Raw genomic sequence first — 143,242 nt, forward strand, 5'->3', positions numbered from 1 at the left:
TATGCTGGGCAGCAAAAATTGATACTATACTCTAACTTAAAAAAAAACTAGAGTCCTGTTTGTGGCACAGCAGAAACAAATCCGACTAGGAATCATGAGGATGCGGGTTCCATCCCTGACCTCCCTCAGAGGGTTATGGATCTGGCGTTGCCATGAGCTGTGATGTAGGTCACAGACTTGGTTCAGATCCTGCATTGCTGTGGCTGCGGCATAGGCTGGCAGCTACAGCTCCTATTTGACCCCTAGCCTGGGAACCTCCATATGCTGCGGGTGCGGCCCTAGAAAGCAAAAGCAAAAAAACCCCAAAAACAAACAAACAAAAAAAAGATACAGTTCATACACACATCACCAATTTAAAGTGTACATTTCAGTAGATTTTATCTTTTCATTGTGTTGTGCAACCATCACCGAGTATACAATTTCTGAATATTTTCATCAGTCCGAAAAGAAATCCTATACCCCTTAGCAGTCTCTCCCTAAACCCCCTCCCCCCAGCCCCTGGTAACCACTAATCTACTGTCTCCATGAATTTGCCAGTTCTGGCAATCATATGATAACTGGTCTTTGGTACTAGGCTTCTTTCACTTAACATTATATTTTCCAGGTTCTTCCATGAAGTGTTAGTACTTCATTCTTTTTTAGGGCTGAATAATATTCCATTGTGTAGACTTACCACATTTTGTTCATCCCTTCACCAGTTGATGGACATTTGAGTTTTGCCCCCCTTATTGGGGGGCAGGGGGCACTGCATCCATGGCACCTGGGAGTTTCCGGGCCAGGGATGGAACCAGCGCCACAGCATTGACCCAAGCCACCTACAGTGACAAGGCTGGATCCTTAACCCTCTGTGCCACAGAGCACTCCTGTTTTCACATTTTGGCTATTATGAATAATGCTGCTATGAAGATCTGTATGCAAGCTTTTGTACAGACATAAGTTCTCTTGGGTGTACATCTGGGTATGAAATTACTCCATCGTGTGGTGATTCTGTTTCACTTTTTGAGGAATTTCCAGGCTGTTTTTCACAGCAGCTGTGGCCTTTTACATTCTCACCAGCAATGTATAAGGGTTTCAATTTCTCCACGTCCTTGCTACCATTTGTTAATTTTCTGTGGGGTTTTTTTAAACAAAATTTTGTGTATTATACCCATCCAAGGAGGTGTCGACTGTCTCACTGCGGTTTTGATTTACTAGGAAGACTCTCAATTTTATCAACCCTCGCCCACGGTCCATGGAGTAGGAATAGTACAGGTTGGCATGGGTTAGAGCCCAAGCTTGGCCATCAGGCTGATCTGGATCAAAACTAGGCTCTGCCATGGATGGTCATGCAAACTTGGACAAGTTTCTTAACCTCTTTAAGTCTTTTTTTTTTCCCCCCCCCACCATGCCTCGTAGATACAGGACACTGTATCCTGTCCTCAGTGAGTGAGGATTAAATGAAATAATGGATGTGAAGGGCTTAGTTCAATACCTGGCACATACTTCTCAAGAAAATAGTGCCTGCTATTTTGAGACTTACTGTTTCAGGAATTTCCTTCCCTGGCTTCCCACACTGATCCTCAGTAAAGCCACCAGGACAAGCAGCCACAGAGGAGAAAAAGGCATGTGCTCCCTACAGAATTTATTCCCCCGTTCTGAGCATCATCTAAGAGTCATTCTCCCTGTGGCAACTGACTTCAGCAGAGTTGGCCGAATATAGGAGTATTATACCAAAAAAACCTCCTATCACTTTCAAAGTCACAGTCTAACCAGGGGGCATCCTCGTGTGGTCCTTGGGGTTTAACATGACAGCATGACATTTAGCTGGACTGTATTTTTATTTAACTAAATGCTACTTACTGACTTACATTTCAGATATTCTGTGGGCAGAGGTATGACCTCCCCTGAAAGTGATGTGTGTCGTTTCCTAGCACAGTAATTACCTCACTTTTGGAAGCTGGGCCAGTGACATAAGCCTTCATTGAGTGAAAAGATTCTCAGGATTAGGTTTACCCGCCTACAGTTAAACAACATCCACCACTTCAGAAGTATTCTACTGAGGGCTATGCATGACACTTTATAATGTTCACTGCACTCTTGTTTGATAAAAATCATCATTGGAATCTAGGGCAAATTCTATTGTTAACTAGACGCACGTAACATGGAAGCGAGCTCGAGGTGTAATACGCTTTCAGTACAATGTTCCTTTGCTTTAAAATACATATCACATCGCTTTATCCACTTTAGCCTTCTAAACTTTCAAAAAGGCAACTACAAAATTCATGTCTTCCCCTAAGCCTTCCTAAATGAAATCAGAGACAACCCCCCCCAAAAAACATCCCCGCTTTAACCATATCAGCAACAAAAACATTTGTTTCATCACTTTCTAAACATCTCCTTCTAAGTCAAGGAATCAATTTTGTTTTAATTTGACTGGTGGTGAGTCTAAGATTGACGGTCTCAAGTGAGTAGGGTTTGAGGCTAAACAGTGTGAAGCCTCAACTACTCTAAGTAAGATAAAGATGCTACTTAGAAAAAGGAGAACAGCCCCTCAGAATAATCCTATAAAATACACTCCCATCTGGCCAGCACACATTTTAGAGGTAATCTCTCCCCTGGCACTATCGATATGGGTTATTTCCTCAAAGATGGATTCTCTCAAGATTCAGTGTCCCCACCCCCACCCCAAGCATCTATCCATCCGGGAAGCAGTTGCTCTTACAATCCGTGCTTGTGATGCCTGTAGGAGTTCTGACACACGCGGAGGAGGAAACTAGAAAGGAATTAGAAAAAAGAAAATGAGTGAGAAATCAGAAAAGAGAAAGGAGGAGTTCCTGTTGAGACTCAGCGGTAACGAGCCCGATTAGCAACCAGGAGGATGAAGGTTCGATCCCTGGCCTCACTCAGTGGGTTAAGGATCCGGGGTTGCTGTGAGCTGTGATGTAGGTCACAGATGCGGCTCAGACCTGCCATGGCTGTGGTTGGGGTGTAGGCCTGCAGCAGCAGCTCCGATGTGACCCCTAGCCTGGGAATGTCCATATGCCGCAGGTGCAGCCCTAAAAACAAAACAAAAGAAAGACAATAGGAAGGAGGGGGAGTTGGGGAAACAGGAAGAATAGGGTGGAAAGAGGCGTGGAATATTCCAGCCACATTCCCTCCCTTTTCCTCCCTGTTCACACTCTCTCCGTGTGATACCCTGTCTGTGTTAGTGATTCATAGACGTATACCTCCAGCATCAGAACACCTGCAGCACCGCAGCACCCGGGGCAAGAGCGCAAATAGAGGCCCTTGTTGCCTCTGTCCAGATATTCCGAAGCTAGACGTCAAGCTAAACACACCAGGGAGTTCCCGTCATGGCACAGTGGTTAACGAATCCGACTAGGAACCATGAGGTTGAGGGTTCGATCCCTGGCCTTGCTCAGTGGGTTAAGGATCGGGCGTTGCTGTGAGCTGTGGTGTAGGCCAGCGACTATGGCTGCAATTCAACCCCTAGCCTGGGAACCTCCATATGCTGCAGGAGCAGCCCAAGAAATGACAAAAAGACAAAAAAAAAAAAAAAAAAAGAACTGTACTAATAGCTCTTTATTGGGATTAACTAGAAGGACATTAAACCCTAGAATGGCAAACAGTTTTAATTTTTATAAAAGTATTTAATTAAATGTCACAAAATTTAGGAGTTCCAGTCATGGCTCAGTGGTTAATAAACCTGACTAATATCCATGAGGAGGCAGGTTGGATCCCTGGCCTTGCTCAGTGGGCTGAAGATCTAACATCGCCATGAGCTGTAGTGTAGGTCACAGACAAGGCTTGAATCTGGTGTTGTTGTGGCTGTGGTGTAGGCCAGCAGCTACAGCTCCAATCTGACCCCTAGCCTGGGAACCTCCATGTGCTTCAGGTGTGACCCTAAAAAGACAGAAAAAAACAAATAAATGTCCCAACATTTAAAAATCATATTTATTTAAATAATTTAAAATGTTTGAATTTACTAAGTATAGTTTAATTTCAATAGATAATTTTGAAAGTTTTAAAAGAATACTAATTTTAAAACAAACATGAGGGCATTCCCATTGTGGCTCCGAGGGTTAAGAGCCTGACTAGTCTCTGTGAGGATGCCAGATTCATCCCTGGCTTCATTCAGTGGGTTAAGGCTCTGGCGTTGCTGAAAGCTGCAGTATAGGCTGGCATCTGCAGCTCCGACTGGCTGCTTAGACTGGAAACTTTGATATGCAGCAGGTGTGGCCATTAAAAAAACAAACAACAACGACAAAAAAAAAAGGAAAAAAATCTAATTAAAAAATTCTCCATACTGGTTCCTGCTGCTGGTGCAGAGGGGGAAGACCCAGCACTGTCTTTCAGACAGCACAATTTGATCCCCAGCCTGGCGAAGTGCGTTAAGGATCCAGGGTTGCTGCAGCTGTGGTGTAGGTTGCAGCTACGGCTTGGATTTGATCAGCCCGGAAACTTCCATATGCCACAGGTGTGGCATAAATAAAGAAATAAAGAAATATTCCCCATATTCATATTCTCTAATGTGAAATTATATTTCATATCATATAGATACAAATTCTATATACTTTGAATGCAATTATATAATACATATTTTTTTTAGGGCCGCACCCATGGCACGTGGAGGTTCCCAGGCTAGAGGTCCAACTGGAGCTCTAGCTGCCGGCCTACACCACAGCCACAGCAATGCAGGATCCAAGTCGCATCTGCAACCTACACCACAGCTCACGGCAACACCGGATCGTTAACCCACTGAGGGAGGCCAGGGACCGAACCCAAATCCTTATGGATAACAGTTGGATTTGTTTCTGCTGAGCCACAAGGGAAACTCCTATATAGTGTTTCTTAATCCTTCAAGTCAGTACTGCCAACGAGACACAAAATATGTGAAATTCTCAGGTATAACAAATGAAATGAAATGAAACAAATGAAAGGCAAGAAAAGAAAATTTTAGAACACAATACATACTAACATCAATTATGTGTCTTTTCCTCCTGTTCAAATATTTCCAGGTCATCAAAGAACATTCAGACACCTGTAAAGGTTAAACTTGGTCATCTTTTATTTATTTATTTATTTATTTATTTATTTATTTATTTTGTCTTTTTGTCTTTTTGTCTTTGTTGTTGTTGTTGTTGCTATTTCTTGGGCCGCTCCCGCGGCATATGGAGGTTCCCAGGCCAGGGGTTGAATCGGAGCTGTAGCCACCGGCGTACGCCAGAGCCACAGCAACGTGGGATCCGAGCCGCGTCTGCAACCTACACCACAGCTCACGGCAACGCCGGATCGTTAACCCACTGAGCAAGGGCAGGGACCGAACCCGAAACCTCATGGTTCCTAGTCGGATTCGTTAACCACTGCGCCACGACGGGAACTCCCTGGTCATCTTTTAAAGATGTGATACACACACACACACACACACACACACACACATTCAAACACACAGGTGTTAGTGAAAGTGTTGAGAGGCACACAGTAGGCAGTCAAGAAGCCTTTACTGAAGGAGGCAATGGGAATGAAGAATGAGTAACCCCAGACGCAGAGTCTGCCTGCTTCTTCACAACCTGGGGGTGTACGTCTCCCCTCCTCCTCGGGAAACCATGCTGACGTGTAAACCCCACCTTAAGCTGCACAGCTTTCCTCTCTCACGTGAACTGTTTTTCAGGCTCAGTGGGTTCTGGATCCGGCATTGTCACTGCAGGGGCTCGGGCTCCTGTGGCGGCACAGGCTGGATCCCTGGCCTGGGAAATTCCACATGCCATGGATGTGGCCAAACACAAACAAACAAAAAAAACCCCAAATAAACTAAAACGCTTTTCTGCAAATGGCTAACATTTTCAGGGGCCACAGAACAGGCAAGGCACTGTTCTATGTTTACAGGGTTTTCTCTCTTTTTTTTTTTTTTTTGTCTTTTTACTATTTCTTGGGCCGCTCCTGCGGCATATGGAGGCTCCTAGGCTAGGGGTCGAATCGGAGCTGTAGCCGCTGGCCTACACCAGAGCCACAGCAACGCAGGATCTGAGCCGCGTCTGTGACCTACACCACAGCTCACGGCAACGCCGGATCGTTAACCCACTGAGCAAGGGCAGGGACCAAACCCGCAACCTCATGGTTTCTAGTCGGATTTGTTAACCACTGCGCCACGACGGGAACTCCTACATGGTTTTCTCAATGGGATCTCACAGCAGCCTTTGCCCTAGGGCATGAGATGCTGATGCCCCGTGTCCTCTGGGTGGAAAGGAGCTGAGAAGGGGTTCAGACTCGGCTGTCTGGCTCCAGAGCCCATGCTCTTACCAAAGACTCTCTTTTTGGGGGGGAGGGGTCGCGTGGTGGTATGTGCAAAGTCCCGGGCCAGGGATCAAACCCACAGCACAGCAGTGACAACAGTGGATCCTTAACCAGCTGAGCCACCAGGGAGCTCCCTTTCCAAGGACTCTTAACCTTTCTGTGCTCAGGACCCTTTCAGCCTATAGACCCCACAGAAAAAATGTTCTTAAATTTGTAAATATAATTCAAAGGATGATAAAGGAAAACAATTGCCTTGAAATATACTTACCAAATATTTAAAAACCGACTTTTGATGTGGTGATATATGCACTTATTCATAAACACATACCTCTCCTAATTTCAAAGTAATTTTTTTTATGGCTGCACCAGAGGCATATGGAAGTTCCCAGGCCGGAGACTGAATCCAAGTAGCAGCTGTGACCTAAACCATAGCTGCTTCGACCTAAAGCACAGCTGCTGCAAAGCCGGGTCCTTTAACCCACTGTTCCAGGCTGGGTATCAAACCTGAGCTTCTGCAGCGACCCGACCCTGCTGCAGTCGGATTCTTAACCCACTGTGCCACAGCGGAAACTCCATCAAATTCTTTTTTTGGGGGGGGGCACACCTGCGGCATACGGAAGTTTCCAGGCTACAGGTTGAATGAGAGCTACAGCTGCCGGCCTACACCACAGCCACAGCAGTGCAGGATCCGATCCATGTCTGTGACCTACACCACAGCTCACGGCAATGCCAGATCCCTAACCCACTGAGCAAGGCCAGGGATCGAACCTGCTTCCTCATCGATACCAGTTGGATTCATTTCTGCTGAGCCACAACGTGCTCGCTCCATCAAATTACTCTTGAGTGTCAGTGGTCTTTGGGGATACCTGCAAGAACAGTAATATGATATGAAAAGAAGTGATTTCTATTTGTGCTATTCCACAGGTACTGTTCCTCGGGCAGTGCTTGGTGAATTTTTAAATTCAAAATTGAAGGAAAGGCTAGAGTTCCACCAGAGGTAAGTGAAAATGAAACATATAATTTTCTCCATCCAAAGTTGCAAACCCCTGGACTTTATCTGTGCTTCTTGGGCATCTGTGGGGCCCAGAATCACAACCCCTGTACCACGTCTCTTTGCTAAGATAATTGTCTTGTTTTGAGACAGGCACTCAATGCTTAAAAAGTTTTAGCTTTGCGAATTTGCTCTTACGCCAAGATGAGCTGTTTTCACTTTATATCTTTTTTTCCCCCAAAATCCCGTCACTGAATCTTAAGGCAAAAATTCTATCTGTACAATTTCTACCCCTCACCGTCATCCCCAAGATAATAAAGCCTTGTGGCATGTCACTTTCTCCGTTCCTCTCCTAGGGGGCCCTTCACACTGAACTTAAACAGATTGCAACTACTGATTTAAAAAAAAAGGTTTTCTGGGAGTTCCCGTCGTGGCGCAGTGGTTAACGAATCCGACTAGGAACCATGAGGTTGTGGGTTCGGTCCCTGCCCTTGCTCAGTGGGTTAAGGATCCGGCGTTGCTGTGAGCTGTGGTGTAGGTTGCAGACGCGGCTCGGATCCCACGTTGCTGTGGCTCTGGCGTACGCCGGTGGCTACAGCTCCGATTCGACCCCTGGCCTGGGAACCTCCATATGCCGCGGGTGCGGCCCAAGAAATAGCAACAACAACAACAAAAGACAAAAGACAAAAAAAAAATAAAAAAAAAAGGTTTTCTGTAACATATAAAAACACCTGGAGTTCCCATGGTGGCATAGTGGAAACGAATCTGACGAGGAAAAATGAGGTTGTGGGTTCGATCCCTGGCCTCACTCAGTGTGTTAAGGATCCACCGTTGCCCTGAGCCGTGGTGTAAGTCACAGACAAGGCTTGGATCTGGCCTTGCTGTGGCTATGGTGTAGGCCAGCAGCTATAGCTCTGATTGGACCCCTAGCCTGGGAACCTCCATGTGCCTTGGGTGTGGCCCTAAAAAGACAAAAAACAAACCAACAAACAAAACAGCTAATTGTCCTGGGTTGCTTCCTGGATTGGAGACGTTGTGCTTGACATACTGCTCTATTTAGCCTCTTACCAATTCTACGAGGTAAGAACCATTGTTACTCTTCAAATGCTAAAGAAACAGAGGTGAAGAGAACTCAGGTACCAGGCATGGTATTCACAGCAGCATGTGAGTATGTGGGCCAGTGTTCTAGCTTTGTCTCTATTAACTCTAATCCTCCCAAGAACCCTGGGAAGCCACCCAAGGCAGGAAGAAGTAATTTGCTCCGGATCCCTCAACCAGCACGAAGTAGAGCTGGGCTGGAACCCAGACAGGCCACACTCAGCGTGCAAGTACCGCTCCCCCCACCTCACTGCCACGTTTAAGGAAAGGAGAAGCCAAGGCTGGAAGCCACGTCTCATTTCAAGGCTACGTTAACATTTGGCCACCAGCGGTGACTAATTCAGGAGCTACTTGTAAGGAGGCTACTCATTCCTGTGAATGAATAAAAAGAGGTGTTGACACAGCAACCAAGAGTAAGACTGTCAACTCAGTGGTTTGAGAGCTGAGTCGAAAACCACACCCGATCTCATCTACGTGAGTGATTTGCCAAGAAACTGACACTCATTTAAACTCTGAGAAATGTTACGAAGAGCTGAATCAATAGCCCAGAGTAGCCACTTTTTGGAGGGAGCCAAACTAAAATAATAATAATAATAATATAATCATAATAAACTTTAAAATTTTAGAAAAGTTATGAACTTGCAACTAAAAACGATGAAGAGTTCCCGTTGTGGCTCAAGTGGGTTAAGAACCCAACTAGTATCAGTGAGGACGCAGGTTCAATCCCTGGCCTCGCTCAGCTCAGTGGGTTAAGGATCCAGCATTGCTGCAAGCTGCACCGTAGGTCACAGATGTGGCTCAGATCCTGTGGTGTAGGCTGCAGGAACAGCTCTGATTAGACTCCTAGCCTGGAAACTTCCATGTGCTGCAGGTGCAGCCCTTAAAAAAAAGAAAAAACTTAAAAAAAACAAGTGCTCTGTATTTTTTTTTTTTTAATTCTGCTGGAGAGACATAGTTGCCATGAGCCAGTAAGGGCTGGGCTGGAAGTGATGACCATTACCACAGCAATACACTCCAAGAAGCAAGGTTACCCTGAAGCTTATGACTTTGTGCTAAATGCCGATTTCTGCCTGCAGGGAACTGGCCTGCTGCCCCTAGCGAATTCATCCTAGCCCTCTGGAAGTTAGGGATTTCAAAATGTATCTGACAGTTTCATAAGTTCAACCTTTGTCAACTAACATTCAAGCAGTTTTTTTTCCTGCAAATAAAAAGCAAAACAACCACGGGAGATGGATTTTGGTTCCCTCTGAAATTTTTTTTTTTTTTAATGGCTGCGCTGGCACCACATGACAGTTCCCGGGCCAGGGATTGAATCCAAGCTGCAGCTGGGACCTATGCCACAGCTGCAGCAATGCTAGATCCTTTAACCCACTGTGCCAGGCCAGGGATGGAACCTGTGCCTCCATGTCTACCCAAGCCGCTGTAGTCAGATTCTTAACCCACTGTCCACTGTGTCGCAGAGGGAATGCCTCCTTCTGGACTTTTTAATAGGGATTAGCATTATCTACCAAATAATTCCACTCATTGGAGGGGTGCCAATCCACTTCTTCCTCCATCAGAATCTGCCTCTTTGTCTCTGGCTTTCCATTATAATAAAAGACCGCTGCATAAACCACTGGTTTTCGTTAAGTTTATTTTTTTCAGTTAAATGTCGCCACAGTAAAGAGTCCAATACCCATGTGTGCAAGTTGTAAAATACTCACACAGGCCTGATGGGTCTATCCCACTCAAGTAATCGCCAAGTGTCATTGTTACTGTCATTATTCTCCATCCCTCATGAACTCAATAAATTCAACAAGCATCTCTCAAATGTCTAATGCAAGTGTATACCTGGCCTGAACTTTGACCTCTGACCTCTGTGCCCTACCTCTCGCCACTGGCCTGACCCCCTTGCTGCTCTTTCACACACTGAATACGCCTCTGCTTCAGGACCTTGGCTTTGCTGCTCCCTCATCTACAATGTCTTCTCCCCACTTTCTGTTCTGTTGACTTGTTCCCTCATCTTACTAAGGTTTCCGCCTCACAAAAAAGCCTTCCTTGGAGTTCCCGTCGTGGCTCAGTGGTTAACGAATCTGACTAGGAACCATGAGGTTGCAAGTTCGATCCCTGGCCTTGCTCAGTGGGTTAAGGATCCGGCGTTGCTGTGAGCTGTGGTGTAGGTTGCAGACGTGGCTCGGATCCCGTGTTGCTGTGGCTCTGGCATAGGCCAGTGGCTATGGCTCCGATTCGACCCCTAGCATGCTGTGGGACCAGCCCAAGAAATGGCAAAAAGACAAAAAAAAAAGCCTTCCTTGATCACTCTCTAAGAGAGCATCTCTTCCTGTCATTCTCCATCTCCTTTGGAGGACATTGTGCTTTCACTGCTGTGTTTGTGGCACCCCCAAGCAGGCTGGGCACATGACAGCAACTCAACAGATGCTTCTTGCCAGTTTTACTGTTTTGTGAGGCATATATAAATAAAGCACTATCCCAACAACCTTCACAACCTATGGAGGCAGGAAGAAGTTTATACACATGACTAAGATAAAGCCACACCACCTTACAGATTGCATATTAGGAGGACAACGTCCTGTGGGAAGGCAGAGGAAACTTTCTGGAGGGATTGGCACTGTGACTGAGTTCAGGGGGATGGCTAATACATTGGAAGTATGGCGTGGAAGCAAAGGGGCATTCCAGTTAGAGGGGACTGTTATGGGGAAGCAGGAAGAAGGCAGGTACACGCTACAGAGCAAAAGCTGGCACAACAGCATAAATCAGCTACACTTGAATTAAAAAAAAAAAAAGGCGGCAAGTACAGGCTATGCTTAAGAACAGATAAAATCAGTGAGGGATATTAAGAGGTAAGAACGTGAAAGATTAGGCAGAAAAGATGTTTGAACCACAGAGTGGAAGGAGTTCAATGTCCTCTGCAAACCACCCATTGATCTGAATCCCCGGCACAGCAGTGCCCTGCCAAAGGCAGCAAGTCCACAGAACTATGTGGACATACACAAGGTCTCCGTGCTTCACGCTCACCCTGGGGCACCACAGTTTAACAACTGCAGCATAAGTGGGCCTTGAGAAGAGAAAGAGGCAATCAACCAGTAGGGGCAGGGGGTCAGGAGACTTCTGCTTGAGTGAGATGGGTGGGAGTTCCCTGGTGGCCTAGCGGTTGAGGATCCCACGTAGCCACTGCTGTGGCGTAGGTTCAGTCCCTGGTCTGGGGACTTTCACATGCCACGGGTGTACAGGAAGGAAGGAAAGGAGGGAGGCAAGAGGGAAGGAAGGAAAAAACTGTGTGTGGCTGGTGAATGTTGATTATTTTACGCATTGAGAAATGCTGGTGTGGCTTCTGGATTATCTGGTAACATCACTGAAGCAGAATTAGAATAAAGAACTACAACAGGAAATAAGAAGGGACTCAACATTTCAATTCCTTTGCTTAGTGTTTCAGGTAAGAGAGAGCTCGGTCCTTGCCAAGCTATAGGCAGGCATCACCATTCACATTTCACAACTGAAAATTTCTGAAAGCTTTGATAACCCTGTTGTTGAAACCTTAATCAGATCTCACTCTCTGCCAGAAATAACTAGCAGAGTAAGACAGCAAGTATGCTCTGTTTTTCAGGGAGAAATGAGAAACTAAAAAGGAGCTGGTGGCACAGCCTTCTTTCCACACAGGGCTCTCAGCAGGTCTTCCAACGAATATTCTGGATGCAGCAGAGCTTGGATTTAGATTCCTCAGAACACCCATGGCTCCTGGGACAAGGTCAAGGTCCTTGCCTCGTGCACCCTCAGCCTCGTCGACCCGAGTCCACCTGGGATGGAAGGTCATCTGGGCGATTTCCTGCCTCCCCCTCCCGGGCCGCAACCTCCCCCGGAAGTCCGCAGGGTCGCTAAAGAAGCAATGACCCCACGGGGGTGGCGACCTAACGTGACGGGCCGGGTCGCTCCGTGACTTCTCGCCGCCCACGAAGAAGCGGCCCTGCAGGTACACCTCGCGCAACCGCTCCCAGCTGCGGGAAAGGCGGCCGGAGGCCGAGCGCCCCCGGCTCCCGCGCGCCGACCTGGCGCCTGCCACCGCGCGCTGCCCCTCCCCCTCGCGCCCGGCCCCGCCCCGCCCCGGCCCGCCCCGCCCTCTGCGGCGCGGCTCGACCAATCCGGGCACCGCGCGCCCCGGCCGGCGGAAATGGGTCTTACGTCACTGCGGGTTGGCCGGCGGACCTCCGGCGCCCGGCCGCCGTGGGAGTGGTGCTGCGTGGCCCACGCTCGGGGGGCTTTTCACACAGGGTGGGAGCAGAGGCGAAGCCATTCCCCGGGCCCCTCGCAGACCTCGGTGTCAGAATTTCCCCCTTGCGCCAGCGCTGCCTCAAATGTCAGAGCTCGCCCACTCTTCTCCGGTCTCGCCAGCCTAACCTTTTGGGGGCTCGGAGGGGAAATTCGCCGTTTCTGCCGGACCTCTGTGGGGCGTGTCCCAAACCCAACCTTTACTGGGTGTTGAAAAATACGTTTATTAAATGCCCCGAATAACTTCCTTGGGGCCAGTGACTGCCATTAGCCACCATCCCGCCATTGAATGAATGGAAGTTACCCATTCACAGTCTGTTGACATGAATTAGACGTGGGAAATAGGATTGAAATAGGAATAGAAATTGGTTGGAATCACACCGTAGGCTGTAGTGTTCTGCAAATGTAAGGTATTAATCTATAGCCCTAGTCAAAGAAAGGAACATCTTATAGGATGAAGTTAGGGTAATACCAAGTTTTTATTGAACACCTGCCATGTGCCACAGGGGCTGCCATAAATGCTAGGTATTCAGCAGTGACCAAGACTAGAAGTCTTATCGTGGAGTTCACAGGATCAAGGGGAGACAGGCAATACGTAAACAAAAGACAAGAAGATGCCGGACTAAGCACTATCAATGAAATAAAAGGATGCATTCACAGAACATGAATGTTATTAAGACGAGATGCAGATGTCAGTGACCCAGGAGAAAACAGTAAATAACCTGGCAGCAGTTTCTTTACTATTTATTGCGATTAGCTAATTCTAGGGAGTTGCTTTCTAGAACCAGCATCAGAAGGGCTGTGGGTGAGTTGCGAATGTAGGACACCTTACTTCTGCAGGGCTCTGGCTGGATCTGAGAATTAAATTGATGTAAGACTTACCAGGAGAAAAAGCATACGAATTTATTTAACATAAGTTTTACCATGACCTAGGAGCCTTCCTAGGGAAATGAAGGCCCAATGAAGAGGAGGCAAAACTGAAGTGCATATACAGTGGGTTGAGCAAAAGTGGACATCGTGGAGAAGTGAAATAGAATGGGAAAATTAGAGGAAATGAGAGTTATTTTAACAGCATCTCTTTGTACAATGTAGCAGACCGCTCCCTCTTTGGCGATAAGAATGTTTCTTTTCTCTTGGTCCAGGGAGGGCAGTTACCACATAAGACTGCCATCTACTTTGGGGAAGAAAAAATGGCAATCAGAGTGCCTTCTTGCACCCATTGTTTTCCATATACCTTTAACTCAAAATAATCAATATGCTAAAGGGGCAAATTTGGAGGCAGCACGTCCCGAGGTCCTTCACTAACATGATCAACGCTATTTCTCCATCCTTGGGTTGTGAGCTTGGCAAGGCAAATCACTCTCTCAAGTAAATGTTGCAATAGCTGCAAGAAATTAACAATTGTAACCTCCTTGAGAACAGGGAGAGTCTTTTAGTTTGTACTTGCCACAATGGCTAAAGACGTGTCAATGTTGAAATAAAAATGTAGTAGAGGGAGTTCCCTGGTGGCTCAGTGGGTTAAGGAACTGGCTTGCTTGGGTCGCTGCTGTCGCTCTGGTTACTGCTATGGTGCCATTTTGGTCCCTGGCCTGGAAACTTTGCATGCAGTGGGCTCAGCCAAAACCAAACACAAACAGGGGAGTTCCCGTCGTGGCACAGGGGTTAACGAATCCGACTAGGAACCATGAGGTTGCGAGTTCGATCCCTGCCCTTGCTCAGTGGGCTAAGGATCCGGCGTTGCCGTGAGCTGTGGTGTAGGTCACAGACACAGTTCAGATCCCGCGTTGCTGTGGCTGTGGCGTAGGCTGGCAGCTACAGCTCTGATTCAACCCCTAGCCTGGGAACCTCCATATGCTGCGGGAGCGGCCCAAGAAATGGCAAAAAGACAAAAAACAAACAAACAAACACAAACAAATCCCAATGTGGCGGATAGGATGGTGGTGTTCTACCTGGAAACAAGGACTGAATGCCTTCATTTCCGGTACTACAGCAATGTTTTTGGTAAACGGTTTAATTTTTTGGCTTTGTTTTGTAAATGTGTGATGAGAAGTAGGTATGAACTGTAAGGTTGAAAGAGAGTCCAGAGCATTGCTGACTTACTAATAAGTAATAGTGATAGAGTCAGTTTACGGTGGGCAGAGTGTGAAATCTGGCATCAGAACACCTGAATCTAACCAAGGCTCTGTAGGACCCTGTACAGTCATTTCACCCCCCTGGACCTCAACCTCTGCATCAATGAAATGACAATTATGTTAATAACACCGCAGGAAGTCCATATATAATGTCTAAAACCAACACATGAGAAATAATTGTATTAGCATATTGTTTTAAAATAGAGAAAATTACCAGAAGGGTTGAAAATATTTGCCTCAGGGGAGTTCCTGTGGTGGCTCAGCAGGTTAAGGACCTGATGTTGTCTCTGTCAGGATGCAGGTTCAATCCCTGGCCTTGCTCAGTGGGTTAAGGGTCCAGTGCTGCCACAGACTGAGGCTTGGATCCAGTGTTGCCATGACTGTGATGCAGGCCACAGCTGCAGCTCTGATTGGCCCCCTGGCCTGGGAACTTCCATATGCTGCAAGTGTGGCCGTAAAAAGAAAGAAAAGAAAAGATTTGCCTCTGGAGAACAGGGCTAAGGGGTGTGAAGGTCTGATTCAAAAGGCTGCCGTTTTTTCATGATGAGCCTTTCAAGGTGCCAGTGGGCTATTGCTGTGTAATGAAATCTAGGTACTACATTCTGTTCCCTGGAGGAAGGCTCTTCTTATGGCAACGCAAAAGCACAAGAAAGCCAGCCTAATCATCAGGTCACTGCTTTTCAGGGCTTTGATCAGGTCATGTCACGTTAGCCAAAACAAGGACAAACCCAAAGTCAAGGGGCTGCAGGTGGAAGAGGAAAGAGTAAATATTTCTGAAAAAGAATCCAATCTAGGGAGCTCCCTGGTGGTCTAGTGGTTATGACTCAGCGCTTTCACTGTTGCGACCCAGATTCAATCCCTAGTCTGGGAACTGAGATCCTACAACAAGCTGCTGCATGATGCAGCCAAAAATAAAAAATAAGTAAATAAAAACCCAATCTACCCTAAATATTATTTTTGAGTTTTAAAAACTGTATGTATTATATTCATTTGATAAAAATTCACGCTGACTCAGGTCCCTTTGAGAGCCTGAAGGCAGTGCAGATGTGCCAGCAGTGTTAACTCAGACTCTTTCTCTCTCTCAGTGAACTATCATTGTCTTGCCATTTTTATTCTGTCGTGACTGTCTCATGCTGCAGCAGGCCACCAGCATGTTCATTTCTATATAAGAATTCAGTACAGGGAGTTCCCGTCGTGGCGCAGTGGTTAACGAATCCGACTAGGAACCATGAGGTTGCGGGTTCGGTCCCTGCCCTTGCTCAGTGGGTTAACGATCCGGCATTGCCGTGAGCTGTGGTGTAGGTTGCAGATGCGGCTTGGATCCCGCGTTGCTGTGGCTCTGGCGTAGGCCAGTGGCTACAGCTCCGATTGGACCCCTAGCCTGGGAACCTCCATATGCCACGGGATTGGCCCAAAGAAATAGCAAAAAGACAAAAACAAAAACAAAAACAAAAGAATTCAGTACAGGCACTAGAGCAAAACGGCCTGTCTTCTCTTGGTTTTCCTTCTATAGACCTGAATCTTTCATTGGTTCTTGAAGCATGTATGACCACTTGCCTTCTCTCCCTCTCTGTCTCTCTTGTTTCCCACACCCCTTCAAAATTAAAAGGAGGTGACTTTTGCCTTCATCCTTTGCAGACAGCCAAAGATGAAGTCATTCCAGAACACCCAAAACGTTTTCTTCTTAAAGTGCAAAATGATTGAAGACACTTAAATTTTTTTTGCTTGGGTGCAGAGTAGTGCATAAATTAATTGCATGTATAAATCTACGTACAATTTAAAAAATTAAATCAGGAGTTCCCGTCGTGGCGCAGTGGTTAACAAATCCGACTAGAAACCATGAGGTTGCGGGTTCGGTCCCTGCCCTTGCTCAGTGGGTTAACGATCCGGCGTTGCCGTGAGCTGTGGTGTAGGTTGCAGACGCGGCTCGGATCCTGCGTTGCTGTGGCTCTGGCGTAGGCCAGCAGCTACAGCTCTGATTAGACCCCTAGCCTGGGAACCTCCATATGCCGCAGGTGCGGCCCAAGAAATGGCAAAAAAAAAAAAAAATAATAATAAAAAAATAAATCAAAACCATTCTCACCCCGATTGTAAGGGTCACATGAAATATATGAAAGTGCTCTGCAAACCAACAAAGAAAAACAGCATGTTATTTCTTGAAAGTAAACATAGGTTTAATGTCTAAATTGAAACTTTAAAAACTGACATTTTTTTAAAAAACTTTTTTAGGAGTGTGGGCAGCGGGTTAAGAACCCAACTAGTATCCATGAGGATGCAGGTTCAATCCCTGGCTTCGCTCAGTGGGTTAAGGATCCAGCATTGCAGCAAGCTGCTGTGTAGATCACAGATGTGGCTCAGATGTGGCATTACTGTGACTGTGGCATAGGCTGGCAGCTCCAGCTTTGATTCAACCCCTAGCATGTGGGAACTTGCATCTGCTGCCAGTGTGGCCCTAAAAAGAATAATAAAAAATAAATAAAATGTAACTCAAAATGTCTCAACATGTAAGAAATATAAAATGTAAAAACCTGATTGGTTTCATATATTACTGGTGAGAATGCTAAGTGATTCATCTTGTATGGAGTTGCTCAAATGCATTTCCCACTTCTGGGAATTTACCCTCCAGTTATACCTGCGCAAGTAGGACATATGAATATGGTCATTCAGTGTATGCTGTTGGCAGAAAACAGTTGGAAATAACCTAAGTGTTAGCAGTAGGGCACCAGCAAATAAACTGTGTCCACAAAGGGATACTATCTCTCCAGGGAGAAAAATGAGGAATTTCTTTTTGATATGGAAAATCTCCAAGATATTCCCAAGAAGGTAGTGGCAGCAGGAAAGGAAGTGCAGAACGATATAAATGCTCTGCTACATTTCTGTGAGCAAGAAGGAAAATAATAGTACACACTTGTATCTGCTTGTGCATGCAAAAAGCAATAGTGGAAATGAGTAACATTGTTACCTAGGATGCGGAAATGGAACTGGATAGGGACCTGCTACCAGGGATGCGAGCCCTCTGCTCAATGTAACCGTTATCATTTTGGATTTGGAGACTAGCAAAAGTAGCAATATTCAAAGATTTCCAAAACTAAACTTTGAGATTGTGGATCTTAAAAAAATAAAATAACAAGGCCTTTAGCTAGCTAAAATGAGTTTACCGAATAGTAGAAGGATTACAATTCAGGACAAGCCAACTAAGGCGAACCATAGGCAACTGCAAGGAGATGAAAGGAAGGCCAGCTTGTATCAGATTTTAGAGGGAAATTTGGGAGGGCTACCGTGGGGTTTTTTGTTTATTTTGTTTTGTTTGGCTTTTTAGGGCCGCACCCGCTGCATATGGAAGTTCCCAGGCTAGGGGTGGAATGGGAGCTACAGATGCCTGCCACAGCCACAGCCACAGCCACAGCCACACCAGATCCAAGCTGCACCTGCGACCTACATCGCAGCTCACCGCCATGCCAGATCCTTAACCCCCTGAGCGAGGCCAGGGATAGAACCCGTATTTTCATGAAAATACGCTGAGCTACAAGGGGAACTCCAGGAATAAGGTATTTTTAAAATACGGTATGTACTTTTTAAAAACATGCTATTGCCCACTTAATAGACTAAAGTATAGTGTTAATGTAACTTTATGTGCACTAGAAAACCAAAAAAAGTCCTGTTTGCCTTTATTGCATAGTTGCTTTATAGCGGTTGTCTGGGACCCATGTGTTATCTCCCAGGTACGCCTGGAGATAGGTCTGAATTATGTGCTCAGTTGTCACACTAATCCTGTGGATGCAGAAGCAGCATTGGAATACTTTTAAAAAAAATTGTTTTTTGAGAAACTAATACACGTGAAATTATCCATCCTAACCCAATTAGTCACGGGAACAGGTGATGAAGCTTGGGAAGACTTTGAAGAATCCTAATAGTGCGGAGGCAACGTTTGAGAAGGAGCTCCAGGAAATAGGAACAATGCAAAGGGAGACCTAGGTCCACACAGGCGGCGTAAAGAAACAATTCTGTTTTGCTAAAATGTATGTTTAAAGAAAGCCGCCACGGCTCTCCAGACCGCACAACACGTCTAGGCTGAGGCACAAAGCGGGTTCATTTCAGGGCGCGCCAGGGCGCACTGTGTGGGTACAACAGGCAGGCGAACCCCAAAGTTCTCCAAGCTGGGTTCGGCCGGATGTGACGTAACGCGAGGCCCGCGCCCTACCTCTACGCAGTGCCGGGCTGAGGATGCGGGGCTGAGGTTGCAGGCCCGGCGGCGTGCGCCTGCGCGGTGCGGAGCTGAGGATGCCGGCCCGGCGGCGTGCGCCTGCGCGGTGCGGGGCTGAGGATGCCGGCCCGGTGGCGTGCGCGTGCGCGGTGCGGGGCGATGACAAGCCGGGAGGCGTGCGCCTGCGCGGTGCGGGGCTGAGGCCGTAGCCTGGGGGTACGCGTGCGTACTCGGGTAGATTCCCGTTTAGTCCGGTTCTGGCCCAATTGTCCTCGCAGGGACCATAACAGGCCGAAGCGCTGCGTCTGCGGGAAGAGGCGAGGTTCAGGTCGGGGCCTTGGGGAGCGCGGCGCGTGCGCAGGCCGTGGCTCTGGGGGCAGCGAGGGGGCGCTGAGCCCCCGCTGGAGGGGGGCGGGGCCGCGGAAGGGAGCGCCCACAGAGGGTCCCCAAGGCTCAGGGCCTTGGGGAGCACGGATGGAATCAGGCGGCCTCCCGGGGTGAGCGGATGACGCCTTCGGCCGCCGGCGTGGTACCAGCGCTACGGCTGCGAAAATTTGCGTGCATACCGTCCCACCCGCTTGGGGCTAGTTAATCTTGAGTTTGCTGACGTCATTTTATTATAATCCGTTTTGCACGGAAAACAAACTCTAGAAAAAGAGTAGGCTATAAGCTGTTCAGACCCTAGCTTAGCAATTCTCATGTGTAAGAGAGCTAAGTGCAAAGAGAGACAGTCTAGCAGGATTGGGTCTAACGAGGGGGATTCCCATCTTAATCTGTCGTTTAAGAAAAAAAAGTGTTCAAATATTTAACACTGTTAACCCCCACCCCGCCCCAGAATTTTCAGTGCAGTTATTGGAACTAAAAAAAAAAAAAATTCCCTCCAAAAATTTCAGGGGCTAATAGTTAAAAACTGTGTATTTCGTGTTTTACCCGTGAAAGTTCAGTCCCGTCCTTGTGAACTAGTGCTTGAAAAAAGGAGGCGTTTTATCTCCCCCGCATTGTGTGAAATGCAAGACCTAGGAACTTGGGTCTTGGAAAACCTCGTCTGTGATATGTTATTGGAAATTGGATTTAAAAAAAACAAAATCTAAGCAATAATGACACGTGGTGGCAACCTTACTGTGTTTTCACCTCAAAGAGCAGCAGCTGAAATTCTTTGGGAACCAGCGTTAACCTAAAGTGCTTCTTCCTATTCAGTTGTGCTCATCTATCAAAACCTTTCTGTAGGAGCACTTACTCTGCTTAAAAATGTTCCTAAATTGAAAGTTTTTGGCTCTTAGAGGGTGAAGGTTTTTCCGAAATCTTTTTTTTTTCTTCTTCTTCTTTCTTTCCAGTTAAGTCTTCAGAAAATACAACATAAGAATGGCTTCTAAAAGGGCTCTGGTCATCCTGGCTAAAGGAGCAGAGGAGATGGAGACGGTTATCCCTGTAGATGTCATGAGACGAGCTGGAGTAAGTCCTCCAAAGTTTTCTAGCCCTCCTCCCTTTTAAAACATTTTTTTCTTTTTTGATTTTTGTCATTTTGAATGGAGTAATGTTCGGTGTACTTTATGAAATATTTCAAAAGTACACGACCGTACAGAGACTACATAGAACCAATTACCTGTTTATACACTTTCCACATTTAGTACTTGTTAACATCCCATATTTCTTTCAGACCTGTTTTTTTGTTTTGTTTCTTTTTTTTTTTTTTTTTTTGTCTTTTTAGGGCCACACCTGCAGCATAGGGAGGTTTCTAGGCGAGGGGTTAAATCCGAGCTGTAGCCGCTGGCCTGTGCCACAGCAACGCCAGATCTGAGCCGCATCTTCGACCTATACCACAGCTCACAGCAATGCTGGATCCTTAATCCACCAAGTGAGGCCGGGGATCAAACCTGCGTCCTCGTGGATCCTAGTCAGATTCATTTCTGCTGAGCCACGACAGGAACCCCTGTTTCTTTTTTTTTTTGAATTTTATTTAATTGAAGTGCAGTTGATTTACAGTGTCGTGTTGGTTTCTGACGTACAGTAGAGTGATTCGTATGTATATACACACACACACACGTTCTGTCTTGTATTTTCTTTTTCATTATGGTTTATTATGGGGAAGTGAATATGGTTCACTGTGGTATACAGTAGGACTTTGTTGTTTATCCATTGTATGTGTAGTAGTTTGCATCTGCTGAGCACAGACTCCCAATATGCCCCTCCCCCTGCCCCTCCCTTCTGGGAAGGCAAGTCTCTTCTCCAGGTCACACCTGTTTCTTGAAGAACAAACAAGTTTTAAAGGAATAAAGCATCCTAAAGCCCTGTTTGTAAATTTCCCTAATCCTATTCCCCTTCTGGGCCTGGAGATCAAGACTCTTCTCACACTAAGGTGTATCCATCCTGTGCGTGTCTTTCAAGTAGCATTAGGCTCCAGCTCTCATTTTGTCTGTATTATAAACCTGTATCATAACATTGAATGCTTACATAGCTTGTACTACGTGCTGGGTGTCATTCTGAGCACTTGCATTCTCTTCTTAAAATGTTACAACAACTCTGAGTGGTAACTCTGCTGTTGCAAGTTACACCAAGGGCAATAATAAAAAGTTATTGCCATCCTCCTTTTACAGTTAAAGAAACGGAGGCACAGAGACATTATTCCATCCAGCCATCAGTCAGTGAAATATTTAAAGTGCTCACGTTGTACTAAAGGTACCGATCCAGTCTGCTTAATTTAAAATTGCTGCTCAGTATCGCACCACAGGAAGATGCCTGCACTGTCCTTTCTTCTGTTACATCGCTTCACAGGATCGTCATGCTCTGGGACAGGATTCCTTGTTCGGAGTGTGGAAGTTCTCTAGACTCTGAGCCTAAAAGGAATTGCTGGTCGGTTGGTCGATGTTATTGGATTCTGTCAAACCATCCAGAATACTAGCATGTGGGAGTTCCCTGGTGGTCTAGTGGTTAGGACTCGGCACTTTCACTGCTGCAGCCTAGGTTCGATCCCTGGTCTGGGAATTGAGATCCCACATCGAGCCGCCGCTCACCACCGCCAAAGACAAAACAACAAAACAGACTAAAGTGCTGATACCTGGGCCCACCAGCCTTGAGGAAAATTCCCATTTTTCTCAGTATTGCCTACTTTATGCATTTTTGCAAGGTAGGGTAGCATTTTGTTGTTTTAGCTCACGTCTCTACCTTACGAAAATCCCGTGAGGTTTAAATGGCAACACCAGCTTGGCAGGTGGATTGTGAATAGAATGATCGTATTGATTGATCACCCAAACCAGACCCCCTGGTGGGAGGAAGGACATGAGGCAGACAGAGTGCTGGGACAGCATCTGTGATTCTCAGTGTCCCAGGCAATGGGGACAGACCTAGAGGTGAGCGATAGTTAAGCAGCACATGAGCCTAAAGTCAGCATGGTTTTGTTGCAGTATTTCCTGCCAAGTTTTTTTAAGACACATGGCAGCTGTGAAAATGTTACTCTAAATTTATGTTTCAGTGTTCTGAAATATCACGATGACGTCTTTCTCTTAGATTAAGGTCACCGTTGCAGGCCTGGCTGGAAAAGATCCGGTGCAGTGTAGCCGAGATGTTGTCATTTGTCCCGACGCCAGCCTGGAAGATGCCAAAAAAGAGGTTTGTGCTCCATCCTGGGAATGACTCCTCCTGTGGCTCCTTTGCCAGTTTCTTGAGCTGTCTTTGACTACACCTAAGGCTGCCGTTAGCACAGGCTTATTGTAAGAAGGTGACTTTGCTTGGACGTCTTTGCCACTAAACTCGGCCCTGCGAAGTGGAGAGCTTCGCCTTCCATTCTGTGTCCGCGGAAGCTGGCAGGGCCCCGCCTCCGAGCGTAGGCGGTGTGGGTGCCTGCAGCCTCGCCTCCTGTTAGGGTCACATTCCTTAAAACAGCAGGGTCACCTGCGTGTTTCCCCGTCATTTCTTACTCTTTATTGGAATGCTTCTTTTTTTTTTCTTCTTCAAAAGCTACCTTTCTTTCCTTTGGCGGTGACACAGGTGTGGTTGTGTGATTCATTTTACACGGAACAGCTCATAGGAGGCTCGTGGTTGGATGCAGGGAGGAGTAAGAGTTCTCTGTAAATTGTGTCACTGTTTCAGTATCTTTAGAATTGCAGCCCTCACTTTGAGGGGACCAGCATTTATGGGAATCTGTGGAGAGGTGCAGTCCCTCAGACATGTGCCCACCCACACATGTCAGGCACTTTGGCAGCTGCTCTCACAGGGCTCAGGCCGAAGGGGCTGGGGTGGCAGGAGTGTGGGCTGTGCCCCCTTGGAGCAGAGATGTGGCAGAAAGGTGGCAGCGCCAGCTCACGATGGCCTTTTATGCTCTGCTGGGGAACCTGGGAGAATGAGTCCATGTGCTTCTGGGTCCTAGGTGCTGAAAACATGTATTCCTTTCTCATACACTCGAATATTCAGAGCGAGGCTGTGGCCTGTAAGAGTGTTGGTATTTACATATAAATTGTTGAAACTTTCTGCACAGCAGTTTAAACATGAGAGAGTAGAAGTAAAAATTCCTTCCCTGTTTTTCTTGTCCTCTGGTCAGGTCTGGGTGTCTTAGAGCAGTGGTTACTTTGTCTTGCTAAAAGGGTGAAAGAATTTCTGTACTTTACAGATTTTGTTTTTAGTTTTCCTCGGTTTTAAAAAAAACGCCGGACGTTTATAGTCTTTGAAAGTAATTCTAAGTAATACGTGTTGCACTAAAAGTGTACTAAATTCGTTTCATAATTGGCTTAATGACTAAATTTTAAGAACTTTTCAAGTATTTTAAAACACTGTTGTTAAACCAATTTCTATATTGTAATTTCAGCAAGTTTGAAACTGTTAGATTTCTAGGATGTGTTGGTATCCAGGATACTAAAATACTGCATTTTTATCCCCCATAAGGTTAAAGCAATTTTGTGCCTTTTACTGTTTGTTTCTCTTTTAATTATTTGTTACTGTGTACATTCTTACTGGAAAACAACTCCTGTTGGACAGACCAACGCAAAGTCAAATGTCAAATGTCCGTTTCTCATTCCCGCCTCCCCCCGCCTCAGTTGGCCACCGCCTTTGTCTGTGAGGCTCTGTACGCCATACACACGTAAGTGGGGGGGTGTGTAAGTGTGTACGCATATGCATCTACACACATGTATGTTCTTTTTACAAGAATGAAATAATTTTCTGCATTTTTGCTAGTTACAATATTCCATTATAGAGAAACACTTTATTTAATTGTTCTGATGTGAACAGAGCAATTTTTTTTTTTTTTGGCCATGACCCATATTTAAAATCTGAAAGTGTTTTGTTTAATACACATTTTAAATGAAACATTTTCACTTTATTTTTTAAATCTCTGCAGGGACCTTATGACGTGGTGGTTCTGCCGGGAGGCAATCTGGGCGCACAGAATTTATCGGAGGTAAGAATTGCATAAGGTAGCTTTGCAGTGTCTGCTGAATTTGTTACTAAAATATTTCAGGAAGGAGGCTGTGAATTGAATAGGAAATGGTGAAATTAACAAAATGGTGTTCTAGCTTTTTTTTTTTTTTTTTTTAGGGCCACACCCTAGGCATGTGGAAGTTTCCAGCCTAGGGGGTCTCATCAGAGCTGTAGCTGCCGGCCTACACCACAGCCACCGCAACTCAAGATCTGAGCCTTGTCTGCGACCTACGCCACAGCTCACGGCAACACCGGATCCTTAACCCACTGGGTGAGGCCAGGGATCAAACACGCAACCTCATGGTTCCTAGTCGGGTTCATTTCCAGGTGCCACAACGGGAACTCCCATGTTCCTGCTTCATTTTTAAAAATCATTTCTCACAACATTTACTATAAAAGTAAGCAGAGTTGGTGGAAGAGTTATGAACAGAGTCTGTGAATACAGGCCAGTGTAAGACTCCTTTTTTTTTTCCCCGCAGCAGAATGATTCATTTTGTGCTTGAGACGGGTTAAGCACAGGATGGTGGGAGACTGGCTGGCTCCTCAGCCACTGGGGTTAGGGAAGCTGCCAGGAGCTAGAGCTGCCAGCTTGGATGAAAAGTGGCCTAAAAGAGGCCACTGCCTCTTCATTTTGTCTTATGTGAGGAGTCAGCCTGCAGGAAGGAAGAGGAGGGCACAGGGCAGACAAGCCCAGGCAACAGATGGAGTCAGAATTTGGAACTGCTGGGCTCTGCTCCCCACGCTGCCGTCTGGAAACACCCCAAACACCACGTTCCCTCCCTCCTGTGTCTTTTTCCCTCCAGTACAGAATGGCAGGGGTTAATGTGCTCAAGGGAAGTTGCTTTTTCTCATCTTATCTTTAAACATCTTTAAGAAAAGAGTGTCTTTTTTCTTATAATAAATACCTTGCCTGGGTCTAAGAAGATAGAAAGATTTGGTAGTGTTTGTATCTACAATTTCGCAACACCGAAAGAGAGTCAGATGGAAGATCTTGTGGTTTTAATCTAAAATCAGAGCCTACCAGCGTTTAGCCAGAGATGGCTGTGGCTCAGTGATAACGTGATGTGTTTTTTGTTTCTCTGCATAGTCTGCTGCTGTGAAGGACATCCTGAAGGAGCAGGAGAAGAGGAAGGGCCTCATAGCAGCCATCTGTGCAGGTAACGTGCAGGGCCAAGCTGGGCTCAGTGGTCAGCGAACCCACCCGGTATCCCTGAGGACGTGGGTTCGATCCCTGGCCTCGCTCATTGGGTTAAGGATCTGGCATTGCCATGAGTTGTGGTATAGGTCACAGACATGGCTAAGATCTGGCGTTGCCATGGCTGTGGTGTAGGCTTGGCAGCTGTAGCTCTGATTCAACCCCTAGCCTGGGAACCTCCATATGCTGCGGGTGCGGCCCTGAAAAAAAAAAAAACAACAAATGGGAATACGTCTTCATTGTAAAATTTTGTTCCAAATACTTCTCCATGAAGCATGAGGGGCACCTGTGCTAGTGTATTTAGTTTGGGTGGCGTGAGATTGGTGTCATTTCGGAAATGGCTGCAGTTCCATTTTCTGCGTCTCTGAGCCTTTAGTCCACATTCTGTGAAACTTAGTGGTTTTCCATGTTCGGTGGACCGTGAGGGAAATAGGGCCCCTGGAATTCAGTAAACAGCCCGTTACAGCAAATCCCCGTGCCAGAAGGTGGAGCTGCCAGTGCATGGTCAGCAGGAATCGGGCAGATGTCCGCACAGCAGCTCTGCCCTGCGCTCCCCCTGTGGTGCTTTCCGCCTGACCCCCAGTGTCGCGCGCTCGCGGGGTCTTAGGTGCTGTGTGAGCGCCCACTTAGGTTAGAGTAAGGTGGTTCATGCTCCGTAGACGTCCCCACATCTCTGAAAACGGCGAACACTGGGTTTTCTGACGCTTTAAAACCCATTCTTTTTGCCCTAGTATCAGATGATATTCTGCCGTCTTGCTTTTTTTTCATAGTTTAATTTTGGCAGATGCTCTTCGTGTTCGTAGGTCTTTAGTAAATGTTTGCCAGAAGAGCGAATACGTAAACAACTGTCTGGATGGTTAGACAAAATGCCACGTTGATGTTTCGTTTCCTACAATAGACTCTTTAAAAGAAGCCGTAGACCAGGGGTCTGGGCAGTCTGCACTAGAGTGGTGGTTCTCAGTTTTTCAAAGGGTGTAGACGGCCCGAGCAGACGCTGCTAACACTTGCCCCGCTGCTCCTCCTTCTCCTCACAGGAGTGACGTCTGCGTGCAACGGTGTCGTCCTTCAGGCCTGGCTTGTGTGCCTGCCTAGTCAGTCTCGTTTGCGAGCCCTCCCCGGGTTTCATCTCTAACTGGCGTGGCCGTCCTTGGTCGGTGTCACTCATGCAGTAGCCGAAGGGTCTCAAGGCCTCAGTGTCGGAGAACCTCTGCTCTGGCACCAGGAAGGCCTGAGGGGCCCCCACCCGGCAGACCCCGGCCTTGGGTTCCAGTTGACACTGACCTCTGACCTGCCTTTGGGGCTCAGGGGTTTATCTGCTGAAGGATACTGCAGCCAAGCAGCCACATCCCTGTTTGAGGAGGAAGAGAGAGGTTCTGTTGGTCAGTGAAGGACCTGGCCTGGTCCATCCCCACGCCCCCCCTGCCCCGGGACACTGCCTCCCTCCCTGTGCTTCAGCCAGGGGAGGAGGGAAGGAAGGGTTTGGGGAGCGCCAGTCCACTTATCCGCCGAAAGCTAAAACCACCTGTCAGCGTGTCCTTTGGGGTCCCTGTGGTGGCACAGTCATCAGCCGCATCTGGTTCCCGCCTCTGCTCGGGCAGGCGTGAGGACCGGGCTCCGGAGGCTCACGCACACCTGCCTCCAGACGTCGGTGGTGCCTTGACCGTGCTGCACACACGAGGAAGAGGTGGGGCGGGGGGGGGGTGAGGTGAGGAGTGACCCGAGCGTGAGCGCGATGGGGAGGCTCGAAGGCCAGGACTTGGGTGTTTCACGTCGGCCAGGGAAAGCCAGGTGGTCCTTAAGTGCTGCAGGTGGGAGGTGGGGCTGTTGATTGAGCTCCAGGAATATTCGCTTCACCCTTAAGTGACTGAGGGAGACCCGCTGGAAAGGATTTTCTCGCAAGAAGAAAATAAAGTGAGATCCACTCTGGGCAGGGCAGGGGGAGGGAAGCCTGGACAGGAAGGGGCAGCTGGCACATGCTGGGCTCCAGGCATAAGCACAGGCCAGGTACCAGGGACCAGGGACCTGACAGCCGGAGGGGCAGGGGTGGCTGTGATGGTCCTTCTGCGAAATCACCACACGGTGGCGCTCTTGGCCTTCTCCGGTTCCGCCAAGGCTTCTCTTTTTTCTGTCTGCTGTGCCCCTACTCCCTGCTTCGAGCTGGACCCCGGCTGCAGACGTGGCCACCTTTCATCCTTCAGCGCTTCAAGTGGCAGAAGTAGTTAAATATCGCCTCTGGCTTTCCAGATAGGATTCTTAAGCCCCAGAAGGCGTCACTGCGAGTGCACATACATTCATTAACGTTATTATAGGCGGTGATTTTATCACCTGAGGGCACAGCCCGGCAGTTCTGGACTCACTGTGTGAGCCCGGTCTTCACTGTAGTATCGCTCATCTCTTGACATTTGCTTGAAAATACAGGATAATGGAAGTTACTTCGTATATCCTAAAATCTTACAAAATAAGAAAGTAATTCATGAATCCATTCAATTAAAAGTGGAGTGATAATGACTCAACTTTTACAGACTTCTGACGTCTGCTGCCATACGTAGCTCTCGTATGCTGAGTGCAAGCAAGGCGGAAGGGGACACCAGCGGTGCTGAAAGGTTTCTGATGTCCGGTATAAGTGAGGACTCGGTTTGGCACCTGGGGGTAGGCAGAAAGTTTATGTCATGATATGTTATTGGTTTGCTCCTCCTGCTAGTAGCAGCTAAGATCTGAGTGGCCTGTGGTCTGTTATATAACTACTTTTCCCTTGGAACCTTCTGGAAAAATGAAAGGTCAGCCAGAGCAAATGCTCGGGTTTGCAGAAGGTAAAGTGTACAGGTTCTGTTCCAGGGCTTTGGCCGTGCTGCCCCGGCCGGTGAAGGTCAGGCTGCTCTTCGAAAGTTTTTGTAGGTGATAGTGGTTATTTTTTGGTGGCTTAGCGAATGCTTGTGATTACCAGGGAAGTTGGCCATTTTCAGTTGACGACATCTGGATAAAAATCTCGTCAGCACCTGCTTTTTTATAAACTTTCTTTTAAGAGGAGAGGCCTAGGGGGTCACGACTGGCGTTTGTGCTCATATGTTCTCGGGGTCATGGCTTTTAGGAGGAAAGGCCGGTGCTTTTATGTCTCAGATGTGGGCGTCTCAGGGGCTCTCCTCGGGCTGGGACAGTAGTCCCTGTTCAAGTCAGTGATCTCCCTGCAGGACGTGTTGCGATAGGCAGATGGGCCAGTGTGGCCTTTTCCTTTTCAAGTAGGAGAATGAAACTGTCCCAGAGGTTCAGAGAGCGCGAGGCCCTTTAATGTGTACCTGGGTCTTTGATCTGCAAGGAGTGAGACCAGGCGTTTAGCCCTCGGGGGTCTCCGCTCCTGGCTGTCCCAGTAAGCCCAGCAGCCTGTCCCTCCAGGGGGCCGGGTCTGTGTCTCTCTTTGCTCCTTGGGTATGAAGGTAAATCTTTCCGATTAAATGGTCACGGACGTATTTTGAGTTTGTACGTTTTTGCCACGTGTGCTCGGCAGATGGTTTACTGTCCACGTACCTTTCCTCTCGTGCTGAGGTTTAACTTCAGAATGCCAAGCGTATCTTAAATAAGAGCCTCCTGGTGTTGAAGAATAATTTTGCTTGGTTGCTACAATTGTTAAAACATAAGTTTTTCTATATCGCCGCTTCAGTCTTTTTCTTCTTCTTCTTTTTAGGTCCCACGGCTCTGTTGGCTCATGAGATCGGTTTTGGAAGCAAAGTTACGACGCACCCACTTGCTAAAGACAAGATGATGAACGGAAGTAAGTAGATCCACGTGTGTGCGTGTGTTCTCGGGCCGCTGTACCATCTCGTCGTCTCCTGCTTGGTAGATGCGGTGACAAAACGAACTCCTGGGTCTTCTCCGTGGAGGTGGGGGGGACGGCTTCCTCGCTTCCCTTGCACGCGCTGGAGCTCGGAGCTCGAGAGATGAGCACACGCGGGTCTCTGCGTACACACGCCTGGGGGCATGAGTGCTGAGCCAGAGGCCAGCCAGATTCTGGTGCTCACGGATGGATGTGGTGGCCAATGCCAGTTTAAGAAGTATTTTTACTAGATACGGTGCCAGTGGTCTGAGGGTAAATTTTAAACCTTGACGGCTATTTCAGAAGGTGCCCTGTTGCCCCTGGTCCCCCAAGGTTAAATGGACGTTGCTCCCTTCCCCAGAGGCAGGCCGTTCGCCTTGCTGACAGGATACTTTTATAAATATCAGTTAGATGTTGAATGTTTATTAACTTATTTTTATGAAAACAATTTCCATCCGTGTGGGAAAAAGAGGCAGTGCAGAAAGAGACGAAGTAAAAATAAATGTTTCTAACTTCCCACCCCCTTTTCTGCTTTTTAGAGGCAATTTCTGTCAAAAGTCTCTTGTGTAACTCTCTAGTAGTTTAATGTTTTTCTCAAATTGGATTTAGTAAATACATTCTGCAGCTTGCTTTTTTAACCTAACTTTGTATCCCTTACTTTTTTTTTTTTTTTTTGGTAATTTACCAAGGTTTTTTTTTTTTTTCCCCCCATTCCCTTATGTTGCTTGTTACTTGAGGTTTATTTTAAAAAGCATGTCATTGCCTCTGCCCTCTGGAAGTTAGCAGCTAGCAGACACCTCTGCATCAAATATGAGAACATGAGGCATCTCCTCAGGAACCAGCACCTGGACGTCTGGCTGTGCCGCTGCTGGTGCTTCCTCAGGAGTAGCTCCCTCGTCTCAGTGTGACATCCAGAGCACCAGCCAGGCAGTGTCTCTTGTCCCTAGAGTGCATGTCGCAGGGAGGCAGAGACCCTGGGATGTGCAGAACCACCCAGAGGTTGTCCCAGAGGGTGCAGACCCTGGAGGCACCCCAGTGTGGACGTGTGCAAGGGAACCAGAGCTTTCCACTTGGAAGCCGCAAGTGACCCACCTGGCCTCAGCCAGTGGGGAGACTGGCCGACCGGCCCCATTTGAAACACCCCCCAGCCAAAGACCAGCAGCGAAATAAAAAGACTGAGAGCATCAAAAGCGGGTTTGAAAACAGCTGAGCAATGGATATATCTTCGCGCCTGTCTCAGTTCCGCTCTGGGCTTATCCTCAACTAAAAGCAGAGGGAGTATGTTACACATTATCTTTTCATAGCAAAGTCCAGGGATGCCTTTTTTCGTTTTACTGACTTTTAAAGAACCAGTAGATCTTATTCTTTAGAGGAGTGTTAGGCTCACAGCAAAATTAAGCAAAGAGTCCAGAGTCCCCATGCCCCCGCCCAGTCTTGCTCACCGCACCTCCTTTCCCTGTCGGGTGGGCCCTTCATCACGGTCGATGGGCCTGCAGGATGCGTCAGCATCACCCAGAGTCCATAGTTTACATTGGGCTTCACTTTGGACATTCTGCATCATCTTTAAAAAAAAAAAAAAAATTATTATTTCTCCAATACTGTTTTTTCCTACTGGGCAGCAGGGTGACCCAGTCACACGTACACGTACACATGCTTTTTTCTCCTGTTATTCTGCTCCGTCATAAGTGACCAGACAGAGTTCCCAGTGCTGCACGGCAGGATCTCATGGCCAGTCCATTCCAAAGGCAATAGTCTGCATCTGTTAACCCCAAGCTCCCCATCCAGCCCACTCCCTCCCCCTCGGCAAGCACAGGTCTGTTCTCCGAGTCCATGAGTTTCTTTTCTGTGGAGAGGGTCATTTGTGCCATGTATTAGAGTCCATGCATCATCTTAAATTCAACCCAAAGTAGCATTTTCTTGAAAATCTGTGATTTTATTGTAGTTACTAGAAAGATAGTAAGTTGTCAATAAAACCATCTGTGTGAAAATTGAGGGGGTTTTTTTTTTTTTGTTCCTTTTAGGTCCGAACCTTATGACATATGGAGGTGCCCAGGCTACAGCCGCTGGCCTACACCACAGCCACAGCCACGCCAGATCTGAGCCATGTCTGCGACCTACCCCACAGCTCATGGCAACGCCGGATCCTTAACCCCCTGAGCGAGGCCAGGGAATGAACCCTCATCCTCATGGATGCTCGTCAGATTTGTTTTTCACTGAGCCACGACAGGAACTCTGATTTTTTTTTTTTTTTAAGGCTCTGCCTTCTGAGCATTTTTTAAATGTAGAAATTTACTTTAGTTTGATCCACTGGAGGGGTTCTGGAGGGTGAGAGAGAACAGAATCTGGTTCCCTGAGTAGTTGGTGCACATGAGGGGCACGCGTGCATCTGTTACCTGAAGCTGTATCTCATAGCGCGTTCCTCGTAATGCCTCCAGAAGGTTGAGGTTGATCAGAGATGGCAAAAGATAAGATTGTTAACTCGTGGGCATCTGTGGGGCACGTTCACACGCGTTATCTTGAGCCTTGGTGTCCAGCAAGACGGGTCCTGGCTTAGCACATGAGGAAACAGTCTGGGGGAGGTGAAGGCCACCTGCCAGGGTCTGGCTGGAACCGGCCCCGCCTCTGTCCCGTGAGGCTCCCACGCACGTTCAAGTTAAGGCATTGAATTGAGTCAGCGAGCCCTCTTGGAAGCACAAAATGTTTGCACTTTCTGCTGCTCAGAACAACATTCTGAGAATTGGAGTTCTGATCACTTCCTGGGTGTCTCCTCCAGGAGGCCCTCCTGCCGCCCATCCTTTTCGCAGTCCTCAGGTTAAGATCCATGTGAACCCGCTCACTCCGTAAACAGTCCGCCCTGAAGGGCAGTCTTCCTTTCTCTCAGCTTTCAAATGAGTAGTGATGTAGCTTTGATGTTGTTTCAGTTCTCATCTGTCTGTTGTTCGGTTGTTCGGTGAGCTTCGGCTGCCCGGTCACGGCGCTGAGCAGAGGGAGTAGGGCCCTGCAGCCAGGCAGCCCCAGCGCTCATGGCAGGTCCCTACCCGCCCTGGGCCTCAGTTTCCTCATCTGTTACCTGAGGGTGACAGTAGCCCCCTCACAGGGGCGTTGGCAGGCTTCGTGGGTCAACAGGTGTTAACGCACCGAGAATGTCACCCATCGTGCAGCCTGTGCTGGAGAAGGGCCCACTGGTGAGTGCCTGGTGCTGGGCTGCCCAGCTGCTGGCACCGGCCAGGCTGTAGGAGGGACACCCCCGCTTGGTACTGGTGTTTGGTTGGCTTCCCACCACAGTCCTCTTAGGTTGGCATCATCCCCGTTTTACAGAAGAGAAGAGGGAGGCTCGGGGGGATGGCCAGGCGGCTTCTAAGTGGCAGGCCTGGGATTTGAACCCAGAGCTGCCTGTGTTCAGGGTGCCGTGGCTTTTCCTTGAGAAAGGCAGGTAGTTGGTATTCTGGGCTCTGGGCCTTTACGCCGCTGTGGCTCACAAACCACATAGGTGAGGGGCCGACAGGCAGGTGGAAGCAGCCCCCCGCCACGCACTGCAGCTCTGGGCTTTGAGCTGCTTTGCTTTGAGCTGCTTTGCTTTGTGGTGTTGGCTTCAAGTTGAAAAGATGACTGGCAGGTGTCCTTGCTGGTGCACTGCAGGTGTTGTTCTTCCCTGCGGCCACTAGGGGGAGGCGGGCGGCAAATAGACCCCGCTCTTGCCAGTTGAACCCCCCAGGCACCGGGGAAGTGTTCACAGTCTTTAGCCAGTTGAAGCCGTGTTTCTAAGATCTTACCCACGGAGAGATGGTAAGTGGACGTTCAGAGTCGGGCCTCCCGCCGCCCGGTCTGGGCTGCCCGCTCAGCTCGGGGAGGCCCAGCCCAGCTGGTTTTCTAGTTCAGCATTTCAGATGATCTTGGCCTGGTTTAACCATCAGTAAACACGGTTAGATTGTGAAAACCTTCTGCCCTCTGACCAGGGTCCTCTTGCTTTCTATGAGAGCGTAGCTGGGAGATGTTCCTGTGCTGTAGTCAGTTACCACGGTGGGGGATGTGCTTCCCTGGAGGCCGGAGTCCTAAGTTGCACACTGCGAATCCACCTGGAAGGACCGAGTATCAGCACGCGGTTCCTGAAGGTCACTAGTGCCGCAGACGCGTCCTGCTTGGGAGATGCTTTTCTGTGAGCTCTTCCTTAGACTGTGGGAGCAGGAAGAGCAACAAGATAAAGCCGTGTCCTCAGATGAGGGGTGCGCTGCACTGGGTGGGGCGGGGGAGGTGGTCAGGGGTGGCGTGTGCGCTGCGTGCCTGCCCCTGCCTGCAGGGCCGGGATGTGGCAGGATGTCGCAGGGGACCCTCGCGGGCTTTTGACCCCCGCCCTGCCTCTGTCCTTCGTGTGCCACATCACTGAGTGACCCTGGGACAGAGGGCTGGCAGCCACCCTCGATGCCTGCCTGTGTTGAGACCTTGCTGTTGGTGGCCACCAGCCCTGTCCAGATCACCCTTCGACCCTTGGGACGCAGGTTCTTTTCCATTTCCCTCTGGCCCAAGGGCTGCGTGTGGTGCCTAGGGGTGAGGGTCCCCTCCAGGTGCTGCAGGAGGTTGGTGAAGGCGTCTCATGGGGACAGAACTGGGTCTGCCCTGCTGTGCAGTTGGGAAGGGGTGCCTTTTTTGGTGCTGCTGAGCTGGGGGAAGGGGGGCGGAGAGCAGCCAGAAGGGGGCGCTGGACACTGAGGGGATATGGAGGGGCGTTCCTTCCTGGTGCCTGGGGGGCCTCCTTGGTGCCACTGACACTCTAGGCCAGACAGGGGAGGTGAAGGCTCCGTGTCTTAGAGACTAGACAATGAGCAGGAGGGACTCGTTTACAGAGGGAGGGCCCCGATGACCCAGGGCTCACACACACCTTGTCTGGGGCTCGGTGCTAATGCTGAAACCCAGAGAGCCAGCTGGGCGGAGGGAGCAGCGCTGGTGCTCTTCCTGGGCGGGAGGGAGCCTATGTGCTGGTAACGGGGCTCCAGTGGGAGAGGGAGCCCTGGGGACCGGGGGGGGGGGGTGACCTGTCTTCAGGCAGAGAAGGGGGTTCAGAGGTTGCTGTAGTTCAGGTGCCTCACGCTCAAATTTATGAGCACATCCAGGTGGCGCGTTTGGGGGTGGCACCTTCTCTGCCCTTCACCCGGATCTGACGCCTGCACTTGTCACAGAAGGAAAACGTGTGTGATGGGCATTCCCAGACCTCCCCTCACTCAAGGGCCGGCGTAGCGGCATCGGGCTCAGGGGTGTGTGTGTGTGTGTGTGTGCGCGCGCGCGCGCACGCATCATTTCAGTGGTTGTCGGTGTCCCCCACTCTTAAGCGGGCACAGCTGCTCTGATGCTGTCCTGTGTGCCCTGATGAGCTTGGAGTGCCTGAGGCATCTGGGATCGGCTGGCTAGGGCCTTGCCATGGGGGCTCCGCTCGTCTGTCAGTTTCCGAGGGACAGCAGCACGCTGGGGCGGCGGGAACGGCTCCGTGGGGTGCGTGGCTGTGCTGGTAGCCCGTGAGGACGTGACCCTGTCTTGTCTTTGTTTCGAAGGTCATTACAGCTACTCAGAGAATCGCGTGGAAAAGGACGGTCTGATCCTCACCAGCCGGGGGCCTGGAACCAGCTTCGAGTTTGCTCTGGCCATTGTCGAGGCCCTGGCCGGCAAGGAGGTGGCCGACCAAGTGAAGGCCCCGCTTGTTCTGAGAGACTAGAGCTGAGCGGGCTGCCGGGAACCCCTCCACCCGAGGGTGCTTTAAACCCAGAGGGTGGCTCCGTGCCTGCCCCCGAGGCGAGCTTGTGACCCGACAGCTGCAGATGCTCTCCCCACAGTCGTGTCCCCACATTTCAGACCCTGCTTCCCGAATAAATAGGGCATTTAGCAAACTACTGGCTGCTCCTGCTTTTACCTCCAGTTTCCATGTTCTTGTGTGAAACCAAATCATCAGCTTCGTGTGCAGCTCTTACCTGTTGATACAGCCCCAGAAATAAGTGACCCGTAAGCACGGAGGAAAAGCATAAAGCAAACATTTAAGAGGCTTGAGGCCTCCCCCCATCCATTACCTGTCTCTCTAATGTGGTATTAAAACCCCAGCAAAGCTGGCGGTGACGGTGAATTCCGGCGCACTGATGCTGCTTTCCCACTGTGGCAGAAGTCCCCGGAGGCAATGAAAACCCTGCAGGGTTGGGTCTGGCCTGCTCCCCCGCTCACGCCACCGCACCCGCTCGCTTACCCTGCGAGCCCACAGGCTGCCCAGGCCCAGCCCCAGAGCCCCACATAACTGACTCAGTGGCCCAGGTGAGACACCCAGCAAGGGTCTCTGCTGGACCTGCTGGGCTCCTCTGGTCTGAGTGCTCAGGAGGAGCAGTGGGAAAGCTGGGGCTGCCAGCAGCCACCTTGTCACTGGGGAAAGGCCCGGCCTGAGAGAGGCTCAAACACGAGGGGTGGAAGCTAAGGATGCTGCTTGACCCAAGATCCATCTGCACCTGAAGCAGAATAGCTGGACTTGCTGACGGGGGAGAAATTCCCTCGGCCTTTTTGTTTCGTCATTTATAAGTGACCGATAAGACACAAAGGAACTCCGGAGTGGGCAGGCTTCTGAAGGTGGAGGGCTGGGCTCCTGAGTAAAACTTCCCAACCCTGGAGTTCCCTGGTGGCACAGCAGGTAAAGGATCTGGCATCGCTGCAGTGACTTGGGTTGCTGCTGTGGCACAAGTTTGATCCCTGGCTGGGGAACTTCCATGTGCGGAGGGTGCGGCCAAAAAAAAAAAACCCCACAACAAACAAAACCCTCCCAGCCCTGAGAGCGAGCCTATACCCAGCTGTTCCTCCCACCCTCCTAGGGGGCTATGCAGGGGCCCGTGAACTTGCTGACAAGGCTGGCCAAGTGCTGAGTGTTTCAGACAGGTGGACTGTAAAGTCTGTCACAAGTACTTGCCTCTATCCTGGAAGCACAAAGGCAGCCACAATCGCTCCATCGGGCGATCAGGATGGCTGTGTGTGTGTGTGTGTGTGTGTGTGCGCGTGTGCGTGTGCGCGCGGGTGCACGCACAACAGATCCTCTACCACCATACCTGGCAGCTGTGGGGTTTACCGACCCCTGAACTGGAAGGCAAGGCAGATGTTTGTTGCTGAATATGCAAACGTGGAGTTCCTGGATGGGGCAGCAGATTAAGGGTTCAGTGCATCACTGCTGTAGTGCAGGTTCGATCCCTGGCCTGGGAACTTCCGCGTGCCGCAGGTGCGGCCAAAGGGGAAAAAAAAGCAATCATAATTCCACATTTTGATAAGCACTTCTGATGACAGGGCGAGAAAGAACAGGGAGGACTCCTCATGAGGTGGGGGCAGGCCTTGGTCCAGGAGGCTCCAGCTGAGACCTGGGGTAGAGCGGATGGAACTCGGCAGCCACGGCTATGCTGTAGCCTGTGTGCACAGCCCTGTTCCTGGTGCTGGGAGTGAGCCATGGGGGCACAGGCTGGCCTCTCAGAGCTTCTATCGTGGGATCCTTGCAGAGAGAAAAACAGAACCATCCATGTTCTGGGAAGACAAGCAGAGTGAGGAGGCAGCGAAGTTTCCCAAAGGGTGTGTGGAGGAGGCCTCTGAGAGGGGATGACCTCAGGGAGAGCGGGAGAGATCTGGCAGCAAGGCAGGTACCTGCTAGGAGCTTCCAGCAGAAGAAACAGGACGTGCAAAGGCCCTGTGGCAGAGCCCTGGGGGCTGGAGGGGCCATTGTGGGTGGGGATGGAGAATTTGGATCCACTCGGGGATGGGATGGGGAGCCTCTGGGGGAGGAACTGGATCCTCCTGGGTTTGGAGTCTTGCTCTGGCCAGAAGGGGCCCCACCGGGAGCAAGAGTGAAGACCGGGGAGGTGGGTGCCCACGTGGGTGGGACAAAGACACTTCCCACATTTCCGACTGGAACACATGGTGAGTCGGAGCTGTCGTGTCTGGAGCTGGAGAGGGAGCCCTTGGAGGAGGAGGAGGGAGTTAGAGTTTAGACTGACCAACTCCCTAAAATATACTTTCAATAAAGAAAAACTCGAAACCTTTCATTCTGGAAGTCACAAATCACCGAAAGTAACTCATTATTAACAGTGAACAGTAAAACTCTCCCAAGTCACCGCTGTGTTTCAACAGCAGCTCCCACCGCTGATGAAGCTGCCTGGAATTTGCAAGATCTACAGGAAGGGAGCTATTTAGGAGATTAGCCCTTTGAATTTTTGTGCCCTTGGGGTGGCAGGAAAAGGTGATTCCAGAGGGACGAAAGGGAAAGAGCTTTTTTCCAGCTGGATCTTTCGGAGCCTGGGCCAGTTTTTTTTCCCTGACAATGTCAGGGGGTGGGGGTCCCAGGACCTGCTTTATCTAAACCTTGGGCTTTTTCTGGCCAGGACCAGAATTACTGGCTTTAGGCATATTGATAACACTTAAAAGCCTCCACCCTCTCTATCTGCCGGCTTCTTTCCCAAGCTAAACACACCTGCTCTCTTCCTTCTAGGAAGTAAGGGGGGCGGGGGCAGGGATGCAAACAAAGGAAACGGGGGGGGGGGGGGGGGCTGAAGTGGGGGGGGGCCCAACTGCATTTCACAGTGACCTGGGCTTGGAATTTGGGTGTATGGTCCATCCAGCTGGACCGGGTCTCCCCTGCTGCTGGGGGTCACCCCACTTTGAGCATCGTTTTCTTCACTGTCACCTAAGCCACAGGGACTGTGGCTTCTGGAGCCCCGGGGTCTGCCCGAGGCTGCGTTCCGAGTTAGGGAGGAGATGGCTTCTTACCGGGAGCCTAGCCCACTTGACCAAAAGCAGCAAATCCCTCTGGCGGGAGGTGGTCAGAGCCCCCTGGCCGAGCAGCTCTTGGCCGTGGTTTTCTTGGCACGGGGCAGAGGTACCAGGTTCCCTGAGGCCTGGGTCAGTGATGCTCCGGGGAAGAGATGGCCAAGCTGCTCTTCCGAAGGGAGCTCGTGATTGTGACTTTGATACCTGTGAAAAGCCCCATGGATAAATGAAGCAGGGGCCGCAGCGGCTGTTTCCCAGGTGCGAAGCAGCAGAGCAGGGAGGGCCCAGGGCTTAGCAGTCACCCAGCTGGGTGGCTAATTTCTTTCGGGCTTTCTACATAGGTCACTGTCCTGCTTCTTGCTTTTTCACTGATTACATCTTAGAGAATCTTTTCTCTACCAACATGTAGAGATTCACGTGCTGGCTGCATCATGCAATTCAGTTCTCCCAACATCCTAACAAAGTGGCCATAGTCATCCGTTGTAAAAAAAGAGAAAAGGGAGAAAAGTCTCTTTTTGCTGTGCTCTAGGATCGTTAGAGGACCCTAGGCAGTGATAAAGAGGAGAGGAGTTCCCGTTGCGGCTCGGCACGTGAAGAACTCGACATAGTGCCTCTGAGGATGCTGTTTGATCCCTGGCCTCTCTCGGTGGGTTGCCGTGAGCTGCAGTGTAGTTCATGGCAGGTGTGGCTTGGATCTGGTGTTGCTGTGGCCGTGGCGTAGGCCGGCAGCTGCAGCTCGGGTTCCACCCATAGCCTGGGAACTTCCACTGCTGCAGGTGTGGAAGTAAAAAGGAAGGACATTTCTTTTTTTGTCGTTTTTTCTTTGTCTTTTGCCATTTCTTGGGCCACTCCAGCGGCATATGGAAGTTCCCAGGCTAGGGGTTGAATCGGAGATGCGGCCGCTGGCCTACACCAGAGCCACAGCAACGCCAGATCCAAGCCGCGTCTGCAACCTACACCACAGCTCACAGCCATGCCGGATCCTTAGCCCACTGAGCAAGGGCAGGGATCGAACCCTCAACCTCATGGTTTCTAGTCGGATTCGTTAACCACTGAGCCATGACGGGAACTCCGAGAAGGACATTTCTTAAAACTGTGGCCCGCCACATGTAAAGTATGATTTCAGCATAGCTGACTCTCTCGTCTTAGACTCTGGTTATATGTTCTTGAGGAGAACTTTCAGTTTGCCGAAGAAATAATATGTCATCATTTTTGGGGTGAAAATTCCCTGCCTTTGCCCTTGGTAAGGGGACCCAGGCGTGCATGGAGGAGCGGGTCAGGGCCATGCACACACCTGCCACAGCCTCTTCCCTTCCATGCATGGGATCAGAGCCTGTGAGGTCCATGGGAAGGGGCTCAAGAAATCCTGTTTGCACCTGAGCCGGACAGACCCTGCTTGCTCCTTAGCGTGGGGTCCTGGAACTCGCCCTTCCCCCCAGATCCCAGCTCCAGCCTCCAGGCGCCTGGGGCCAGAGGGCAGGGCCCTCACGAGGCCAGGCACTGGGGCAGATCCACCAACGGCGTCATCCCCATTCCCGTCGCTATCGGCATCGCCATCTTCATCGTTGCTTCCTGCAGCCCTGAGGGGCTGTTTCAGGTTCCCCAGCAAGTCCTGGGCCGGCTGCAATCCGTCTCAGCCCAGATGCCCTCTTCCCTCCAGGCCTCACCACGCAGCTGCTTTATTTTGCTTTTTCAATTCCGCCTATGAGCACATCCTCCATTTTTCTCTTTTAAAGGCTATTTTTGTTTGTCTTTGAATTCAGCCTGCTCTTAGGGTTTTCTCCCCTTATCTTAAAAACAGCCTTAGAGTGGAAAGTTCATTGTCTTAAAAAAGAAAAGGAAAAAGTTGCAGGCACACAGACCTTGGGCTAGTGATGAAAAGTCTCTGAGGCACCGCCTTGCAAGGGAGCCACTGGGATCAGGGGCTGGGCTTCAGTGGATGTCACAGCTTTGCTTGAGAGGTTTTCTTAAAAACCAAGCAAAGGGGAGAATTCCTTAAAAAGTACGTTTGGCTCAGGTTGCTTCTGTTAAGGGGAGAAAGAGGTTTCATAAAGTTAAGGGCAAGTTTCGTGGGGTTTTTCGTTTTCTTTTCAGAAGGGCAAGTTTTTTTTGACATGGAACATGGCCGGTGTCCATCCTGAAATCCTGCATCCTGAAGTTTGTCCCTCCAGCCCCCACCCTGCTCCAGCCTGTAGGGTGGAGATCTCGGGTCCCACCCGCCTTGAGCCTCAGGCCCCCAACGTGATGTGTGATCAGTTTCACAGAAAGCAGACTGCTCTCCGTGAGCCTTGCTGAAGGCCTAGCCCTGGGGAGGAAGGCTGATAAGGTGGCCGTCCTGTTGGGGATAACTTGCCAGGTGAGAGGCAGGGAAAAATGATGATACATAAATGGATAGTCATGCCTCAGAGCCTCAGAGCTTCCCCTCTGTGTGCTGTGAGCCATGAATCAGTGCAGGGATAATGGACTCGTTTACAAGCGGGCATGGGCTCACCCTCATCCATCATCCTCGTTTGAGAATGACAGCCACTCAGCGTGCTTAGGACAGAGTCAGTTATCTCCGGATTGCCGGTCATACCATGTCATTAGGCCATGAAACATCAAGCGTAGTACCACCTGAGTCTTAAAACACTTTTTTAAAAGTTTAATTATACTGCATGCACATTCCACAATTTAGGCATTGTGTGGTTGATGAGCGTTCGGGCTTTTTCCAAGCTCCCAGGGTTTAGCACCTGTCTCCCGAGGCATTATGGGACAAGTTTCTCCAGGGTAGGTGCTTTGTTCTGGACACTCAGGTTTTATTTTCTTTTTCTTTTTTTTTCTTTTTTGGCCACGCCTTGGTGTATGAGGTTCCCGGGCCAGGGATCAGATCCGAGCCAAAGCTTCGGTCTATGAGCTGGATCTTAACCCACTGTGCCCAGCCAGGGATCAAACCAAACCTGTGTCCCAGGGCTCCAGAGACGTGCCGAGCCCGTTCCGCCACGGCAGGAACTCTTATTTGTGTTTGTTTGTTTGTGTATTTTATGGACCCCTTTAGTGCAGTAGTGAACTCTTGAATGATTTTTATTTATTTACTTTTTTTGATTTCTAGGGCCGCACCTGCGGCATATGGAGTTTCTCAGGCTAGGGGTCCAATCGGAGCTACAGTTGCTGGTCTACACCACAGCCACAGCAATGCAGGATCCAAGCCACATCTTGACCTACACCACAGCTCACGACAACACCAGATCCTTAACCCACTGAGCGAGGCCAGGGATCGAACCCGAGTCCTCATGGAGACTAGTCAGATTGGTTCCTGCTGAGCCATGACCGGAACTCCTCAACTCTTAAATTCTTGCCGGTCTGGTGGCTGGGAAATGGTATCTCCTTGAAGCTTTCATTTGCATTTTCCCCGTTACTCAGGAAGCGTTTTGCTTAGGGTTTCTTCTGTGTAATGACTATCTTTTGCTCATTTTCCTTTTTTTTTTTTTGGCTGCACCCATGGAATATGAAATTTCCTAGGCCAGGGCTCAAACCCAAGCCGCGGCAGTGACCCCAGCCACCGTGGTGACAACGCCAGATCCTTAGCCTGCTGAGCCACCGGGAAAAAACCCCTCTTATACTTTTTGATTTCTAAGAATTCTTTATATAGTCTGAATATGAATCATTATTATTTATAAGAGAAGAAACGGGGAGGAATGAGTGACCTGGTTTTGGTTTTAGTTTAAGGAAGAACAAATGGGCATTTGTTTGTTTTGCGACTATTTTCTGTATCGTGGCTTTTTGCCTTTTCACTTTTTTTTTTTGTCTTTTTTGCTATTTCTTGGGCCGCTCCCGCGGCATATGGAGGTTCCCAGGCTAGGGGTCGAATCGGCGCTGTAGCCACCTGCCTACTCCACAGCCACAGCAACTCGGGATCCGAGCCGCGTCTGCAACCTACGCCGCAGCTCACGGCAACGCCGGATCGTTAACGCACTGAGCAAGGGCAGGGACCGAACCCACAACCTCATGGTTCCTAGTCGGATTCGTTAACCACTGCACCACAACGGGAACTCCTCACTTTTTTTTTTTTAAAGATCTTGTTTACCCTGAAATACTAGTTGGTTTACACTGTTGTGTTCGTTTTAGGTGTTATAGCAAAGTAATTCAGATAATCTATCAAGTTCTGTTCCACTATAGGTTATCACAAGATATTGAATATAGTTCCCTGCACTATGCCATAGGTGCTTGTTGTTTATTTTGCATATAATAGTTTGTATCTGTTGACCCCAAACTCCTCATGCATCCCCCCCGCCCCCCTCCCACCTCGTCCCTTTGGTAGCCATAGGTTTGTTTTCTGTCTGTGAGTCATAGAGATAAGTAAGTTCACGTGTATTATTTTTCAGATTCCAGCTATAGGTGATATCATGCAATATGTGTCTTTCTCTCTCTGACTTACTTCACTTAGTATGATAATCTCTAGCTCCAACCCTGTTGCCACAAAATGGCCTTATTTCGTTCCTGTTTTTTTTTTCTTCTTCTTTTTAGGGCTGTACCTGCAGCGTATGAAAGTTCCCAGGCTAGGGGTAGAAGTGGAGCTGCCACTGTGAATAGCATCGAGAAGAATTATGATGAGGGGGGGGGGGTGTTGGCTGAGCCCAAGGCATGTGGAAGTTCTCAGGCCAGGGACTGAACCCAGGCTACAGCAGCAACCTGAACCACTGCAGCGGCAATGCAGGATCCCTAACCCTCTGTGCCATAGAGGATTCTAGAAGCATTATTTTTAAAAATCTGGCCCAACAATCTTTTCTTTTCTTTTTTAATGACCACACCTGCTGCATAGAGAAGTTCCCAGGCTACGTTCCTAGGTTGAATCAGAGCTGCAGCTGCTGGCCTACACCACAGCCAAAGCAACACCAGATCCAAGCTGCATCTGTGACCTATGCTGCAGCTCACAGCAATGCTGGATCCTTAACCCACTGAGAGAGGCCAGGGATCGAACCCACATCCTCATGGATCCTAGTCAGGTTCGTTACCACTGAACCACAATGGGAACTCGCCTTTGTTTTATTTTTCATTCTGGAGGGTTCTTTGAGGTTCAGGCTGCATTGCGTTCTTCCCAGAGCGGGTTTACATTTGCTTCTGAAAGTCACTTGAGGGCCCTCTGGGTTTCTGAGACCTGAGTGTGTGTGAGTGTTGTGTGTCCGTTTCAGTTTCTGAGTTCAGTGCACTAAAAAGAAACCACTCAGCGTATTTTAAGCAAAAAGGGGTTTAAAACAGGGAATTTAGGTGCTTATAAAAATCTCCGGAAAAGCTGGAGGCGGGGCATCAGGGAGCCTCCCCTGGACTGTTGAGTTGAAGACCACACCACCACAGTTTTGGTTCAGGCGTAAGGAACCCGGGGGTAGGTAACAGCTGCTGCAGCTGTTACCGGAAAGACCATACCTACCCACAAGCCTGCCGATAAAACCCTAAAATGCTGCGTCTGGCCACCGCCAGTCTTTTGCACTCATTTCCTTGGGCTTGGTTGCCAGCAGAAAGACAGCCTCTGCCGAAACACCATCTACCAAAGCTCATGCGGGTCCATGCAGTCGGCAGAATCTAACTCACCGGAGAGCCTCTGAAAGTAAGCTTTTTTTTTTTTTTTTTGCTTTTGTCCTTTTTTAGGGCTGCACCTGCAGCATATGGAGGTTTCCAGGCTAGGGGTCCAATTGGAGCTCTAGCCGCTGACCCTACACCACAGCCACAGCAACATGGGATCCTTAACCCACTGAGCGAGGCCAAGGATCCAGCCTGGCAACCTCATGGTTCCTGGTCGGATTCATTCCTGCAGTGCCATGATGGGGACTCCAGTATCTCCTCTTTCTTACCATTTGTTGGATCAATCATTTTCTTAAAGTCTCATTTTCTTTTTTTTCAAGTGGCTTAGAAGATGTATACCAGGAAGCCCCTGCTTAACAACCTGCCTGCAGTGGCTCAGGCAGAGGTTCAGTTCCTGGCCTCGTAACTTCCATATGTCCTGGTTGAGGCCATTTTTTAAAAAATCTGTATTCAATTCCTGCCATCCCTCCTGAGACAAGGTTCCAATCTTTTTTCTCTTTGTGCTGTAATTTAGACCTATGCAGCTGTTTTTTTGTACACGTTATGATCCTTTCTTTTGTAATATCCAATCTGCCATCGATCTTTTTAAATTTTTTTTCTTTCGTTTTTCAGAGAGGGCACTTTTCAGGTCTAGGATTTCCATTTGGTTCTTTTTAGAATTTCTGTATCACTACTAAGAAGTTATCCTTCTGTCTTCACTTGTTCTATCCATCTTTTCCTGTCCATTTTTTTCCCCCTTTGGTCTTTTTAGGGATGCCCCCACTGTATATGGAAGTTCCCAGGTTAGGAGGCAAATTGGAGCTGCAGCTGCTGGCCTACACCACAGCCACAGAACAAAGTTGGGATCCGAGCTCTGTCTGCAACCTACACCACAGTGCACAGCAACACTGGATCCTTCACCCACTGAGCGAAGCCAGGGATTGAACCCATGTCCTCGTGGATGCTAGTTGGGTTCGTTACTGCTGAGCCACGATGGGAACTCCTTTTTCTGTCAAATTTTTGACATATTTATAGTCATTGTATTTGAGACTTTGCTAATCCTGGCATCCGGCTTTTCTGAGGGCCTGCTTCTATGACTGCTTTTTTCTCTTGACTATGGGATGCCTCTCCTGCTTCTTTGCACATCTTGTAAATTTTGATCCTATGCTGAACATTATGTTTGATAGACTCTAGCACAATGGACTCTGTCATCTTCCCCTGAAAAGTGATGAACTTGGTTCTAGAAGGCAGTTAAATTACTGGCAGGTAACTTTGATTCTGTGGTGGCTCAGTTCTAGGCTTTTTAGAGGAGGTTTATTTCAGTTTTTGCCCTCAGCCTGGGATGTGGGCCTTGCTTCTGAAATGTAGCCCTTCTGGGGTTTTAGTAGAAAGCCCCAGGGGTTTACCAAGCACCTTGAACTTGACTGGACTTGAATTCCAAACTCTGTCCACAGCTGGGCAGCTGCTCAAATCTTTGCTCAGTCCTTTGCTCTTCCACTTGTCACTTTCAGGAGTGACAGCTCCTGGGAGATGACACCTGGACACACCCAGTTTAGGAGTCAGCTGAGGATTGAAGGGGTGTTTGTACACAGATTTAGGGGGCTTCCTCCTTTCAGGATCTGCCCTCCCTCACCTCCCAGCCACTCTGACAGCCCTGAAATCCAACTTCTGACTTTTCAGCCCCACAAGACAGCTGCTTTCTGTTCGAACCCTATTTCTTGTGTGCCGAGAGGGTTAAGGAGCATCCATTCTCAGGGGAAAGCTGGTGATTCGTGGGTCGCCCCTATTTTCCTTCCTTCCAGAAAAGGTTGCTCTCCAGCACCTTCACATAGAAGTTTTTTTTATATTTTTCCTGAGTTTTTTTTTTTTTTTCCTTCTCTTTTGAGGGCCACACCCACTGCATGTGGAAGTTCCCAGCCTGGGAGTCAAATAGGAGCCGCAGCTGCCAACCTACAGCACAGCCACAGCAACGCCAGATCCAAGCTGCTTCTGTGACCTACATGACACGCTCAGCACGCTACATGACCTACAGCACGCTCAGCAACGCCAGATCCTTAACCCACTGCGTGAGGCCATGGATCAAACCCAAGTCCTCACGGATACTAGTCAGGTTCTTAACCCACTGAGCCACCATGGAAACTCCTTTCCTGAGTTTCTAATTGCCACAGGCAGTATGATTAATCTGGCACAATCTTCTGTGCTGTTACCCGAAGCAGAATTTATCTTCTAGATTTTGAATGTACACTTAATAGGACGCAATCACCTCCAGAATGAATCACCTCTATCCTCTCCTCCGAAAGGACAGAGACTTAGTCAACATCCACTTCCTTCCTTCCTCATTCTCTTTCTCTTTGAATTAATCCGGGATCTTCGTTCTCTGTTATTATTACTGTTCCAGTGACGCATAAAAATGCATACATATTATTTAAACTTGACTCTGAGTGGTAATGGCTGCTGTTCGTACCCCTTTGGAAACCAGAACTTCCTCCTGCTTGGATCCTTGTGTCTTGCTGTGTCGCAATCCTTGAGAAATCCCTTCAGAGGGCACATCCGACAGTGACAGGCTTCCTCAAATATTTCATTCTGACCTTTCACTTCAAGGCTAATTTGGCTAAGCACAGGCCTCTGAGTTCAAAGTCATTTTTTTCTTAGAACTGTAATGATATTGCTCCACTTCCTTCCAGCCTCCTGTGTGGTTGGGGCCCACTTAAGTCTTACGTCTTTGTAGGTACCTTTCTGCGTGTTTTCCTTTGGGAAGGATTCTTTTCATCGTCTTTTTTTATGGCTGCACCTGGGGCACACAGATGTTCTGGACGAGGGACTGAATCCAAGCTGCTGCTGCCACCTACGTGGCCATTTCTGCCATGCTGGATACGCCACCCACCAGCCCCGGCTGGGTATCGAACCTGCACCTCCATGGGTATTCTGAAGTTTGGGGAAATGTGTCTGGTGTGTCTTTTTAAAAAAGTCATTTATTTATTTATTTTTTGTCTTTTTTTTTGCCATTTTCTTGGGCCATTCCTGCGGCACGTGGAGGTTCCCAGGCTAGGGGTGGAATCGGAACTGCAGCCACCCACTTACGCCAGAGCCACAGCAACGCGGGATCCCAGCCACATCTGTGACCCACACCACAGCTCACGGCAACACCGGATCCTCAACCCACTGAGCAAGGCCAGGGACCGAACCCACAACCTCACGGCTCCCAGTTGGACTCGCCAACCACTGAGCCACGACGGGAGCTCCAAAAATAGTTATTTTCCTTTTACATTGGAGTTAGTTGATTTGCAACGTCGTATTGGTTTCAGATGCACAGCAGGGTGATTCCACTGTGCATATTCACACGCCTGTTCTTTGTCAGAGGCTTTCCCCACAGGCGTCATTACGGAATATTGAGTAGAGGTGACTGTGCTGTAGAGAGTGGGTTCTTGTCGATTATCTAGTTTACATGTAGTAGTACGTGTGTATATGTTAACCCGAATATGTTGATTGTGTCCATGCTGGTGCGGGGGGATACCTCGCTGTAGTTTGGATTTGCATGTCTCTAGTAATTAGCCATGTATCCTTTCATGGGTTTTTTAGCCATCTGTAGGTATGTCTTATTTCCAAGTGAACCACTTGACATCTCAGGCCCCTGTCCTCATGGAGATCTCTGTCTGTCTGCAGGTCTGGGCCATTTTCTTCCATCACATTTTATGGGGGTTTCTTTGGCCCCATCCTCGGTATGCGGAAGTTCCTGGGCCAGGCATCAAATCCACGCCACAGCCGTGACCCAAGCTGCTGCAGCGACAGCACTGGCTCCTTAGCCTGCTGTGCCTCAAGGGAACTCCTCTCTGTTTTAACCATTTCTTTTAAGCCCCTGTATTCCTCTCTCCTCAGATTCTAAATCTGTTCCTTGGAGTTTTTCCATAATACCTTGTTTTTGTGTTATGTAACATATATATATATATATATATATTTTTTTTTTTTTTTTTGGCACTGCCCAAGGCATGTAGAAGTTCCTGGGCCAGGGATCGAACCTGTGCCACAGCAGCGATTTAAGCCACTGCAGTGATACCAGATCCTTTACCTGCTGAGCCACATGGGAGCTCCTGTGTCATGTACTATTATGTCTAATATTGTGTCGAATCTCTGAGGATTATTTTCATACCTGTTCACTTGGTGAAATATTTGCGTGGGTGCCGGTCCCTCTTTATCGATTCTGTGCTCGTCTTGATATTCATTGCTTCCTCCAGTGTTCAGTGATTTTTAATTTTAGGCTCCTATTTGTGTTCTGGGTGTTTTTTAAGTGTTACTGGAACATAGTTGATGTACAGTGTTGTGTTAGCTTCAGGTGGACGGCAGAGTGGTTCAGGTATACAGATCTCCATTCCTGTTTGTGTCTGCGGCCTGCATTCTGAGGTCTGTGGATCCGTGTGCTTGGAAGAGGAACGTGGGTGCTTCTGGACAGGGATGTGCCGTGGGGATCAGTACAGTTCCCTGGGGAGGGCTTCCCATCCCTCCTGGGCCCTTCTTGCTCCCTGGACGTTGCTTGTCTCTTTGATGCGAAAGTTCTAGCCTGGGGTGCACGCACTCCCTGGCACGGTTTAGCACAGGGGAGGGCGCTGGGAGCGCTGGCCAGTGGCTCCTCTGCAAGTGGTTCCCCAGCGAATCACCCTGACTGCTTCCCCAGGGCTGCTTCCTGTTCCACAAACACTGACCTTTCTCAGGACTCCTGGAACCTGCTTTCACGGAAGTCATTGCCTGTGAATACTGTAGCCTTCTTTTTCCTTGGATCCTGTTTCTCCATCAAACCATGCCTTTCTGCTCCGTATCTTTCACGAATTACTATTTATTTATTTATTTATTTATTTATTTATTTATTTTAGGGCTGCACCCACAGCCTATGGGAGTTCCCAGGCTGGGAGCTGAATTGGAGCTGCAGCTCCTGGCCTACACAACAGCCACAGCAATGCCAGATCCTTAACCCACTGAGTGAGGCCAGGGATGGGATCCCCGTCCTCATGGACACCAGTCAGGTTCATTGCTGCTGAGCCGCAATGGGAACGCCTCAATTTATTCTTAATTTCAGATTTCAGATGTTTAGCAGGGAGGCAGGAGGCCCACCTTATAGCCCTGGCTATGAGCTACAAAATAGCTCTGGAGTACCCATTGTGGCTCAGTGGGTTAAGAACCTGACATAGTGTCAGTCAGGAGGCAGGTTTGATTCCTGTCCTCGCTTAGTCGGTTAAGGATCTGGCGTTGCTGTGAGCTATGGTGTAGGTCACAGAGATGGCTCAGATCCCGCGTTGCTGTGGCTGTGGTGTAGGCCGGTAGTTACAGCTCCGATTCAACCCCTAGCCTGGGAACTTCCGTATGCTGCAGGTGCGGTCATAAAAAGAAAGAAACAAAAACCAAAACCCAAAACAAAATAGGAGGTCTGCTCCACTCTGAATCATATACTGTAGCTTGTCTTGACTGTGGTTCAAGCTTCAGGACCCTCATCAGGATTTGTAACTAGAAGAGGGGTTGAAAACATATTCTCAAGATTAAGCGACCAAATTTTAGAGGAAGATCTTTCAGCAACATTCCCACCTAGAACCAATTATGGAGAAGTAAGGTGACAAATAATTCCAGAAAAAGAGAAATGGGCTTCCAAGTCAGCCCCTACTTGTGTCAGCACACACTGGTGTCAATAACACGGCGGGGATGTATGTGCAACTCAGGGCGTGGCATTTATGTCTGATTCAGAAAGAATAATACGAGTTTGTATAGCTGGAAATGGGCATGTGGGTGGGGAAGAAGCCAGGACAGAATTAAAATGCAGGCCAGGTGGGATGCTCGCACTTCTTTTTGCCTATAAGGCTGTTCACCAAAAACTCTGCATCCAGAAAGCTGTCTTTCTAGGATTACTGAAAACATGGAATCGCTAAGAACACAATTGAAGAGAAAAAACCAAAAACCCCCGACATGAATAGAAGATGTTTATAGCCTGATCCTCCAAGTTTTAGAGGAAAACATTTAAAATGAGGATTTCAGGAGGTCCTGTTGTGGCTCAGTGGTAACCAACCCGACTAGTATCCATGAGGATGTGGATTTGATCCTTGGCCTCGCTCAGTGCGTTACGGAGCTGGCTGGTGTTGCTGTGGCTGTGGTGTAGGCCAGCAGCTGCAGCTCTGATTCAGCTGCTAGCCTGGGAACGTCCATGTGCCACAGGTGCAGACCTCATAATCAAGTAAGTAAGAAATAAATAAGGATTTCAGTTGGTAAAGCAATTTTTTTCATGAGATCCTCGCCAATGACCAGCTGAGTGGCAGTCAGTTTATTACAATTCAAGTGTGTGGATTCTTGCAAAACGAACAGTTGAGCTGATTCAGCATCCACTAAGCTTGGAGGGAAAAAACCCAACCTGTAGCTTCGAAAACAAAAACAACAACAGATTTTTGGCTGTTGTCCTGAAAATCCTCCCACACAGCTGATTAACCACAGGAAAGACACCTGCTGGCTTACCCACTCCCACAGCAGCTTTCCTCAATAAGCCGCCAGCCAGCATGTGCCAGGCCAGATTTTGGTCTCAGTGACAGGGACCTTCTCTCCTAACCCTGGACAAGTGTCTTTTCTTTTGAACGGGTGGCTCAGTTCTAGGGCCGATTTGGACGGCTTCACACGAGATCGCATCGTGTCCAGTGTAGCACCTGGCACATGGGAAATCTCTGATAGCTGTTAGCATGGTCAAAGAATTCCATGAAATGGGTCAGTCAACCAAAGTGCCATTGCAGGAGCCACCTTGCAGGCCAAAGCTACGTGTGGGGGGAAATACGGCTGCCTGGGGACCTGATCTTGTGCCTTTTTGCATTGACTCTGCGGCGATGCCCAGCAGTGTTTTGCTGTCCCAAGTCAGGAGGCAGGTCGAGCTGGGAACCTTGATGGGAGGATAAAACTGAGGCGATGCTTGGAGCAGAGCCACCTGCTTAAAGGGACTCTTGTTGTCTTTGGAATGTGGTTCTTAGAATTTGTATTGAAATGACGCACGGGACGCAGAGGAGCCTCCCCACCCGGCCGGGCTGCGAGGGCAGTGAGAACCGTGCCCGTGCTATCTTCACAGCTCTGGCATCATGTGAGCTGGGCCACCTGGGCTCCTGCAAGTCCCAGACATGTAATTAGAGGCTGCCGGGCCGGGGTGATGCACAGACAAGTCTTATCATGCGTCTAGGCTGCTCTGGGTGCACGAGTTCCCTCTGCAGCCTGCAGCTGCTGAGCCAGGCTCCCAGGCAGCCCTGAACCTTGAGATCTGGCCCTGGAATCTGCTTAGCCAAGAACTGTGACCAATTACTAAACAGAAAGCTGTGAACGGGACACTCGTGCCTGCAAGAACTCCAGCACGGCCAGGGAACTGGTCCAGGCAAAATACAGCTTCCTGCCTTCTGCGCCCGAGGCCACACAGGGCTCAGGCCAGACAGACTCACCCTGCCTTACCCAAGAGGGGAGTGTACGCAAGTCCCGCAGTCCCCGCGGGAGGCGCTGGGCGAATCCCTCATGACAAGTGAAGAAATACGCAAGAGGCGTGTCATTAAGATGTTTACTTGATGTGGATCCAGAGTTACTTCCGAGGAAGGAAGGGTCTGCCTCTCTCTACTGGGGCACAGAGTCGAGTGGACGAATGCATGTCCATTCAAGGACTGGGCCCTTGGTTATAAGCAATGGTCCCCACTTCCCGCTTGGACTGGGTGAGAGGGGACGAGGCCATTTACATGTCATCATCGATGCTGTTGAAGTGAATTTGCTGCAGGTGGGCTTGCTTGGGATGCCCAGCAGTTTTATGGAATCCCAGGGTGAGGGATGATGAAAGGGGGAGCCAGTGGCCTGCGAGCTGCTCTCTGTCCAGGCAGGGAAAAACCTTCTCCGCCATCCCCAGGCCCCTCGCCATCCCAAATCTACCTGTGGCCCTGCTGGGTGGCCGTGGACTTGAGGAACGAAGGGCCTTCGAGGGCCGCGCTTGAAATGAAGCATTTCCACAGGTGCAGGAAAGCATACACGCCACGTACGTTGGCCACGGAATTCTGGGCAGATGGCGTGAAAGCTGAGCTGAGCTTGTTTGAACACGTCGTAGGAACAGAGCTCCGGCGGCTTAGGCAGAAGTATCCAAGTTTGATACAGTCAAGTGAAAAGCAAGCATGAAAATGCAGACCCGCAGACTGCATTCGACGTGCTTGAGTTAGAGGATTTCACTTAGTTGCCAGAATGAAGAGGCGAGGCTAGCCAGCGTCAGATACACTTGAACCTTCTAACTTAGTCCCGCCTTTCCCCCAGTAAAACCCCCGCAGTTCTCTTAAAAGATATGTGATGGGGGAGTTCCCACTGTGGTGCATCAGGTTAAGGATCTGGTGGTGTCTCTGCAGCAGCTCGGGTTGCTGCTGAAACACGGGTTCGATCCCCAGCCTGGGAACTTCCACATGCCGTGGGTGTGCCCCTCCCCCCAAAAAAGGTATATGGGCGTTCCCCCTGTGGCACAGTGAATCTGATTATCATTCATGAGGATGCAGGTCCGATCCTTGGTCTCACTCGGTGGGTTAAGGATCCAGCGTTGCCATGAGCTGTGGTGTAGGTCGCAGACACGGCTCGGATCTGGCATTGCTGTGGCTGTGGCTGTGGTGTAGGCCGGTGGATACAGCTCTGATTTGACCCTAGCCTGGGAACCTCCATATGCCTTGGGTGCAACTCTAAAAATACCAAAAAAAAAAAAAAAAAAAAGGCATATGATTCAACTGTGGAGATGAAAAGGGCCAGAACATTTGCCAAATGGTCTAGTCTGCAAAGCGAACAAGTCCCTGAAGTGTATTTTATTGACCCAAGAACAAGAAAACATACCTTTAAGCTTTAGGGGTTAGAAATTCAGTTTGCCTCCTGTTTTGTTACTCAGTTCAGATTCAAAGATGTGGCATGTCAAGCCTCCGTGTATCTGAAGGCCTTTAAAGGAGGAACCATTCATGAATCCTCAAAGTCTGAAGTCGTATCTTTACTAGAGATAAGGCAAATTAATCTTGTGGAAAATCTTGGCAAATCAAAGTTAACACGCGTCTGTTTTATCTTCTCAACTGTAGAAATTTTTACATGACAACATTTTTTTTCTTTTTGGCTGCACCTGCAGCAGGAGGATGTTCCCAGGCCAGAGATCAAACCCATACCACAGCAGCAACCGAGCCACTGCAGTGACAATACCAGATGCTTAACCCACTGAGCCACCAGGCAACTCCACAACATATTTTTAAATTCTTATTAGCTTTTCGTAAAATGCCTAACAGAATGCCAAAAGGAATTTCTAAGTTACTTTTTAAAAGTAGAACCTAAGTCGGAGTTCCCGTCGTGGCGCAGTGGTTAACGAATCTGACTAGGAACCATGAGGTTGCGGGTTCGGTCCCTAGCCTTGCTCAGTGGGTTAAGGATCCAGGGTTGCCATGAGCTGTGGTGTAAGTTGCAGACGCGGCTCGGATCCCGTGTTGCTGTGGCTCTGGCATAGGCTGGTGGCTACGGTTCTGATTAGACCCCTAGCCTGGGAACCTCCATATGCCTCGGGAGCGGCCCAAGAAATGGCAAAAAGCCAAAAAAAAAAAAAAAAAAAGCAGAACCTAAGTCTATTTTGATAGTAACTATTGCTAAATAAAATAGTATGAGTATCATGACAATGTCAATTTCCTGGCTTTGATAATAGACTAGGATTATTTGTCATCTTTGGGAAAATCAAGGTAATATGGACCTCTCTCTACTATTTTTGAAACTTATGAATCTATAATTAATCTCAAAATTAGAAGTAAAAAAAAAGCCATGTATGAAATAACCATGCTAGAAGCTTTTTTTTTTTTTTTTCCGTCTTTTTAGGGCCACACCCACTTTCCCAGGCTAGGGGTCAAATCAGAGCTGCAGCAGCCAGCCTACACCACAGCCACAGCAATGCCAGATCCAAGCCTTATCTGCAACCTACACTAACAGCTCAAGGCAATGCTTAAATCCATTGAGCAAGACCAGGGATCAAACCTGAGTCCTCATGCATGGATACTAGTCAGGTTTGTTACCTCTGAGCCACAATGGGAACTGCTAGCAGTGTTTTTTTTTGTTTTGGTTTTTTTGGTTTTTGTTTTTGTCTTTTTAGGGCCATGCCTGTGCAATATAGAGGTTCCCAGGCTAGGGGTTGAATCCGAGAGATAGCTGCTGGCCTATACCACAGCCACAGCAACGCCAGATCTGAGCCGTGTCTTCGACCTACACCACAGCTCACAGCAACACCTGATCCTTAACCCACTGAGTGAAGCCAGGGGTGGAACCTGAGTGCTCATGGATGCGAGTCACATTGTTTCTTCTGAGCCACGACGGGAACTCCTAGGAGCTTCATATCCCCTAAAACGATAAATTATGTGATGAAATTAAGAACTGAAATAGAGAATAGCCTAATATGTATTTTGGTTCTTTAACCTGTAAATAGCTGTAATTTTTTGGGAAATTCCTGGGGCAGGGATCAAACGTGTGCCACAGCAGCCACCGGAGCCATAGCAGTGACAATACTGGATCGTGAACCTGCTGAGCCACCAGGGAACTCCAAAGAGGCATCCTCTTAAAGGTAATTCTTTTCCTAACATAGTTAAAATATCCTTTGAGCCCCAAAGAGAAATAAGCAGAGTTCCTGTTGTGGCACAGTGGAAACGAATCCAACTAGGAACCATGAGGTTTTGGGTTCGATTCCCGGCCTCACTCAGTGGGTTGAGGAGCTGGTGTTGCTGTGAGCTGTGGTGTAGGTCGCAGACACAGCTTGGATCCGGCATTGCTGTGGCTGTGGTGTAGGCTGGCAGCTGCAGCTCTGATTCGATCCCTAGCCTAGGAACCTCCACATGCCGTAGGTGTGGCCCTAAAAAGACAAAAACAAAACCAAAAAACAAAACAAAACAAAACAAAAAAACCAAAAAAAAACCCCAAAAAAAGAGAGAGAGAAAGAGAAAGAGAGAAAAATAAGCAACATATAAATGAGATGAAACTTCCATCAGCACGAGGAACTCATGGGACTGGGCCCTGCTCTGCTGTGGTCTCCCACTGATGGGGAACAGGGCCTCGGCGAAGCGAAGGGAATCCTTCCTGGGGGGTGTGGGAGGCTGAGACGAGCCTGTACTGCCTGACCTTAGGCGAGATCTTTCTGGATTTTCAGGACCCAACAGTGCAGCCAGCGGCAGCTAAGAGCCAGCTGCCTCCTCGATGGTAACAGTCTTATCAACACCGAGAGAGCACGGCCGGGGCTGCCCTAGGCCAGGAGAGCCTAGAATTCCATCTGCTCTGTGGCAAACGGGCTAAGGAGGGTTCTGGTTGCATGGCATGGGCTGGGCAGAAATAGGAAAAGACGGTGTGCCTGGAAAATCAAGGAAAAACAGAACGGTGAGGGGGAGGAAGATAGGGAGCAAATTAAAGAGGGCCTTGGAGCTCCCGTCTCGGCTCAGCAGGAACGAACCCGACTAGATCCACGAGGGTGGGGGTTCTGGTCACACGCAGCTTGGGTCCCGCGTTGCCGTGGCTGTGGTGAAGGCTGGCAGCTGCAGCTCTGATTTGACCCCTAGCTTGAGAACCTCCAGATGCTGCAGTTAAGTCCCTAAAAAAAAAAAAAAAAAAAAAAAAAAAAGATGGCCTTGACCACAGTACAAAGAAAAAGCAAAGAAAAAAAAGAGCCAATGGATGAGCTGCAGGTGATCAGCGTAAGGGTTCTGTGATCAGGACCCCCGGCCCCCTCCTAGCCGGGGGCACACGCGAAGTCCTGGGCCGCTCACCGGGGTCTGCCCCCACCGGGGCTCTCCAGCTGCAGTTTCTACCCCAGGTATCTTCAAAGCCAGCTCTCCATCTCCGCCACCCAGCACTCGGTCTCCGTCTCCGTTTCCAGCCTGTTCTCCTCACAGAACAGATCCGAGCCCCTGCTTAGAGCAGCATCCTCTAGGCCTTTCCGCTGCCCATGTCATGGCCTAACTTCCAGCCTCTGGAAAATGCCCAGCTTTCCTCCAGCCGCAGCGTCTCCTCTGCGGTTCAGCCCTTTCCATTCAGCCTCCTTTGGCTCAGAGTCCAACCCTTCAGATCTCATCACCTGGGGGAGGGGGCAGTGGGGTCCCTGTCACCACCTCTGCAGGGTTGATCACAAATGGTCGCTAGGCACTGCTTCACATTCCAGGAGGGCATGTGTGTTTTCCCAGGATCAAACGTGTGGGCGTTACCCAGCAAATGTCTTCTGAATGAGCTCCCCGAGCCTGTTTCTCCATCTGTCGAATGCCAGAAATGATGCCCCACTTCCAGGGGGATGGTGAGGAGCGCATCATCAGGTCATCAGTCATGGATGGGGCCCCCGCTGATGGACAACTGGCTTATATGCCGTTGTCACTGATACTCCCCCATCCTCAGTGTCACCCCGATGCTACCAAGGGAAAAATGGAGGCGCAGAGATTTCAGAGAAACTGCCCGATACCCCATTAGAAGGAGCTGGAGTTTCACTGTGAGCCCAGACCTTCCCAGGCCTCGCTCTTGACCGTAGGGTGAACCCAACACAGGCAGGAGTGCCACTGAGGTCTTGGAGAGCTTTGATGTCAGCTGGGAGGCTGGGGAGTGTTGAGGGTGCAGGTGGCTTTGAGCAGCAGGGCAGAGGAAAGGGACGGGAACTAGGGAAGGGGCTACAGGACCTTGGATAAGCCCCCTCCCGAAGCATCAAGGCTTCTGCCCACCTCCCAAACTGTGAGAGGCTGGCTTCCCGCGGGTGTCTCCTTACAGCGAGCAAGAGGTAGATCCTGCCAAAGGGCCCCGGGCCACCCGGACCTGGTCCTAGAACTAAAAAGGGGTTGCCTCAGGTCCACGGCAGAGCTGGTTCCTTCCTGTCCCAGCCCTGGAATGGGGATGCCCCTCCCCAGCTGGAATCCGTTTCCACAGCAACAGACCAGCATCCATTCAAGTGCAGCTTCTCAATTGTTGGAAGTAAATACAAACAGCTTGTTTGCACACGTGTGTGTGTGTGTCATGCGTGGATATAAACTGCTCAGATCATCTGTCATTTTAGGGAATGAAATGATTTGCCATTTTAGGAACGATGGTAAATTTCCAGGCAATATCGAACAGTGCAAAGTCTTGTGTTTAAAAATGGTCACGTAGTTATATTACTTGAGACACAAAATCTTATAAGAGTTTAGGCAAGAAACATTATTAACGGTGTCATAAATAAGTATTATAACTTTATTAAAATGAAAAGACAATATTCAAAATAATGCAACAAAAAAATGAATAAACTCCTTTGTCCAATACTGTACATAGAATGCAGGAATCAGTGCATTTTTCTAAAGCATGTTTTAACCTTCATTTAGTTCATACTAAAATATAAGCTTTAAATAGCTCAAATAACATCACTCAGCAGTGTCAACTGTAAACAGCTTGTTTAACTGTGAAGAACATTGTAGAATGTACCTCTGTTAGTGGAGCACCTTCTCTTTTGTGCTTCTCTACACGAGATAAATACCGCGAAGCATGTGAAAACAGGAACTTGAGCTCTGCGTCTCACGGAGCCGAAGGAAGCAGCCAGCTGGGAGGGTGTTCAAACCAGATGCTGATGTGACCTCTGGTCTTAAGACATACGGGGCCATTATTGGTCAGAAGTGTTTTACTTAAAAAGCAAACAATCCCCAGGAAATACTGAAGAGGAACCAGCAACACAAGGCCAGCTTGTGTTGTATCTGTTTATTAATACAGCCTAAAAAAAGGGGGGGGGGGACCGAAAATCAAACAAACAAACAAAACCACAACACACATCCCCACACAAATACTCTCCATCCCATACGCCTTGTTTTGTTATTGCTTCCACTGACATTCCCAACACTGGCGGAGAGTTTGCTTTCCGCTGTGCTCTAGCCGCCTGGCATTCGTTGCCAGGGGTGAGTGGCTGGGGGCGGGGGGTGCGGAGCAAGGCAGGCACCGTAAGGGAAAGCGATGTCCTAACTCTGCTAACCTTTCCACCTGCCAAGAGGTGAGTGAGATACCGACGGGTGAACACATGGTGCCATCCCTGCCCTCAACCAAACAGAGGGCAGGACCTACAGCACCTTAGGTCTTGGGACGTTTTTTTAAAGGAGGCCGGTGAAGTCATGGAAAGAACGCATGGCCTGCCCTCCGTGGAAACCTGCTTGCAAAAACAAAGGAAACAAAACATCACAGGCCTCAGAGCCAGACATCTTCAAACTTTCTAGGCAAAAGTATCTGTCTTATGATCCTGATGGAAACAATACTGTAGTCTCTTCCGTTTGCTCAATTTTCAGTCTGTTAGGAACCATCCTCCAGCTTGAGTTCTTATCATCCTGAATATATATTACTCTACGACAGTAACTAATGGGTTAACTTGCAACTAGGGCCTAGGATCATACCACGAGTGGATATATAGGTATATAACGTGCGCACACAGAGAAGTTCCCTCTTCCTCCCGCTCTGCGTCGCATCTTCCAGCCACAGACGTGAGGGGACCTTCCTCGGACGCCAGCAGTCAGGGTCCTCAGCACGCCAGCACCTCCTGACGCTCGACAGGCCCTTCTCTCTGTTAAGACGGAGAGTCCAGCTCCCTCCCGCTGCACATCCCAACCATCTTCCGGCCAACCTCAACCAGACAGCACAACTGCTGGAGAAGCGCTTGCTCCCGTGGAACCTCGGCTGAACCAGGACCCCAGAGCTAAGGAGAGACCACGTAGGAAAAATGTTTGCGCTTGCCGTGGCCTCCCAGATCCATCCTCGGCTTCGAGTCCAGCTTCTCCGGGGCGGAAATGACACTGCAGTCGACAGGCAATGGCTGGATGGGGGTGCTTGCGTGCGCTTCTTCTGCCTCCCTGAAAAACTTCTCGAACCTGTCCAGGTAGGGCGGCCTCTCGGGTAGCAGGTAGTAGTGCGTCGAGCTCACCTTCCTCCCGTTCTCGATGATGGGCAGGATGCAAGGAACCTTGCTGGTGGCTCCCTCGCTGTGCTGTCTCTGCAGGGCTTTGCTGCTGACGTACTTGGGGTCCGGGGCAAAGCTCTGCGTGGGGGGCATGACCCCGTTGAGGTAAGACGGGAGGCTTTTCGGGCTCGGGGTGCGCGAGTTGCTCCGGGACAAAGGCTCTCGCGGAGGGACCTTGGGGGGCCTGTCCTCGTCGCTGTAGGTGCTGGACGTGACTTCCGCCGACCACCTCCTGTAGTCCGGCTTCGCGGGCCGGGGCGGGATGGGGACCCGGGGGGGCACCTCTGGTTTGTCGTCGTCGGAGTTGGGGGAGGCTCTGGGCCCGTAGCTGGAGACCCGGATGGCCGGCTTGTTAAAGGATCCGGCGGGGCCCGAGTGGGACCGCCTCAGTCTCCGGTGGGCTTGGGGCGGAGAGGGGCTGGAGCTGCGCGCGCCCGCGGCCGGCCCGGGGGCCTGGCCGCTGAGCTCGGCACCCGGGGCCGGGGGGTCGACATAGGCGTAGTTGATCTGCCCGCAGCCCCGGAAGCTGCGCCGCCCGGGGCCGCTGTACCTGAAGTCGGAGGGCGGGCAGGCCTCGAGGAGGAAGTCCGTGTCTGAGCTGGTCAGGAACTCGACCTCGCAGTCCGTCTCGTCCAGACACAGGTCTTCGCTGATGGGCAGCGGCGGCAGCGGCCGCGAGCCGCGCTCGCACGGGACCGCGCACGGGAAGGGCGCCGGCGAGGTCCTGCTGGGCGTGAGCGGGGGCGTGGCGGCGCCCAGCCCGTGCCCGTGCCCGTTCACGCTCAGCCTCTTCAGGCCGCACGCCAGCGGCTCCTCGTCCTGCTGCCCCGGGCTTTCGCTCGCGGGGATGACCAGCGGGGGCAGGCCGGACCTCGGCGCGGCGCCACGCTCGGCCAAGGGGCCGCCGGGTGACGGAGCGGACCTGGAAGCGCGCCCTGGAAGGAACACGAGAGGTTACCCGGGACGCGGCAGGGTCTTCCCGCCGGGGGCCCGGGCCCCTGGCTGCCCGCGCTCCGGGCCCTTTGGGCTGGGTCCCCCGGCGGGAAAACGCCCAGGACACCCCGGCAACCACCCTGGGTGTAATGAGAGCCCAGAGGTGGGGGACGCACATGATCTGGTTCAAACAGCAAACTCTCTCTTCCACCTGCCCTGGCCGTGTGGGCAGCGCACACCCACATGCCCCAGACAGGTTCCGGGACGTGCACAGGATCTGCGTCAGGTGGGCAGCAGGTCATCTGCGGGTGGCCAGGCTACCGGAGCCCGGTGCCCCGAGGGGTGGACCACAGGCTCCCAGCCCATCTCCACACTGCGAGCCGGTGGACTCGCTGCAGGGGACCTGTGGGCCTGGACAGAGACCCAGGGGCCCGCACCGGCCCCTTCAGAGTAGGGAAGGCCACTTCTCTAAGTGTCTGTCAATATTTATACTGCTTTGTCACTTTCAAACAGGAATTCACTGCTCCTTAAAGAAGAGGGCGTTCCCGTCGTGGCTCAGCGGGAAAGAACCTGACTGGCAGCCATGAGGACGCAGGTTCAATCCCTGGCCTCGCTCAGTGGGTTAAGGATCCGGTGTTGCCGTGAGCTGTGGTGTAGGTCACAGAAACGGCTGGCATCTGGCATTGCTGGGGCTGTGGTGTAGGCGGGCTGCTACAACTCTGACTCCACCCCTGGCCTGGGAACCTCCATATGTCATGGGTGCAGCCCTAAAGAGACAAAAAGACCCAAAGAGAGAGAGAGAGAGAGAGAGATCCTGGAGTTCCCGTTATGGCTCAGTGGGTTAAGAACCCAACGAGTATCCATGAGGACTCGGGTTTGATCACTGGCTTCACTTGGTGGGTTAAGGATCTAGCATTGCCATGATCTGCGGTGTAGGTCGCAGACATGGCTCAGATCCCGAGTGGCTGTGGCTACAGCTCTGATTTGACCTCTAGCCTGGGAACTTCCATATGCCACAGGTGTGGCCCCTCAAAAAAGAAAGAAAGAGAGAAATCCTGCCTAAGGTTTCTCAAACTTAAGTATGTATCAGAGCTGGAAGGAGAACCCAAATCGTGCTTTTTTTTTTTTTTTTGGCGGGAGTAGGAGAGCGTGCTGCAGCCTGCAGCAGCTTTATGTGGGATCTCAGTTCCCAGACCAGGGACTGAACCCGGGCCCCAGTGCCGAGAGCACCAAATCCTCACCACCCAGACCACCAGGAACCTGCTGAGAATCTTGCTTTTAGCAGCTCACACCTCGCCCACCGATCAAGTGGGGAGCCAGTGACCCGGGAACTCGGGAGGGCGGGTAGCTCCAGAAGCTGCTGCCACTAGGGGTCAGACTCCTGTTGGAAATGGTTTGGGTCATCTCATTTGGAAAATGACGCTGGAGGACAAGCTCAGAGGCTGACTGCCAGCTTCCTCTCCCAACGCCAAGTTTGCCCGCATTTTCAGAACACGTACCAAAGGCTGTGAGGTGCTCCTGGGCGGTGGAGTTCAGGCTGTAGGCCATGGTTAGTGGGTCGATGTTTAAAAAGCCGCTGAAGGGAAAGGAGAGCGCCTTGGTCACAAACAAGTGGCAGACGCGCCCTCGCCCTCACTCCAACCTCCCACGTTCTTGGTATGGCCCGTGCTGGCCTTTCTTTGAGATTTCTCTCTCGGGCCGTGCCCGTAGCATGCGAACATTCCCGGGCCAGGGAGCCGACCTGAGCCGCTGCAGGGAACCACAGAGCGGCTCCCCACCCTGCTGCACCCCAAGGCAACAAACACCCTGCGCTTACCTCTCAAACTCGCTGCGGCCACCCCAGCAGCCCTTCAGATTCCCCAGGGCTTGGCCATCGTGTAGAAATCCAGTTTTTAACGGGACTCTGATCTCCTGGGCAGCCACTCCTGCCGTTGACATGGTGCCTTATTCTGCGATGTCGTCACACTTGTGAAGCCTGGGGATTTGCAGTCAACCAGTGGCTTTCATTACCTGGAGGGGATGAAGGAGAGATGAGAGGAAAGGCAGTAACCCAGAGCCACGCCTAACTGGCTAAGATGAGGGCATCCGGGGGCTGTGGAACACAAGAAATCGATCACAGATTTCCACCCAAGTCTCACATCCTTAGCTCCACTCCTTCTTACTTTTCCGGAGGGCATGGAAATGCAGACTTTAAGAATCACTTTGGTGGGGGGAGGAGGCAAGCACGCACCCAAGATCTGTGATGCTTTCAGCCAAAGGGAAACAGGCCATTGTCAGCAAAGGCAGACTTGACAGTTACACAACAAAGCGGGCTCGTGTGCCAAAGCACACGGACGTTCCTCCAGCCTCCCACTAAACCGGCCTTCCCGTGTGTGGCTGCGCTGGGCGTGGGGCTCATTTTCCACTTTGAGCTAAAAAAAAGTCATTTGGCCTATGACGATACCTGACAGCTACAGCACTGAAACTCACTAAGACCCAGGGCTCTGATCCTCGACAGCACCTAGCGTTGGCACCAGAGGACCCCACGGCCTAGCATTTATCTGGATCCTGGATTTCAGGGTGGGCCACGGAAGACCCAAGTCTCCAGATACGACCTGTTCGAGGGTAAAAAAAAATTTGACATACGAAGACACTCATTTCCATTCTGCACGAATCCAGTTCTGCAAGATGGGCGGCCTGGCTTCGGCGGAGGCCTGGACAGCGTCCTCCTGGCTTTTAAAGGCAAACGTAAGACTGCCTTCTCCCCATTCCCCCTGGGCAGCGCCTCGGGATTCCTGTCCTGCCTGCTGGGCTGCGAGGCCTGGGCCACACGGGGCAGTCAGCGCGGCTTCTCCTAATCCAATGCTCCCTCAGCTTCAGACCCTCCAGCCCCTGGGCAGACATTCTGTTTCTGGAGCCCCTGGACGCTGCGGCCCCTTCTCAATTTTCCCCGTTCGTTATTAGCAGCCATCTCCGCCGGCCTTCGGGAGCCATGGCTGCTGAGGATAAGCTTAGGACATCACTTGTCACCTCTTCGGGCCACACAGACCCCTTCTGCAGGGTCTACGTGCACTCGCGTCACGCTTTCCCATCCTCTCGACAAATATTTTTGCACAAACCGAGAGCTGGGTGCTGTGCTGACGCAAAGGTGAGACGTGTGCTGTGGCAGGGGAGGGGCACGCAGGTGACAGTTCTGTCTGAGGGACAAATCTGTCCCCCCACAAGCTCAGGAAAGAGGCTGTGTCCCACCCATTGATGACTGCTATCTGGAGCATCAGCAGGTGCTCAGTAAGAGCACGTTTGCTGACTGGATGTCTGCGGAAGGCCACCGAATGATTCGCAGTCGTACTGTCAAGATCGACTGAACAGTTACTACAGGTAAGGCAGAGGTGTTTTTTTATTTTAAATGAAGGATCTTAAAAACATATGCTGCAAGTGTTTAATGAAAAGCAAGTTTTTTTTTTCTTCTTCTTCTTTTTAGGGCTGCACCCACGGCACCTGGGCATTCCCAGGCTAGGGGTCGAATTGGAACTGTTGCCACGGGCCTACACCACAGCCACAGCAACGCGGGATCCGAGCCACATCTGCAACCTACACCACAGCTCACAGCCACACCGGATCCTTAACCCCCTGAGCGAGGCCAGGGATGGAACCCGCAACCTCATGGTTCCTAGTCGGATTCATTCCTGCTGCGCCACAATGGGAACACCGAATAAGTTTTTTTTTCACATAAAAAGGAATGGAAAGATAGTCATGTTTCGGTGACAAAGGAGGATGGGGCCCGATTACCACTTCTGGCTTTTTAGACGTAGTCACATATGAAGACACTCACTCCCATTCTCCCAAAGTCGGCTGTTTTAATATATCAGGCAGATTTAAACAGGTTGAACATATTTCAAATAGTCAAGCATTCATTTTTCTTTAATTAGTCGCTACAGGTACATGATGAAGAAGATGGGGGGGGAAAGCCCCATCATGTCAGAAATCTAAAAGTAAGTTCCTGGGGGATCTTTTTGCTGTTTCTGAAGGCTGGTTTTTAGATTAGAAAGAAATGTTTTTATCTCCCTTGAATCAGGTGTAAGGTGTTAGAAACATTTAAAAACACAACTTCTGAAAAAAAAAAAAATTGCGAGACACTCCCCTCTGTCCCTGGCCCCTGGTTTAGGGTGCTTTTCCCAAGCCGCCTACAAGCACTGGCAGGACTAGGGTATCGGTGGTGATGTGGAAATGAAAGCCCAGATAGGAAGAAGAATATGGTATTTAAGTGGTTTGAAAGCACACGTTTGAAGATCCCCCGTCCAGATTACAGGAGAATGCTGCCCAGAGTCTCGGGGCCCAACCCCCACCTGTCTGCAGGCCAACAGGCACTACCAGTAATTACTGTGTGTCAGCCGCCCAGCGCCGTCTAAATCTGAGCTTTCAACAGAATGATTGTGTAACGATCGCCTGCGCTGAAATTGCCACCGAGGTCTAAACGTACATTTCAATGGTCCCTGAGCAGTATTTATACGTTCTAGAAAAAGTTATGTTTTTATGCATTGTTTCCAGCACCTACTTGTTAGCTTTCTTAAGAAAAAAATTGTTTTAGCATAAAAAGAATTGTGTTCACTGAGGCAGCTCCCTTGTGACCACAATAGCGTCTTTGTGCATTCATAGGAGGTGACCTGCCTCTCCATTTCAATGGGGAATTGTGAATGGGCCGTGTTATGAAACTGTCCGAACTTCCTAGTGACTCGCCTGGGAGCTCCGAGGGCAGCAGCGCTGTGTGCTCGCGTCTTCTGGAAAATAACTCCCCACTGCGGACTCTAAACAAGGGCCAAACCTGCGGGGAGGTGGGAGGCAGGCTTTTGAAGCGTGTCCCTCGGGTTGTAAACTGAGGGTGGGGAAGCTCCTGGGATTCTTTACTCCCACCACCCCCCCAGCCCCCACCTCTCAATCTCTCAATCTCTCTCTCTCTCTCTCTCTCTCTCTCTCTCTCTCTCCTCCTCGGGGAAGTCAATTTGGTTAACCTCAAGTTCAAAAGAAACATGGTGCGCAAGTGAAATTTAACTTTACGTGACGGTCACACTAGCTCTGCTTTATACTTCCGTAGGAGAACAACCGCAGAGAGACACCTGTGTGGGAAAAACAAGTCCCCGGCGGCATTCTGCGGGAAAATGCAAAAATAGGAAAGCGAAGGTTAATCCAGGCAGCCTGGCACAGACCTTGGTATAGATCCGATTAACCTTGGGCAGAGTGATCTTTCCAAAATACGGGAGTGAAGCGATAGCCTTTTAGGGTGTCAAAAATGCGGTTACATACCAGTCCTGGTGCGAATGTTTTCCTGGTCACATCACTCGATTTTTTTTTTTTATTAATTCAAGGGAAAAACCTAACGACCCTATAAAACCGTTGGTTTTTTGAGGCTGTCCCTTTATTTTCTCTCCTCATGCCCCCTGCCCCACCAGATCCTGTCTAGGGCTTCAGCTCTGCATCCAAGCCCTGGCTCAGGCTTCCACTTTGTACTTCCTATTGTCTGGTGATTATCTTTCCACTTGGATGTACCTCTGGCATCTGCAGCTCCACAGACCAAACGTGGCCTGTCGCTTGCTCCACACCCCTTCCCCCTCCCCAAACCAGTTCCTGGGCTGAGCCGGAAGGCACCTTTTCTCACCCGACTTTACCCCCGAGTCCCAGGGCCCCACTCTACACTGTCTCGAAAGCCCGTCTTCCTTCCAGTCACTGGGTCCCACCTGCCTCGGGGCCCGAACATCCCCAGTCCCCTGCCCACCCGACAGCTGGTGCTGACCCACAGCTCAAGGGGCCCATGTCCACTGCCCAGGGGTCTGCAAAGGCTTCCCCATCGCAGCTGCCCCGCCCAGCGCCGAAGGCCTCCTGGCAAGGCCCCCACCTACCTCCCCCACGTCGCTGTTAGAAACCAAACTGACCTATAGGGGCTGCCTCTCCCGCCACCTTCTCCGAGACCCACTCCCTTCCTCGTCTCTTCAGTCTTGGGTTAGTCCATGCTGTGCCCTCTCCCCTTCCATCCTCCCAATTCTCTAGGACGGGACTTCTCCCCAGTCCCCCCCACCCCACCGCCCCCGAGATCCTGGCCTCATTCCTTTCTTTCTTTTTTGTTTGGCTGCACAGGCAGAATGTGGACGTTCCCGGGCCAGGGATCAAACCTGCACCACAGGGGCGACAGCACTGAAGCCTTGGCCACTAGGCCACCAGGGAACTCATTCATTTCTCACATGTACTTACTAAGTGGGTTTTGAGAAAATATTCATCTCACTTTTAGAAAAGTAAGTACACAGAAGATTCATGTAGAACACAAATCAGGGAAGAAGGAAAGGGTAACATGAGCTGACATCACCGGATGGTCACGGGGCAAGTCTAAGACATGGAGCAGGCAAGGAATTCTCAGGAAATTCATTTCCAGACTCCGAAGTGGATGGACAGTTTTGAGATGGGGTAAAAATGAGACGCTTAAATGGTTAACACTGTAACTTTCCAGATTGGCTTCTGTTACTGAATGTTTCCTTAAAGCAATGGAGGAGCATGCTTTCTAGAAACAGTGAATTTCACCTTCTCCTCTGGATGATAATGCACCTGTGGTTTTGCTACTGAATTTAAAGGTCCTTTTCCTTAAAAAAAAAAAAAAAGAAAAAGAAAAAAAAAGTAGTTATACCAAAAAGCACACTGTACATTCCCTATGAAGGTGGAACCACGTGCCCTTTGCTTGATGTTAGCCTCTCTGAAACTGTTCTTTAAAAAACCAGGCTACTTTAAGATGGTAACCTAGATAGGCTTACCTGGCCACCAGATGTCATTAATAAATCTCTGCAGCAATCCACAGGAGAAGGAGGGGCACATTTTTGTCACACAACTCATCCAGTTCCGACCGGCGCTTCCTTATTTAAAAGTGTGATGTAATTTCCTTCTTTCAATCTGGTTTAAGAACCTGATTCCTGTTTATTCAGGGTGATAGATGGCCTTTTCAGCTGCAATTAACAATTACCTACCTACCCAGTCCCACATCCAGGAGCTCTACCGTAACTCTATTTGGAGGCCTGAGTTATGAAAAGAAGCTGATGTGGGAACATGACAACCACCAGGATTTTAGATCCTCCCCCAACAAACCACCTCGGCGTCATCTGGAAAAGGCCCAAAATAACCACCTTTGGGAAAATGAGAAAAGGAAATGAAACCTCACCATTTTTCGGGGGATGAGTATGTGTCGCGCTGGAAGCCAGGCTTTAGAACATTCAGTTCAGCTGCCTTATAGGAGCTTCATTTTTATGAACAACGAGCAAACTTACTGATCTGATGTTCCCCTAACACAGTCAGTGCTTCGGACAGTGACAGCGGTGTGTGACCTGAGTTGCTTCACTAAAAGCCAAAGGTTCTCCAAAAAAGAAAAATCACAGGCCCTCCTTCAGGGTCTGTCTGACGTCATCGGTAAGACTGATTTGGGGGAAGGGGAGGAGGGGCGGCGAGTGCCAGGCTTTGTGTCCTGCTGCCGCGGAAGCCTCAACAGCCTTGGTGATAAAAGCACTGATGACCCAAAAATGTGTTACGTGAAGTTCAAAACCCTCACTACACTCAGTGGCCTCGGTGAGGATGGGCATGTGGTCCATGGGGTGGGGGGGGGGGCTCCTGTCCTCTTGTGGCTCCACCCCCCCATCAGTGCCTGGCGTATAATGGCCCATTTGTAGGTGGGAGAAACCGAGGCGACAGGGAGAAGACCCTGTCTTCGCACGGTCACAATCAGAGCTAAGTGAGAGGATTTCTTGAAGAACTCAGAAGATGGCCCAGATTTTAAAATTTTAAGAAATTTTAAGAAATTAAAAAAAAAAAAAAAAAAAGGCAATTCCATCAATGACCACGGTCATACAGAGATCTGGGCTCCCTCAGTCTCCTATAGGGCTTCAGTGACCCAGCAGAAATGTCCCTTTCCTACAGAGCGCTGCCATGAGCCAGCCAGCCACCCCCCACACCCCCACCCCCACACGATCGTATTCTTCCTTTTACACATACAATAGATTTCTAATTGTAAAAGGTACATGATTTCTATTCAGATCTTAACCACAAGGTGCACAAGTGTCTAATGACGGGGAGCGAATCTTTAAAACGTCCAATCTACTTAACGAGCATTTAAACCACCCAGTGGGGAACTCGAGGTTGTTACAGTGAACACAAACCCAGGGAGAGTAACAACCAGCTCACTGGGCACATCCCTGACAGACATTGTTCTAAGTCCTTTATGTGTATGGACTCATTTAATCCTCTCAACAACCCTGGGAGGTGGGTGACTGTCACTGCCCTGGCTTACTGACCAGGAGCTGGAGGCACCAAATTAGGTAACTTGCTCCAGGCGGTGGGGCCCAGACTTAAGCCGGGCTCTGCTCCCCAAGCCCCAGGCCTTCCTTGCAGGGGACAGAGCTGACCCACTGCAATGCTCAAGCTTCAAGGCTGGCTCAGGCAGACGGTGCTGGGGATTGGCTGCCTGCTAATCGTTTTTCGTGGGGAACCCTTAGCTATGAAAGTGCCTCTTTGACGTCAATGCCCTCAAACCTGTTATTATTTACAGGTTGGTCCTCCATGTCCTTTAAAAAGGGCGGGTTGAGGTATCAGCCTTATATTCTGTGACCACTTCAAACAGGTCTTTGAAACCGTCAGCTTTTAGTGACATGCTCATCCCCCCAGCCCATCAGGAATCCCATGACAGCGTGACACTTGGCACAACAAAGGGCTGTCTTCACCTACAAAAAGGGGTTCCTCTATCTCCCCAGGGGGCCTCCTTTTACTGCACTGGCAGCGCGGGCCCCAAGGCTGGCATTGTAACCAGGCTCTCTGGTAAAATCCGAAACTTTGTAGAATGTCTTGTATTTTTGCAAAGCACTCCACACATTACAAAGCGTTTTCTTTTTCTTGTCTTTTTGTCTTTTTAGGGCCACACCCACAGCATATGAAAATTCCCAGGCTAGGGGTGGAATTGGAGCTGTAGCTGCCAACCTACACCACAGCCACAGCCATGCTGGATCCTTAACCCACTGAGCGAGGCCTGGGATCGAACCCGAGACCTCATGGTTCCTAGTAGGATTCGTTCCCGCTGCGCCATGACGGGAACTCCCCACAAAGCGCTTTCTAACACGTTATCTCGCTGGATCCCCACAAGGTCCCTGTAAGGGGAGGCGGGGCTCCCAGTCCCCATCTTTGGATAGCTTCCTGTCAGCAAAGGGCCATTGCAGCTCTTCTGCCTGGCGACCCAGAGTTGTCCCCACGCCACTTTCCCACCTCTCCCTCCTAGAGTCTCCTGCATTTTGGGCAACAGCTAGCCCTCTCCTCTGAACATTCTCATTTACAGACGCGGAAACTGTCAGAGGGCTGGCCCCGAGTGCCAGTCAACTGGAGAGGAAAACCCAACGTGCCCAGGTGCCTAGGTGCCAGGTTCTTAGAGGGCAAAGGCCTGACTGTTTGCACAATCAGATGCTTCTTCTGGACCAGACAGGATGCTAGGGGAGAGGCTGGCTCTGAGGAGGGGGTACCAAGCAGACAACTTCAGACTGGGGTAACTTCCAAGGAAACGCAGGGAACAGTCGTGAGGACAGGAGGCGAGAGCAGCTGTTTGCACAGGTGCTTAGGGAAGGCTTCGCTCAGGTGACTCTCAAAAGTCAAGTCTGAGGGAGGAAGAGAAGGCAGCCTGAGGAGTTAGGGGAAGGCCGTTCTGCACAGAGCGGGGGTGGCATTTTTAAACCTAATCTGTAACTTGGTCGCGTTGCATTGTCTGAGGGTTTTCAACAGTGTCTTCTGAGCCTCACCTTCGTCCCGTTCCCTGGGTTCAACTGCGATGCTGCGTTGCATCACGGCACTCCGGGCAGAAAAGGGTTCATTCACGTGGCCAGATCCCCAGTTTCAACAATCTGATCCGTGCCCTTTTAGTCATATACTGCCTGATTTGATGGTCTAAGGGGTTGGATTAAAGTATCAACAAGGACTCCAAGTTGCAGCATCTGGTTTTTCCTTCTGAAATCTGAATCCCACACTCACTTTCCCCTATCTCAAAACAAATTTCGGTACTCAGCTAGTAACGTGTGTTCTGAACCTTGAAACTCACCAGTTTTATCTGTCTTCACCAAGCATGAGTTTCCACTGTGCGAATAATGCCACAAAGGGATTTCCTGCATCTAGGGAGCTAGTCATCAGCTTTTAGAAAGCATGGCCAAACACCAACACTAAAGGATGCTAGAGGAATCCCGACAATGAGGGACCAATTCAAATTTATTTAGATTAAGATCAGAGTTGTTCCTCTGGTAGAGGGAGCCTATGACATTCAGATTCCAGGAATTACCCTCGGCACCACCTTTTCCCTCCTCTGCTTACTCTTCTAGAGCAACCTGATGGTATGCAGACATTCAGGTCAGCTTCAAGCATGTTAGATTGTACCTGTAATTTAGGTGACTTGCTGTCTAAAAGCTACCATCAGTATTAGCAGAAAGGAAGTATTATCTGGTTCGACTTCTGAGCAGCAGCAGCTAAGGGTTATTTCCACGCAAAAACTCAAGTCTACAGTGTAATTAAGTCTCACAGAGAGGGACTAGTATCCACTGTGAACTCAAAGGAGGAAGGCCAATGCATCAAAACGGAGATTCTATCTGTCAAAAATATAAATCATCCAGACGTTTCATAACAGCCATAAAAGAAAAGAAAAAAAACCGAAAAAAAAAAACCCCAAACCAAACAAGATTTGCTTTCAGACCCTTATCAGTGACTGGTCCAATCCCGCTGAGCTTTAAAATGTAAAATATGCTTCCCTGCAATTATTTATCAATCATCAACTATGTACAAAGCTGCATAAGATAGAAGCTGTACAAGGCAGAGTTCCTGCCCTTAAGGAGTTTACAATCTAATATCTGTTGGGTTATAAATGGTTAGTCCTAGACCTCCTCCCACCTATCAGTGTCCACGGGAACACACAGCCGCTGAAAAGAAACCTCTCTGGGAAGAGGGTAATGACGGCCAGTGTTTGAACTCCATGCTACAGCCTGTATGTATTTCTCTTTAAATCTGCTCAAAGAGCTTAGCTGATAACATACTGATAACCAATCATAGTCAGCATGTTAACAAGAAACCCCAACTTCTTTTATTTTGGTCTTAGCGATATTTAGTCATTTATTGACACAGGTACCAAAATGCCTTTGTTTAAGGAAAACGTACACCTATATAATTCCAGTAGGGTTAAAAAAGAAAGACAGAAAGACAGAAGGCAAGACTAGGTATGGTGGACTTTAGATGCTTCATTCTCTCACATGCATCCCCACTGCATTCGGAAGAGATTTACGAGAGCTTAAAACTTCTGCAGAACACTTGTTCTCCAGAAGGAAAAAAAAAAATCATTTTAACCTCACCTTTCTTCACCCCTGACAGTTGCCTAGAAACCAGTCCTGCCCTACCTGTGTTGCAGGTGTACCTAAAGTCACCAACACATCTCTTTTAAAGCTACAGTCTCTATTCTGACGGCACTTAAGTTTATGACTAACAATCTATTCATATTTTTTTATCAGGTAAGAGACTGGTTTCTTTCAAGCGATGACGAAACCTTAATAAAGACTTCGCAAGCACCGATACAGTACCAATCACGGTAAAAGAGTCATCTAATTTGTACAAAGCTATGATATACACATAAAAACACACACACACGAGAAATACCCAAGAAGCGTTCACCTTTCAAACACAGAACTCTGCAGCTCCTTTCCTTGTGAAGCAGAATTTAGGACGTTCAGAGCACAGAACCCCGTACTGGGGGTAGGAAGAGGAGGAAGGCACGGAGCTGCCCAGATGAATTAAGAACACCGACCGTGGATGAGCGTCGTCGCCGAGACTAGGCAGTGGGAGCGCGGGTCAAAACCCGTGCGGATCCCGGGCCCCCGCCGCTCCCAGGACCCGGTTTGCCGGCGCAGCCCCCGCGCGGAGGAGGAAAGAGCCCGAGGCCGCCGCCAGCCCGCGGGCGCAGGACCCCAGGTCGCCGCACCGGGAACCGCGTCCCCGGCGCCGACCCCTCCCTCTGTCCCGGGAGATTCCGCGCCGGGCGACCCTCTCGGCGCCCGGGGGGCCCGCCCCGCGTCGGGAGCCGCCCGGAGCCCCGAGGGGCGCGGCGCCAGCCTCCCCGCCCCCGGCCCGCAGGCCCCTTACCCCAGCGGAGCCGCGGCTGCCCCACGGCGCCCTCCCGCGCATGTCCGTCCCGGCTGTCTCAGCGCCGCGGGCTCAGGGGCCCGGACACCGCGCAGGCGCCTCGCCACTCGCTAGCCGTTCACTCGCGCTCGCGCTCCCCACTCGCACTCGGCCGCCGTCGCAGATGCCGCCGCCGCCTCGCTATATAGCGGGTGGGCGGGGAAGTGACGTCACCACCCACCGCCCCACCTCCTCGGCGCAGCCAATCCCGGCTGCGAGCCGCTTAAAGGGGCGATGTCACGGCCGAGGCGCTCGCGTGGGGTCCACCTGCATCGCGCTGCCCTAAGGGGCAGCAACCTTTTGTCTCCCGCTGGATGTGTTTCTCGGCCGCCGCGGCCTTCACACCTCCTCTCGGCTGAATCCTGGCGGCCGCTGCCCAGCTCCCGGAACCCCTCACCCTGAATTTTCCTCCGAAGTGGGCGAACCTCCTGGCCGCGGCCGCGATTCCTGCTCGAACCAAAGGTGGCGCCGCGCCTCGCGCGGGAGTTAGTTACATCGTTACCATCCACGAGGAGGGTTTTGTCTTCCTGTGTCCGCGGGCCGCCGCGCGTGGGTGGGCTGAGGGCACCGGAGAAGGCGAGAGGGGCCTCTGCAGGGCCGCCTCTGCAGCCTGCAGGCCCCGCGCTCACCACGAGGCCCGCAGGCCGCGGCGTGGGAGGGCAGTGTGGGGCAGGGAGGGACATCCAGGGGCAGTGCAAGACAGGGAGGGACAGCGTGGGACCACAGGGGGACAGCATGGGAGAGAAGGGGTGGTGTGGGACAGTGTGAGACAGTGAGGGGTAGCGAGGCCATACTGGTGAGGGCCTTTCATGGACCAGTGCCCAGCCGCCTCTCCTCTGACCACAGGTTTGTCGATGGAGGCCAGGCCCTGGTGGCAGTTGACCCGGAGAGGGCTGCCCACCCCCAACCTGGCATCTGCCTGAGTGCCCACTCTCCTGTTTACTTAACAGACCCACACCGACCTCAACATCTTTTGGCATCAGGGCAGCCACGGATGCCCAAGGACAGAACACCAACAAGCCTGCTGGAGGAGGTTTCTCGGGGTGCCGGTGATGCAACTTAGGCTTATAGTTTAACCGTAAAATAAATAATACAAATGATAACAAACCAAGAGTAACTAAAGTAAGAAAAAAAGCAAACAGACAGAAACCCTTCAGGTTTAGCTAGAACAAATCCGCTGAATGGTACTCTCCATTAAGTGGAGGCCAGAGACCTGCTGCTGACCTCTTTGGTCTCTGCAGAGGCCGGGTCTTGCCTTTCAGCAATAATGCAGGATAGTTAGACATTTAGTGCTACCTAATTGGGGTGGTTTAACATATGGAGTGAGATTCCGACCTCATTACCAGGTTAACTATTAACTTTGCACTCCCTGAAATGATTTGCCTTTTCTCTCTTATTATTTACTTACATTCTTCTAAATTTAATTCAAAGGCCTGATTTCGAATTCAAGGCCTTAAACACGTGCGTATACACACACACACACACACACACACACACACACACACAATCTGAAGTATCCCTTTGCCTTCTTTTATTGGTGAAATAAATATTTAGCAGAACTCTCCCCTCCATTCTGATGGGTTCCTTCTGGACCGCAGGGGCACTTGGGTCATTTTCACGCTGCTTAAGAACAATTCGGTTATGCCATCTTTTTGTTAACCTTTCGTATTGCTATTCATTTATTGTTATTTAGAACCATGAACATGATTCACAACTAATTGCTAGTTTTCTCGCCCAATTAACTAACTAGGTTTTTGGATTCACAGAAAGTCCATCTGGATGTTTTCCCCCCTATTTTTGTTTCATTTATGTTTATCACTTACCCATACGCTGTTATCCGTGTAAAAAAAGGATCAGCCTGAGAACTTTCCAGAGAACATCCTTTCAGACCTCACAGTTCAGCATTTACTGAATGGGAAACTAGACGAGCTCAAGTTTCAGCCAAAAGGAACCCTAGTTACGCTATTTCAAGTCACCACAACACAGTTGTAATTTGTGCTTTGGTCCGGTTGGCCTGCTTTTACATTCTCCTATTCATTAAACAGTGATAATGACTACAGTAACCATCAAACACACCCCTTCTTTCAAGGAAGATCAATAGGAGTCTCGCTATAGGGTTGACAGCTGTGGGATGTGCTCATGTTTTGGTAAATTCTCAAAAATCACAAAAATCACATGAGTCATGCTGGATTAATTGGATTTTCTTCTTCCGATCTATTTAAAACTCGCAAAAGAAACATCTTGGGCTCTCTCTTGGGGGGAGGGAGAACCAGCGATGGCTAAGCGCTTTGCTGAATTTTGCTTACAGTTATACTCCTACAGAATGGCTTTCTCAGCTGTGGATGAATCACATGAGAAGAATTACACCCCGCAAATCTTTTATCTGAGACTCTGTTAGTTATGTTTTGTAATGACACTGACATGTCAATAATACTGTACAGTACTGGGGGGAAAAGTTTAAACACAAAATGCTAGTGACATTAGCATATTAAGCGTATCAAATGATCACTTAGTGACTTTCAATAGAACACTAGAGGTTTGGAGAAAAAAATTCTCTGTACTGCATCTAACATATTTTAATTTATGTCCCGTAAATCAGACTTTTTTTTTTTTTTTTGTCTTTTTAGGGCCACATCCAAAGCATATGGAGGTTCCCAGGCTAGGGGTCGAATGGGAGCTGCAGCTGATGGCCTTCGCCACAGCCACAGCAACACCAGATCTGAGCCTCGTCTGTGACCTACACCATAGGTCACAGTAATGCCAGATCCTTAACCCACCAAGCAAGGCCAGGGATCGGACCCTCATCCTCATGGATACCAGTTGAGTTTGTTATCACTGAGCCAAGTGGGAACTCCCAGACAATGTTTTTACATCACTCCCAATCCATCTAATTTTGAGGCTACCTCCCAAGGAATTTCTATTAGCTGATTTTATTTAATATAAAAAACTCCCTCAACATGACTTTGAAAATGTTAGACTTGCATCGCATTGTCCCAGATTGTCCCTTTGCACTTGCCGTTCTTTTAGAGTGAGAAGAGGCTGTCCCTGGAGTGAGAACAGGGGGAGGTTCTGGCTCAGAAACTCACAACCACAGTCTCTGCTTTCCTAAGGACCATTGTTCCTTTTCCTCCTCGGCCAGCATCCCCACAAGTCAGGTGTGAGCAGACATACCTGTGATAAGGATCTCACAACCCTTCCAGATTTATATCTTGATATTATGTAACTCCTATAGAAGAGGATACAGAGTTTGGTGTTTATCCACACTGTTTACAGATGTTTTTGTGTTTCGGCTCTGTTCATAAAGACATATATTAAAGTGAGTCATTTTCTGTATTATCCTCTTTGTCCTAGAGCTTTACTTTTCTATTCATGGTCTATGCAGTTATGCACTTTTTTTTTTTTTACCAATCTATAGATGTGTGCATGTATGAAAAAATACATGACAATGAAAGAATTGAATTTCATATAGGTTATCAGTTTAGTTGCCACTTTACGTTTTGGAAACATCCGGGCACATGTATTACACAGTATTTCCAATCAACATGGTAGCGTACTTTAAAATCTACAGGCTGCTGAGAGCCCAGATTCACCCGCGGGGAGTGCCTCACCTAATCAAAGTCTCCATTCAGCTTTCAAAGTCGGCAGCTACTTGCAAAGTTGCACAGAAAAAGCTCTTGGAGTTCCCATCATGGCTCAGCAGGTTAAGAACCCAGCATCGTGTCCGTAAGGATACAGCTTTGATCCCTGGCCTTGTTCAGTGGGTTAAGGACCCGATGTTGCTATGGCTGTGGTGTAGGCCAGCAGCTGCTCCTCTGATTTAACCCTAGCCCGGGAACCTCCATATACTGCAGGTGCAGCTGAAAAAGAAAAAGGAAAGAAAAAAAAAAAGAGTTCTTTACAGCTTCCATTTTCCCCGGGGACAAAAATTAGGGAATCACTCCCCATTTTTTGGTTTTCCCTTAAAAAAATGTGCTGTTATGCTCAGCCTGGGAAAAGACTGAACTGCTAGTTTTAACTTATTTATCTACTGTTTTAAGTGTGACGGCCAGGGCTCACCTACTTTTGCTTAGTCTGAATTTTAGGGGGCTATTTGTCTGGTTTGTTTTTAATTTTATTTTTATTTATTTATTTATTTATTTGTCTTTTGTCTTTTAGGGCCGCACCCGCGGCATATGGAGGCCCCCAGGCTAGGGGTCGTATCGGAGCTACAGCTGCTGGCCTACACCACAGCCACAGCACTGCCAGATCTGAGCCGTGTCTGTGTCCGACACCACAGCTCATGGCAACGCCGGATACTTAACCCACTGAGGGAGGCCAGGGATCGAACCCGAAACCTCATGGTTCCTAGTCGGGTTTGTTAACCTTTGAGCCATCACGGGAGCTCCTGTGTGGTTCGTTTTTAATTGAGCCCCTTTTTCATTTCCTTAGTGCTCCCTTAGCAAACATCTGATGCTATTGGCAGTTAGTGTATTTTTAGTTTTATCCCATTTCTGGAGCTTATAACCATTAGAAGTGTTTTAGTGTCCTAGAGATACATTAATTTAATATATAGGTATTTCCGGGAGTTCCCGTCATGGCTCAGTGGTTAACAAATCTGACTAGGAACCATGAAGTTGCGGGTTCGATCCCTGGCCTTGCTCAGTGGGTTGAGGATCCGGCATTGCCGTGAGCTGTGGTGTAGGTTGCAGATGTGGCTCGGATCCCGAGTTGCTGTGGCTCTGGCGTAGGACAGCAGCTGCAGCTCCGATTCGACCCCTAGCCTGGGAATCTCCATATGCTGCGAGTGAGGCCCTAGAAAACGCAGAAAGACAAAATAATAATAATGATAATGATAACAATAATAATAATATATAGGTGTTTCCAAGACAGTTTATTCCAAATTTTTATAAAACATTAATCTGATTTTTATCTTCCAGGTTTTAACATTACACTTTCTTCCATACAGTAAATGCTGTATTTCCCATTAGCTGGCCAGTAGGGTGTGCTCTAGCCCCTTGCCAAATAAATTAATTAATTAAAAATATTAATGTAAACTCTTCATTAAGAGATTTCAGAAATGTATTTCACTCCTTTCTTGCCTTCCGACACAGATGGGGTGCGATTTTAGGGACACCAGTGGATAGATCAGCAAAGGAGGAACCTATATGGAAAGTTACATTGTTAAATTGAAACAAAACTTAAGAGATGTTTGTTTCTTTGGATTCAGCTCTACACTAGCTGGGCGTGATTTTCTCAAATTGATCCTTAGTAGCAGATATTTTCTTTCATTCTGGATAAAAGAAGAATAAGGGACAGGGTGTAGGAATGGAGAGCTTCGGGTCTGCACCCAGAGGGTTTGGGCGTGAATCCCAGCTCCATGACTCGGGCACGCTCTTGCCTCCCAGCACCTCGTGAGATGGAGGTGACAGCGCTTCCTACTCCACCGCGTTAGTTATCGGGCAGAGAAATGAGACAGTGGACAGAGAGGGATTGAGAGCATGGCTTGACCCCAGCCAGGGTGATGTTTTATTTATTTATTTTTTGCTTTTTAGGGCCACACCAGGCATATGGAAGTTCCCAGGCTAGGGGTCAAATCGGAGCTGTAGCTGTCAGCCGACACCACAGCCACAGCAACATGGAATCCGAGCCTTATCCTCGACCTACCCTGTGGCTCACGGCAGTGCCAGATCCTTGACCCACTGAGAGAGGCCAGAGATCGAACCCATGTCCTCATGGATACTAGTCAGGTTCATTACTGCCGAGCCTTATCCTCGACCTACCCTGTGGCTCACGGCAGTGCCAGATCCTTGACCCACTGAGAGAGGCCAGAGATCGAACCCATGTCCTCATGGATACTAGTCAGGTTCATTACTGCTGAGCTATAATGGTTTACCCCCAACCATCCTGTATTTTAACAGTGCCTCTGCTAAACCCAAACTCCCAATCCAACCCTCCCCCGACACCTCTAGGCCTCTCTAATTTTATTCATTCATGCATTGATTCACTCATCCATCAATCAATGTTTATTGAACTCCTGTATCCCAGGCCATGCCAGGTACCCAGCAGTAAGCAAGAGAACTTTGAGCTGTGGGGGTTGTAGCAGGAAATTGTAATGTGATAGATCTGGCAGGTGCTGTGGGAATAAAAGACGAGGCACCCACCCAGAATTGGGGAGTCAGGAGAGCCTGTTCAGAACACATGAGGTCTCTGCCGAGAACCGAAGGATGCCTCGGTGGTGGGACGATGAAGGGAGAAGAACAGAGCAATCACCAAGTGTTCAAAATGTTGACTTTTGAGGAGGTCAAGTTCATTCTCAATGACAAGATGGTAAGAGATAAGGACAGAGAGGTTTAATAGAGGCCAGATTTTGCTTGACTGTCTATGTCATGTGAAGAAGTCCAGGCTCAAGGCTAAGAGGAGGGAGCCGTGGAAAAGTTTTAAAGTGGATAGTGAAATGTTTAAATGTGCATGTTGGAGATGTTGCTCTTATTGCCATAGGCATCGTGTGATCAAAAGATATAACTGGGGCCTGGGGGTGCTAAGTTGTCTTAGTTCTGCAGTTCCCGTTGTGGCACAGCAGAAACGAATCCGACTAGGAACCAAGAGGTTGCAGGTTCAATCCCTGGCCTCGCTCAGTGGGTTAAGGATCCAGCATGGCCGTGAGCTGTGGTGTAGGTTGCAGACACGGCTCGGGTCTGGTGTTGCTGTGGCTCGGGTGTAGGCTGGCAGCTGTAGCTCCGATTAGAGCCCTAGCCTGGGAACCTCCATGTGCCGTAGGAGCGGCCCAAGAAATGGCAAAAAGACAAAAAAAAAAATTGTCTTAGTTCTGAGTTACCATTTCTGGCTAGGGCATCAGTTATTCCAGCCCTGGGACGTGGAGACCTGGTCCAATGCTCAGCAGTAATTATGAAGCCGATGGGAAACAAGAAGAGGGACGGAGAGAAACAAGTGCTCAGATTTTTGGTCAGTTCCTTGGTTTTTGGCCATTTAGAGCGGTAGGAATGTGGCTGGTGGCCTCGTTGGTGTTCATTGGTGTTTTCCAATAAATTCCTTGGTGTCTACTACATTGCAAAAGTTATAGATTTCTAGTGGAGACACCACCCGCATTCAGGGCTTGAGGTTCGATGGTCCTTTTATTGATTTAAAAGAATTTTGGGGGGACCACGCTGGTGGCATGCAAAAGTTCCTGGGCCAGGGATCAAATCTGTGCCACAGCAGTGACCCAATCCACAGCAGTGACCATGCTGGATCCTTAACCCACTAGGCCACCAGGGAACTCCCAATCGTCCTTTTATTTATTTATTTATTTATTATTTTTTAACTTTTTGATATAGGCCACACCTGTGGCATATGGAAGTTCCCCAGGTTAGGGGTTGAATCAGAGCTGTAGCTGAAGCCTACACCACAGCCAGGGCAAATGCTGGAATTTGAGCCACATCTGTGACCCTCCGCTGCAGCTGGTGACAATGCCGGTTCCTTAACCTACGGAGCCCACATCCTCACGGACACTATGTCAGGTTCTTACCCCATTGAGCCATAGCGGACACTCCCCAGTGGTCCTTTTATAAGAGAGGATGTGATCTTCAAATCTATGGTGAAGCTTAGGTGAATGTTGGTTGGCGCCAGTGAAGTTTTTGCCGCATCATTTCCTCTGAGTTGTTTCTGGTCTCCTCCTTCGTCAGTAAGACTGTGGAATAAACCATCTTCTTTCCAGATGATGCTTTTCTTAAAATAACGATTTTTGCGAACATGCCGTATTTTGAAGGTGGCAGGATTGTTTTGTTTTCTTTTTAATGGAAAGGCACATTTGACTGTGTAGTTACATTAATAATCCTAAGTTAATGATTATTCCTTTGCTTCGTTTCTTAGGTTGTGAAACACGTAATTATTATCATTGACTTTAGGGTGGTGGTGTTCGTAAAAGCTATTTGGGGAAAAAGGTGACCGAAATTTCGTTTTCACTGATTTAGAAATATCATAAAATCTACCGTGGCTCAGTGGGTTAAGGATTTAGTTTGGCCACGGCTGTGACTCTGGTGACTGCTTTGGAGCCGTTCAATCCCTGCCTCGGAATTTCCACATGCCACAGGCAAGGCTGGGGGAGAAAAAAAAGCAAAGGAAAACCGACTCCCTATTAATTCACACTCTCATGATGCATCCATCAGAAGGCACTGCAGGACACCCAGGGTGATCTTTACATTCGTTCAACAAGTATTGACTGGTGTTCCCGTCGTGGTGCAGGGGAAACAAATCTGACTAGGAACCATGGTTTTGAGTTCAATTCCTGACCTGGCTCAGTGGCCTTAGGATCTGGTGTTGCCGTGAGTGGTGGTGTAGGTCACAGATGCGGCTTGCATCTGGCGTGGCTGTGGTGGAGGCCAACAGCTGTAGCTCCAATTCATCCCCTAGCCTGGGAACCTCCATATGCCGCAGGTGCGGCCCTAAAAAGCAAAAACAAAACAAAACAAAAAACAAACGTTTACTGAGTAGCTACTATATATACTTCTGATGGTATCTACTTTTTCAAAGTAAAATTCAGAAAAATTTCCATTCACTTGAGGTTTCAGATTGTTTCCGTTTTATTTTATTTTATTTTATTTTATTTTTTACTTTAATCTTTTTTCTTTTTAGTGCTGCGCTTGCAGCATATGGAGGTTCCCAGCCTAGGGGTCGCTGAATCAGAACTGTAGCCGCCGGCCTACGCCGCAGTCACAGCAACACCAGATCTGAGCTGCATCTACAACATATACCACAGCTCACAGCAATGCCGGATCCCCGATGTGCTGAGCGAGGCCAGGGATCCAACCTGCACGCTCGTGGATACCAGTCAGATTCGTTTCTGCTAAGCCATGATGGGAAACTCTTCTGTTTTATTTTTGTATATTTATTTATTTATTAAGGCTGCGCCTGTGGCATATGGAAATTCCCAGACTAGGGGTCAGACGGGAGTTGCAGCTGCTGGCCTGCCACAGACACAGCAATGCCGAATCTGAGCTGCATCCTTGGCCTATGCAGAAGCTTGCAGCAACACCGGATCCTTAACCTGCTGAGGGAGGCTAGGGCTGGAACCCACATCCTCCTGGGTACTAGTTGGGTACTGAGCCACAGCAGGAACTGCTGTTCATCTTTATGAAGAATTTGTAATTAGAAATAATAATAACGAATCCCAGCTAACGCTTTTATTCTATTTACCAGGAATTAGACACTGTCTTAGGGGGGTTTTTTTTGTCTTTTTTTTTTTTGTTGTTGTTGTTGTTTCTTTGGGCCACTCCCGCGGCATATGGAGGTTCCCAGGCTAGGGGTTGAATCAGAGCTGTAGCCACCGGCCTACGCCAGAGCCACAGCAACGCGTCTGCAACCTACACCACAGCTCACGGCAACGCTGGATCTTAAACCGAGCCGAGTCTGCAACCTACACCACAGCTCACGGCAACGCCGGATCTTAAACCCACTGAGCAAGGGCAGGGACTGAACCCGAAACCTCATGGTTCCTAGTCGGATTCGTTAACCACTGCACCACAACGGGAACTCCTGTCTTAGGGTTTTATGTTGTGTTTGTTTTTTGTTTTTTGTCTTTTCTAGGGTCGCACCCGAGGCATATGGAGGTTCCCAGGCTAGGGGTCTAATCGGGGCTGTAGCCGCCGGCCTACAACTCGGGATCCGAGTCACTTCTGTGACCTACACCACAGCTCACGGCAACGCCAGATCCTTAACCCACTGAGCGAGGCCAGGGATCGAACCCACAACTTCATGGTTCCTAGTTGAATTCATTAACCACTGCGCCACGACAGGAACTCCAGGGCTTTATGTTAATTTAACTTTCGCAACAACCCTGTAAGGTACTATATCCACTTTATGATGGGCACTGAGCAGTATGCCCAAGGTTGCATGGCCAGTAACTGTGAATTCAAATGTGGGCAGTTAATGAATTGACTTTTAACCACCCAGAGTTCTTCCGTTATCATGTTCAGTGAAAAAAGTGGAATACAAAATTGGAGATGGCATAGCTATCCTCAGGTTATTCCTTGGAATTTTTTCATTTTCCTAGTGAAAGAAAATCCAACTCAAATGGGATTAAAAAGGGGAAGAAAAGGAACCAGTGGCTCAGTATCGGGAAAGTCTAGGGCTGTGTCCAGGTGTTCCAGCGAGATCACCCGGATTAGGACTTTACCTGCCTTGGGACTTTGTCCTCTTTTGTGCTGACTTCATCTTGAGATTCTTCGTTGGCATGATGGCTGCCGGCAAGCCCTAGGGTCTGCAGGGTTTTTTTTTTTTTTTAAGAGATCGTGTAGTGGTTTGAACAAAAATGCTGGGCCTTACTCTCACTAGCTCAAACTGAAGGCCAGAGAAGGCAGCAATCCATGTGTCCAGGCCTGAACACGAGCCCACTTTTTTTTTTTTTTTGGCTTTTTGCCTTTTCTTGAGCCACTCCCATGGCCTATGGAGGTTCCCAGGCTAGGGGTCGAATCGGAGCTGCAGCCACCGGCCTACACCAGAGCCACAGGCAACGCAGGATCCGAGCCATGTTTTCGACCTACACCACAGCTCACAGCATTGCCGGATCCTCAACCCACTGAACAAGGGCAGGGATCGAACCCGCAGCCTCATGGTTCCTAGTGGGATTCGTTAACCACTGCGCCAGGAAGGGAACTCCCATTGTCACTCCTTTTTGATGCCTCGCTCGCCTCCATCCTCCTGTCTTCCTTGGATGCTTAGCTATCAGGCATCCTCAGAAGCTGTGTTTATTGGTTTGTAGGAATCTCATCAATTCCTGAACTCTTATTATCACCTTTGCACATATTGCACCAAAATCTCATAGGAGCCCTATCTTCCTTTCTGAATTTTTTTTTTTTTTTGGCCACATCCACAGCATGCAGAATTTCCTGGGCTAGGCATTGAACCCACACCACAGTGACTCAAGCCACAGTAGTGACAACACCGGATCCTGAACCTGCTGCACCACCAGGGAACTCCCTTCCTCGCCTTTAACTCCATGTTTTCAGTTTCTTACCTCTGCTTCTCCCTTCGACGATTCTTGCAGATCACCTTCCTTGAGAAGGCAACTTGGAGAGGGAGGATGTTTATTCGAGGGGGCTCTTAGGATCTGTTGAAGGGAGGAGGAGGAAGCCGACTTGGGCAAAAGATGTTGAGCTGTAATACAGGCCCAATATAGGCTTCGGTTGATCCTGTGGAAAGCGTTATAGGCAGGTTGTCCCAACTCAGGCGAGGGAGCTGGGCCTGAATTCCTTCCACCCTCACTGGCCAGTCATTGGATGCCAGTCACCCTTGGAAGTAGGAGTGACCTTGGGCAAGATAGTTTTCTTCAGCTGTGGCAATCCACACAGAGAGTTAACAGCTAAGGGCCGCTTTCTGGCAGCAATCCTAGAAGTATGAGGACTAATCCTGGAAAGAGGGGAACTCATCCTAGACATAAGCCTTTCAGTCCTCAAGGGACACCTGGATAGCTCACCCTAATAGTATTCTTTATTTCCCTTGCTCTTAGCCTCTCCTCCTCTCTCTGTTTGCCTACTACTTTTGTTGATGTTTTTACTTAGCTATTTGGAGACTGTGTTATTGGGTGCATACAAGTTTAGGATTATTAAAACTGTCTTGTAAATCAAACATTCTGTTACTATGCAATGAACCTCACCCTCTAGTAAATAAGTTTTGCTTGTAAGTTTGTTTTGTTTAATATTATCTCAGTGGCTTTCTTCTTAGGGTGTTGGTGAATATTTTTCCAAACTTTTCTTTTTAAACTTTGCATTCCCTTAAGTTTTAGGTATGTCTTATAACAAGCACAGAACTAGATTAAAAAAAAAAACAAAACCTTTGTCTTCTAAGTGGAGCGTTATTGTGATTCCTGATATATTTACTGATAATTAGACTTCGTTTTTACCATGAACCTTCTATTTGTCTTGCTTTAGGGAGTTTATTTTTTCTTCTTTCTTGTTTTTTTTTTTTTTTTGTACTCACTGTATCTTTGGAATTATTTATTTTCTTTTTAGGGCTGCCCCTGTGGCCTATGGAAGTTCCTGGGCTAGGGGTGGAGTTGAAATGGCAGCAGCAGACCTCCATCACAGCTGCAGCCACATGGGATCTGAGCCGCATCTGTGACTTATGCCACAACTTGTGGCAACACTGGACCCTTAACCCCCTGGGTTCAACTTGAGGCCAGGGATCAAACCTGCATCCTCATGATCCTCATGGATACTAGTCGGGTTCTCTTATTTCTCTCTTTTTAGTGGTTATATGCACATGTGGTAAAATGCACATTAGATATAGCAGAGTCTAAAGTGAGTATCTTTTCCCTTGAGGCCATGGAGTTCCCTGGCCAGGGATCAGATCTGAGCTGCAGTTGTGACCTACCCTGCAGCTGCAGCTACAGCAACACCTGATCCTTAACTCACTGTGACAGGCTGGGGGTTGAACCTGTGTTCCCGTGTTCTAGAGATGCTGCTGATCCTGTTGTGCCACAGTGGGAACTCCTAAAGCTGGTATCTTTATCTTCTTGAAAAATACTTTGGGAATATGTTAACATCTATTGCCTCCCACTTTTAGTTTTCTTGTCTAGAATTTTGTTCCTCCTCTTTTTAGCACCATTAATTATTATTATTATTTATACAATCAATATTTATTTAGATTTAACTATGCATCTTTTTTTTATCATTCCTTTTTGTCTTTCAGATGTTATTTTAGGGTTAGTTTTCTATCTTCCCATAACATATTTCCATTGAAGGTTTCTTTGGGGGTGATTACATTGGTTGGAGACTCTATGTTTTTGTTTGATTGAAGATGTCTTTTTTCCACCCGCCTTCTCAAAAGGTAGTTTCATGCATATACAACTCTAAGCTGATATTTTTTTCCCCAGAACTTTGAGAGTATTATTTCACTGTCTTTTGATATTATCATTATTGATAAATAAGTTAGTTTGTCTTTTCTTGTAGATATCTTTTCTCTCCGTATTTAAAGACTTTCTCTTTGTTCATCATCGCAGTTCATTTACAATTGGTTTGTGGAAGTTCTTGCATTTATATTTGAGAAATGTATTTCATCAGTTGTGGAAAAATGTTAGGCACTTTTTCTATTGCCTCTTCCCCATTCTTTTCTCCCCTTTTGTAACTTGGATGAGTCATAGGTCTTCTTACTCTGTCCTTTGTGTTTCTTAACTATTATGTATTTTTTATTTCTGTCTTTCTGTACTGGATTTTGTGTAATTTCTCCAACCTATTTTCCAGTCTGCTGTTATTCTCTTTCCCTGTATCTGCTACTTCATATTAATTGGCTTTATGATATCAATGCTTATATTTGTCATTTTAAAATGTTATATTTAGTTGTATTTCAAATATGCTTGGTCATTTTAAACAATCTTTTTCCTTCTCTGATATTTCCTTTTATTTCTTTAACTATAGTAATGTTTTATATTTGGTATCTGATAATTCCAGTATCTGCAGTCTTTGTGGTTCTACTGTTGCTGTTTGCTTTTTCTGCTGAGTTTTGCATTTAGTAACTTGTTTCATCATGCTTTTGTGCTTTTCAATTTAAAGCTTTTATTCTTTGGAACTTTATCTATGGAAATGCAAGGACTGGCATTTTGTTTATGCTAGACACCTCCAGGCACTGCTGAGCCAGGATTGCTTGAATAAACTGAAGTGTTGGCTAAGAGTTTTTTGGAGCCACCACATAGATAGGGTTAGGGTTAGGGTTAGGGTTAGGGTTATGCTTTTAGAAAGCATAGGGGTAGGGTTAAGGTTATGCTTTTATAAAGCATCCCACCCATGCAGGTTCCCAGCTTTGTGGGTTCTGACCTGTGTCAAGATGAGCTTATGGCAGGGATTCTTAGAGGAAGCATTTTCCCTTCCACCACAACTAAGATTTGAATAAGTAAGGACCCCTTCCATCTCCCTCTTCAGGAAATTTTCCTTTTTTTTTTTTTTTTTTTTTTTTTTTTAGGGCCACACCTGTGGCATATGGATCGAAGTTCCCAGGCCAAGGGTTGAATTGGAACTACAGCTGCCTACCTATGCCATAGCCATGTGTGTGACCTACACCACAGCTCAGGACAATGCCGGATCCTTAACCCACTCAGTGAGGCCAGGGATCAAACCTGCATCCTCAAGGATACTAGTTCAGCACATTTTCCTAATTTATCTACTGAAAGTGTCACCTTTCAGGGTACCAACTTTATGCAGTCTTTTATAAAGCATCCCACCCCATGCAGGTTCCTGGCTTTGTCCCCCAAATCCCATTAACTCAACCCATTAAAACTTAAGGCCAGGAGTCAGCAAACCTCTTCTGTAAAGAGCCAGACAGCAAACATGTAGGCTTTGCAGACCATATGGTCTCTGTGGCATCTACTCATCCCTACTATTATAGCATGAAAACAGCCATGGGCAATGCTTTAAATGGATGGGGCTGTGTTCCAATAAAACTTTATTTACAAAAAGAGGTGATAAGCTAGATGCAGCCCATGGGTCATAGTTTTCTGACCTCGCCTCCCTTAGGGCAGATGCCAACTTCATCATTTTCTTACCTATGTGGAGTCATGTTTTTTTCCTCCTTTGTCAGGTATCGGAAGATTTCACTTACTATTTTGGTGGTCCAGGAATTATATTTATAAAAATGTTTTTAAATGTTTTGTTGGCAGTGGAATCGTTCTGTACCAGGAGGATTTCTCTGGATGGAAGTCAGCAAGGGGAGTCCAAGTCGTCTTTTCTGTGTATGTTTTCTCAGATCTTCAAAACTGCTGGGAGACCTTATATAACCATGTTTGCTTACCATATTTTGTCCAAGCCTCACACGTAAGGCTTTTTATTCTCCACTTTTAGGCTATCTTTCCAATTCTTAGCTCCCTCTGCTCTCTTCCTTTCTTTCTTTCTCTCTCTCTCTCTTTCCTTCTTTTTTTGCTTTTTAGGGCCACACCTGCGGCACATGGAAGTGCCCAGGCCAGGGGTCTAATGGGAGCTGCAGCTTCCGGTCTGCATCACAGCCACAGCAACACAGGATCTGAGCCTCCTCTGCAACCTACACCATGACTCATGGCAATGCCGGATTCCCCACCCACTGAGCGAGGGCAGGGACCGAGCCCACATCCTCATGGATACTAGCAGTATTCGTTTCCATTGCACCACAATGGGAACTCCCCTCTTCTTCCTTTCTTGAATAAGCCTCCTCCCCTCCTTTCTCCCATTTCATGCTGTTCCCTGCGCCATCCTTACATGTCTCATTCCTGGTGTTTCTGTGACAACAGCAGCCAGTTAAAAGATGACTCTCTTGGGAGTTCTCCTGTGGCTCAGTGGGTTGAGGATCCAGTGTTTTCCTTGCAGCAGTGCCCTGAGCTTCTGTGGCTCAGATTGGGTCCCTGACTTGGGAACTTCCACGTCCATCAGATCACATCTCAGATACCTTCTCCTTTATTTTCATCTCAAATGAATATTCTTACTCTCTCCCTTGTCCCGTGTTCTGCCTCGTAGTATAGTTACTGTTTTGATCATCCCTGCCCAATTACAAGGTCATTTAGGACAGAGAGCATCCCGTATCCAGCTCTGGACACTTCTCTCCTTCCCTCACAGAGCTCCCAGCACATGATTTTGACTATAGCAGGTACTTCAATACTTTCAAATGGAAGAATATATAGAATTTTTTTTTTCTTGGCAGCACCTGCAGCATGCAAAAGCTCCCAGACCAGGGATTGAACCTGAGCCACAGCCATAACAATGCTGGATCCTTTCATCACTAGGCCACCAGAGAGATCCTAGAATTTTTTTTAAGTTCGGAAAACTCTGTATTTTCTTGTAAAGCCCAAGCCGTTTCTCAAAGATCAATCTGCAGCTCTTCCTTGGGCCTGTGAGCCTACCTTACAGCCATTGCATTCGGTCAAGAAGAGAATCACAGCTGTGCTTAGTCCTACAACCCATTAGAATCTCTTTTCATGGTGTCTGAAGGTTACTGCCTGCAAAATACGGACACCACCCGAAGATAAGTGCAGTAAAACAGTCTCTACATTGTTAACAGTATAATGTTATTCCCACCTTCAATCAGCACCCTTTCACTGTATGATTTTTTTCATAGCTCCTCAGTAATCCATCATACGGATATGGCTTGACTCACACCTGACCAGTCCTGATTAGACTTTTAACGTCAAATAATTATAAATAATGTTATAATGAACTGCCTTGGGTGTCATTTCCCATCTCCCTGGTTATTTCCTCAGAATAAATTCCACCAAGTCAAGGAAATGCTGGATCAAAGAGACTGATCATCTTTAGAGACTTTTTCAGTTGCCAAAGAGTCACCAGATTGTTGGCCTTTAAGGAGCGGTCCTGGGCTCAGTTAATGACACTCTCCACCTTTGGAGTTCTGGCTCAGTTTCACAGTTTTCTTCTTAATGTGTTTGTTTTTGAAGCTCAATTTATTAGGCAAAATTTTATCATAGTTTTAAGAAACTATGCACTTCTCTTATTGGTACTGAAGTTGAATACCTGTGTCTGTATGCATATGTACACACACATGCATATACACACATGCTGGTTGGCTGTATACACACACATGTAGGCTGTATGCATATGTGCACACACATACACACACATGTTGGCTGTCTGTATACATATGTACACATACACACATACATACACATGTAGGCTTATGCATATGTACACACACATGTTGGTTGGCTGTCTATATGCATAAGCACACACACATACATATACACACATGTTGGCTGTCTGTATACACATGTACATATACACACATGTTGGCTGTTTGTATACATATGTGCATATACATACATACAACACATGTGGGCTGTCTGTATACATATGTACATATAAATACACACACACGCGGTTGGCTGTCTGTATGCATATGTACACATACACACATGTACACACATGTTGGCTGGCTGTATACATGTGTCACATACATACATGTACACACATGTTGGCTGTCTGTATACATATATACATACACACGTGTTGGTTGGCCTTGATACTTTGGTGACTTGTTCATGTATCATTTTGTGGTGGTATTTGTTTTTTCCTTTATGCTTTATATGCTGAGGAACCAAATCATTGTCAATCACATATGCTACAAATATATGTGTATACATTTGAGTGTCTGTCTCTTCTTCTAATTTTAATTTATTAATTAAATTTAAATGTAATTTACATTCATGGCCAGTTGTCATTGATGGCCTCTGTTTAAAATGGTGACACAATTTTCAGTCTTACAGAAAAGTTGCAGGATGAGCACAGGCCCTTCGCCCTGAGGCCTCAGGTGTTAACCATTTATTACCTTTGTCTTATTCTTTCCCTTCTCTGTTTTCTCTGTCTTTATAATTTTCACTGGACTGTAAGTTGTAGACATGAAGCTGTGGCATTTAAAAAAGTCGCCAGAAAGATGTTCAAAGTAGGCTTTGTTTTTGAGGACAGTTGCAGATTTACAGAAATATTGAGAAGAGGCAGGTTCCCACTTACCTGGCACGCAGTTTCCTTTATGTTTAACATGTACTTACAGTTTTTTTTGTTCCCACCCACTGCACGTGGAAGTTCCCTGCCCAAGGAGTGAATCCGAGCCGCACCTGTGACCTATGCCACAGTTCGGGCAACACCAGCCTCTTAACCCACTGCGCCACGGTGAGAACTCCCATTCTTAAAAAAAAATATGTATTCTTTTCCATCATGGTTTATCACAGGATATTGGCTGTGTGCCATGTAGTAGAACCTCGTTGTTATCCATTCAAGCTATCTTGTTCTCATCATGAAAAATGCAATAGCTAGAAAACTGTACTTACTGTTCATTGCAGTTTGTGGGCCTGAATACTACACTGAGGGGGCTGCTTTAACCATAACGTTAGTCATACAGTGTGCTTTTGGTGATGCTGCAAGCTAAGAATTCGTGTTAGAACAGAAAGTCTTCAGATCAGCTCTTCAAAGCATTTAGCGTATTATTCGAACTGCAAAAGCACTTGCGCTCAGCCATCTGAAGGTAAGAACATCTGTACGTGTCTGTATCCCAGATGGAGGCTTTGGTTTTCTAGTAATGGTTTGCAAAGGGGCACATCTTATCTAGAAATGATTTAGCTGTCTTGATTCCACTCTTCTTGTTTCCACTCACTGAATAAATCTTTTGAAGGTTTGAGCCGTTCAATTCCCACGTCCCGCATTTGATCATTTCCAGGAGCCAATAAGACAGCCTGGTAAAGGGAATTGGAATGATTTATTTGTACAGAAAGAATGAATTTCCTCTTACTCGTACATCCGACACCCACACGATACCTCATCCCTGATGCCGGGAAGGAACATTTTCAGGAGACATTTGATGCCCAATTAGTGTGTTTTAATTTAGTCAGTGGAATTTCCATCAGGTTCCACGGTATATCCTGGAGGGTAGACCAGCACAGCCTAAACAGTTGATGAGTTTGTGAGATGGGTCCATGGGTACAAAGAGCGCTTCACCCAAGCAGGATTTCAGAGATTCTGAGTTTCCCCCCTCCTTTTGTTAGTTACAGGATGAGTGTGGACAGAAAAAGCACATGCTGCTTATTTTTGCAAGTACACATCTTAATATGTAGTTAAGTCTGTATATAAATACAAACCAACTGCCACAGGAAAATCTAAGATAAAACAAGCTTATTATAAAAAAGCGAAGTTGGAGTTCCCGTCGTGGCGCAGTGGTTAACAAATCTGACTAGGAACTATGAGGTGGCGGGTTCGGTCCCTGCCCTTGCTCAGTGGGTTAACGATCCGGCGTTGCCGTGAGCTGTGGTGTAGGTTGCAGACGCGGCTCGGATCCTGCGTTGCTGTGGCTCTGGCGTAGGCTGGGAGCTAGAGCTCCGATTAGACCCCTAGCCTGGAAACCTCCATATGCCGCAGGAAGCGGCCCAAAGAAGTAGCAAAAAAAAAAAAAAAAGCAAAGTTTTGGGAGTTCCTGGTGTTGTCATTGCTGTGGCTTGGGTCACTGCTGTAGTGAAGGTTCAATCCCTGTCCTAGGTAGTTCTGCATGTTGTAGGCGGGGCCAAAAAAAAAGTTTTCGTTGAAATTTGGTTCCTATTATGTCCCCAAATAGAGGAGATTCCAGAAACACGTGATCCTGGTCCAAAAATTCTGGGTTCCATTTTGTGGAAGATATTTTTTCAGTCCTTTTCAAGCCAGCACGAACTGGGTTTCCTGACCTTCAGTTGTTCTGTTGACACACACTTGAATCTGAGTTTAGACAGCTAACGGTGGTCATTTCTTTACTTCCCTAAGAATTACACTCCCTGGAGTTCCCGTTGTGGCGCAGCAGAAATGAATCTGACTAGGAACCAAGAGGTTTCGGGTTCGATCCCTGGTCTTGCTCTGTGGGTTAAGGATCCAGCGTTGCTGTGAGCTGTGGTGTAGGTTACAGATGCGGCTGGATCCTGCGTTGCTGTGGCTGTGGTGGAGGCTGGCAGTTGTAGTTCCGATTCGACCCCTAGCCTGGGAATTTCACATGTGGTTGTTAGGTGTGGCCCTAAAACACACACACACACACACCACACACACACACAAAGACTCACACTCCCTTCCAGTCTTGTCACACTGTTAGGTCATGTCCAGATCTGGCTAACTCCTGACATGTCCCCCGGTCGGTATAACAAGTTAGCACTCATTATTCAGTTTTCTGTTTTCTGTATTATCTGGGTATAACAACACACTTTCGAATGGTCGTGGAATGTTACGTGTGACTAGGAAGATCTTAAAAAAACAACTTAAAAACATTTTTTTTTCTTTCTTTTTGGCCACACTCATGGCATGTGGAAGTTCCCAGGCCAGGAGTCGAACCTGTGTCATAGCCGCGACCGTGCCGGATCCTTAACCTGCTGGGGGGAACTCCTAACTGTGCTCCTTTGGACGGTTCTTCTTGATTTCAGATGAGTGGGAATTGACTATTTTTAGGAGGGAAAGGGGATCTCGTGCCCATGAAACTTTTCAACATTGACCTTCGCTAGCGCCGTTCTGACTGTGTTTAATCACAACCGCTGAGACAGCGCTGAACAAGCCCCAGGCAGAGGCATTCACGACAAAAACACCCAGCCCTTCCAGGAACAGGCCCAGAAACGTCTGCATGTGTCTGTCGACCCTGAACCCCAGGGTCTGGGAACATTCACTGTGTCCCACCATACCCTCAAATTTATTTCTCAGCCGTGGAAAATGCCCATGAGAAAGCATTGTGCAACTACCAACTGTTAGTCACTTTATATTTCCTGAATCTCTCTACTTAATTTCCCTGGTAGCTGGCAGTCACATTGAGGATTTAAGTCGCTGAAGGGAATTCGGGAAAACCCACATACATGTCTAAGAGGAGGTTTGGCAAGCAACGCGTCTTAGTGACACAACAATGTCATAACTAGAGATTTCATCAAACAGCAGGCAGGAAATCCCTCCCGCTGCCAGACACCCACTTACACTCGCTGGAGTCTGAGGACCATTGTTTGTGAAAATGGATTCTACGCAGTTTTTAATTTGATTATCAGGCTGCTGGGATAAAAATGTGGACCTGAAGTTTAGAGACAACATTGCTTTAAAAATGGGCTTGTTGGGAGGAAGTTCCCGTCGTGGTGCAGCGGAAACGAATCCAACTCATATCCATGAGGACGTGGGTTCGATCCCTAGACTCGTTCAGTGGGTTAGGGATCCAGCATTGCCGTGAGCTACAGTGCAGGTCGCAGATGCCACTCAGATCCTGTGTGGCTGTGGCTGTGGCTGTGGTGCAGGCCGGCAGCTACAGCTCCCATTAGACCCCTACCTAGCCTGGGAACTTCCATGTGCCGAAGATGTGGCCTTAGAAAGCCAAAAAAAAAAAAAAGGGCATCTTAATGGACTTTTTGGAAAAAGAAAAGTTAGTAAAATCTCCTTAAAGGGAGCAACAGCTTCTCTAAGAAAAGCCCAGCCTGCTCCCTCCAGATGGGCCCCAAGCTCTGGGGAAAGATGCAGGGGACTGACCATGCAGCCAAGCCGGCACAGCAGTCTGAGGGATGGGCGACACGGGAGTTCCCAGGCAGACTTTTCTCACCCCCCAGAGCTCAATGAACACACCTTTTCTTTTTCTCTCTTTTTTAAGGTTGTTGGGAAGTATAGTTGATTTTCAATGTTTTGATATTTTCTGCTGTATGACAAAGTGATTCAGCCATCCATGTACACACACCCATTCTCTTTCGGATTCTTTTCCCACCTAGATATTCACAGAATATTGGGTAGCGTCCTCTGTGCTGTACAGCAGGTCCCTGTTGGCCAATCATTCCATATGCCTCATTGTGCATATGCCAATCCCAAACCCCAGTCCATCCCCCGCCCCCAACTCCCACCTGTCCCCTTTGGTAACCATAGGTTTCAACCTTTTGGGAGGGGGGGGGCTGCACCCACAGCATATCGAAGTTCCTGGGCCAAGGATCAAACATGAGCCATAACGATGACCTATGCCACAGCTGCGGCAATGCCGGATCCTTAACCCACGGTGCCCCGGCGGGATCGCCATCAGCATGACTTCTAGCTGAAGATGGGATTTTATAAATTAAGGTGTTATATTTATCTTTTCTTTTTTTGCCTTTTTTTTTTGCTTCAGATACTTTAATGATAAAAAATCTTTCATATTCTTAAAAGAAAACGTGGAAACCAGAAGGCAACAGCCTCGTGCAAAAATATGCAGCTGGAAGACATTACCACCAAGTAGCTGTGACAACTAAACCATGTTTGGGATCCTGAAAATAAAAGCACATTAAGACCAACGTCTAAACCAGTGGTTCTTATGTAACCAGGGATGGAAACATGAGTCAGTGGGTCTGGAATCCGATGTGTGTATTTTGGAAATTTCTATGATGAACACCATTTCGGATAAAGCAGCACTGTGGGAACACGAACCATGCCCTACAACAAAGGGCAACCAGAACTTCCCGTCCAGACATGGGTGAATCCACCTAAAAAAGTGGAGATGCCGTCTGTTGGTCACACGGCCTTTTAAGAAACTGTAACGAGTATAGAAACAGTAGGCAAAAGGGATCTCAATCTTGCAAAATTAAAATTTCTCCAGGTCATTTATCTTTGTCTATACTTTGTGCTTAAGACATGGAGGTAAGTAACCCACAATGAACAGAGAATCAGGGTTAAATATTGCTGCAAGCATGAAAACCAACTATCATCCCTCGGCATGCTCCTTGAATTATCCCCGAATATTAATAAGTAAACATCAAAGTTTTTATGACGGCTTTCAGTATCATCTTCCACTGATGATGCAAGACCAGCTGACAAATGGGACTTGTAATTTCAGAAATTAGTGACTAGCTGCCATCTAAATGTAGAAGGCAAAGTTTTAACGATTCCTGTCTCCCATATTAGTAACAAGCCATCAGTTTGTGTTAGGGCTTCTCTTTAAAGCGATTATAAATTTGGATCCTAACGATAACTCCCTGAGCTTAACTTTATAAATCATATGAGCCACATTTTGCCGTAATCTACCTTTTTTACAGAAACCCTTCCAATTTAAGTCTTTTCAAGTTGTATACGGCCACAAATGCTCATGTCAATTTAAAAGAGCCGTGTAATTAATATCCCTTATTACTTCCATGAGTTCTTAGGTATCTTTTTTTTTTTTTGTCTTTTTTGCCATTTCTAGGGCTGCTCCTGTGGCATATGGAGGTTCCCAGGCTAGGGGTCCAATTAGAGCTGTAGCTGCCGGCCTAAGCCAGAGCCACAGCAACTCAGGATCCAAGCCGCGTCTGCAACCTACACCATAGCTCCCGACAACGCTGGATCCTTAACCCTCTGAGCAAGGCCAGGGATCGAACCCACAACCTCATGGTTCCTAGTCGGATTCATCAACCACTGAGCCACGATGGGAACTCTGAATTCTTAGCTATCTTGCCTTGTTCATAACAAAAGCTTTTAAGCTATGAAATGCCAAATGACAAAAGGCCCCAAACCTGAGCTCCTGTAAATCAACAGGCAGCCTTAACCATATCCCCTACAACAAGGCTCACACTCAGTTTGATGGCACCAATGCCTCTCCCCCTTGGTATTTGCATGAAATGTTAAGAAGGACCACTGGAAGTCATTTGTTTAGGATCTGTATCTTGTAAGATATCCTCATAGATGCATGACTTGTCTCTCATATTAAAGAAAGTCAGTGCAGCATCATCCAAAACTCTCTTTAAATAGCACATTTAAGGAAACTAAGCCACGAGACGGTTGTATTACGATTTAATCTAAAACTTAGAAACGACAACAACCCTCTAGATTTCTAGGAGGAAGGTTCTGCACGCCTCTGTATGCAACTCTGTAGTGTTGCATTTTAACCATATTGTGGATTTTACATCGTGACAGACCGATTTAGATTTCCCAGGCAACACCTCCAATTATATAAAATGAAAGCAATTTTGAAAGCTTTGTGGAAAGTTGTCATGCTCATGATAAAAGCCCTTTTTCATGGGCAACTTTGGATTATAATATATCAGGTGGCTGTACTTTAAAATGTTGGTCACTGAGTGCCATGGACTTTGACCTGGCTTCTACTCCTAAAAACATAAGTTTTATCCCTTAGGCAGACACAATTCCGTCCACTTCAAAAGCCTCAACTGTGTTTCTTACAAAGTTTAGATTTGTTTAACCAACTGCTTTCTGCGGGACAAGAACCATGGTAACAGTGAGTTCAACTATTACACAATTATGCTAATATTTTATTGTCAAAAGCCCTTTCTAAGAAAATATAAGTATGGCTTCCAATAGGAATGTTATACCTGGATTTGGTACCAAGCTCACAGATTTTAGTTTTGCGAAAGGAAAAACAGGCTTTCAGGTGCAACAACAATTTGTAACCCAAACTTTAATCCCAAGGATTCTCACAAAATATATTTCAAATGACAGCATGAAAAAAAATCTTGCACAGTAACTCAAAGTTCAGCTCTACAGGGTACCCTTAAACTGGTAGACATTAGCATCTCGAATAGTCTCAAATTTTCAAATAAAGAATGTTACGAAGAGCTATGTATTCATACATAGCAACCGCAGAAGGAACTTATGACCTAAAGCAAAAGCAAACTAATTTTCCTGAAACTTCTTAGGTTCTACACCAACTGGACAATCTCTTGTCTGGTAGGAAGACTAGTGGGATTTTTAAACCTCTAATCTAGTAGTTTAATGGTGCAGCTTTAGCTTTTACCTGCTGGTTTGTGTTCACAGCAGCTTTTAAAGACTGCTTGCTCATGTACAGCTGCACACCGTATCCCAGCTATGGAAAGTCTTTTGAATTTTTGCCAGTTTTGCTTCCATCATATTGAATATCACAGTTTAGCTAAGCAGGAGTTAGAGGTTTATTATCAGTCTATGCAAGACTGAAAAAAAAAAGTCAAAACAAATTCCATTTTGCTTAAGGGAGCATTGTAAAATAACAATTCTTGGTATTACACGCCTCATAGGATCCATTTCAGACCATAGAGAATTACATTTTCATGCGTCACTGTTCCAAGAGACAAATGCGAACAGCTAAACCATCTTAAAAATGCACCATGCTTAGGAAGTCTCAAACAAAACCTGAATTTTCTGTACATGCTCCTGTCAGAGGAAGTTATTTGCTGTCCACCACTCCTCTTGCAAACTGGTTTTTCTATTTCCTTTCATTTGACCTAGATGGGCTATGAGACCTAGAAAAAGACCAGGATGGCTTGTGATTTCTCTGCAGAGAAAGTGACCTCTCTCTTTTCCTATCTCTAGAAAGGGACCTGCTCTGGCTACAGGAGAAGCTTCTCCGTCTTGGAGATGCCCAGCAAAGTGGAGGATTCCTCCGACAACCATCTAGAGGACGATAACCCCAAGAAGGAGGTGGGCCACGATATCCTTTTTTTTTTTTTTGTAATAATGATTTTTATGTTTTCCATTATAGCTGATTTACAGTGTTGTGTCATTTTTTTGTTGCACAGCAAGGTGACCCAGTCACACCTACGTGCACATTCTTTTTTCTCACATTATCCTGCTCCATCACATGTGACCAGACATAGCTCTCGGGGCTGGGAATTTGGGGTTAATAGATGCAAACTATAGCCTTTGGGATGGGCCATGGTTTCTACTTCTCTTTTCACCATTAGACAACTCCGCTCTTACTCAGCCACCATGCCGTGTTCTGTTCTCCCATCCAGCTCTCAGAGGGCATTAGCTGCATCTTGGGGGAGCTTCACCACAAGCAAAGCGAGGAGGGTTTCTAGCAACCTATCCATTCAGAGTGGTCCATAATAGCCAAAAGCTCATTGCAATTCAGTCTTGTTACCATGGTTTCCAAGATTACCTACAGAAGCTTTACGGTCCGATGGACAAGAACCACTATGCATTTCGAGATCTTAGGTAAGAAATGCAGAGAATCAAATCCATGCACCCTCAGCTGGGTCTTCCCCTTCCCCTCCAGCCCGCTCCCGCCAATGCTGTCCCCAGGCGGTGTCTATGAAATGGTGGCTGTTTGCTTTTTCTTTTTTCTTTTTTATGGCCACACCCGGGGCATGTGGAGGTTTGAAGTCTAGGGGTCGAATCCGAGCAGCAGCTGCCAACCTACGCCACAGCCACAGCAGTGCTGGGATCTGAGCCACGTCTGTGACCTACACCACATCTCGTGGCAATGCCAGATCCTGAACCCATGGAGCAGAGCCAGGGATTGAACCCATGTCCTCATGGATACTAGTTGGTTGTGTCTGTTACTGCTGAGTCGCAATGGGAACTCCTGTGTTTATCTTACTCACCATGAAAATGATCTGACTTGCTCTGAATTTTGCTTCATCCTAGATGTTGTTTCATAGTTTGTAGGTTTAGATTACTTTAAGGTATCTTTCCTTTTTGTCCGTTTTTTATTTTTTCGTGGTTTGAATCTAAGAACATAACCACATTCTGTTTTCGAATTTGGAATCTTTTTATGAACGAGCCCTGTGTACATGTATAGGAAGCTGACTGTTCACTGGCCAATGTTCTCCATTTACGCCTTAACACGTTTTGCTTTGTTTGTTTTACCATCCATTTCTCCCACTAGAATGTAGTATCAATGAGAGCAGGAAATTAATCTTGCATCTGATCATTGCCTGCTGATTCTATCTCACTTATCATATCATCCTGGGCTACTGTCTTTGCCTAATTCTTTGATACTGAATTCTGTCGCTTGAGTAAGTGTTGAGATCCCAGTTACCATGGTCTATGTTTGTTGGCTGCTTTTCCACCACGGAAGACATTTTTATTATATTCATTGGAACATGAATTTACTGTTATGTTTGTATGGTCTACTGGTTTACCATTGATGGCGATTTTATCTGCCGCTGCTTCTTGCCGTGCCATCGATGTAATGACACAATGGTGATCCCTCTGCTTTCCTTAAATTTCTGCAAACATCTTAGAATGTAGACCTTGCTAAGCCAGAGATTGGCCTCTGCTTACCTGTATGTAACTCCTGTAGCCTGTCCATGGCAAACTGTTGGATTTTGCTCTAGAGCGAAGTCCAGTCTTGCTCATGGTGTTAGAAGGCTCTCTTCCGATTTACACCTTCAGCCTCAACGTCCACCCCAACCTCTGACCTTGGATGTCTAACAGGCATTTGCATTTGTTTCCTGGAGTTGCTGTGACAATGCACCACAAACAGGTGGCCGAAAACAACAGAAATGTCTTGCTGTGCCGCTCTGGAGGCCAAAAGTCCAAAGTCAGGGAGTGGGCAGGGCCAGCCTCCCAGGGCCTCTAGGTAGAATCCTTGCCTCTGCCAGGTGGCATTCCTTGACCTGCAGCTGTGCCCCTCCAAGCTCTGTTATAGTCACATTACCTTCTCGCAAGGACACTAGTCATGTTGGATTAGGGATTCCCCTAACTCCAGGGGTAGTATCCATGAGGATGTGGGTTTGATCCCTGGCCTCGCTCAATAGGTTAAAGGATCCGGCCTTGCTGTGAGCTGGGGTGTAGGTCACAGACACGGCTCGGAACTGGCGTTGCTGTGACTGTGGTGTAGGTCGGCAGCTACAGCTCTGATTCCACCCCTAGCCTGGGAACCTCCATATGCTGCAGGTGGGGCCTAAAAAGACGAAGTAATAATAATAATAATAATGAATAAATAAATAAAATAGACACTCTCCTCCACTTAACACGTTTTGCTTTCAGATATTTTGTGTTTGTTTTACCATCCGTTTCTCCCACTAGAATGTAGTATCAGTGAGAGCAGGAAATTAATCTTGCATCTGATCATTATATCCTCAGGGGCCAGAGCTTTACCTGGCATACCATAGGTGCTCAATAAATAGTTACTGAATTAAGGCAGGCATGGCAGCAGCATCCATTTCCCTATTACATTGTTGAGCAGAGCTCTGAATCAGAATGAACAAGAGGAAGGTACAGGGAAGCGTGTTTAAGGGGCGTGTGGGAGGACAGCACATGCAAAGGCCCTGAGGCCAGGAGCATGCTTGGCATGTTTGAGCAGCAGCGGGGCTGGCCAGTGTGTCAAGGGGAGTGGTAGGAGATGCCGTCAAAGAGATGGACCCTTTCTAGCCCATGATCTTCTGGCCACCTGGTGTCCGTTCCCTGGCTGTTCTAAGGGTTGCCTTCTCATTCCTGGGTGGTGGCTTCAATGTCACCTTATGTCAGAGCACCCACAGCATTTTTCATAAGCGGTAAATCTGTTTACCTCTTTCGTGTCGTGTCCTACTACCCCAGCGGGCACATGGGTGCCACGCAGGTCAAGACCCAGTTTGTTTGATGGCTCTGGCTCTCCTGGGACCTAATAGGGTGCGTGTTCCTGCGAGGGTTGGTTAAGTGAATGAACAGAGAGAACCTTCTCCTGGGAAATGAGTCCCCCTGAGAAGTTTCATTCGGCTTATAAAAACATGTCTGTCTTTGGCGGGGAGGCGAGAAAGAGGAAGAATGAAAAAGGCAGCCATATCTATATATGTCTCTACCTCCCATACTTATTGCAAGTAGCAGAGTGATATTTCTGGCATTCTCCTGGGGGACATTTCTCTATTCCCATGACCTTAAAGCATATCCCTTATGAATCCTGAGGCTTTGTTTTTTTTTTCCCCCCCTCTTACAGCACACATCAAGTTTTTACCCAACATATTTTCCCAGTGTCTCTTAATTTTCTTTTCACATATTCTTCATAGCATTAACCTTATAAGGCACATAAATTTGTCTAGTTCCACTTTAAGCAAGAAAAAAGTAAGTTGTCTACAGCTAATAAGTATATCAATTATCTTTCTTAAGTGTTTTTTTTTTGCCAATTCTGCATCTACTTATTGTGGGCTTACTGTATGCAAAGCATTGGCAGACTCACAGTCTTTGAAAAACTTATGGCTACCCAAGAGGACAGGTGTTGGGGGGGAGAGTGGGCTGGGGCTTTGGGGTTGGCATAGGCACACTGAGGTCTGTGGAATGATTGGCCAACGGGGCGGGGGGGGACCTGCTGCAGAGCTCAGAGGACACTGCCTAACATTCAGCTATGTGGGAAGAGACTCCGCAAGTGAATGCATGTGTGTAGATGCACAACCGCATCCCTTTGCCATAGAGCGGAAATGATCATGACCTTGAACATCAACTAAACTTTAATAAAACTTTAAAAAAAGGGAGTTCCCCTCGTGGCGCAGTGGTGAACGAATCCGACTGGGAACCATGAGGCTGCGGGTTCGATCCCTGGCCTCGCTCAGTGGGTTAATGATCCGGCATTGCCGTGAGCTGTGGTGTAGGTCACAGACGTGGCTCGGATCCTGTGTTACAGTAGCTCTGGTGTAGGCCGGTGGCTACAGCTCCGATTCAACCCCTAACCTGGGAACCTCCATATGCCGCGGGAGCGGCCCAAGAAATGGCAAAAAGACAAAAAAATAAATAAATAAAAAAAATTTAAAAAGGCCACTGGGCAAGGTCTGGGGGTCGTGGGGTTATCCAGGCAGGAGACACCTGGTCCCTAGCTTCCCAAAGCTTATGTTCTGTTGTGAGAAATGTATTCAACATTATTTCCACTAGAAATGATTGAATGACAATGTACATGCATGTATGATGCGAGGAAGTGTCTTAGTCTTAGGCATCAAGGAAACGGTCTTTGCTTGTTGTCTTTCTAATGATCATTCTTTCCTTTTTTTTTTTTTTTTTTTTTTTGCCTTCGCCGAAAGCAGGTGGAAGTTCCCCAGGCCAGGGGTCAAAGCTGCGCCACAGCAGGGACAGCCACACAGGAAATCCAGGAATGCATTTCAGGCTCCTCTTCCTCCCTAGCTCATCCTCCAGTCGGGCAGCGGTTTGGAGATTCCTTCCTGCAGATCCTCTGCTTTTCGTTGTTTGCTGCTCCTCTTTTAGACCCTGCCCCAAATTCTAGTGACTTGTTTCAAGTCGTGACGAAAATAATGATCCCAGCACGTGCAAGGCTCATCCCAGCCCCCAGACCTTTGCTCTGTCTGTCCACCACCGCTCCCTCTGGAACCATGGAAACCTGCCACTCAGGTCCAGCTCAGGACGACTTGGAGAGTAGTCCATAGACGACAAGCTGCAAACTAGTTCTGAAACTGTTACTGGTCTGTGACAAGATAAGCAGAGAAATAGAGAAGAGCCTTTTGGGCAATTTGGCATTAGCCCCCAGCCGAGCACGTGACTGATGCTTTGGTCCCGACCAAGCAGAGAGCATCCTGAGCGCTGTTGAACTCACAAGATGAGTGGGATATGGCCTGAGCTGTGCTGCAGCCCTGAGCAGGAGGACCATGTGTTGGCTCATGATGGATTGGAAATTCAAACAAAAGTGGTCCCTCACCAAAGAGCCTTTGAGCATCACGGCTCTAACCCCTATCAATTCTTCCCTCTTGTGAGTAGCTTGGGTGACTTAGGTGGTATCATGTAATCTTGTGCTGGAACTTGTATTTTTTTTAAACTTTATTCTTGTTGTTTCATTTGTGGAGGAAGTTCCCTGGCCAGGGATTGAACCTAATAACTTATGTTTTAGAAATACAAAGTCAGGGAGAAACTTTAGGCATAGTATTGCAAGGACCGTTTATGGGCGCCTGTTCTGTGCCAAGCATGGTGCCAACTGCATTTACGTTTATTTTTTCATTTAATCTTTGTACCATCTCTTCAGAGGTATAATTGCAGGTATAATTACCACCATTTTGAAGATGAGGGAAATGAGGTGTCAGAGAGGTTGAGCAACTTGCCCAAGGTCACACAGCTAGTGAGTGGTCTTGGTCTGACTTCAAAGCTGGTGTACTTTTTCTTATTGCCCTTATTACTCAGTAACAGCATTTATTGCTAAAAGGGAATGTTACTGGATTGAAGAAAATGCACGTACTGTGTCATTTTTTTTTTTTTCTGAAAGAGCTTTCTTTGCCATTGTTCTCATGTCTTATATTTCCATTAAGGCTTTTCCCTTATATGCTTTTATTTCAGAGGTTGGTACAAGACTATGCTTCGTCCAGGCTGCCCTGCAAATTACAATTCCAGCTTTACCTTGGCCTCTCCTGGGAGAAGACTGAGACAAAGCCTTCTGTGGCTCTAATTAGGCTGTAATTTGGCCTCCGAGCCGTGGAGGTCGGGATATGCAGCTTTAGCAGAGATCTGCGTCCTGTCTCTGGGAACAGTGGCTTTGTTAACATGCTTCTCTGGTGTGTCATCCGTCTCACTGTTTCTCGTATGGGGTTTTCAGATGCTGCTCACTGGTTCTTCGGGGATAGTTGTTTTTCCAAAGTGTTTTTTGCAGTCTTCAAGGTTTGATTCTTTAAGGATGCATCTCCTAGTGTTTCACTTTATCGGTCTTTGGCACTTATTTGGACATTGTAGGAGGCCGAGTTAGAACTGAATTGCTATTTAGATGAGACAAAGGCACATTTATGATTGACTAAGATACTCACATGGATTGTTTAATTATCTTCCAGAACATACGTGTACAATTGTAGTCCTTCGGATGTATTTTGGGAAAGGGAACTGACTACTTAAAGGATAAAATTTGAAAGAGGTGAAATGGAGATTTTCATGGGGTTTGAATCTCTGGGTCAGAATCAGGTCTATACCTTCAAAACAACTTTTATGTTGTTTTTAAAAACAAGGTTACTAGGAATTGTCTGTATTCAAGGTGTGTGCTTGGATCCTTAACCAATTCAAAGGACCTGAGATGATTGAGAAACCAATGCTGTCTTACATACTGCGTTTATCTTGAGGTGATTCAGAAATTAAAAGTGAAAACAGAACAACTGTGATTCAGGATGTTTTTGTAAGGAGGGGAAATACAAGGAAGGAAAAAAAAGTAAAATTCCCCTCTTTGGAACTTACGTGGTCTGCAGAAAAATAGTTTACTCAGCACGGTGTCTCCAAAATACATGCGTATACATGTATTTCAGTCATTTTTCTTTAGCCAAGTATCTGTCACCTCACTGGTGCTTTAATTCCTCACATCTAATTGGTGATCAGAACCCTGAATTCTGTTAAATGAAGCTTTTAATCTGTCCCTTCTTGTCCAACCCAGCTGCCCTGCTGCTACTTTGACTTCTCGCCTTTTTTGTTGTTGTCTTTTGTTTTCTGGCCACCCCCCCCCCCACGGCCTGCGGAAGTTCCAGGGTTCAACCTATGCCACAGCAGTGACAATGCCGCATCTTTAACCCAATGAACCACCAGGGAACTCTGACTGCCCCCCCAAATCTTCCGTCTGCCAACCTACCTTTGACACAGCTGGCACAGCCATGGCTCCTTCCTAAACATACCTGGTCAAGTCATTCTGCCACTTAAAATCCTTCTGTCTGTATTTCGCGGAGAAAAAAACAAACAAACAAACAAACAAAAAACCAGTAGGACAAAGACACAAAATAAAGATGGGGACAAGACAAAACACAGAACCTCCCTTCTGATCCTGGCCTTCCTTCCTCCTCATCGCTGGTATTCCAGCCTCAGGGACAAGCCAATTACTCTTGGGCCAGTCCTTTCGATCCCAGAGTGCTGTTGGCCTAGAATGTTCTTCACCAGCCCCTCCCCTTCCTGAGTCTCAGAGTAGGTTTTGCATCATCACCTCATTGATAATCTTTTCCCTCCCTCCTCTGCTTCTATTTCACCCCAAGCCCAGTGCGTGTTCACTCTTGACCTAGGTTGCGTACGTTTTAATTATTCCATTTGTATCTAATGCTTGTCTTTTAATAGCGATGAGACAGGTGGTTGAGACCTTGGGCTCTGAAAGCCTGGATGCCTAGTCTGGCTTTGCTATTCTAGCTGGGTTCCTGGGCGAGTCCCTTAAGCTTCCGTCTGAGCATCTGTAAAACGGGGGGATAACAAGAGCATCCACTTCCGGGGCCTGGAGTGAAGATTCAGGGACTCGACTCGATGCCTGTAAACTCTGGTAACACTCCCTGGCTGTGACAAGCTAATTGTCACATAGCTCATTTTGTGAGGAGGCCATTATGTAAACGGCAGAGATCTTATTAGAGAAAGTACTTTATTTTAAAATTATTCATTTAATGAGGTTAATTAAATGCTAATAAATAAATAAACATTGCTGTATTCATTTGTAAGATAAAGAATCAGACCATATTAAAATCAGTCACAACAAATTGCTCTTTGTTGGCATAGAGCTCTTACTCAGGAAAAGGAAAAAAATCTTTTTTTTTTCCTTTTTAGGGCTGCACCCGAGACGTGTAGAAGATCCCCAGGCTGGGGTTGAATCAAAGCTGCAGCTCCTGGCCTGCGCCACAGCCACAGCCACATGGGATCCAGGCTATGTCTGCAGCCTACACCATGGCTCATGGCAACACCAGATCCTTAATCCACTGAGCAAGACCCGGGATCGAACCTGAGTCCTCAAGGATACCAGTTATATCCTTAATCCGCTGAGCCACAACAGGAACTCCAGGAAAATGTTTTAAAATAAAGGAATTGTCTACTTGGGTAGACAAGTTTAATGAGGTTCTTGCACTTGAGTAATTTTCTAGTCGGAACCTTGACTGATTGATGGATTATCTACGAAATTATTGAACTCATTTACTCGGTTTCTGAAGAATCCAGCGCACAGATTAAGTTACGTTGCTGTCCAGGGCACAACCAGAAGTGAGAGGTAAAGCCTTCTGCTACGGGTTCCTCGGTCACTAGTGATCAGGGAATGGCAATTTAGTTTTTCAGTTTCCCCATGGACACGTCGACTGTTGGCCGTTATAAATGGTTCTGAAATGAACATCTTTTATCCCACACTCTTGTGCATCTTTAATGATCTCCTTAGAATAAATGGATCAAAGCTGAATGATCGGATGAAAGGGAGTGACTGAGTCTTCGTATCCCAATGGCTAGTGTATCAGCCAAAGAGATTCTTATTCCTTTATGCTCTTACCGACAGTGTTTGAAAACGTTCATTGCCTCCATATTTCTGCTATCAAAGAGTATTTGTCTGGTTTTTTTTTTAATCTTTCCTAACTTCACAGGCAAGGAAAAAAAAAAAGGGAAAACTAAGAAAATATAACCTGCTCATGCAGAGAAGGGAAACTTTCACTCTCATTTACATTTCTTTATTAGTCTTTAATACAAAATGCATACTTCAGATTCCACTATTTTTCTGTTCGAAGGATTTTGAACATCCGAAACGTTTCCTGTCTACATATGTTAAACACAAGAGGAGAAGGAGATATTCTTATTACACGTATTGAGTGAGATTAAGAGAGATCCTGAGACGTTATAACTCCAGAACCAAAAGACTGACTTTTAAAAAGAACAGGAATACCAACAATTGCAACCAAAGAAACCCCGTTGGGGACTTTGTATTTTCCATTACTGGGTAGGAGTGCGTAGGGTTTAATTTGTGTGTGTGTGTGAGAGAGAGAGAGAGAGAGAGAGAGACGCTTGGTGATTCGAGATATCTGAGCTATATTATTTGTGAACCAACACCCAACTGCATGGTGATATAGTTTGAAAAACAATCAGAATTGTTAATTTAATGTTTTCACTAGAACGATGTATGATTTAGAAAGATGACTACAGGAGACCCCCCTGTGACCAATGGGATCAGGGGCGAATCTGTAGCATCAGGACGCAGGGGTCTATCCTGGATCCTGGCACAGTGGGTTAAAGGATCCAGTGTTGCTGTAGCTGCAGCTGTAGGTTGAAACTGCGCCTCAGATCTGATCCCTGGCCTGGGAACTCCATGTGCCACAGGGCGGCAGAAAAAGAAAATAAAAAGGAAAACAAAATAAAATACAATACGAGTAATGGTATGGTCTACATGGGAAGAATGGGTAAAGCATCCTGTGTGGAAGCGCCCAGAAAGTGACTGAATGTGACCCTCAATTCAAAAAAGACAGAAAGAAAGACAAATATATAACTTTGCAGTCATTGGTGGTCCTGGTTATTCCCTCCTGCAGGGCTCTTATTACGTCCTGTTTGATGCGCAGGAAGGGATGTTATGCAAACATATCTAGAAAGTGGTTCGGTGTGAGGATTTTCAGAGATCGGCACATCTTTTAAATTCAAACAGTCTTCATGGTATTTGAAGGTAGAATTCTGGGGAACTGCTGGAGGGAGGGAAGGGGTTAAACACGATAGGAAGTTGCTGGGACAGGCCTCTGGGCTGACTTGTCATTAGGAAATCTGGTCTTTCAGGTTGGGCTGGGCTTTGGGAATGGCTGCTCCTTTGTTCAAGAGAAAAAAAAAAGTGCTTGGATCTGGCTGCAAGGTCTGACGGGACTTGTAGAAAAGGAATTCTAGTGCTTTCTAGCATCAGAAAGTGAGGCGAGGGCCCTGCAGTAGCTTGAAGGGACTTTACCCCATAAATCCAAGCCTGAATAATAACAGCCTGCAAGGCTTTAGCAGCACAGCCCTGCATACCGGCAGAAAACTGGGAGATGCAGTGATCTGTTCCCCAAAGCTGAGTCTTTCTCGCCTCACAACTGGCGGGTCCTTTCACATTGACTGTGAGAGTATCATGACCTTGAAGTGGCCATTATTTATTTCAGGTGATCTTGTTTTTCTGCTTTTCATCGTTGGCCCCTCATTTATCTTTCTCTGATGGCCAGCGTCTGTCTGTGGATTCCTTCCTGCCACATTTTTTTGTCGGGTTGCTTCATTTAACTTGTGACTAATGAGTTTAATAAAAACAACGTGTACTCCTGGAGTTAAGGAGTACAGCTTGTTCTGGGCCTGATAAAAAGGAGTAAATTGTACTATTCATTCCTGTCATTCTTTCTCCCTCCCTTTCCTTCAAATTTATCATCTAGCGTCACGTTGGGAAGTTTAATGAATTGTAGTGAGCCCTGGGTATGTTTATTTTGAGTTAAATTGATTGGTTCTTTCAGGAATTTACCTACCAAGCACTAACTTATCTTCTGGGCATTTGCGAATGATTCTGGAACTGTGCTTACCTGCCAGCTCACAGGCTTAAGCCCCCCCCCCCCCCCCCCCCCCCCCCCCGGTCTGCACATGGTGCCGGAAGGCAGAAAAGAGGTGGCGGGAAACGGGTCAGGAAGGAGAGAATGTGAACCACTATGTATATTTGGAGTCTAAATGGCCAACCCCCAATTCCATTTGGTATTTCTGCAGTAGCTGCTGTGATTTCTCCTTTTTCATTTCTTATTTCGTTTATTCGGGGTTTTCTGCTCCTCTTCTTGGGGATTCTGGCCAGTTTTGTCAGTTCGGTTCACCTTTTCAAAGAGCCAGCTCTTGGTCTTATTCCCAATTCCATCTGGGATTGGAGGAAAAGAGGGGTAGACCAGAAGTCTAGAAAGTCAGGTGCTGGACCGAACTCTTTGCTTGGTGTGAGAAATTTGCACAATGTCATCGAATCCCTTGAGTTCCTGTTTTCTTTACTTACAAAATAGTAGTTATAACATCCGTGAGGCCTCTTTCCCTGGGACGGTTGTAGGAATCAAATGAGATACAGTACGTAAAGTCACTTTGGAACAATCACTTTCTAAAGCTCTTTCTAGAAGTAAGGCGTGATTGTTATCTTGGAAAGAAAATAGGAGAGAGACAGGGAAGTGCTTCCCAATTGCGAATTCATGTAAAAAATTTTTTTTTTTTCTTTTTAGGGCCACAACCACAGCACATAGAGGTTCCCAGGCTAGGGGTCTTATCAGAGCTACAGCTGCCGGCCTACACCACAGCCACAGGAACACAGGGGCCTCTGCAACCTACAATATAGCTCACAGAAAGGCCAGATCCTTAACCCACTGAATGAGAGGCCAGGGATCGAACCCACAACCTCATGGTTCCTAGTCGGATTCGTTTCCACTGTGCCACGATGGGAACTCCGGGAATTCATTTTAGAGCAAGGTTTTAGGGGTTCCTGAGAAGAACCCTCCTTGGGTAGCTTAGGTGATCATTCCTCAAGAAAATTTCCCCTGAGCCTGCCCCTTCCCACGCCCAGGTTGCCCTGTACTCTGTGCCCTTCAGTCTTGCGCAGACAGTGTCAGCATTGTCCATTTACAGGGCTGTAAGTCCCTCGAGGTCAGGAGACGGCTTAACCCACCATGACACCACCACTGGCTTGTGCATATAGGGGACACTTCATAAATAAGTGGAGTTATTTCTCATAAATAAAATCCTGAAGCTGACATGAAATCTGACAGGGTCCCTCATCAAAGGACTCTGATGGACACAGCACTATATGGAAAACTCAGCGGATCAAAACCAGACTCAGGATCCAAAAGTCTAAGTTGAAGTCCTAGCATGATCATATCTTTGCTGTGTTACCTTGGGGAAGTGACTTAACCTCTCTGAGCTTCAACGTCCTCCTTTGTAAAATGGGATAAAACACCTTCCTGGGCTATATCTTTAATACCATTTGGAAGCCATTTTTGTTCTCTGTTAGTGACACTGAATTTGGCAAATGCTCTAAAAAATTTGTTTTGATTATTCTTGCAAAATAAATAAGATACTATTAAAACACTTTGCCTTATGTTTCTAAAATGTTACATAAAATTGTAATAATAGAAGCTTTTTAAATGTATTATTTTTTTTTTCATTTTTTTAGAACCACACCTGCAGCATAGGGAAGTTCCCAGGCTAGGGGTTGAAACGGAGCTGTAGCCGCCAGCCTACACCACAGCCACAGTAACGTGGGATCCAAGCCACATCTACAAACTACACCACAGCTCATAGCAACGCCAGATCCTTAACCCACTGAGCAAGGTCAGGGATCGAACTGGCGTCCTCATGGATCCTAGTCAGATTCGTTTCCGCTGAGCCACGATGGGAACGCCCATGTATTATTATTATTATTACTTGGGCCATGGCATGCAGCCGCTTGATGTGGGATCTCAGTTCCCAGTTCAGGGATTGGACGCAGGCAGCAGCAGTGAAAGTGCTGAATCCTAACCATTAGACCATCAGGGAACTCCCAATAGAACCATTTTTATTTAGCTCGTCTACAACTCTAGCCTCTCTTGTTCAGGTTGTTGGGTGCTTTGAATCATGAACATTTCAGAAAGGCAGAGTACCTGAGTAGGAATGATGTTTTTGTTCATTTGTTTTTTTGACCGCAGTGTGCAGTAGCTCGACGTGGCGCCTCAGGTCCCAGACCAGGGACTGAACCCAGGCAACAGCGGTGAAAACACCGAATCCTAACTGCTAGACCACCAGGGAGCTCCCAAAGCTGATGGTTTTGTGTCAACCCATACTGCCTTCCTGCTACTGCTTCCTATGACCACTAGCTCATGCAAGCCTCTCTCAGCTCTGGCTGCCTAGATTATCTCCCCACATATGCATTCTTGTCTGTCCACAACTCATTTTTCATCTTATAGAGCAAATGGTAAAAACTTGCACATCTGATCCTATCACTCCGGACTTCAAGCCTGACTTCTCACTGCCCGGAAATAAAGTCCAGGAGCCTCCTGGAGCTCTTCCTCCACATTCTGTCTCTATCTCTGTCTCTGCACTGCATTGTTCTCCAATGACCTGGCCCCAGTTCTCACAACCCAGTCCTCGTCCGGCTCTTTCCTCTGCCTGGACTATCGTCTCCTCTCTTGGCATCTGGCTAATTGCACTGTCAACTGGGTCTCAATTTTCTTTCTTTCTTTTTTTTTAGTGAAGTATAGTTGATTTATAACATTGTGTTAATTTCTGCTGTACAGCCAATTGATTCTGTTTTATATATAGATATGTGTATTCTTTTTTATACTCTTTTCCATGATGGCTTATCACAGTGTGTTGAATGCAATCCTCTCTGCTGTGCAGTAGGATTTTGTTGTTTATCCATTCTTTTTTTTTTTTTTTTTTTTGCCATTTCTTGGGCCGCTTCCGCGGCATATGGAGGTTCCCAGGCTAGGGGTCTAATCGGAGCTGTAGCTGCCAGCCTACGCCAGAGCCACAGCAACGCAGGATCCGAGCCGAGTCTGCAGTCTACACCACAGCTCACGGCCACCCCAGATCCTTAACCCCCTGAGCGAGGGCAGGGACCGAACCCTCAACCTCATGGTTCCTAGTCGGATTCATTAACCACTGCGCCACGACGGGAACTCCTGTTTATCCATTCTATATGCAGTGGTTTCATCTGCTAACCCCAAACTCCCTGTCCATCCCTCCCCTCAATTAGATGATAAAATTTGCAGATTCTCTGCAAAAACAAAATGAAAACAAAAGAAAACAAAACCAACAGAAATAGCATCCTTTATATAAGAATGCCCCAACTGGAGTTCCCTGGTGGCTCAGTAGGTTAAAGACCTGACATCGTCACTGCTGTGGCTCTGGTTACTGCTGGGGCATGAGTTTGATCCACGGGCACAGTGGGGAAAAAAAAAAAAGGATACCCCAACAGGAATTCCTGTCGTGGTGCAGTGGAAATGAATCAGAGAACCATGAGGTTTGGGTTCAATCCCTGGTCTCCCTCAGTGGGTTAAGGATCCAGTGTTGCCGTGAGCTGTGCTGTAGGTCGAAGAAGTGGTTCGGATCCCACTTTGCTGTGGCTGTGGTGTAGGCCGGCAGCTGTAGCTCTGATTGGACCCCTAGCCTGGGAACCTCCATATGCCACGGGTGTGGCCCTTTAAAAACAAAAACAAACAAAAAAAATAACGATGCCCCAACAGATGTTGATAACATCTCACAGGAAGAACCAGCTCAAGAAAAGTTACCACAAGACTGTGTGTGCCACAAAAGTGAATGTTAACAAAGGAAGCTGTGTTACTAGCTCTTTGTATCCAGAAAAATGGATTTGTCATTGAGCTAAATTTTTTGGAAAAATTGCCCGGTCAAAAAATTACTTTTAATTCTAAGCATTGAACAATAAACCATAGTTCCTAAAATGCGTGAATTCTTCCAACAGCTGGTTTACTCTGATTGCTCAGGGGTTTTGCTGGAATCCAAGAGACGTGATGGTTCAAGAGGGGAGTGCATGTTCGTTGGTATTCTCATAGCCTTCGAGAATCCTCTCTGCATCCAGTAGTGTTTGATGAGGTCTAAACATTCATTTTGGTTGCATGGATGACAAGATTGTATGAAGCGAGGAGATTATCTTTGTTGGAAGAGGGAAAATCATGCCCCCGCACAAGCTGACCCTGACCTAGAATCTCAAAATTGCTGAATAGGCAGTGTTGGAAAGAATAAAAGAAAAACACTGAAATGAATTTTTGTAGCTCCGCTAGCAGCATGTAGACGTTCCTGGGGCCAGGCTTTGAACCTGTGCCACAGTGGTGACCGGAGCCATAGCAGTGACAATGCTGGATACTTAACCTGTTGAGCCACTGGGGAACTCCAAAATGAAATTTTTTTTTTTAGCAGCTTGGGCAATGATATGTTTTCGACATGCTTCATGTTCCAAAGCAGCGGAGGCTTAGTCTCATTTTTAAGAGGGGCGGGGGTGTAAAGCAATAAATGAGGCAGAAGAAATGAATTGAAGGGACAGGAAAATTCACGTCGTCATCGTGAACCTCCCCTGTCTCTAGGACAGAAAACGACTTGGCTGTGGTGCTTTCTGTGCAGTCAGAAGGGAATTGGCTTCCCAGCTGCAATGGTGTATTTTCCTCATTAATCTTCGCTCCCACGGTCTAAAAGCAAATACCGGATCTTTGCGCCTACAGTACTGGTCAAGAAGTGTAGTTTCCCCCATGAATGACTCACAGACAAAAGCCAATCACCTACTGTACCAGCTGGACACGTACCAGCCTAGCCGCCCAGAGCCGCTTCTGCTTCACTGGACCTGGCCCTCAGTGCTTTGGGATAATAACGGCAGGGTTTAGACGAAGACCCTTTGATTCATTTTTTTCCTCCGCTGTCGTTCTCAATCGCTGCTGAAAGATCTTGGGAAGATGTATTTTAACTTCCAAGTGAGGATGCTTTTAGGCCAATGCAGTTGATGGCATCTTTGGTGAAAATTCTGATGCGTGCCCTTGGGGCATAAAAGATGAATTCACTGAAAAATCAAGGTTGTGCTTCATGTGAGGCTTGGTTATTGTTTGCTGCTATTTCATGATTCGTGTGAGTTGAGCTCCCTGTATTAGCACTTGTCCTGTGAATGGGACGAGCTCCTGTCTTTCTGCCCCTCTGCTCAAAGGCTAGTCCTTTTTTTTTTTTTAAGGGCCGCCCCCATGGCATATGGAGTTCCCAGGCTAGAGGTCAGATTGGAACTGCAGCCACCAGCCTACACCACTGCCACAGCCACTTGGGATCTGAGCTGAGTCTGAGACCCACACCACAGCTCATGTCAACGCTGGATCCTTAATCCACTGAGCGAGGCCAGGGATGGAACCTGCATCCTCATGGATACCAGCTGGGTTAGTTACTGCTGAGCCACTGTGGGAACACCAAAGGCTAGTTCTTGAGGTTTCTTTTCTTTCTTTTTTTTTTTTTTTGTCTTTTTGTCCTGTTTTTAGGGCCGCACCCACGGCATATTGGAAGCTTCCAGGCTAGGGGTCAAATCAGAGCTGTAGCCACTGGCCTACGCCAGAGCCACAGCAATGCCAGATCCGAGCCGCATCTGCGGCCTACACCACAGCTTGTGGCAATGCCAGATCCTGAACCTACTGAGTGAGGCCGGGGATCGAACCCACAACCTCATGGTTTCTAGTTGGATTCATTTCCACTGTGCCACAACCAGAACTCCTGAGGTTTCTTTAGTATCATTTAATATTCAATCAATCTTCATATTTCCCCCACTTTCTTCAAAAAATCTTTTTGGCTGTTCCTGTGGCATGTGGATATTCCTAGGCCAGAGATCGAACCTGTGTCACAGCAGTGACCTGAGCCACTGCAGTGACAACATGAGATCCTTAACCCACTGAGCTACAAGGTAACTAGGCTTCTTTGGAGACAGAAAAAAATGTAGTTCCTGCCCTCAGAAAGCTTCCCAACCAGCAATGTTTTTTCCCTTTTTTTTTTTTTTTGACCTGTAGCATGTGGAAATTCCCCAGCCAGGGATCCAACCTGTGTCACAGCAATGACAACGTTGGTTCCTTAAGCTCTAGGCCACCAGGGAACGCCATCCAAACCACTTTGGGGTATGGATTAACACATGAGGACCACAGAGCCTTAAAAGAGCACAAATAAGATGCAGTTTCAGAGAAAGGAGAAGGTGTTTTTGCCTCTGCTTGTACCTTAACCTCTGTGCTTTGGGGTCTGGCATTTCACTTGGGTTTAGTGTTGTTTCTGAAAAATTGTTCTACTGGATAAAAGACATCCTGAGTTGGAGGCCACATTCATTTCATCTTTCTAGCCCCTCTCTATTCTAGTACATTCAGCACGCCCCCACCCCCCCACCCCCACCCCACAGGATGTAGTTCTTTACACCTAACACAGCTTGATGAGGCTTTGCTGACATAATTAAATTGGGGGAGGCTTTTTGAGAAGGTAGAGCTTGGGCTCTGGCTTTGACGGAGGGCGTTTGTATGTGGACCACACTGCCCATCTATGAGTCATTTGTCCTGGGTCTCAAGAAGAATTGGAAATGCCAGAGCAGAGAGGAGACACACGCTCTTGGAGGAATGGCCCCAGCAGAGCTGAGGGTTTGTTTGAGAAACAAGGGGTCAGCGAGGAGACCAGCCAAGGTGCTTCGGAGGGAAAAGGGCAATGTCGATATTAGGGTGGATCCTTGACATAAGAGGCCCTTCCAGAGACGCTGGGGTTGGGCTGCCCGCCTCCTGAACAGCATCCCCTCCTCCACACATCTCATGCCCAGAACCCCCTCTTCCTCAATTGTTCCTTAGCACATTTACTATATTCTTGGTGGTGTCGTGGGAGGGGATGGGGTCTGTTAGTAAGATTTCATTATTCCTTTCTTGGCACGTGTATGTTTTATCATTTGTTTTTTGGGGGACTGGTTTGTTTTCAGGAGAGAGGTTGAGCGTATTTTGAAAAACTATTTGGAAATTAGACTGGGAACATTCAAGTTGCTTTTCTTTTCTTTTTTCTTTCTTTCTTTTTTTTTTTCCTGGCTGACTTTGTTAGAAAGGTGAAGGGTGCAAAAAAGGTATTCTTTAAAATCAGAAAGATATCTAGTTTGGGGCAACTGCTGGAGATTGGGAAAGCAGGGGAAAATAGCAGGCTTGAGAAAGAAATGAGTTTCCTCTTTGATGGTGCCTGCGGGACATCTAGGAAGAAAAAGTCATGGGCAGTCAGGGCTGGAGTTCAAGGGAAGTTGGAGCTGGAAAGCGACTTGGCACCCAAAGGTAGTGGTGAGCAATGGGAGAGAGTGCCAGGAGGGCAGGTGGCATGGAGTCCTCACCCAGGACCCACGGGGGGCTCAGACACTTGGATTCAAGGCTGTAGAACCAGCAGAGTTAGGAGCGATGTTTTCTGTGAATTCCTCCTTGGTAGGCTGGAATGGAATGTCTGCTTGGACATGATGGATGGGTGTCTGTAACTTTGATCGGACTCTCGGAGGTATCCAAAGGTTAATGAAGCCGTGATGAGGAGCGGGAAGAGATAAGAGTAGATACGAGCAGAAAGGTCAGACTCTGAGGGGAAATCAGCAGTTAAGGAGGAAGCAGAGAGGAGCCAGGAAAGAGGCCAAGGAGATAAGGCGGGCGGGAATCTATCCATCCTGGAAGTCAGGAGGATGCAGGAGGCGGGGGGAGAGCGGGCATGGGGTCTTGCGGGCCAGGAGGACGAAGAGAACTCACTGGAACCCAGAGCTTATCAGACTGAGTGAAGTAAACCAGACGGAGACAGACCAACATCATATGATATCACTTATACATGGACTCTAAAACATGACACAACGAATTTATTTGCAAAACAGAAACAGACTCAGATACAGTGAACAGACGTGCGGTCGCCAAGGGAGAAAGAAGAGGGGAGGAATACATTAAGAGTCTGAGATGAACATATACACACGACTACATATAAAACAGATAAGCTGCTTTTTTTTTTTTTGTCTTTTTGCTATTTCTTGGGCCGCTCCTGTGGCGTATGGAGGTTCCCAGGCTAGGGGTCGAATCGGAGCCGTAGCCACCGGCCTATGCCAGAGCCACAGCAATGCGGGATCCGAGCCACTTCTGCAACCTACACCACAGTTCACGGCAACGCCGGATCCATAACCCACTGAGCAAGGGCAGGGATCAAACCCGCAACCTCATGGTTCCTAGTCGGATTCGTTAACCACTGCACCATGACGGGAACTCCAGATAAACTGCTTTTATTGGCAAGTTTGGGGTCACTAGATGCAAACCATTACACTGAGAATGGATAAACAGCACGGTCCTACTGTACAGCACAGGGAAATATATTCCATCGCCTGGGATGGACCGTGAAGGAGAAGAATGTATTTATATATATAACTGAGTCTCTTTGCTGTGCAGCAGAAATGGGCACAATATTGTCAACCAACTACACTTTAATAAAAAATTGAAATTAGGAGTTCCTGTCGTGGCTCAGTGGTTAATAAACCTGACTGGCATTGATGAGAACACAGGTTCGATCCCTGGCCCTGGTGTAGGCTGGTGGCTACATCTCCGATTGGACCCCTAGCCTGGGAACCTCCATATGCCGCAAAAGAGAGAGAAAGACAAAAAAAAAGAAAAACAAAAACAAAAACAAAAAAAACAACAAAAAAAGCAGCAAAGAACAACTGGAAAGTAAAATAAATAAATAAATAGTAAACACACACACACACAGAGACACATACCATCTATAAATTAAACAATAAGGACCTATTCTATAGCACCGGGAACAATATTCAATACTTTGTAATCACCTTTAAGAGAAAAGAATCTGAAAAAGAACATAGGTAACTGAAGCCCTTTGCTGTACACCTGAAACTAACACAATGTTGTACATCAACAATTAAAAAAAAAGGAGACGCTGGGTCGACCAATAGGAAGTCCTCTGTGACCTTCTAGGGAGCACTTTCAGAAACACAGCCTGACTGGAAGGCGCCCTGTGATAAGCAGAGAAAGGCAGCCGGGAGCAGGGACAACGAGTCTCGCCTTCTCCTTCTGGAAGGTGGACAGCGGACAAGAGGGAATATTGACTGAGTTTGCGGACAAAAACGTGGGCAAGGTGACATGTTCTTTGGCGTGTGGGTCGTAGGGGCTCGTGGGAGAGGCACACGCTAATCAAACTGTGACCTACACAAGGGGTCTCATTGCAAACTGAGCCCGCGCTACGGTCCCGGGAAGAAATACGGTGCCCGACACAGAGCATGACCTTGTCTGAGGTCAAGGAAGGATCCCTGAGGATGTTTGAGCTGAGACCTGAAGGGTGAATAGGAGTGAAATGGTTGGGGGAGCAGGCGGAGAGCAGAATATTCCCAGCCAAGAGGAAAGAGGTTGGAGGGAGCCAAGGGGAGTGACGGGAGCCACACCGGGTCTTTCGAAAGATGGGAGAAGAATCTGAGTGTGAGAACAACCAAGAAACTGCTAAGGTGGGAGGGTCCGATGCCATATGCAGTCAGATGATCTCCTACGGAGCTCTACCCCCATTTCGAAATCAAGTACAAGAGTCCGGGTGAGAAATGCCAGCGCAGACCGGCATCCTGGCATCGAAGATAAAGAGAAGCAGGTGCATTCGAGACCGATGTTGGAGCTGAAATTAGCGCCAGAAGGTGGGAGGGAGAACATAGCAATTTAGGGATATCTTGCAAAAAGTGAAGCTTTGGAGTTCCCTGGTAGCTCAGTGGGTTAAGGACCTGGCAATTGTTGCTGCTGTGGCTCAAGTCACTGCTGTGGTATGGGTTCGATCCCTGGCCCTGGATTTTTGTCTGCCATGGGAGCCGCCAACAAACAAACAAAAAAAAAAAAGGTAATTTTTTCTTCATGTGTTGAGTGCTGGAGTTTCTTTGTGAAGGGAAAGAAGAGTGTCATGAGAGCGCTTGAAGAACTCAAAGACAATGTGGCAGCTGGGATCAAAACACGGAGTCTCGAAGGTGAAGGGAATGTATTGGCATGTTTATAGGTAGAAAGGAGGCAAGTTGAGGCTTGAAACCTCAGCCCGTGAGTTCCCGTCGTGGCTCAGTGGTTAACGAATCCGACTAGGAACCACGAGGTTGTGGGTTGATCCCCGGCCTCGTTCAGTGGGTTAAGGATCAGGCGTTGCCATGAGCTGTGGTGTAGGTCGCAGATGCGGCTCGGATCCCGTGTTGCTGTGGCTGTGGTGTAGGCCAGCGGTTGCAGCTCTGATGTGACCCCTAGCCTGGGAACCTCCATATGCCTCGGGTGTGGCCCTAAAAAGAAAAAATACAAAAAAAAAAGAAAAGAAAAAAGAAACCTCGGCCCACAAAGAGGATCTCCAAGGTGTTTGGGGGAAAGGCTATGGCCCCCAAAATGGTCGAGTGGCCTCTGCTCTGGAGGATGAGCCGCATAAGCTCGGAGATGGCTTGGGGATGGGACACGGCTGTCCTTGGTGTCTGTGCACAAATGTTGCCTGATCCTGAAAGGGATGGAGCAGGATAGTTACACAGGTGGTTGCGGAAGTCCTAGTAGGGGCCATAAATAGAGAGGGAGACCTGGGGAACGTGGGGAGACCACTCTAAATTAATAAGCATTCAGGAAAGCCATCAGAATGCTGCGGAACCAGTAGGCTTGCTTAACTACAAAGCCATAAATAAAAGCATATGACATGTGCCTCATGTCCTTAAGTGAACAATCCAATGAGGCCTGCATTCAAGTTCAGTCCTATCATGATCCTTAGGACCAAAGACAGGAATTGAAAGGAAAGCTGACATATTTCACAACAGGAGACACTCGTTATGTAGAAGACTCCACGTGTTTAGCATATGTTACCTCCCTTCTGCTGATTTGAATAAGCACCACGGCAATCCTAGTTTGACCTCATGGGGTCATATACTCTCCTCCGGATACGAAGGAGGAGCTAGTGATGTTCACCTGGGCTCTTCCCCCTCCCACCTTCCTTGGATTATGAAACCGGAGCCCTCCGAATCCCGGGGCAGAGCTTCTGTGCCCGCATCTATCCCTCACAAGCATCGTCTCTTAATAAAGCTAGTGCTTGCCTATCGCTTTGTCTCTTGCTGAATTTCTTCTGGGCTGAGGCACAAAGACCCTGAGCCTCCATAAGTCCCGACACCAAGTAAGTGATGCTAATGAAAAAAGCCGTGGGTTCAGGTCCCAGGCTGGGTTTGGGCTGGGTTCGAGTCAGAGATGTTTCCGTTTCAACCCTTGGTGTCCCTTGCAAAGTCCATGTTTACATTTTATAGTTGGATACAGAGTCAGGGAGGGTTTTTTTTTTTTTTTAAATACGATTTTTATTTTTTCCATCATAGGTGATCTACAGTGTTCTGTCCATTTCTGCAGTACAGCCAAGTGACCCAGTCATACATCTGTGTATATAGACATTCTTTTTCTCACAAGAGTCAGGAAGTTTTGAATGTCTGAAGGTCAAGCAGGTATCTTGAGCTCCCTTAAGCAATCTCTTTCCGGAATCCACGTGGTGCTTTGCACTTGTGTTGGGAGCAGAGCTGGTTGGGTGGTTACCATAGAGAGAGGAAGGGCATAAATCTGCTTTATCACCTGGGAGAACAGGGTCAATGTCTTACAGACTAGGCACCTACACAAGTCTGTATTTCCAACAGAGTATGTTAATGTGCATTTAAGTCTCACAATGTGGTCCAGCTGTAGGAATACCATTGATGCCCATCCATCTTTCAAAACAGACACAATCTTTTGAAGTTTAATAAGGGAGATACAATGCGAAATTGTGTCAGAGCCATCACACCAAAGACGCTTTTTTTTTTTCTTTTTTCTTTTTTCTTTTGGCTTTTTAGGGCTGTACCCATGGCATATGGAAGTTCCCAGGCTAGGGGTCGAATCAGAGCTGTAGCTTCTGACCTACAGCACAGCCACAGCAACGCCAGATCCTTAGCCCACTGAGAGAGGCCAGGGATCGAACCCACAACCTCACGGTTCCTAGTCAGATTCATTTCTGCTGTGCCACGACAGGAATTCCTTTTTTTTTTCTTTTTCTCGCTGTGCCAGTCGCATGCAAAAGTTCCTGAGCCAGGGATCCAACCTGTACCATAGCAGTGATAACACTATATACTTAACTCACTGAGCTACCAGGGAACTCCCCAACGTACTTCTTTGTTGTCCTAATTCAGAAAAAGAGTTAATTGGCCTTTAAAAAAAAAAAACTATCCAGGAGTTCCCGTTGTGGCTCCGTGGGTTACAGACCCAGCGTTGTCTCTGTGAGGATGCAGGTTCGACCCCTGCATGGCTCAGTGGGTTAGGAATCCCCGGTTGCCTTGGCTGTGGTGTAGGCTGGCAGCTATAGCTCCAATTCGACCCCTGGCCTAGGAACTTCCATATGATGCAGGTATGGCTGAAAAAAGCAAAAAAACAAAAACAAAAACAAAAACAAAAACACCCTGAAGGGACTCATGTTCATCTCTTCTTTTTCTAAGTCACACTCACGGAGCACCTCTGAGAATGGAGGACAAGCTGATCGATTCTTAGTGCGGCATCTCTGAGTAAATCCGCCCATCTGTGACTCCTATTCTTTTCCAGGTTTGAGCACAGCTGTGTCACAAAATGACTTCCTCGGTACATGAACGTTCTTTGAAGATCAGAGGGAGACGTGTGCTCTGAGCGTGTCGTGTTGAATTAGCAATGAATACTGCAGTGCTGGCTGGAGGAATGGCCCTACTTGGCAATTCTGAAATAAACGCAGCTGGATTCATTTTCGATGCAACCCTTGGCAAACCTTCAGTGTGTACGGGAAGAAAAAAAAAAAAAAAAGAAGCAAGCAAGCAAGCTGTGGAAGAGCTCAAAGGCTATGCTAGTAGTCCTCACCCACTCTCCTAGAATTGCCAAGAAACAATAAGTCAGCTCTGCGTCCCACCTGGGCTCAGTTAGCACTCTGGGAAGAAGCTATTATTATCAAAATGAGTTACTACATCTAATTCCTGAGCATAGGGCCTGGTCCACTCTAAGCGTCTAATGACTCTTAGCTATTCGTGGTTTTTTTTTTTTTTTTTTAATTGTTAGTTAGAATGATTACCTTCCCAGAAGAAACACTAACATCCCTTTCACATGGGAAGTCATCCGTATGGGAGATTACGACGTCCGCCGGAAAAGGAAGAGGGTTTAGGGAACATGTCACCTAGGCTGTGCCCCAACGGGTCACCATCAGAGACCACGTCTCTCTCTACATGTATGGTCTGTCAGTTCCAGCCAAACTGACATGCACAAAGAAATCCATTCATCCCCTGGGGAAGCGTTTTTCAGTTCCACCCCAGCTTTGAAACGGATGTGTGTCTTAGGAAGTTTTCATGCGCTCGCCATTCGCCGGTAGCCCCAGATACGTTTAGCAGCCGAGCAAATCTCCACCTTCTGGGTCTGATTCCCTCCTGCATTCCCAGGAGGACTGGGTTTTGAATTCTCCCCGGCACGTCTATCCTCGCAGGGCTGAACTGGCCCTTTGGCGTTTCCTGTTCTATACGGGGAACCAGAAGCTTTCTGAATTATCTCACAGGAACGTTTCCTGATCCGTGAACCTTTCGAGCACGAAGATCATGTTTTCCCTTCATCAGATCCCGATGCGCAGCCTCCAAGGAACACGTGTGTATTGCATTACAGCTCTGCCGTTTCCCGCGTTCCATGATAAATATGTGGGTTAGCGTGTGTGTGTGCACACAGAGCCCCAAAGGTTACCAGTACAGATTTATTGCTTTGTTACATCATTTTACTGTGGGGCTGATTCACCCAATCAGTTTATTTAGCAATTAAATCATATTAAAGAAGGCAACGGTACCAACTCACACCAGCCCTGGCTTCGCTGACTCTGCCACCTCCTCCCTCCTCTAATCAGTGGCTTGATAAGGCTGGTCTGTCCTTCCAGGGCTAGGCCTGGACTGGGAGATGGAGCCTGAGCTTCTTAATGGGGCCGTGTCTCTGCGAAGGGACAGCTGGAAGCAGACGCGTCTATATACCTAAAGATATAGGCAATATTTACTTGCTAAGAATTCCATTTTCCCTTTTAAGGTTTTAGGTGTTGGTCTCTCGCCCTTGCTTACGTTTTTCAAGGGTATAGTCTTTTTTTTTTTTTTTTTTTTTTAGTGGAAGTATGGTTGATTCACAATGTTGCATTGGTTTCTGCTTTATAGCAAAGTGATACAGTTATACGTGTATACATTCTTTTTGTATTCTTTTCCATTTTTGTTTATCAGGGGAGACTGAATATAGTTCCCCATGCTATACACTAGGACCTTGTAGTCTGCATAATATATAAAATATATTTAATGTCTACCCATAAAATAGTTTGCATCTGCTAATCCCAAACTCCCCATCCATCCCTCCCAACCTCCCCAACTCCTACTCATCCGTTCTCTATGTCTATGAGTCAGTTTTATTTATTTTTTAATTTTGATTGATTGATTGATTGATTTTTTAAGGCCGCACTTGCAGCATCTGGATGTCCAGGGCCAAGGATTGAAACGGCACCTCCACAGCAACCCGACCCACCTCAATCAGATGCTTAACCTACTGTGCCACAGCAGGAAGTCCTGTGAGTCTATTTCTGTTTCATGGATGAGTTCATTTGTGTCATATTTGAGATTCCACATATACGTGATATTACATGGTATTTGTCTTTCTCTGTCTAACTTCACTTAGTATAATACTATCTAGGTCCATCCACGTTGCTGCAAATGGCATTATTTTGTTCTTTTTTATGGCCGAGTAATATTCCATCACATATATGTACCATATTTTTAATGCATATCTGTCTATGGACATTCAGGTTGTTTCCCTGCCTTGACTCTTACGAATAGTGCTGCCCTAGACATAGCGGTGCATGTATCTTTTTGAATTACAGTTTCTGCCTCTGGTTTACTTGATCTTTTGGAGTTGAGATTAGATTGTTCTGATCTCTAACTCCGGAATACGAGTCTCCTTCCTGTGTTGCCCTGATCAGCAGAAGTCATTTTATTCCACTTTACTCAGGTCAAATTACTGATTACAAAGCTCTTTGTGTTCAGTTAGGAACAGATGAATTTAATTTTTTCTTTTGTCCTTTTTTTTTCTAGGGCCACACCCACAGCATATGGAGGTTCCCAGGCTGGGGTCGAATCGGAGCTACGGCTGCCGGCCTACACCACAGCCACAGCAACACCAGATCCGAGCCGTGTCTGTGACCCACATCACAGCTCATGGCAACGCCAGATCCTTAACCCAATGAGCAAGGCCAGGGATCAAACCTGCAACCTCATGGTTCCTAGTCAGATTTGTTTTTGCTGCTCCATGACAGGAACTCCTGAATTTAAATTTAAATCAAAGTTAAATTTATTTTATTAAAAATTGAATGTTTCCAACATTTTATTTTTACAAGTTTCAAATATGGTGAAAAGTTAAGAAAACTATACAGGGATCACCTCCATACGCATCACTTAGAACCTACAATTAACGTTTTGTTTGTTTGTTTTTTGCTTTTTTTAGACCTGCAGCCATGGCACATGGAGGTTCCCAGGCTAGGGGTCGAATCAGAGCTGCGGTCTCGGACCTACACCCCACCTCGCGGCAACACCAGATCCTTAACCCACTGAGTGAGGCCAGGATGGAACCTGTGTCCTTGTGGATACTAGTCGGATTCATTAACCACTGAGCCATGACGGGAACTCCTACAATCAATGTTTTAATGCATTTATCTGTCGTATAACTGTCGATTTATCCATCAGTTCTTACTTTTTATTTTTATTTTTTTAAAAACTTAAACATTTCGATTATGGTTGTTTTACAATGTTCTGTAAATTTCTGCTGTGCTGCAAAGTGACCAGTGACACATATAAATGCATTCTTTTTCTCCTGTTAGCATCTATCATGTTCTATCACAAGTGACTGGATATAGTTGCCGGTGCTATAGAGCAGGACGTCACTGCTTATCCTAAAACTTTTTATTTGGAAATAAGGTGAGACTTCTGGAAAAGTCGCAAAAATCATAGTTTCCCAAATACCTTTCACCAGCTTCCCCAACGCTAGCATCTTGCGAAACCAAAACGCAGTGATCAAAGCCAGATCGTTGACATGGACAAGGCACTGTTCATGACTCTACCGGGCTGATGTGAATTTCATCGATTTTCCCGCTAACATCCTTTTTTCCTGCTGCAACATCCACTCCAGCAGCCCACACTGGATTGAGGTACCACATCTCCTTAGCTTTGCCACCACATCAAAGAGAAGAAAGGTGCCCTCAAGGCTGCCAGCAGTGCAGACAAGTGTGATTGGAAAAGAAGACAGAATCGCACTGTAACAAGGGACAGAAAGAACTAGGTCATTTTAAAATTAAGTATAGGGAGTTCCTATTGTGGCTTGGCCAAAATGAGCCTGACTAATATCCATGAGGAGGCAGGTTCGATCCCTGGCACCGCTCAGTGGGTTCAGGATCCAGCGTTGCCGTGAGCTGTGGTGTAGGTCGCAGACTCAGCTTGGATCCTGCGTTGCTGTGGCTGTGGTGCAGGTTGGTGGCTACAGCCCTGATTCGACCCCTCGCCTGGGAACTTTCATGTGCTGCACTGGTGCCCTTAAAAAAAAAAAATTAAATATAGGAAATATTTCTTTGATCTTATTTCTATTTTCCTTTTAAAGTCTTACATAACGCATTTTGTGATAGATATTTATTTTGATTCTACATTTGTATTTAAAGTCTCTATGGCCTGTGAGCCCAGAAACGTGTCTAATTTAGAAATAAACAATGTACAGGTCGAAAAAAAATTGGTTGTGTCCCCAGTTATGATAGTTCCTCAGGCTTTGTCTTGAATAACCTTGAGCCTTTTGAGGTGTCTTGGCCACGTAGTTCTGTTAAGTGCCTCTCAGTTCGGGTTTGCCTGACATTTTCTCAAGTTTAGATTGAGACTGGGCACGTTTTGCAAGAATATCGCAGATTATACCGTTGTCAGTTCATCATACGTGGTGGCAGGTTACATCTTGTCATCCTCGGCAGTTATTGATTATTCATCACCTGTTATCACTTGGTGAGGGGCTGTGTGCCAGGCCTCCCCATTGTCAATTTACTATTTCACTTTGTAAGTATTAAGTGTTTTGGAGGAAATACTTTGAGACGGTGCAAATACCCTGCTTTCTCCTCAAACGTCCACCTGCTTCACTGAGCGGGCAGCTTGCAGGATTGCGCCTGCAGCAAATATTCTGTTGTTCTCAGGTAGCGCCTTTCTATGTCCCTCCTTCTTTCTGTGTATATTTGCTGGAATTCCGTTGGAAGGCAGCGATGTCCCTTATGCTCTATTTATTTATGTATTCAATGATGTATTTGGAGTAGGATTGGAATCGGGAACACTTATTTTATTCTTTGGGTTATCATCTAGTATTATCATGATTTAGTTTATTGTCTTAGTTTGGTCATTGGCTGCTCCTTTCTGATTAGCTCCTGAGTCCTTTTAGCATAGCCCCGCATTGCGGGGGGGGGGCATTTTCTTATTGTCTGGAACCACAAGATGTTGCAAGGCTCATTTTGTATTTTTCCCTGTTTTTTTTTTTTTTTTTCTTCTCTAAGGCGCCCTGGGCTCTTTGGTTGGGGAATGGTATTTAGAAACCTCGATCTGGGTACTAAGTGTGCTTACTGGTATGGGGGTGCCATTGTTTTAGGCCCTCTGAGTAGATGGAGCTGGGACATCCGTGTATTTTTATTAACTTCTGTACCTGTTATACATGCAGCTGCCTCTCTGTATTCATCTGTGGGTATGTGAGTGTATGCGTGTGTATCTACATTTATATCTGTATGAAATCGTGAATTCACACGGATGACTTTAGTCCAGTTCAACACCATAGAGTCATTCTGGGCTTCTTCTGTATCAGAAATTTCTCTCTCTGGCAGCGAAAAATTTGGCTCTCATCATGCACAGTATATTTACTTCTTTGTTCAACCCTAGCATACACTTCAGAAATGCTAATCTGCACCTCTGTGAGAAACAAATTTACTAACCTGCAAACACCACCCGTACACAGTCTTCTGTATCTTTAGCTTTCTAGTTTATAGACAAAATACCATTTCCCAAAGTTACTTAGAGCGTTTCCTCCCACCCTCTTTAGTGTGGTTGTGTTGTTCATTTCGAGTCAGTCAGGTTTATTTGTTATTGTTTATATTCCATTTGGGGTTTCCTCCATATCCTGATTAATCTGGAATATTATATATCTGTCTAGCATATCTGGGTGGGGGGATACGAGAAAGAGTCCTGTGAGTCTAAAGTCGGGGCTGTAAAGAAATACACGCTCAGAGGAGGGCTGCCTTTCCCCGACTCCTTCCACACAATTCCATCTGCTTCCTGCAGGTATCCAGTCTCATGCTTTTTCTGATGCATTCTTTCTATTTCTTTTTCACAGACGAGCCCATCTGTGAGCATTTCCGTGTATTCCTTCCTTTCTCGCAGGAATCCATCTTCCTTTTTTTCCCCTTTATATGGCTGCACCTGTGGCATGCGGAAGTTTCTGGGGGCCAGGGATCGAACTGGAGCTGCAGCTGGGGTCTATGCCACAGCCCTGGCAACACCAGATCCAAGCTACATCTGCAACCTCTGCACTGCGGCAATGTGGGATCCTAAGCCCACTGAGTGAAGCCAGGGATTCAACCTGCCTCCTCAGGGAGACAGCATCAGGTCCTTAACCACTGAGCCACAATGGGAACTCCCCATCTTATTCTTTGAAGTGATTCACAGTAAGTTGTCACCATCAGCAGCCCTTTCCCCTGAACCCTTCAGTATGTCCGTCGGTAACTAGAGTTCAGTTTTCATGTATGGTTATTTTCCTTTTTATTTCTTTTAAGGTAAAATTTACATGCAATAAAATTCATGAATCTAAAGCGTTCCACTGGGTCAGGTTTTTGTTTTTGTTTTTGTTGTTGTTGTTGTTTTGCTTTTGAGGGCTATACCTGCAGCATGTGGAAGTTCCCAGGAGAAGGGCTGAATTGGAGCTACAGCTGCTGGCCCCCATTATAGCCACAGCAACGGTGGATCTGAGCCGCATCTTCAACTTACACCACAGTTCAAGGCAACCCTGGATCCTCAACCCACTGAGGGAGGCCAGGGATCGAACCTGCATCCTTGTGGATATTAGTCAGATTCGTTTCTGCTGCGCCACCACGAGAACTCCCCCGGGTCAGTTTTCACCAATGTTTATACTTGTTTACTGAAAACCCCTAAGAAAAAGTAGACCATGACCAGAGCCTCGTAGTGTTCCCTCAGATTCCTTCCCAATTACTTCCTGTTTCAGCCTCAAAGACAACTGGAATTCTAATTTTTCCCTACCGTTGGTTAGTTTGGCCTGTTCTAGAACTTCATATAAATGAAACCATGCAATCGTACCTTTTTGTGTAAAGCCTCTTTCACGCCGCAGGAGGTTTCTGAACTACATCTAATATCCTGCAGTGTTTACTGCTGTTACTGCCTTTAGAGTTCCATTGTCTAAAAACACTACAGTTTATGGGTCATCAATTTATTTTTTCTTTTAACAGCCACACCTGTGGCATGTGGAAGCTCCAAGGCCAGGGTCCCTCGGAGCCACAGCTGGGCCCTGGGCCACAGCTTGCAGCAATGCCAGATCCTTAACCCCCCGAGCAAGGCCAGGGATCCGACTCGAATTGTCATGGAGATAACATTGGGTCCTCAACCGACTGTGCCACGATAACAGCTCCTGGTGATCAGTTTCTGAAATGCAGGGATACACAGTGAAAAAGTTTATATACGTGCCGTTAATCTTTTTTCATCTGACGCTTCAGATTCTTCTGGTGTTAGAATGGCCAGGCCATGTGCCTTTTAAATTATTTGAAGTCATTCTGCTTTATACCTTGCCTTTTGCATAAATGCATAGCATTTTTTTTCTCAAAAAAACTCAGTGATAAAAAACAACATGATTAGACGCTCTCTGAAGAGACAGATAAATATCCTTTACATACTGAATGTTGAAAAAATTCACCCAACAAAAACCAGGTGTGGGAATTATCTCTTGGACACTTATGTGCAAGTTACTGTGTTAGGCATTTGGGAAAACAGGCATGGAGAATTCAGAGGGTTGTCTGGTGGCTATTTTAGGGCACTCAAGGTACTTCAGGGGGAGTTCCCATCATGGTGCAGAGGAAACGAATCTGACTAGGAACCATGAGGTTTCCGGTTCGATCCCTGGCCTCGCTCAGTGGGTTCAGGATCTGGCGTTGCCATGAGCTGTGGTGTAGGTCACAGTCACGGCTCAAATCCAGTGTTGCTCTGGCGTGGGCTTGGCAGCTACAGCTCTGATTAGACCCCTAGTCTGGGAACCTCCATATGCCGCAGGTGTGGCCCTGAAAAAAAAAGACAAAAGACCAAAAAAACCCCAGAAAACCAAAAAACAGATATATCAGGGGAGTTTGCTGGTGGCCTAGCTGTTAAGGCTCTGGCGTTGTCACCGCTGTGGTGCGGATTTGATCCCTGGCCCAGGACTTTCTACCTGCCAAAGGCGTAGCCAAAAGAAAAAAAAAAAAAAGATAGCTCAGGAGATCATCAGAGAGAAATTTCTGTAAAGACTCCCAATTATCCTTGCCTTTGTTTCCTCCAGATCTTGTGAGAAGTGCCTTGGTCCAAACCAGTAATTCTCTTTTTTTTTTCTTTTTCTTTTTAGGGATGCACCTGCAGCATATGGAAGTTCTCAGGCTACAAGTCAAGTGGAAGCTGAGGCTGCAGACCTACACCACGGCATGCGGCCACACCGATCCTTAACCCACTGAGCGAGGCCAGTTGAGTTCTTAACCCGCTGAGCCACAAAGGGAACTCCCAAATCAGTAGTTCTGATGCTGATACTGTGTGTTGGTTTTTGTAGCTGCTGTGCCAGCTCCGGGGTATTGCCTGGGAATAAGTGAGACCAAAATGGAAGCCACTAGGGGCCCAGAGCTCTGCTGCCCAAAGGAAGACGGCGCTAGAAAGCATTTCATTGATTGGAGCCAACTCTCACCTCTGGAGGAGCTGCTTGGAGGAGGATGGGAGCTGAGGCAGGGCTGAAACCTGTGGCCACCTCAAGGCAGGAACACAATCCACATCTGCATAAGCCAATGGATCCCTTGCTGTCTTCCATACACACAAAATAAGGCAAAAGGGTGGCTGCAAAACTTGCTCGGTGACACGCTATGGAAGCCCTCAGAGAATGCTGAATTTAGTTGAATGGACATGTCCATTTAAACCTCTCCACCCTCTCTCTCTTTTACAAATCTTTGGGAATAACCTGCAAGAAGCTTTGGGAGAGAATGTTACAGTAACTTCTGAACTTGGACATGGGAAAAGGTTCTTTTTTAAAGTGAAAAATATGAACCAAAATGGAAAGGACTTTCTTCCAAAACACTTGAGAGAGACGTATTATCATGTGAAATCTCATTTCGAATGAATCAGAGCACAGTCAATCTCAAAATATCCACAGAGCGGCCTGCTGTGGTTTCCTAAACAGGAAAATGACTTCGGCAGGATGCGCTTGTCCCCCCGCTCCGCGGCAGGCCGCTTTTTTGTGTGTGCTGTTCTGAAAACATTTTAATTCTTCCCCAAGTACCGTGTTTCTTGGAATTATTCACCGGAAACTAATAGTATTCCGAGGGTTTTTTTTTTTTTTTTTTTAAAGCAATTCCAACCGCAAGTGACTTTGTAATAGTGCTTAGCAGTGGTGTGAAAAGGGATTGAGCACGGTTTACGATGACAGCACTGGTCACATTTGCACATGGTCACCACCGCACCCGGGGTGGTTCCCTTCCCCTGTGTTGGCTGGCCTGGTGTCCTGGGTCGTGACACCACACAAGATTAGTAAGTGATCTTGATTCAGAAGTGTGGGGTCGTGTCAAGTGCTAGGGAGAAAAACAGAAGAGGTCAGGCAGGGACAGGATCTTGAACAGGCTGAGCTGAGGCAGGGAAGCATTGAAATGATAGATCCAGGGGTCGGGGAAGGCATCTCTGAGGAGGTGGTGGCTGAATAAAGACCTCTGCAGTGTGTGAATCACATGGACTTCTGGGGAGGAGCATCCCGGGGAAGGGAAGAGTATGTGCAAAGGCCCTGGGGCAGGAGAGAGCCCGAGAAACCCAAGCGCACAGCTGGAATGCAGTGACGAGGGGTTGGGGGTGAGGATGGAGAGGGAACAGGGTCCATGTCATAAAAGGCCTGGCGGTAAGGATATTGGCTCTTACTCTGAATGATGGAGGACTCCACCGAAGGGTTTTTCGTCCTTCTCGGTTCTTCTTCTTCTTCTTTTCTCTTTATGGTTGCACCTGGGGCCTATGGAAGTTCCCAGGAGAGGGGCTGAGTCTGAGCCACATCTGCGACTTATGCCACAGCCCCAGCAACGTCTGATGCTTAACCCACTGAGCGAGGCCAGGGATAGAACCCACATCCTCACAGAGACAATGTCAGGTCCTCGACCCACGGAGCCACCATGGGAACTTCTCCCCTGAGGGGCTTTGAGCTGAGAAGTGACCTGATCCAAATTGCGTCTTAGCACCTGAAGCTGGAGAGCCATTGAGAGGCTCTACTGAACCAGAGAAGGATGCACAGGACTTTTTTGAAGAAGGCAGAGGCTGTTCTCAAGGTTTGGAGACAGGTCAGCTGTCCCCAGACAAGGAAAAAAACAACAATAACAACAAAAAAAACACACAGGAACGGTTGAGATAACTGAGGAATTTCGGATTAAATGTGGGATGTTATTTTTAGAAGACAGCATTTTTTTTTTTTAAAGCCCTGTTCCTGGCTTCTTGCTGTTCTTTTACAGCACACCATGGGGAAAGATAAGGAAGCATTGCCTTCTAAGTACAGCCCTGAATTAGAAGACCTTGTTTCCAGTTTGGGTCTTAGTTTGACCTTGTCCTATCCTAGCACTAATGACTTAATCTTTCTGAGGTTTAGTTTCCTCTGTGGCGGGCATAATTGTTCATTACTTTATGGAATTACTATGTCAATTAATAACATGTTTGTAATCTGAGAGTCACCAAGTACTCTGAGTGTCTTTGAAATTGGTATGACATAGAGCGGCTTTGGTGACCAATTAGGGTCGTTATGACAAGAAACACATGGAATTTTAGCACCCAACGTGTTTGTGGACAGGAAAAACTGTGGGCGATCGGGAGGAGGCTAGAGTGATTTTGGAAAGAGTTGAGTGCTACAGAGGATGACATTTCATTTCGGGACATTGGGGTGTATGTGACCAGGGATGTTAAAATGTTACTTGGACATTTTAGGAGGATTCGGGGAAAGGACCGGCTGCACATCACCTTCTAATGCCAGAATATGGTACTCAGTGCATGTGACACATTTCTCCCTTATTTCTAATCCGCTGTTACATGTGACGAAGATAACTTGTATTTTTGAGCAACATCTTCAAAACACTAGCAAGGCTGACTTCTAACACATATGCCATGGATAAGTGTAGGCACATCGATATGGGTGATACTTATTTTTCCTTCTTACACAAGAATTTCTCAAACAAAAGTGAAATCTCATATAATTTGCCACAATTTCTGATGAATAATGAGATGAACTGCGGTGGATCTTCCTTTTCTTTCTTTCCTTCTTTTTTTTTTTGTCTTTCTGCCTTTTCTAGGGCCGCTTCCCGAAGCATATGGAGGTTCCAGGCTCGAGGAGTCGAATCGGAGCCATAGCCACCGGCCTACACCAGAGCCACAGCAACGCAGGATCCCAGCCACGTCTGCCATCTACACCACAGCTCACGGCAACGCTGGATCCTCAACCCACTGAGCGAGGCCAGGGATCGAACCCGCAACCTCATGGTTCCTAGTCGGATTCGTTAACCACTGCACCACAACGGGAACTCCTCCTATATCATTTTTTATTAGATTCCACATACAAGTGATCTCATGGTTTGTTATCTTTTAAAGCAGGATTATCTGTTCAAAGCATCTAGGCACTTAACCTCTACTGCTGCCAAGTGATTTTGTCTGCTTTCTGCAAGATGGGGCATCTTTCTTAAAGGCACAGGATAACTGGTGTGACCTTGGCGATGAGAAGGGCATTAAAGGACTTCTGTCCATCGGAGTCAAGATGTTCGTGGCTCCGACAGGGCCCCTTAACATCTTTGTTCATTCAACAGATACTTTTTGATCATAGACTGTGTTGGCGCCACAGGGCATAAAAAAATGGTGGTAAGAAGACATAGTTTCTAGGGGCAATGAGCTTGTAATCTCACAGGGGAATAACCATCGAATCGGGCCATTTGTGATATGTGTCTGAGCAGTTAGGAGCAGCGGGTGGGGGGAGAATCCCCCATCCCTCCATCCTCCCTTCTGGGGAGGGGGGAAGGGAATCCAAAAGTTTGGTGTTTGGATGTAAGGTAACAGGGGAGGGAGGCAGGGAGGAGACATCAGAGGAGCTCAACACGGGGTCTGTCCGAGTAACAGCGATTATGGACGGGAACACAGTGGCAGGGATTCTGCTCCAAGCCTTGGAGACCAGCCCCCTGTCCCCGGGGTCCCTCGAACCCCATCAGGTGTGTAACTGATGGAAGCGCAGGGCTTCTCCCCACCTCATCCGCGCTCCGAGCCATCTAATCGCCACGAACACGATCCCATGCGTGGCTTCTGCCAGTTTGGATTTGTCCCCCCCCCCGGGTTGTCCGTGTCAGCTTGGCAGTGAACGTTGGTGCAGCCTCGGTGGAGAATAAAGGTCACGTACCTACGTGCTCAGTTCTAAATGGGCTGTAATTATACTCAGACGCCATCGTGACTCACCTCTCCCCTCATTAACTCCACCCAGCGAATTGCCTGTTTCATTCAAATGTGAAGTCACTCCATCCACTGCGCTTTTTAAATCTTGGCAGAGATTTAATGATAACTTTTTTTGGGGGGGGGGGAAGGGAATCCAAACGTGGGGATGCCACAGTCTCATGGGAGCCCCCGAGGACTCAGAGTGAGAGGGAGATGCTCTCTCAAGCAGAACCAGGCTCTGTGTTTCTCTCTGAGACCCAGGATCTCCTCCTCCACGATCATCACTGGAGGTGAGAAGGGCCAAGGGTCGGGAGGTGGTGAGTGTGTACTTCAACCCGGGATCAAACAGCATAGCGGAGATTTTGGCTTCTTCGTCTAAGTTGATGTAAACGCCTGGCGTGGGGGGAGAAGTCAAAAGCAAACATGAACGTAACATCCTGCTTTCAGCTCTGAGAGGCGGTTCACAGGAAAAGGCTATAAATCAGAAGGAGCTGGCAGCTTCTCCACCGTTGGCACAAGTGACATTTTCCACGGGGGAGTGAGCCGAAGTGCAGGAGGCAGGAAAACATCGGAATCCCTCCAAACGCCTTGTAAACCCGCGTCTCCACGCGCTCTTGTGGAGCATTTAACTACAGTTGGAAAGCTGGTTGTCAGCACAAAGGGGACACAGTTTTTGCTCTTGACATAAAATGCATGTATTTATTTGTCATCATTGCTAAGGTAATTCCACGGGTCTGCAGATGAGTATCTAGAATCCTTCAGGGATGCGTGGAGCTGTCTTTACAAAGAGAGGCTTTGAAGCCAGTACCCTTGGTAATGACATCGAAAGTAGTTTGTTCTCTCCGTAATCGTGACTTTTAAAATACTTTTAACTGTGAAATTTTCCAGGCGTAAAATAACGACTTCCAGTTGCTTTAAGATATGCATCGGCTAAACAGTCGCGGGGTGCCCTCACCAGGCTTTCCAAGACCGTAACAATCTTGGTGAGGTCATTTTATCGCCCCATTTTAGAGATGAGGAAACTGAGGCTCAGGGCTGTTGCTTCACTTCCCTAACCTCCTACTAGGAAGTGGCAGAACAGAAACTAAAACCCAGGTCTTCAGGTTGTAAATGCTCTGCCCTTCCAATGTCACAGCTGTCCCGGGAGCAAAAACACTCATCTCTGAAAGGCTGAAACAAAACAATTTACTCTTATCCCGAAGGGAAGGGATTTTAAAATCCTCTTGATGAACAGACTTCAGAGCTGAGGGCTATTGGTTTCTGGATCCCTTCTCATCCATCAAACTCCCTTTGGGGTTTAATATCCCAAGAGGCTACGCCTTGGAAATCCAGCACGCAAGTGAGGAGATTTTTTCAGGCCAGATCGTACAGCCCATAATGTTTACATGGTCTAGATACATTTTTATGGTTTATTTATATTTCAGTTTCTTAACTACTGGTAGTAAAACTGCCCTTATATAAACATGAAAAAAAAATTCCCAACACTCAATACCATTTTTATCTGCCTTCGCTGTCTCTGAGCCTTTCCGGCTGTTAAATAATACCTCGTCTTTGCTACTGCTGTCCCTTCTCACTTGTTCTGAAATTGGACAGAAGTCTGAGGTCGCTCTGAAGTTAATGATTAATATCATCTCTGTGTGGCCACTATTCATTTCTTGGGAGCCTTCTTGGGTCATCCATTTGTTTCTGGTCTGAAACAGCATCGTGTGGATTCTTAAACAGCCTGGTACAGATTTGGATCTCTCAAGAGTCCCACCCGTCACTAAGGGTTTTTTTACCTAATAAACCACCTTTTGATCTCTACTTTTGAACATGCCCCCTTCTTAATTTGTAGCTGTCATGGTCAAGGTCACTTCCTCTTTTACCATGTTGCTCTTCAACCAGAGTCTTTCTTTCTTCCTTCCTTTCCTTCCTTCCTTTCTTTCCTTCCTTCCTCCTTCCTCCTTCCTCCTTCCTTCCTCCTTCCTTCCTTCCTTCTTCCTTCCTCTTCCTTCCTCCTTCCTTCCTTCCTTCCTTCCTTCCTTCCTTCCTTCTTTCTTCTTCTTTCTTTTCTTATCTTTCTTTTCTTTCTTTCTTTCTTTCTTTCTTTCTTTCTTTCTTTCTTTCTTTCTTTCTTTCTTTCTTTCTTTCTTTCTTTTAAATCTGGAAGTAAAGAAGGCCTTTTTAATTTTATTTTATTTTTTGGCCACAGTGTGTCTTGTGGAAGTTCCTGGGCCAGAGATGAGATCTGCGCCATGGCAGCAACATTGCTGGATCCTTAACCCATTGTGCCACCAGGGAACTCCTCAACCAGAGTCTTATTTCAAGGGTAGTACCTTCTGAAGAAAGATTCAGAAATACACAGATTTCGACTAAAAGACATTTCTATTATTTTTATCCAATGCCTGTTTCTAATACATTTTTCTAAACATAATTCTTTTTTATCATCCCAACTCTTATGATTCATTTGAAAGAAATCTAGAGCCAAATCAGGCTTTTAAACACACATTTCTAAGTAGTGTTTTGTAAAAGCTGACCTATTTTAGCATCACCAAAAGGTTATTTCAGGTCGGTGAATAAGAATATGTTAATGAACAGCAGAGGCTACTTTTGTTGATTTTTTTAAAAGAGACCTCAGATTGGGGGAGATTTTAAGTTTTTCTTCAGTGATTCATAATCAGTTTTGCAATTCGAAAGCAGTTTATGAGTCATCCCATTTATGACTCTGTTGTCACTTCCTAGAAAAGAGCTCCCTTTCCTCATAGCTTTCTAAAGTTTAATTCAGTTATCTGAAAGCTGTCATTTTCATGTCGTTTGTCCTACTTCTAGAAGAGATTTCACCTTTCTCAGCAGGTAAGAAGATCTAGGGACTAATTATGTCAATTATCTGAAACTTCCCTGTTCTGGGCTTAGAAGTCACAGGAGAATTGTAGTTGTTTTGGAAAAAAAAAACCTCTTGAAAAATACTACTCCTGGTTTGTTTGGTTTTTTTTTTTCCCCTAAGTTCTAAATATGAATACTCTGTTTTCAATTATCTTGTTTCTGCCTCCCCAGGCAATAAACTCTAGCCACCTATAGGGCTGTGAGGCCCCATGGCCTGTTGCTAGGATGAAAGAGCAACTTCAACTTTTCAAAAAAGAGAAGAAGAAAAAAAAAAAAGAAACCGAAACCCTAAATACTCTCAGCTGGTCAAGGAATAAACCCAGGGGACTTAGGTTGACAGGGCCCTTGAGGAAAGAAAACAGGCCTGCTTTCAGGCCCAGACAGATCATCGACAGGATTTTTGGATTCCTTTTTGATCAGGAAATCTGATCAACACCCTTATAGGGAAGAGGTTCACTTGGTCACAGGTGGGGCACTTTAGTTAAAGTGTCGATTTCTTAGTCCATATTAGGCAACAGGAACTGCCTGAAAGGCATTTATTTTCCATTCTGTGTCATTCAACCATAAATGACTCAGTTCTGATATTATTTACCCAGCTCCGACGAACTCCTAGGAGAGGTAGCTCTATTCCACATGTGATGCTAATCTCACACCCTCAGCAGGGCAGGCGGTGAGTGACTAGTGAAGGATACTTTTCCCTTAAGATCAGATTAATTGAAGAGCTGACTCATATCCTAGGGACTTGATGGAGTCCTCAAAATGCTTCATTTCTAAACTAGTATATAGGCTTCATCTAAGTAATGTCACTGTCACCTCCAGCAAAGCTTATTGAAGTTTAAAAAAAATATATTACAAAAACATGTTATGGCTATATATGGAGATTCCTAGGCCAGGGATTGAATCTAAGCCAGTGCTGCAACCTACACACAGCCGCAGCGATGCTGGACCCATACGCACTGCACCTCTGCGCGGACCTGAATCACCGCAGTTGGCTTCCTAACCCACTGCGCCACAGCAAGAACGCCAAAGCTTATCGAAGTTTAAGGGTGATTATTTATTTACAATGATTTTTATTTTCTCCATTATCGTTGGTTCACAGTGTTCTGTCCATTTTCTGAAGGGGGATTTTTTTAAAAGTCCCATTTGAAACCCCATGGGAGTCGAGAAACTGAAATGATGGAATAGCGGCAAAAAGTGCGAAAATATTATGAAACGTTTATCTAGCATTTGAAATGTCATCTGATCATATTATTGTTACTTTTTAAAAGTAGGCTTATCTGTTACGGGAATTTTTAGGTTCACAGCAGAATTGAGCAGAAAGCACAGAAAGCAGAATATACTCCACCTGCTCCTTTCACACGCAGAGCCTCCTCCACGCTCAGCCTCTCCCGCTGGAGTGGTACCTTAGTTACAATCAAGGAACCTGCACTGACGCCTCATCATCACCCAAAGTCCAGAGTTTACATCAGGGTTCACTCTTGGCGCTGGATAATCTATGGATGTGGACAAGTGTATATAATGATATGTATCCACCATTATGATACCACATAGAGTGGTTTTTCTGCTCTAAAAACCTCTGTCCTCTGCCTATTCAGACAGCTTTCTCTTTTTTTAATTTTAATGATCTCAATTTGAGTTAAAGTCCAAACATTAAAAAAAAAGTGCAAGAACTCAAATGTTTTTAAAAGTAGTGGTTGTTAAAAATGATTAGTAGGAGTTCCCTGGTGGCCTGGTCGGTTAAGGAGCTGGTATGGTCACTGCTGAGTCTTGGGATTGATCCCTGGCCTGGGAACTTTCACATGCTGTGGATGGGACCGAAAAAAAAATCATTAGTATTTTTACTTAAAGTATATTACAGTAAATGTTAAATGTCAACATTCATGTTAAAATTTCATTAATTCATGAAATATACTTTTGCAGTAGCCATGAAAAAAATCTGTTGGCTAAGTAAATTAAACAGTTTAAGTGTCCGAGAAGCTTTCAGCCAAGGGACAACACCAACTATTACCAATCTCTTGCCACTGGAACTTAGCTAAAATTAAGTAAACAAACAACAATAACAAAGGACAGATAAAATCTCTAAGTACTAGGACAATAAAATTTCTAGTATTTTTTGATTACATATTTCTAAATAACACATAAGTCAGAGAAGAAATCATAGAGGGAATTAGAAAGTATTCTGAACTTGGAGTTCCTGTCGTGGCGCAGTGGTTAATGAATCCGACTAGGAACCATGAGGTTGCAGGTTCGATCCCTGCCTTTACTCAGTGGGTTAAGGATCTGGCCTTGCCATGAGCTGTGGTGTAAGTTGCAGACATGGCTCCGATCTGGCATTGCTGTGGCTCTGGTGTAGGCTGGCAGCTACAGCTCCGATTTGACCCCTAGCTTGGGAACCTCCATATGCCGAGGGAGTGGCCCTAGAAAAGGCAAAAAGACAAAAAAAAAAGTACTCTGAACTAAATGAAAATAAAAACATGTTATATCAAAATTTGTGTCATGCAGCTAAAGCAGTGCTTGAGGAAAGCTTATAGCATTCAATACATATATTAGGAAAAGAGGGGGTCTAAAATTAATGATCTAAGCTTCCACTTCCAGAGACTAGAAAAAGAAGAACAAATTAAACCAAACACAAGTAAAGAGAAGAGCAGAAACTAAATGAAATAGAAAACAGTAGAACGATAGAGAACAATCGATAGGGCCAATAGTTGGTTCTTTGAAAAGACTGATAAAATTAATATACTCCTAGCCAGAATGATCAAGATAAAAAAAGAGGGAAAACGTAAGTTACTGATACAAGGGAATGTTTTGAACAATTTAATGCCAATAAATTTGATAACTTAAATGAAATAGACATTCTTTGCAAGATGCAAGTTACTGAAAGCCACTGAAGAATAAATAGAAAAATCTTATATCTATTAAAGAAATGATATTTGTAATTTTAAAACTTCTGACAAAGCAGACACTGTGCTCAGATGACTTCATTGGAGAATTCTATCTCATATTCAAGAAAGAAATAATACCCATCCTACACAAATTTCAGGAAATAGAAGGAGTAACACTTTTCCAACCCATTTTATGAGGTTAGGATTACCCTGATACTTATGCTAGACAAAATTATTATATATAGAGAGGATAAATACCATGTGGGCTTTATTCCAGATATTCAAGATTGGTGTAATTTTCAAAAGAGACTAATATGACTCATAGACCAAAGGAGAAAAACGATGGGATATTTACGTTGGTGGTCCCCAAACCACCTTCAGACTCAGTGGTTCTCGAGGACTCAAGATCAGCACATATAGTCATACTCATGGTTAAGATTTACTGTGGTAGGAAAACTAAAATCTGCAATAAGGTGAAACGTGGAAGAGACCAAGAGGAAGCTTCCAAAAATCCTCTCTCTGTGCTTCATTCCCACAGCAACGTGCTGGCACAACACATATCAAATGGTCTTTACTGGAGCTCAGGAGAAGCTCTGCCCAGGGTTTTTCTTGGGGTTAGTGTGTGTGGGAGGGGGTGCCGGTCACATAGGCAGTGTGGTTGGCACATACCAAAATCCCAGACGTCCAGAACAAAAGCAGGTGTTCAGCATAAACCACATTGTTTGTACAAACAGTTTAGGCACAGTGAGCCGCTCATCCGTTCTGGGAATGGTCGGAAACCTCCCAAAACCCATGTTCCCACAAGGCAGCCAAAGGCCAACTTTGCAAACAGGCCTTTCAAAGGGCAGCAGTCTCTGGCCCGCCATATTCACTTTTTTTCTGCATGGTATGTCCACAGATGCACCCCCGACCCACCCCCAAAGAAAACGCTAGACAAACTTTTGTACCTATTCATAACTGATGGCAAACTGGGAATAGAAATGAACTGCTTCAATGTAATAAAGCACATCTACCAAAAAACCTAACAGTAAAAATATCCTTCATGGTGAAACACAGAATGCTTTCCCCTGAGACCGGGAAAAACAGCATGTTCACGTTCACCTTTCCTAGTCACCACTGTGCTGGAGATCATGGTCTGTGCAATAAGGCAAGAAAAAGAAATTAAAGGGAGCTCCTGTTATTACTCAGTGGAAGCAAATCCAACTGGTATCCATGAGGATACAGGTTTGATCCCTGGCCTTGCTCAGTGGGCTAAGGAACTGGCATTGCCATGAGCTGTGGTGTAGGTTGCAGACTCGGCTTGGATCTGGCATTGCTGTGGCTGTGGCAGAGGCTGGCAGCTGCTGCTCTGATCTGACCCCTATCCTGGGAACTTCCATATGCCATGTGTGTGGCCCTAAAAAGTGAAAATAAAAAATAAAAAAATATTCCATTGTAAAGTTGTAAAACTATTTTTGTTCATGGACAGCATAAACTTGTACATAGGAAACCCTAAGGAATCTACAAAAAGTGTTATTAGGTATCACTAGTTTAGTAAGTTTATTGGATATAGGTCAATATACAAAAATCAGTTGGATTTCTATATATGAACAATATACAATTGAAACCTCAAATAGAAAATGCCATTTACAATAGCTTCTAAAACCATGAAGTACTCAGGGATAATCTTAAAATATATATGAGACCAGTACACAGAAAATTCCAAAATATTGCTAAGAGAAATTTAAAGTTTCTTTTTATATTTTAAAAAGATGTGAATAGGTAGACAGACCATGCGTATGGATGGGAAGACTCAATTTTTTTTTAAAGAAAGTCAATTATCTCTAAATCGGTTTATAGGCTAACTGCAATCCTAATTAAGATTCCAGTAGATTTTTGTAGAAATTGGAAAACTGATTTTAAAATTTATATGGAAATGCAAAGAACTTGGAAAAGCCAAAAAGATTTTGAAAAGAAACAAAACTGGGAGACTCACGTGATTTGATTTCAGGATGTAGTATTCAGCTGCAGTAATCAAGACAGTGTGGTATCAGTGTAAAGACAGACAAATAGACTGATGGAACAGTATAATGCACTGAAAATAGACCCATGTATATTTAATTAATTGATTTTTGAAAAAGTGGCCAGGATAATTCAGTTGGGAGAAAAGAGAGCCTTTTCAACAAATTGTGCAGGAAAACCCGGATATCTACATGGAAAATTGGAAACTCGATATTTACTTTACAGCCTACCCAAAATTAACTCAAAATGGATCTTATCCCTTAACGTGAAATGTGTACGTTAAAAAATATAGGAGAAAAATCTTTAAAACCTTGGGATAGGCAAAAATTTCTCAACCAGGACATAAAGACATGAGCCATTGCAAATTTTGGAAATGAACTTCAAGAAAGTTAAACATTTTGCTCTTGGCAAGACTCTGTTAAGAAAATAAAGTAAGTCACAGACTTGGAGACAGTATTTGCAATACAATAAGCACATGAAAAGATGCTCAACATCATTAGACATCCGCGAAACACAAAGCAAAATTTAAGAGCCTGGAATGTGCATGTATTGCTGATACAACCACTTTGAAAAACAGCTTGGCATTTCTTTGAAAGTTGTATGTATGATTCAATTCCACTCCTAGTTACTCACCCAAGATCAATGAAAACATAGGTCTACCCAAAGACGTGTGCACAAGTGTTCACAGCATCTTTATCTGTAATAATTGCTAAAGAGCTAGAAACAACCAACATGTCAATCCACAGGTGAATAGATAAATCAGTTGTGATTTGTCTGTGCAACGAAGTGTTATTCTGCAGTACAAAGGAACAAATGACTGATCCACACGGATGAATCCCTAAAAATGTGCTGGGTGAAGAAAGCCAGACACAAAAGACTATGATTCTATTTACACGAAACTCTAGGAAGGACAGATTGAATCTAGAAGGCAGATCTCTGGTTGCCTTGGGCTAGTATTTGTGTTTTTGTAACTTTCATTTCACTTAACATAATAGCCTCAGGTTTCATCCATTCAAACATAATTTTAAGGAGCCATGAGAGTGACTTCCTGAAAGCACATGGAACCTCATCTTTGCCGCATTGCCCCGTGTCTCACTGCACGCTTTCTTGTTTCTGCACGGACAGCGCTCTTTGCGGTGCTAGCTGTTACTCGTCATTTCTCCATATCACCAGCACAAATCTTGCTCTACCACTGCCATCATGCAGTGGGGACATGTCCTCTTCCCCCAGGGTTTAAAACTGGCTGCAAAATAGTGAAACCCACCGGCTGGGAGGAAAGAGCATATTAGGTAATGAGAATTCTTACTAGACAGGAAGGGGGAGTGGAAGTCCTTTCACTAAGGAAGGAGTAAGTCAACAGGAATGAGACCAGGACATTGCCTGAGGCCCTCGAGGACACAGTGACCACTATGTCCTGTGTCCAGTTGATCTGTCTTTTCTGACACACCTTGACACGCCTGAATTCACAGGTTGGCATGCTGCTAAGACATAGGTTCTGCGGGTGGATTTCACAGCAGCAAGTAATTATGGTTTGTATTGCCTCTATTGAGTTAGGAAGACAATGCCTCATGAATTGTTTGAAGTTGGTGGTTATCAAGGATGGACTCTGTTATTACTTCAGTGTTTATTAAGGACCCTGGTGTGCTAAGCCTTTGTTATGATTACCCAATAAAGGAGCAGCACAGGGAAGTGATGTGGCCTTGGTTACTTAAACTGTCAAGGTAATAGGGACCAGTGGAAGGGCAGTCTGAGCGACTGGACAAAGAGTGGATGAGCATCGTGGAATAAGTATATGGTACATATATATGTAAAGAAATATAATCTAAGCCATCTTTAGGAGGAAGATGCAGTTCTAGGTGTTGATTATAATCTGGGAAGGAAATCTGTAAATCACGCTTAATACCAAGTCAAACAGAATGCTTGGTCATCTGTTGGATGACCAAGGATGTTTAGACAGAAAAGTGGTACTATCATTATGCATTATTCACATTACATGAATAAAGGGTGAATGAATGAATGAATGAATGAACAAATTTTCCCCATTCCGCGTCTTCCTGGCCCTCAGGACAAACACCAAAAATGGCCTTTCTATTGAAAATAGATACCTTTTCTTTTTCCCTGAACCAAGACCCTCATACCGTGTAGTCTATCTTCTTAATTTGGGTTTCCAGGCCACAATGCACTAATAAATGGGCTATTGAATCCAAGGTTGATGATCTATTTTGCATGACGTCAAGTCAGGAAAAAAGAACATGTTTTTGGAGGGGATTTTTTTCCCCATTTAAAATCAAAATAGTAATAACATATGCTATCACTTACATGTGGAATCTAAAATAGGATACAAATGAACCTATCTGCAAGACAGAAACAGACTCAAACGAGAACAGACTTGTGGTTGCCAAGGGGGGAGGGGGTTGGGGGAGAGATGGCGTGGGAGGTTGGGGTTAGCAGGTGTAAGCTATTATACACAGAGCAGATCAACAACCAGGTTCTACTGTACAGCACAGAGAACTATATTCAACGTCCTTTGATTATCCATAATCCAAAAACATCAGTATTTTTTAAGAATATTTAAAAAATTGCATATATGTGTCACTGAATAATTTTGCTGTACAACAGAAATCAATACACTATAAACCAACTATACTTCAATTAAAAACAACATGAGTTCTTTCTGTGGCACAGTGGGTGAAGACCCCAACTGCAGCAGCTCAAGTCACTGCAGAGGTGCTGGTTCAATCCCCGGCCCAGCACAGTGGGGCAGTGACTTAAAGGATCCTGTAGCTGTGGCTGAGACTGAATCCCTGGCCTGGGAACTTCCACATGCCTCAGTTGTAGTCATCGCAAAATAAAAATAAAAAATAAAAGCAATAACAATAAAAGTAAACAATTACTATGATCATTCTTAAATAAATGTTTCAATTAAATGGAAAAAATCAAATCAAAATAGATTTGAGACCCATGGAATATATGTAGATTTTAAAAATTTAGGGAGTTCCTGTTGTGGCACAGTGGAAACGAATCTGACTAGGAACCCTAAGGTTATGGGTTCGATTCCGGGCCTCGCTCGATGGGTTAAGGATCTGGTGTTGCCATGGAGCTGTGGTGTAGGTCACAGACACGGCTTGGATCTGGCATTTCTGTGGCTGTGGCCTAGGCCGGCAGCTGTAGCTCTGATTTGACCCCTGGCCCGGAAACTTCCATGTGCTGCAGGTGTGGCCTTAAAAAAAAGAAAAAAAATTTTAGATTATCTTCTTTGTTCAATAATCATGTCCTTACATAAAATGGGACTGTGAGGTAAAGTTTGTATGTAGTAAAATAAAGTTTTTTTCTTCCAATTTTTGATCCAGAAATCAGATCTTGGCCTGTGTGATAACCAGAATTGGATTATAGGCTCTGCATTGCTTATATGGACTTTATAACTTAGGGTTTCGGCTCTGACCATAGCCAGCGAGAACTGGAGATTGGACCCACCTCACACCTTCCACTCAAACAACAGTGTAGCTTAAAATAAGACATTTAATAAGTAGCACAAGATGTAATAATACTTTAGCCATTTGTATATAATAGAGCTAACCATATGTATATAGCCATAATAAACACATGAAAATTACAGACATGCTGTAATAGGAGAATCATTTATTATTCATTGCAAGCCGTGTGCATGACATGTGCCAAACACACCCCCAATAAAACTGATGAACGCAGGAAGAGAGAAGGCACAAAGAAAATCCTAAGACTGAACAGGGGCACATAAGTACAGAGTGAGCAGAGCTTAAAA

At 47.0% G+C, this 143,242-nt stretch overlaps 2 protein-coding genes, 1 non-coding gene and 1 pseudogene across 4 annotated transcripts; 2 read left to right on the forward strand and 2 right to left on the reverse strand.

Annotated features, from left to right (window-relative positions):
- The first annotated feature begins 19,087 nt into the window (after positions 1-19,087).
- Positions 19,088-35,252, forward strand: PARK7 (Parkinsonism associated deglycase). 2 transcript variants are annotated; one of them, XM_047791531.1, is made up of 7 exons: positions 19,088-19,289; positions 20,296-20,413; positions 22,466-22,567; positions 24,291-24,350; positions 25,458-25,527; positions 29,245-29,331; positions 34,917-35,252. In XM_047791531.1, exons 2-7 carry the CDS (start codon positions 20,324-20,326, stop codon positions 35,075-35,077), a joined length of 570 nt encoding a protein of 189 aa, XP_047647487.1. In that variant the 5' UTR covers positions 19,088-19,289; positions 20,296-20,323; the 3' UTR covers positions 35,078-35,252. The 2 variants fall into 2 exon arrangements, with proteins under 2 accessions (XP_047647487.1, XP_047647489.1); XM_047791533.1 differs by having other exon boundaries at positions 19,118-19,177.
- Positions 21,872-21,943, forward strand: TRNAE-UUC (transfer RNA glutamic acid (anticodon UUC)). Its single transcript has one exon. It is a non-coding gene; the product is annotated as a tRNA-Glu (tRNA).
- A 22,085-nt stretch (positions 35,253-57,337) lies between the features above and the next one.
- Positions 57,338-71,875, reverse strand: ERRFI1 (ERBB receptor feedback inhibitor 1). Its single transcript, XM_047791542.1, has 4 exons — positions 71,711-71,875; positions 61,374-61,567; positions 61,057-61,133; positions 57,338-59,559 (listed from the first exon to the last, which is right to left on the reverse strand). The coding sequence occupies exons 2-4, from the start codon at positions 61,493-61,495 to the stop codon at positions 58,364-58,366; spliced, it is 1,395 nt and encodes a 464-aa protein (XP_047647498.1). The 5' UTR covers positions 61,496-61,567; positions 71,711-71,875; the 3' UTR covers positions 57,338-58,363.
- Positions 71,876-96,340: 24,465 nt separating this feature from the next.
- Positions 96,341-97,058, reverse strand: LOC125132042 (serine/arginine-rich splicing factor 3-like; annotated as a pseudogene).
- Between the last annotated feature and the right edge of the window lie 46,184 nt (positions 97,059-143,242).

Source organism: Phacochoerus africanus, chromosome 8, assembly GCF_016906955.1.
Source record: "Phacochoerus africanus isolate WHEZ1 chromosome 8, ROS_Pafr_v1, whole genome shotgun sequence".
In the NCBI taxonomy this organism is placed as follows: domain Eukaryota; kingdom Metazoa; phylum Chordata; class Mammalia; order Artiodactyla; family Suidae; genus Phacochoerus; species Phacochoerus africanus.

Excerpts from the sequence above, each read along its gene's own strand:
- PARK7 (XM_047791531.1), top strand. The coding sequence starts at position 20,324 with ATGGCTTCTAAAAGGGCTCTGGTCATCCTGGCTAAAGGAGCAGAGGAG. Across the intron at positions 20,414-22,465 it reads ATGTCATGAGACGAGCTGGA|ATTAAGGTCACCGTTGCAGG; the intron begins GTAAGTCCTCCA and ends TCTTTCTCTTAG. Across the intron at positions 29,332-34,916 it reads AGACAAGATGATGAACGGAA|GTCATTACAGCTACTCAGAG; the intron begins GTAAGTAGATCC and ends TTTGTTTCGAAG.
- ERRFI1 (XM_047791542.1), bottom strand. The coding sequence starts at position 61,495 with ATGTCAACGGCAGGAGTGGCTGCCCAGGAGATCAGAGTCCCGTTAAAA. Across the intron at positions 61,134-61,373 it reads GGCCGCAGCGAGTTTGAGAG|CGGCTTTTTAAACATCGACC; the intron begins GTAAGCGCAGGG and ends CTTTCCCTTCAG. Across the intron at positions 59,560-61,056 it reads GGAGCACCTCACAGCCTTTG|GGCGCGCTTCCAGGTCCGCT; the intron begins GTACGTGTTCTG and ends TGTTCCTTCCAG.